The sequence below is a fragment of the Crassostrea angulata genome, chromosome 2, assembly GCF_025612915.1.
Source record: "Crassostrea angulata isolate pt1a10 chromosome 2, ASM2561291v2, whole genome shotgun sequence".
Taxonomy (NCBI): Eukaryota; Metazoa; Mollusca; class Bivalvia; order Ostreida; family Ostreidae; genus Magallana; species Magallana angulata.
The window spans coordinates 74686024-74787214 of record NC_069112.1 but is presented as its reverse complement, the minus strand read 5'-3'; the positions used below and the strand labels follow the sequence as shown (position 1 = coordinate 74787214).

General features: G+C 32.4%; 4 protein-coding genes and 1 long non-coding RNA gene across 5 annotated transcripts; 1 reads left to right on the top strand and 4 right to left on the bottom strand.

Annotated features, from left to right (window-relative positions):
- Positions 1 to 1934: 1934 nt before the first annotated feature.
- LOC128171236 (kielin/chordin-like protein) lies at positions 1935 to 9843 on the bottom strand. The gene is made up of 5 exons (XM_052836977.1): positions 9673 to 9843; positions 8705 to 8836; positions 3921 to 4043; positions 3036 to 3164; positions 1935 to 2624 (listed from the first exon to the last, which is right to left on the bottom strand). Exons 1-5 carry the CDS (start codon positions 9734 to 9736, stop codon positions 2479 to 2481), a joined length of 594 nt encoding a protein of 197 aa, XP_052692937.1. The 5' UTR covers positions 9737 to 9843; the 3' UTR covers positions 1935 to 2478.
- A 1470-nt stretch (positions 9844 to 11313) lies between these two features.
- Positions 11314 to 12847, bottom strand: LOC128171235 (transmembrane protein 267-like). Its single transcript, XM_052836976.1, has 2 exons — positions 12499 to 12847; positions 11314 to 12131 (listed from the first exon to the last, which is right to left on the bottom strand). Exons 1-2 carry the CDS (start codon positions 12766 to 12768, stop codon positions 11772 to 11774), a joined length of 630 nt encoding a protein of 209 aa, XP_052692936.1. The 5' UTR covers positions 12769 to 12847; the 3' UTR covers positions 11314 to 11771.
- Positions 12848 to 14596: 1749 nt separating this feature from the next.
- On the top strand, positions 14597 to 25563 carry LOC128171237 (uncharacterized). The gene is made up of 11 exons (XM_052836978.1): positions 14597 to 14717; positions 15750 to 15908; positions 16649 to 16793; positions 17709 to 17825; positions 18683 to 18817; positions 19407 to 21390; positions 22118 to 22248; positions 22447 to 22714; positions 23321 to 23434; positions 23752 to 23858; positions 24251 to 25563. Exons 1-11 carry the CDS (start codon positions 14605 to 14607, stop codon positions 24494 to 24496), a joined length of 3519 nt encoding a protein of 1172 aa, XP_052692938.1. The 5' UTR covers positions 14597 to 14604; the 3' UTR covers positions 24497 to 25563.
- A 1567-nt stretch (positions 25564 to 27130) lies between these two features.
- On the bottom strand, positions 27131 to 61109 carry LOC128171234 (deoxynucleoside triphosphate triphosphohydrolase SAMHD1-like). Its single transcript, XM_052836975.1, has 15 exons — positions 60043 to 61109; positions 53727 to 53764; positions 49259 to 49419; positions 48049 to 48164; positions 47393 to 47457; positions 47050 to 47205; positions 46402 to 46449; positions 36678 to 36842; positions 36497 to 36588; positions 35114 to 35170; positions 29758 to 29944; positions 28473 to 28556; positions 27880 to 27984; positions 27629 to 27783; positions 27131 to 27494 (listed from the first exon to the last, which is right to left on the bottom strand). Exons 1-14 carry the CDS (start codon positions 60236 to 60238, stop codon positions 27655 to 27657), a joined length of 1599 nt encoding a protein of 532 aa, XP_052692935.1. The 5' UTR covers positions 60239 to 61109; the 3' UTR covers positions 27131 to 27494; positions 27629 to 27654.
- Positions 40938 to 43218, bottom strand: LOC128171238 (uncharacterized). The gene is made up of 3 exons (XR_008242045.1): positions 43157 to 43218; positions 42707 to 42803; positions 40938 to 41948 (listed from the first exon to the last, which is right to left on the bottom strand). It is a non-coding gene; the product is annotated as an uncharacterized LOC128171238 (long non-coding RNA).
- Positions 61110 to 101191: the final 40082 nt, after the last annotated feature.

The window sequence follows — 101191 nt, the reverse complement described above, 5'->3', positions numbered from 1 at the left end:
AATAGAGCATCATGAACAATTTTTTGTTGGGGACTAATTTATGATCAAGTATATAAGGAAGCCAAAAATCAAGATATGACGTCACTAGCGTGTTGCGATTATTTTTCATTCTACTACAGTTATTGCCGAGATCAAAGAGATGCCGCGGACATTATTCTCCAATATACCACGAACGTCATCAGTAAATTATCAGATCAGAAATACCTATTTGTCTCGCACTAATCATGGAGGTACCACTTCAAACCGTAAAAAGTTTTAAAACCATGTCAATTTCACGTGTTAGTTCCAGTCAAAACAATGTGTATTGCCTCAAATCTTTATTCTTAAGAGATCAATGCGGCTGTTCCTAGGACCTCCCTAGCACATTTTCACGGCGTGTTTTTACATAAAGTATATAACGTGTTGTAGTAATAGTCGTATTAAATTGTCTTTAAAATATTAGGAATGTGATTCAAAGATATTCTATAAATAAGTGAAGAGTATTAAAATCCTAAGAAAAAAGTATGTCGTCTGCATGTGATGCCTTTGATCGATACACATGTAAACATTACTAACAAAACCGTTGGGGTTACACGGAACAGCCGTCAAAATGACCTAGATCGTCTCTCTATAGGAGAAACGATCTGTAGAAATACTGGGCTGTTAGTAGAATAGAAATAAAGTTCTTGTTTTCATGAATGTTGCAGGATAACCTCCTCGGTCTCGAAATGTTGTTTGAAATATAAAAGCCTCGGCTAACGCCTCGGCTTTTATATTTCAAAACAACATATCTCGACCTCGGAGGTTATTCTGCAACATTCACGAAAACTCGTACTTTATTTCTTAATTAAACGCTCAATAAAATATGGTATCTCCAAAAATATTTATCTTTATGCATTTTCTGATCTAAACTGAATTATGTAGATACATGTATTTCAAAACGCAAACTTTGTCACTTTACGCAATTCTCTAACATTTTTACATATAACGTTACTTTTGGATTAAACCTCGCATTTAATTTGTATTCATTATATTTTGAGCAAACGCATGTTCAAGGATAACAATTTTGAACTCTGAATTTTTTCAAAAATATGATAGATTATCAATCAAAATGGTTTAAATGTTTAAGAACGTTCTTAGAGGAGCGGAGACAACAGAAAAGGAAGTTTGTGGTAGGGTTTTCACGCATACGTTCTTGTTTTGGTAAAATTTCTTAGTCATCCAAATATCTTTCTCTTATTTTTAGTTTCTTATTATCGGAAAAATAGGGGAATTTATGATGTTGTAAACCTGATTTGTGGTGGAATAAATAATTCAAAAAGAAGTCTATTAATGATATTTTTAGACAACATTCTAAATTAAAAATAATATTAATACTGCTTTCTTTTCTTTGTTGTTATATAAAGATTTTTAATTAAGCCGCTAATAATCATGACCAACTTTCAGATGTTTTTCTATACTTTTTATGGTTTTTCATACTTGACAATTCTCATTCATATTCCCTAAACGAAATCAGAACATGAATTTATAGCATGAAAGACACTCCAATTCATTCAATGATTATGTCTAATAAATAAGTGTTAATTGGGTACTTTTAATTGTGTTAAACGAACCAGCAATTAAATATTTATAAATGTGTCCAATTTTGGTTTGTAATTATATTACCAATCGTTTATTGAACATACCCAAAGGAAACAAAACATATTTTCATTTTGACGATGAGTATACATCATAGCTTATAAAGAGCTAGAGTTCACCATCTACATTTTGAAGCATACTAATGTTGTAAAGTCTATTTTACCAAAAAAAACTGTGAATATTGATGTTTCTGGGAATTTCCACTCTTACTCATAGCATTAACGTGGTTTAAATCGATTCCGTATTTGCATACTGAAAAGATCAATAATAAAAAAGAAAGTGATAGTTTAATATTAAACAGAATTTATTTCCTTTAAAAAAAGGCAGACCATGATTTTTTGTTATATTATCACAAATAAAAGGTAAAACCTTCCACATATTGCTGGTTGTATAAAATCTTATTCATTTGATTTCCGGCTACATCCACCCAATGAATAATTGTTTTTTACAACACGTCTACACAAATGTCGCATACATGTGTAAAATAACCCACGACTGATCTGATATACGTACAGGTGAATAACAAGAAGCCATTGCATTATAATTCCTTGTTTGATAAGGTAAATAGTTATAACAGACAGGTAATAACAGTTGTTTCATCTTATTGTTGTCGTAGGAAGTTCGTTTTACAAAGGCTTCGGGATAAAAAGGTTGTATGATATAACACATGCTATAAACAGACGATAACGCAGTTTTTGCTTAATCTTTATTTAACTAGACTGTTGGAATCTCTGAGACAGTAGTTTCATCTTATTGTTGTCGTAGGAAGTTCGTTTTACAAAGGCTTCGGGATAAAAAGGTTGTACGCTATATCACACGTTATAAACAAAAGATAACGTTTAGGACAATTTTGTTTAATCTTTATTTGACCAGGTTGTTGGAATCTCTGAGACAGTAGTTCTCTGAGCACGTGTAGGATCCGTCGGCGGTACACTGACAGAGTCGGCAGCCATCAGACGACTGGAACTCCTGCCCCGTACTGTATGTCTGTCCATTGTACACACAATCTACAAACAATCGATAAATCAATTTACTAGTTTTACGTATTACATTTGGCTGTGTATTCTATTTAGCGTTTTTGGCGGAAAACGTCGTCTGCTAAATCAAGTACACCGCCAAATGTAAAATATATAAGTAGATAAATAGGTACAATCAGAAATGCGCTGAATCAAATCCACGCTAACTTGTTGAAAAATCATATTCTGCTAAATATCGTACACGCTAAATATAATACGTTTAAAGTAGACAGTTAGCCATCAATCAATTAATGAATTAATCAATCAATTAATTGTATATGAAATTTGGTAGCGTTTAAACTTGAATTGAAATCTTTGACGAAAATTCAAGTTAAAGAGAATAAAACGTACAATAGGCATATAGAGAATGAATCCGAGAGTGACACAAATGATTCTACAAACCTGAGGAACAATACGTATTTTGGGTACATTCCACTTTACCGGTCACTGTGCACGTGCAATAATTGTTGCAGTTATCTCCCTTTGGAAACGTTTGTCCCTTTTTATACTTTAATCCGTTATATGTACAGTCTGATAATATAAAAAAAAAATCTATACATATCTAATAGACGATTTAAGGAGAGAGAGAGAGAGAGAGAGAGAGAGAGAGAGAGAGAGAGAGAGAGAGAGAGAGAGAGAGAGAGGATAAAGTATAAAACGTTAACAGTTAAAAGTCACATAGAGACAAAATCTAACGTAATCGCCATTATAAACATCAGCAATCTAGGAACAAATGTCAACGAAGAAACAAACATTCTCTATATACTTGTCAAATTAAGCATTATGGTTTTTTTATTGTTTTAAATGCACTGTAAGCAAATTCTATTTAAGATTATATTTACATTTGCTTGCACTTTAAGCGTTCCGTATCTAGCGCTGCAAACAATGTATAAGCTCAGGTTGGTGTAATATAATAAATCTTTCATAAACATGAATTGTTTGCAGACTTATAAAATGTATCGAAACAAACTGAGAACCATAAGATTACATGCGCCAATATATTCACTAATGTGGCATATGTACTTTTGTTTACATTTATGTATACATGAATCAATATTCGCCAACAAGAGAACAAAATGGCAGAAACGAAACCATACCCTGATAAAAGTTGAACTATTTGCGGTGGCGACATTGCCAAAAAAGTACATAACCCGCGTTAGCGCTAAAAATTTACATAAATGTACATAACCCGCTAACGGAGGGTGATGCATTTTTCTGCAATGTCGCCACCTTCATATTCCGCATGAATTGCCTAAGAAAGAATGATATTGTTAAAATATAACATACCGGGGTAACATTTATACTTGGTACATTGGGGGACACCCAGAGTGGTACAGATACACTCGTTACACCCGTCACCGGAAGGGAACCGACTTCCGGCCTCGTGAACCAAACCCTTGTAACGGCATTCTAAAACAAAAACAAAATCGTGATAAATTTTTTATTGCAACATACATCAAACAATACGGGTTTTTTTTTTAAATGACCATCTTCTTTTAATTTAGCACAATACGTACTGAGTACGTGAGAGGGAAACAGAGATAACTGAGAAATAATTGAGATAATTGCTTAGGCCTCCTATCAATTTTGTCACCCTTATATAGAATTTGTCTGGTTCCTGTAAAATATGTCTGCATTTTTGTCCGAATATATTGATTTTAAAGATGGTAGATATATAATTTTCAAATCTATGACAGCCCTTAGAAGTGGACACGCCGTGATGCTTTGCAGTACATATTCCAAGTTTTATTTTAAAGATCATTGATCAAGTTACCGTACGCGTAATCTTGACACAAAGAAATAGTTGTGTTAAAATGGTACTTTACAAAGTTGTTTATCCTGATTCAACTACAGACAATACTACTATCTAATGGAAACTCAAAAATCCCGTTCAAGGCAATCAATAATGAGAACTCCTGTCACGCGATTTTTGCAAAATATTGCGTGTATATTTTTCCAAAGTAAAGCTATGCAAATTCTGCAAAAGCCAAAGGCAATAGAAAAACAGGAAGACGACTACATTATCAATCATTAAACATAAAAATGTAATGTGACCTCAATAGCTTGCATTCGATACTGCGAATCAACAGGTTCATGTATTTGCCCGCTATCTGGAACAGTTCGTGTGAATTGTTCATCACTTTCATGATGAAAATGATGATGATAATTATGATTTCAATTAACATACACTAAACTTCTTTCTGCAAAAAAATATTATGATATTACTATACTAACTGCCTGCACTTGGAAGCAAAACATTTTACTAGAGCAGAGTCTACATGTGAATCATCAGAGTTAACCATTTGTTTGTCGAAATTATTACTGCATAAAACGATAAAATACATGTTATATGCATTGCAAAGAAACCCACTTATTTGAAACTATTTCCATCGCATGATGCATAATTTAAGTCGTGAATAAATTGAAAAAATGATTACCTATTTCAAATTGTTGAGTTCATTACATTAGATACCCCCCCCCCCCCCCCCCCCCCACACACACACACACACACAACACCCAAACATAATATTTTTTTTTACGTCCAGACACGTTATTTGTTTACCAACATACTACACAGTATAACAAAACTGATCAACTTATTAAATTCAAAAATGTTCACAAAGAAAAATTAAATCGGAGACAAATAGAACACATTTCGGTTGACATACATCTAAGCTATGTGGGTCCACACTTATCGCACAGTGTGTTGTTAAAATTAATAGCTTTCAGCGCAGTGAGCTGGATGCGCATTACCTAGCAGTTAGTGAACAAAACTAGGGCTTCCCATTGTACCGTAAAATTTCCTCATTTCGCTGTTTTTTTTAAATATTTTCTTATTCAATTATCCAAGCAGGAAATATTTCATACGGCGGTAGATCAGTAAACAATTGTAACATGTCATGTCACATTCAGATGTAGGTGTTTTAAAATTATGAACGTCAGTCACTCGTTGTTTTAGGGGGGGGGGGGGGGGGGTATCACGATATTGTGACGTGTGTCCTAGCCTGTGGGCCGACTCGGCTGTATATACAGACGGCCATGTGAGGTGAAGGTCAACTATCTCTTCAGCCGATAGACACCTGATCGCCGGGGACAAGGTCCTTATCTACCTACAGCTGAGTAAGCAGTGACACGGGACGGGGGATGTCGGAGAAGTATGGGTGGACAGAGGGGTCATAAGATGATATGAGAGAGAGAGAGAGAGAGATTTACATGTAGATAGATAGATAGATAGATAGATAGATAGATAGATAGATAGATAGATAGATAGATAGATAGATAGATAGATAGATAGATAGATAGATAGATAGATAGATAGATATTTGTTAGTAAATGCGTGTGATTAATTGTAGAGACCAGTCTACATGTAAATCCTAAAATCCACCTTTCTCTGTTTTTGTTTGTTTTTGTAATAAAAGATTTTGACCCATGAAAAATAAACTTGAATGTACGAATAATTCTTGAACTCCCCCACTCTCCTTAGGACAATGTTTTAGCTTTTAGTTTTCATACATACATACATACGGATACATATGTATACTTACTATTGATTTGATATCGATATCTTAGTTTATGTAAACTTGTGAACAGAATGTGCAAATCTTTAAATATGGTTGTGGCCTTTTCAAGTGATCCTATACATCCTTAGGTCCTTGTTAGCTGAAGGTATTTAAAAAAAACTTTCTCCTATCCCAAAGATAATCAATAAAACTAACTGCAGCAACATAAATACGTATCCCTAATCAGAAAAGTGAGAAGATTATGTCCGTAACATTGTTCCATATCAAGTATTACTGCATAGATGTTTGACATTCACTAACAACCACATTTGATGTAAAATCACGTTTCTTTTTTTTCAGCCAGTGTTCCTTAATTTTTGTCTTGTGTGCTTCATAATGAACAGATATATTTCAAAGACCAGGGATATGGTGCATCTAAACTCCCTGTGGGAGAGGCACAAGTTACCGGTGTTCCAGAAGGACCGGGTTATAGACGGATGGCGGCTGTGTTTAAGGCCGTCCACAGACCTGACAAGGGCGACAACTTTTGAAAAGAAAGAGGCTTTGGATATTGCCAACAACGAGGATATTCTTCCGACATTTCTGGAGCACAAGTCAAAACCGCGGGGCCTGTTTACCGGGACTTATGTGAATCTCAAACTCCACGGGTCTTTTAATAAAGATCTGAATCCGGAAAATCCTTATGCGCATGTGCTTCTGCAAGTTCACGAGACGCATCGGACCGGAATGGACACGCTGTTGGCGATCGTGTTCATGCCACGTGGTCGCTTACTTCCGGTATCGGTGGTTCGAGAGGCTTTTCTCGGAAGTTTACAACACGAGGCAGAGGCCTGGATTGTGAGTTGATAGAGCAGAACAGAGCCGGACAAAATCAAACTTTTGTGATATGAATTTATTCTACTTTAATGTGTATTCTGGTTTAGAGCGCATATATACGTGTAAAACCGAGGAACTTAGATATAAGACCTCGACTATGTGCAGAATATGCACAAAGTATTTATTTACTAAACGTCTGCTTTTTGGGTGCCACCGCACACACAAAAAAGAGATGAAACTATTTATGTGGCTGTACATTTTTTTCTTAAAAATATAAATGAATTCAATAATACATGTAGTATATATGTTTATCATATGAACGTGTTTTGATAATGTATTACACGTCCACTGTACACTCTTGACCAAACTAATACTGGTTGTGTACCAAAGGTCTCTGTCTGTAAACCATTGAATGATGTCGCTTATGCAATTTTATCCATTCAATGACTTGACGAACTAATCTAATAAAAGTATTAGAATCTCTGTTTACAAGGTCACGTTATATAAACAGATAGAACCCCGCGATGATAGCTTATCGTGCATTCACTGACAGATATATGGAATAGGGTCAGTGTCACCGACATAAGCAGGCAAAATAAGGGGCCGTTATTGGTACATGTATATATTGGCAATCAAGGGTGTAAAATCGTGTCGACAAAATGTAACGTTAAAAATCAGATTAGTCGTTATAAGAAATTATTGAAAGAACATGATATGAGCGATGAACAAATTATGGGTTATCTGTCACTATCTAGGGCGATGTTTTTCGGGAAGAGAGGGTGGGGTATGTTTCATGATGTTTGCCTAATTTTGAATTGCAACACTTTGTCACAATGAATGAATAGAACTTGAATAACAAGCTAAACATATATATCTAGCTTTCTCCTGCAAGAAGCAAGGGAGAGAGAGAGTGAAAGAGAGAGAGAGAGAGAGAGGGGGGGTTCTTCATTAACATATCAGCATCAAAAGTAAAAACAGTATTCGGGCTAAATTCTACAGTTTAACAATACATGTAAAAAAAAAATTGGCAAAGTTAGTATTTGCATCTAACTCCCTTTCCTTATCCCCCCCCCCCCCCCACTTCGAAAATATTTTGCATTTCTATATCCCCGGACTACGATTCAGAGACGGCCGGGTGCTTGTGTTGCATTGCGTCCTGTTTATGTGAAATTATTTAAAAACAAGTTTTAGAGAAAATTAAGCAAATATACTCTCTACCAAAGAGTTAATAAAGGGAAGTTATACAATGACTTGTGGTTTTAGACGCTGACTCAAAGGCAAAGTAGTGTTAACTACGCTAAATCATTAATTGATATCTTAAAAACTAAATTCAGGGAAGGAATATATAGTCCCAGCCCACGACCACATTACATTCATGGTCCTCTCCGGGTCGTCATGGCGTGGTAAAGCACGATGAGGGGGTGGAAGGTGGGGGTGGATGTCATCTCCGACATACACTGAAAGTTATGATATTCAACATTTAGCTTGAGGGTTCTAAAGCAGCTGTGCATGTCGTAAATTTTGAATCAAAATTTATCGTGTGACAGTATACAAAATTTACAAGTTGTCATGTTTTATTTACTGCCAACCGGTAAATTAAAAAAAAATTACAACATGACACGGCTAATACCAACTTTTCATTGGTTGGGTGGTTTTTTTTTTGGGCCGGGGGGGGGGGGGGTAACCCGGTTAACCGGAAATTCCTGGTCAGCGGAGATTGGGTTTAAGTCTTACTGGGAAACTGGTAGCAGGTGATGGTAGTACAGTCCACTTTTCCGGACTCCCGGCACGTGCACATGTTGCAAGATTCCCCCTTGGGAAACCTGTCCGCGGTCTTGTAGGTTCGTCCGAGATAAGTACAGGTAGCTAAAGAGATAGAGAGAAAGACGTACAGCGATAGAATGATGGTAACTTACATGTTTAAAACGGGAAATTTTACCTTTTTGTTATCTCTGAAAAACAAATGCTGCATTGAAATATAGTTCAGTTTTAATTAATTTATAAACGTTGTTACTTCCGTAGAACTTATCTACTATATGAGGCATATGTGGATCTAGGAGACGAAAAATGCAAGTACATCTTTTGTGAAGATTTGTGTAAACTATTACATACCACAAAAGTACCACTGTGTTTTTCTCCAGTGAAATAGGCTTGAACTTATGTGCCAAAGAAAGGAATGCGGATAATATTAAGAGTACATGCACATAACTGAATTTCGTAGCGTTTTATGAAGACAAAAACCAAATAAAATTAAATTAAAGTTCATTTCATTGCTGAGGTTTTAGCAAGGTATTAAAAACAATTTTACGAGCTAAACTCTGTGGTCTGTTAATTAGCATACGTGGATTTTACGAATGAGAGACATTCACAAATGGCAGACATATATAATTGAACAAAATGAACGAAACTAATAAATTCTGAAATGTATGATTTATCATGCTTTTATAGAAGTTACTGTGGGGTTAGTAGAGGCTAATGGATCAAATTATGTGTAATGATTACCCCCCCCCCCCCCTTTCAAAAAAAAAATTAAAGTAGAAAATGAAATGAATAAAAGGGGTAATAGTCTAAAAGCCTTCTTCTCCAGCTATGTGTAGCAGGTCATTTATGCCCGATTACGCACATGGTGCATTTAATGGCGAGTGAACAAAAATATTAAATAGATATATGTGTAAATAAACATATTTTAAAAAGGTACTCACAATCAACCAATTTCAATGTCGAAATTAACATCAAAATGTAGCTAGTTACGTGTAGTTGGGCCATTGCAGACGATTCGTGCGCTAATGAAACTGACGTGTGAATTCGAGACTTGATTTCATTTGATAGCCACTGGGCTTAAAAAATAAAATAAAAATAAAAACGCGTGCTTGCTTATGGTCGATCAATTAAACCGTCAAAACAAACCGTTTCCACATATTTAAATTTGAAATTAGCTTTTTTTTTATCTGTATCTCATTGGTTCATCCATGTGGAGGTGATGAAAAATATGCCGTGGACGCCCATTGGTGAATTTGAGGAGGATCAAACGAACTCTCAATATCGAATGAGGCCGAATATTATTCGCCTCATAACTTTTGATTGCATTTTTTTATTTGTGGTTTTTATAATTTGTGGTTTTAAAAATCTAAATATTTTATTTTTCCTCGTAAACTTCTATCCAGGTGCTACTTTCGATTAAAATTCTATTACATATATTAGTAATACATCTTCCGTGGCTATTTTTAGATATATGAAACCTACATTTTTATTACCTGTGGTCACAGAAATTTTGACAGTATTTTGATTAATTGATTTTCATAATTTATAATTTTCACGACACACCTATATATAAAAGTCCACCAGTAGCCAATAATTCCATGGAGAGGGGGCAATTGGTCTTCAATATTTATAATCACATCCTTACTGAATGCAAAATGTACATACGCTAATACAAGAATCGTATGTTATATAATCTAAGGTTTCTTCTTTCAGCCAATGGGTAAACAACATATATATGCATGTACGTACGTAAAAATATCTTTTTTCCCGCTGAGATAATCAGAAAGAAATCGTATAAAAATATGCATTTCATTTCAAATCTATTTTTGTTTTGTTTTTAAAATGTTTATTCATAAATGTAAACATTATGTTTCATAAAATTTTATCTTGAGGCAAAATAATCGTTCATATACCAAAGGAAAGATAACTCTAGCTACGAGAGAGAGAGAGAGAGAGAGAGAGAGAGAGAGAGAGAGAGAGAGAGAGGAGAGTATTTTCTGTAGTCAAGAATATCTATTTTGCTAAATTCTATATTACATTCTAAGGTAATACTTTGCATGCAACATGAACAATTTCAACTTGTTACACCAAATTCACAGAACACATAAGGGTTAGTCTACTGAATATTTCCTTTTAATACTAATACATTGATTTAAAAATGTATTTTATTTTATCATTTTAATGTTGTTTTTTTTGAAAACTCAATTCTTATCAATTACCAGTATTCCTACTGTAGCTGTATTATAGCAATACTGTTCGCTGGGGAAGGGATTAGTTTGCTATGCTTATCTCCTGTCTACATGTTCCCAAAGTTAAGAGCTGATAGAAACAATCCCAAAAGTTTTTTTTTTTCATAAAATCTTTCACTTATATAGTTTTTATCTAAACACTGCCATTCTTCTCTGTATTTTGTAAAAAGAGAATAGGGTCATTTTTTACAGTTAACAATTTTATGAGAAAAAAAAATCCCAACAGGAAAGATAACTCTTTCAAGCTTATCAACTTAACAAGTACCTGGTCCTTTTAAATTAGAATTAGAAATATTTATAACAGAATGCATCCAATCACAATGTGACTTACATTGTTACGTAAAGAGGGGAGAGGGTACACCCTAATTCCTAATGTGAGGAAACCACAATTTTTTTTCATAGCCAGCAAGCCAGCACTCTATTTGTATATTTTATATATATACATGGGCACTTTAGCAAATGTAACATAATATTTATGCATAAATGTGCAAAAAAATGTATGTGTTATCTATTTCATCTGCTTATATATGTTGAAATTATAACACATGAGTTTGATGTAGGTAAAAAACCATTTTTCCTTTCAAATACATGTGAGGAGAATTTTGTCAAAGTACTTAGCAAAAAATCTGAATAATAATGTTTGCCACAAAAAGGGGATTATTAATCAAGAATGATAACTCCACTAGCGTAGATCATCTTTTAAAAATAAACCAAAAAAAATATCATTAAAAAAGAATATATAATATAAGGATAAATTAGTATTCACTCATACATAATCACAATGTCTGGCATCATACAGGTAGTATATTATTAAGTCTTGCTTCTTTTACCAGCTGTCTGTGACCAGTCAAGCTTATGAAATCCACATGGCATGTCTGTAACAGAAACATCATAACCAGTGGCATTAAACAGGTCACTGTGACATAGATACTGTACGGAATAGCGGGGGTGGAGCCAAGGGGAGGGAACCAGAGGCCCCGCCTTGATCCGTCCCTGACATGGTGTGACGTCCAGGCCAGAAAACACATGACGGACAGAAGCTTGATCCACCCCTTGTTGAGGGCGTGGCCTGTCAGGAAGAGGAGGACACAGAGGGCCAGGGTCAAGGTCGATGAGTGGAGGAAAGGTCGCGATCTCAGAGACAATGCAGCCTGAAGTAAAAAGATTCAGTTTTAATGTTGAAAATATATCTGAGATTTAATTGGAATACTATTTGGTGGTTTATCAGGCAAGAATTTTTTTTTATAAAATCAGATATTGATCTCCTCCAACAGTTTTACTGGTATGTTGCTCCATATGTTGGAGTTAATCAACGATTTGATTTTATTCAGATTGGACTAAACAGTATATTAATTTCAATGGAGCAGATGTTACTGTATATGTCTGCAAAATTAAGATCTAGGTGCAATGAAATGATAACAATTATTTGTAATAGAAATAGAATTCTACATATTAAAGATTGTGACACAGAAAGTCAGAAAGAATTGTATACGACAATTAGACAGGGGTTATACTTGCCTGTAATGACAAAGATCTGGCAGCAATAAAATGGTCACTGTCTATCGCCATGCCCAGAAGTCCACAGATCAAACTCTCCCAGAATCCCCTAATATTCCTTGCCTGTACCAGGACCGCCCAGGAGAAGAAAGCCACGCCCCCATGAGTGAGGCTGTCAATCAAAGCTCTCCACAGGTTGCCATGGTTACCACTCACTGTGGATGGCAGGAAGTCCCCAAGTAGGCATGTCAGGAGGAGTGCAGCTTCATAAAGAATCACATGACAAACCATGTGATCAATTAAAGCTGAAAGTATATAGGTAAAAATTGATACTGTAACAAATTATAGAGGTTTTAATCAGCATATGCAATTAAAGTAATACAGTACATGCTATCTATAACTAACAGGAGCTGTTGAAAGACCCCTGTTGAAATTTCATTCCAAGATTTATTGGGGCAAAATTTTGAAAATTGTTCTTTCTTAACAGGTTAACAGGGGTTAATTTCTTGGATAGCCTGCTACTGCTGCAGTCAACTGTTGATCTGTCTCCCAAGGAAAGTGTCAAGGAAAGTGTTAACTGTTGACAGAAGATTTTGTAATAGAAAGGTCAATTATCAAACTGTTTCTGGTCGACAGTGATATTGTCCATCAAGAATATTTATCAAGTTGATATGCAATTTATTATGATTTATGTAATATAAATACTTGAAAAAGAAAAAAAAAAAAGATTATGCTATGGAAAGTATCAACCATCGACTTATCCCCATGTTGATAGTAGAAAATTGTCAAAGAAAGTGTCAACTGTCAGCATTGTCCTGTCCTGTGGTTTATAGTGAATAATGTTTTCAAAATTGTCCCCCAGTGGGTAAAGTCAAATAACTATCTGCGTCGTCCTGTCCCCCAGTTGACAGTAAATTAACAATTAATGGAAAGTGTCAACTCTCAACCTGTTCCCTAGCTGGTTGACAGTAGACTGATCATGTTATCGAAAGTCAATCGTGGACCTGTCCAAGGTCAACATTATATCCCAAATGTGAAAAGTTAAAAACATAATTTTAGATTATCAACTATAATTCTGTACGTGATGTAGGAATATTTCTATTCAATATTCATAAAAGTTCTTATTTTGTCCTAATAAATATTGGAGTGGAGCCTTACAAAGTTTGACATATTTTTGTAAGGAAGATAGATAAAGAACTAAATCAAACAACCCCCATAGGGGCTCGGTTGGAAGGTAATGAAGTTAGCTATTTAACAGCTGATAATTTGTTCGAAATCAGACACCGAACTATTGGGAATTATCCGAACCCCCCCCCCCCCCCCCAAAAAAAAAAAACAAACAAAAAAAACCCAACCCAAATATACCAACCTGTAAATGACGATCTGTAATTTGAATTTTTTTTAAATTTTTGATTGAATTTTTTTACATATCTGATTACATAGTGCCTTATGCAATCTCATTAAATTATGAGTAGGCCTACATATGTACACAGGATACTCACCGAAAAAATCAATCACGTTTTGTTTACATAAAAATATATTCTCAAAACTTCGATCTCGATGACAATAATTTGGAAAATCATTGGCAGCCTAAGGATTCATACAGAGTCAAACAAATGTGCATGCTATAAAACATTATCCACTTATACCAATCAAATATCAAATACACACCATAGTTTATCGGTCAGGATGAATAATTGTATTTTTTAACTAAATCATCGGGCACGGAAACCAGAAAATACAATCGTTGTGAATATCAACAATCATGATTAATCGGAGATAGGCCTTATTCAAGGAATTATGTTTTGCTGAAAGCAAGTTGGTTACTCTCTCTCTCTCTCTCTCTCTCTCTCTCTCTCTCTCTCTCTCTCTCTCTTTCTCTCTTTCTCTGTGCAAAAAATGAATTTGATTTCAAAATCATTAGATCTAGATTGCAAGACTGTGATTTAACAGTAGATTTTTTGGTTTATCGAGTCATAACTATCATGTCAGCATGTATTTTGTCGTTGAAAATCATAGTCATCTAATGTTCCGGTGATATATCTAACGTTCTCTATAACATATTAATATCTCTTTCAGGAAAAACTTGTCATTTTCCTTTAATTCAGATTCCAAAAAAACCCAGACATGGCCGAACCCCTATTCCTCCAACACATTGCTAGACTGATTTGTGTTCAGAATCTGCTAGATCTTACAAATGGGAAGGATGTCACTGAGTACCTTAAACTGGCTTACCACAGGTATACAAAAACTCTTGTAGTGTGATGGCCAACGTACATTGTTGTTACTAGGTTTTACTGTGTGGCTATCAGACCGGTTTGAAAACCAACTCCAGAAAGCTCAGTTGATGGAGCACTGACTAGTGATTCAGTGGGCCTTGGTTCAAATCTGAGTCTGGTCTGTCATTATTTTTCCCATCCCGTTGCTTTTAGTGCTGTGTCAACCCAAGGAACTGACAGGTTAACTCCTGCCAGGGTAAGAGCCTTTGGGACGATCATTTCGGGGGAGGGGGGGGATGGGACAGTCAGACAGGTTTGAGTACTGTTGTCAGATAGCTCAGTTGGTAGAGTACCTGACCAGTGATTCAGGGGGCCCGGGTTTGAATCCAGGTTTGGTCTATCATTATTTCTCCCATCCAGTTGCAGTTACAACTGTACAGAATTAATATGTAAGGTAGCAGACTAATAATGATTAATTCATATTGCTTGTGCAAGACAGCTTAGATATTTTGATAGAGCCCTGACTATTGAGATTCAGGGTTAGCTATAGGTTGACAGCACATTTTAATTCATGAGGCCTTCGATCAGTCTCTCACTACATTACTCAGCAGCCTGCAGTTTTGTAATTGGTATTCTACCTTTTAACATTAATCTGTGAGGATCAAACCTGTTCAAACACAAGATGGATTAGTGGTTAGAGCACCTGACTAGAGAATTAGGGTTCAGGGTTTGATCCCACCCTTGATCTGTAGAAATTTAATGTTACATCAACATGTCTGAACTCCACGCCATGTACATATATATATTGCAAGTGTCTATTGTGAATATTTAGTACATTGTACATGTTTATAAGATCTTGGTACAATACAGTAATTATTTAAGTACATTACTTACATGTATGTACATATAAATGATCTTTCTTAATTCTCCCGTATTTAGACTTTTTTCCAATTTATGTTAACAAAGCAATAAACAGTCTCATTTTAGTTTGCCTTAATTTAAAAATATTTAAATTGAAATTCTACATAATAACATGGTATTTGTAATTCTCAGTGCTGTAACAGAGGACCTTCTGAATCACATGGTACAGTTTTATCCCAAGAAGCTGACCGATGAAATCCTAGCAGGTCTGGCCTCCCCACACATCCAGAATCTCCGACTGGTCAACTGTACTCGGATCAAGCCATCCAAGTTCATCAAAATTGTGCCTTAGTAAGAATTCTTTTTTATTTGCAATTTATAATTTTTCACATAGACATTCATTCACACACTCATACAATCTCAATATGAATATACAATAAATACCTTGAGGAATATATACATGTACTTGATACAACCAGCGTACATAAAAGAAAGTATACAAGTAAAGTATTTCTCAAAAAGTCCATTTTTTGTCAAAAATTTTCATTTCAGAATTTTTATAATCCTTAGTAAGAATAGACTATTAAGACCGCTGAAGAAAAATAGGCATGGACCTTGGTCCAAACCCCCTTCCCATCCCCAGTAAAGTTACTAAATATATTGTCTTGGATCACCCTCCCCTTTTAACAAATGTTATCCTTTGTTTGATTAGAATTATCTCATAGAATTATTTGAATTCATGAACAAAAAGTTGTCTAACTTTGAAGTTTACAGCATTTTCATGTGTTTACCGAAGAAGTACTCTGTGTGCATGGTATATTTTCAAATAGTTTCTTTGTTGATAATACAATTAATATATAGATATTGACATGTTTAAACAAGATTACTTTTTTTAATATTAAGGATCAGTCTGTAGAGGCCAATCAGTTCTACCAGTAATATATCTAATATCCATTTTGATTATAACAGAAAAAAAGGTACCGAGTACATTTTTTAAATGGAAAGGTCAACATCCCTCCAGTATACACAATACAAACATGACAAAATCTTTAATTGGAGCCTATGAATACTTTCATTACTTTGATTTTCAGCTGTAAGAAACTTCATGGCCTTGACCTCAAGAAGTGCAGCCAGATGATGTTGCCTGATTTCTTTGTGCTAATCAAGATGGCCGGCTTTCACCTGACTTCGCTGAGTGTGGAAGACTGTACAACTGTAGATGATTCCGTCGTTCATGTAAATCTCTAGATCTTTTTTATCAGACATCAGGACCATTAAGGTGGCTCATTATACTCCGTGAAATATTTTCTCAAACCAGCAGAAAATTACTTGATTATGATAGATATAATAGTGGATAAGAAGTATTTAAGTGTAATAAGCAAAAAATATGCAATTTTGGATAAAAAATTACATTTTCAAAAACTTAATTCAGTTACCATGAAAAAAACTCCAGGCGGATTTGAACTCATGATCTGCGGTTCAGAAGCCCGATACCTAAACCAATGAGCTATGACAATATACAACCCATTGGCAATCAGACGATATAAACATTTAAACAAAACATTTAAATCGCCATCTTCTGACGTAGTGTCTTAAAAAGTATAAGTGTAAGTGTAGTGAGGTACCTTAACTGGGAAGGAGCTTAAGTCTCAATATCCAATTTGAGATAAGTTTTGAAAACAAAAGTACCCTTGTCAATGAAAGTATGGCACTAGTTATGTATATCAAAATACAAATCAAAGGAATAATTGTTCGAAATTCATCAGCTGCAGGTCTGTTTCTCCCGGTCTGAAAAATTTCGGATGGTCGTCCATCCTTTTGTTAGAAATGCTCCTGAACACTTATTGCTAATAAGTTACACAGTAGACTTTCACTTTCAATTCTTTCTATTTCATTTTTCATTAACTTTATTATCTAAATTACTGCCAAGGTAATTAATTTTAATCAAATGTTATTTTTGAGTACTTACTTTTCATAATGCTTTTGATATAACAGGGAAAGGAGGTTACTTGTGAACAGGCATTTTTATATCATGATGAAATAATGCAGTATTTAGATAAGTGTATAGTAATTTTTTGTATGGTACCATGTCTAGTGCCTTGATTCAAGTATCAACCATATTTGTACTGTGTTATTATTTTTTTCTCTCAGAGCATTTTGAAAAATCTTCCCGAGCTGAGACACCTCAATGTCTCCTCCTGCAATAACATCACAGACGGAGCGTTCCTACTGGACAAAGACCAGCACAGCAGGAGGACGTACACAGTGGTAGATATTACGTTATAATGTTTTTACTATGAAGCTTTTAGCTAAGATACTGAAATTGGCAATAAATCATTGGGGCTGAAATGAAGTAGCCTAAGAAAAAAGTAACTCTACAATGATGAAAGACAAGGCATTAGCTAGGCCATCCTTAAAAACATGTTTGTTTGGAATTGCCACCTGGGGGTTTCAAGATCCAAGACATAGGGATGAATTTTATTTTATTTTTCAAACGGGAAGTTCAGTTAATTAAAAATTGGATGAGAATAGAAATTTGAATGAACTTGTAAATTGTACGAAAAAAAAACAGCAGAAAAAAAAATCTTGATTTTTTGCTAATAACAGCAGCGGTTATTTCAATGAGGTAGGAGGCAATTCCAAACAATCAATAATTTTATTTTGGCCCCATCATGTAGCATAAGGAAATGCTCACTCACATTTTGTAGAAAAATTATTTGTTAAGTTATAATGTTAATGCAAATGTGTTATCCATAAGGTACGTTTGAAGCCCACTTCATACATGACAATTGAAATAACAGAGTATATTTTTTATTCGTTTATCTATAACTAAAAGAAAAAATGATGATTATATGTTTTAATCCTGTTTGTTTTACTTAGTTGTATGTAGATGCAATGAAGTAAATTTTGACATACAGTAGAACTTGGTTACAGGGAACAAATTCTGTTAAACATGGAAGTCAGTTTTTCCCCTTAAAAGTGTATTGTAGTAAAACAATGTATATTAATTATTGTATAAGGACATAGCAAATCAAAATAGCTTGTCCCTGGCGCTTCCCCATAACCATGTTTAACTGTATAGTGTTATCATCTGTTCTATTTTTTTTTCGCATTGTCATATGAAGGAGACTGAGGTTTACCCCTGCTCACTGACCAGTATAGACGTCTCTGGGTGCCGCTGTCTTACCAATCTAGCCATACATAACCTAGCATCTCTGACAGGGCCTACACTACAGCATGTCTGTCTGTCTTGGACAAAGGTACCCTTTAAAACTGTGATATTCTGATTATTTTCATAGCAACAGAAAGAAATACCACAGGATGAATCAATTCAATTTAGCTGTAATTTAACTGTAAGACCACTTTTCAAACCTTTAAGTTAACATTCAATTGATTGAATGCCAGAGATTTATATTGTGTACATACTGTAGATTCTTAATTAAACACCAAGAATTAATATCCGCGTATCTGAGAGTTCAGAACTATAAGAAATAAGGAGAAAAGTTCAACGTTCACGATTTTATATTCTCACGATTTGATACAAACTACCGGGATTGTGGAATTTAAAGTACTCGCGTAATATAAGGAATTTCCAGTATACATGTTTTCTTTACTGAAATTTTGGATACCAATAATAAATTGCACTTTAAAAGCACATCAAAAGTTCTATGGGGGGGGGGGGATACATGGCAAAACATATTCTCTTGGTACTGGTAGTCATTTCAGAATCTTCTATATATGACGTGATTTGTTTTAACTTTTATGTCTTATACAATGTCATATGTTAACTTTCTATTTTAGTTTTTTGGGTTAATTGGAATAATAAAACTATTTTTCCTCAATTTGTAGTTAACACTAGAGTGTCTGCTATGTCTCGCTGGATTAGAAGTTCCAAGAAGTTTTCTGGGAGGTGATGATGAAATCAGTGACACAGTAGAAACTGCAAGGATCAATTCTGAAAACAGTGAAAACATAACAGAGAATCATAATAATGAGAACGTCACTTCACAGGCTAAAGATGGCCCTCATTTACAGGCTGAAGCAACAGTTTTGTTGTCAAATGGTAGTGAAAGAACTTCTCCAGCTTCAGAATTGACTGATTTGTGTACAGAGCAAACTGAGTCAAGAGAGGCCATATGTGATATCCCAACCCAGGATGGAAGTGTCATTCAAAATAGTTGTTATTACGATGTTGGTCAAAGTATACTCGCTGCAGAGACAGATAGTGATAGTGTGCACAATACATCAGAGCACCAAGCTGTGCTAACTGCATTGAATGATAGTGATAACATGCCAAATACATCAGAGAAACAAGCTGTGCTAACTGCCATGAGTGATAGTGATAACGTGCCAAATACATCAGAGCACCAAGCTATGCTAACTGCCATGAGTGATAGGGATAATGTGCTCAATACATTAGAGCACCAATCTGCAACGAAAGACAGTAAAAATGTGCACAGTGCATCAGAGGAATATTCTGAGGAAAACACATCTGAAACTTTAGATGATCTGAGCGGTTCTAGAAACAGCAACTCTATGTTACAGTCTTCTGAAGATGTTCAACAAGTACATGAAGATGGAAATTCCTTTCTCTCAGGATGTTTTGAAAATTCTGAATCTCAGACTTCTCCTGCCCCAGAGTCTGTGGGTAACAAACATTCTTATGGTATGGTTCAAATTGATGGACCAAATAATTGTAGTAGTGAGATGCATCTTTCTGCTGCCAACTGTGAATCCAATGACTTACCCTTAACATTGTCAGAAACAACATCATTAAATATGTTTGAAAGCTTCAGTACTTGTAGCTTCTTGAAATCTGACTCTTCCAATGCATGTTCTGTGGACCATATTGATATTGTTTTGAATGAAAGACTACAATCCTTAGATTTATGTAATATCAATGAAACTCTAAACGACAATGATAAAGTTATAGTTTCCAAAATACCACGAACACTAGATGAACAACAGTTACCAGAGTTAATAACAAAGCACCATTCAGTTTGTGCTGGATATGCAAGAGAATCAAATAATGTTCAAAACTCTGAAAACAAAGTAAACCATGCAAGTGCAGCTATTGAAGCAGAGAGTTTGGATGAAGGAAGTTTAAACCTTAATCAAAAAACAATTCTTAACTTGGTACAGTCTTCTTTGGACCATGCCACTACCTCTCAATCCATATTGTCAAAAGGAAATGTCAAAACAGATATTGATAGTGTTGAAAACCACACAATACGTCCTATCATTGAAGAAAATCTGCTTTTGCAATCTCCACAACTAGATCATTTTGTTGACTCTCAGCCTCCTCCAAAATGTGAAGAAGAACTTTTGTTACCGTCAAAAGATGCTGTTTGCGTTGGACACCTTGAAGAAAGTGTAGATCTTTCACAACCTCTCGAAAACGCTGTTGATGCATCCAACCAATTAGAAGAGTTTAGTGTACATACTGATGTGGTGCTAAATGAACTTTCGAGAAATTTGATAAAAGACTTGAAATCAAAACAAAGACAGTTAAAGAGTGAGGAAGAATGTTTACCACATATGAAAAGTGTCTATAAACCAATCATCAGATCTATAGACCTTGAAGAGATAGTCCACCCCAATAACAAACAGGAAGTTTTAGAGAGCGCACTTGACACATTCTTAACTGAAAACCCTTGCCTGCAGACCTTTAAGTTATCCTGGCCAAAGCTTCCAAACTACCTTCTGAAACGTCTTGTTGATACCTGTGTAGATCTCAGGGAACTGACTCTGGTTGGCTGCCATGTTATCGACGCTGAACACATACGTTCCGTTGGATCACAGTGCAGGAAGCTCACAAAACTGGAACTTGATGGTGAGTTATATGATAAGGGTTTTCCACACCTGTCAAAATGTTTAGCTCAAGCGATGCAATTGATACTTAAAAAAAAAATGATATTTTAGAATCTGAAGAGTTCTATGTAAGAATGACGAAAAACATTGAACTTTCAGATGAAATTAGCGTTCAATTGTTATGAACTAATACAAGTTAAAAAAAAGTCCCAGCAGTGTGGACAAGGTTTCTGCGATAATGTTATAAGTAGTTGTGATAAGGAATTTTAAACTATCATCATGATAATGTTTACGATTAGGAAACGACTAACAATAAAGTAATTTCGAAAAAAAATATGTGTGGTGTACTTTAACAAAATCTCATGCTGTAATCGAACTAGGGACCTGACAGTCAGTAGCCTGGTGCATTGGCTAGGCGAATTGACATACTGTGGAATCATTAGATTTCGTGGTGGCTCAATTTTCGTGGAATTCGTGGGTAACTCTCATCAACGAATTAACATCCTCCACGAATTAATAAATTAGGATAATAAAGTCATATTTCCTTTGTATGTTTGAGAGAATACACGAAATTACGTCCCCACGAAGCTGTAAAATTTCAGCAATCCACGAATATCGGCCCCCACGAAAATTAATGATTCCACAGTAATCAATAAAAGCAATAAGATATTGTGATCCACTGCAATAAAGAAGTTTGAAACGGTCATATGGTTTATTTAACGTTCCACTTGTTTACAATGTAACTTCAGATGTCCGCAGACTGACGGATTGGAGCGTGGTCCCAGCAGTATCCAACACGGACATAGAAACACTCTCTCTAAAGGAAACGGACATCCATGACGTCACAGTCATTCGAATGGCGGCAAAACTTACAGAAAATGTATGTTCACGAATGCCTTCTCCTGAACAAAAATCATTCTTAAAACTAGAAATATAGGGATATATATTCAATTTTTATATATTTGAAAAACAAGTCTTTGTAGAAGTTTTCTTTTATATGTGAACAATGTTTTCAGTTTATTGTTTAATTGTAACTATAAGCTAGACATAATGATGCATGGTGTTTGTTTCATTAAAGTTGAAATCTCTGGACATTTCCTATTGCCAAGAACTAACAGAAAGAGGAATAAATTCCTTACTCCGGAAGAAAAGTTGTGTGACGTCATTTAGTGTCCGACAGGGGGCGCTTTCTGATCTGTCTTTGGGACTGCTCTGTGAGAACTTCCGGCAGTTACGTAATGTAAACCTAGCCAGCGTAAAGTCTATTACAGGGAATGGACTTATTAGTCTAGCCAAAAGTCTCCGCCATCTTGACTTCATTGATCTAAGCTGGGCGAGTGGATCAAGTAAGAACATTTATCAACAAAGTGTAATGCATATAACATTATTTTGGAATACTGCTTGTATACCATTGTGGTAAACGATCATCTGATATAAACTCATTTATTCATACAATGTTATGTAGAATAATATACTAGAAAAAAGAAAATGATGCTGCTTGTCTTAGCTTTGTTTGATCAAGCGTGTTCTGGTAATCAACTTCCTGATTACTCTACTTACGAAATATCATTATTTAAAACCTGACATGAAATCTTTAACAGTTAAGTTTAAGATAGGTGAAGTGACAAAAATAAAAGGCAAATTTCCATAAAACATATCAAGAGTTGTGTTACCTGTTATAATCAGATGCTGTATATCCGTTTGAAGAATGAATTGCACAAATAGTGCACAATTGATATCCTTTAAACGACAACACTTTATGTCTTCTGTATTTTATTCATTGCCATTCTGACTTTTGAAACATCTCTAATTTTATATCCTTTGTAAACTCAATAACCATATTACTCATAATTATTTTGTCATCTCTTCACATGAATTGGCGCTAAAGAACTTTGTAGGGAAATTACGTTATGCCCTGAAACAATAAAAAACGTTAATACATTTCATTTTAGGTTTGCAAGATGACGTCATAGAGGCCTTTCTGACGCACTGTCCATGGCTGAATCGTATGGAGTTGAGTGGACAGTCCCTTCTGACGTCAGGTCCTTTTCTTCCAATTATATCCGGTAAATTATTTAACTGCTTATCACCACGTGACTGGTTGAATGCAATAGTTCACCAAATTAAAAATTGTACATGATTTTGAAAAGAGACTTGGTTCATACTATATCTTACAACTATAATTTTTTTGTTGAGACAATTTCATCCTGTGTGAGATATATGTCAGTTCATATGCTAATAAACATAATTGTGAAAAGTCTAATTTGCAATCAAATTCCTTAAATGCATTTAAATTTCTTTTATTGGTATTTAACTGCTCTAATTGTCAAACTTTTTTTTCCGTTTTCACAATGTTAATAAGGTTTTAAACCTTTATTTTCAGATTACCAGAAATGGAGTAAATGCAAAGCATTGTTCTTCTTGAAAACAAAAGAAAGGGAACTGGAATCGAAGATAAGTGCTGAGGAAGAAACCGACTCTAGTGATGATGTCAGTTAATTTTTAAAATGTTGTCCAAAGATTACATGCCTTTAATCACTTCGATTGAAACTTGTTTAATATTTAAGCTGAAATGTCAAGCCTCACGGGTGTGTACATGTAAAGAGGCTTGAAGCTATTCTCATAAACGACATACACAATTTTTTGCACAGACAGGGGATAATTTTTTTTTGAAAGTCGAACTGATTCATACAAAACTAATTTAATTTTTAGTTTTTCTCTTGGGACATGCAGTTAGTGTTTCAACGTCACCTAATATCAAACTGGTTATCAAAATAATTATTTACAAATTATTTTGGCCAAATTTCGATTCTGTTCATATACATTTCAAGCTTATTGAATATTATGTTTATTGTAAATATCATTTTCCAATAACATTTCAGGAATATGAGGCGGTCTGTTTCCCGCACCGCTCCACCACGTTTGCCACAAACCTCCAACACCTGAGCCTGGAGTACTGTGACAGTATTACAGACTCTGACATGGAGGACGTAGTGACCGTCTGTAGGGGCTCCCTCACCGTCATAGATTACTACAGCTGGGCGGTCAAACCAAGGCTACTCAGACTCAACAAGTTTAAGATAAAGGGAAATACAAACTTAGAGTCCGATGTTGATCCAGTCCAGTAGTGTGTGGTCCCGATTATAGACCAATAGAGCGGCGTTGACTCTTTATAACTGTTCATTTCGAGAAGTGTTTGACTGTGATACATGATGATACTATTCAGGATGTCCAACCAAGGTTACCTTTTATCAACAGGTTTAAAATAAAAAGAAAAAGAAACATAAATTCAAGGTTGTCCTTCTTGAGCTGTTTATTTCGAGAAGAGGTTTACTGTGATACTAGTACACTTAAATATAATTACTGTTGCAGGTGGGATGGCAGAGCAAGAGTTATTATGCTATAAATGATTTAATATCAAGTCGGCAAGTAAATAAAGTGTTAAATGTTAAAATTCTTTAGATATTGGGTAGAGATCTTTTACAGTAGTCAACTACTACACTATAAATTTTGACACAAGGACAAGAGAAGATAAAGCCAGACGTTGACTCAGTTTAGTTGTTAATTTTGAGTGTTTTCCCCATGATAGACTCATAAAGCTAAAAGTCAAACCTAGGCTCATTAGACTTAACAATTTCAAGAAAATAAGAACTGTAATCGACGATCCATTACTGTAGATCTTGAGGGGATATATACGATATATTTTGACAAAGTAGAAGACTACATCAAAATTTCTTCCAGATATTCTTGTGTCAAACATCGAGCCGCTTTTTTTAACTGAGCTATTTCAAAATCATATTACAATTAAGGCATTGTAGTTCTTAAGAAGATGTCGCCTCTCTGCTCATAGTTTAGTACAAACAAACTGTGAGGGAGTTTGCACAGTGTTCTCAATCAATATCTATAGTACTATATTAAAATATTAGACTCGAATGTTTTGTCTTTAATACCGAGAAATCGGAAGAATACTGTCTTTTGTTTTATATATTTTAAACATCATTGGGACTTGAAGATTACCAATTTGTTTTTATTTTTTCTCAGTTACGCCTCGCTAATTAATTATCAACAAAAATTGCTCAAAAAATCCCGGAAATCACCTGGATTATTTGGATTTTACAATCTTGCGCTTGCGCAATACATTCACGTTAACGGGGTCTTTAGTTTATGTTTCCACTATATCACATCTACATGAATAAACTCAGAAATGATAACGCAAATTATACGCTAAATTTTCATTGGACTTTTGCTATTTATTCTGTTCATAATTATTAATCATTTCTTATGAAAGAAAGTATAAAATCACAAATATACATTTCATTTAAGTACTTACTTTTGTCTTCGTGATGACGAAAAATATTTGATTTCATGCAAAAAAGTTACATTATATTTGTTAGGAGAGTGAAGATGGAATATGTTTTATCGTAAAAATAAATAATATCATACGGACACAGTTTTACAAAGAAACTACGTGTACTTTGGTGAAAAGGCGTTGAATTCTTCCATTCTATGGATTAAAATTTTTAGCTGAAAGGTATTTGAAGTCTCAAAAAGGTTCTTTGTGATGAATTTGACTGTTATTTTCAAGGCAACTTCATTAACTTTCTGCAAAATCGTTCCGGAGCGATTCTGCAATTTTCTGCTACATTACGGGTACATAAGGGAGGCATTCTAACTGTGGTGAGGCCCTTTCCCGAGACACAGTTAGATTACAAACTAAGGAAAGTGTAGTGAAATTAATAGCATTATTGTAGGCTTATAGCTTTGTTATGTAAATGTCAATACTAAGATGTGTCGATGTACCTATTTCGTAAATGTCTGATATGCAATGTCAATCCGTGCACGCACGGGTCAAAGTCTAGTAGTTTTCTATGGAAATTGATATTTTGTGAATTTTTTTTTTTTGGTATTGATTAGCTATTGTTGGGTTTGCAAAATGACATCAGAAAGGCTTATTAATAAAGTTTGTTATCTGGACCATTGAAAGACACACAATGATCGTTAAAAATTAAGCATTGTTTACTATTTCATTTAACAAGAGTTAACACAACACAAACAGCGCTACAAAGTTTAACTTTGGTTTATGTGGAAAACACTATGTTCGAAAATTCTACCGATTCAATTCCACTTAATACAATACATAATTATTTTGTTTCTCCAGTTTTTCCCTCTAGATATGTAATCGTAGTCTTGAAGAGCCAAATTAAATACATTAGTCTGCAAATAATATATTTACACAACTATCATGCCCTATTTCCTGTTCGAATTCCTTTTAAAAATTATTAGACACTATTCAAACTTTAAGATAAAAGACTTACTGTTTATCATTTTATTAACTACAACCGTAATGTATAACGTAGTTCAATTTCATAGAATTTCCAAAAAGTAAGAAAATAAATAAAATAGAGTACAAACGGAGCCATGGATTAAATCCCGACTAATTTTATTCGAAAATACATGTCCTTTAAACATCTCAAAGTCTACAATAAAATTCCAAAAATTCCAAAAGGAACATCTACATAGATGCTAGGGTCTCTAAAGTATAAAATGTAATATAAGTATTGAGTTTAAATGTACTCATTTAGTTAAAAAAAAATAATCCATCCCACAGGATTGTTAATCTTATTCTATAGTTAGTATTTAATCATTATTTACAATTTTACATGTACATCAAATGTATATATATATATATATATATATATATATATATATATATATATATATATATATATATATATATATATATATATAAGATTGATGCTGTTATTCATTGACAGTATTATATAGATTTAAGATCTATGTTAAAAAAAAGAAACAAGAATGCTACCGACTAATATAAAAATATAAAATGATAATAACAGAAAATAAAATAATAATATTTAAAGTGCAATACCAAAAGCATTGGTTTGTAACTTACAAAGCTCATTACTCTTGACATACATGTAGTATCCAGTGATTGAATATGTTTTTAGTGTGTGTTTAACACTAAATTCATTTCAGAGTCTTTTCTAACAAGATATGAATCATATTAGGTTGATCTTCAAATGGTGCGTATAGATCAGTAGATTTACCGTCGTCAGCTTGTTCTTACTCAGTAGATTTGACAGGGGTCATTCAAATACCCTTGATCTGGAATATATTCAACCTCATATGACAAAGTCTTCATTTGAAACTTTAAACAGAAAGTAAGACTTCATAGACGAACTAATTAGATATGATTATAATAATTTTCCTTTTGGATTCATAAATAAAGAGACACATACCACAGAACAATTATTTTCCTTGCACTTTAAGGGCAATAGAGATCCTTGAAGTCTTGAAAGACAATAGAGGCCTCCTTTAGACTTGTGTCGTCATCTTTCTTGCAATAGAATCGGATTTCTTGTTCTTCAAACTTTTTTGGCAGCAGACCAGACACCTTAATAATGAATCATTGTTGTAATAAATACAGTAAAAATAGAGAGTCAATGCTTGTAAGTATTGTTGACCTCTGTAGGAGATATCTTACTCCTACCTCACTCATTTTTCTTTTGTCTGCTTTATTGGGGTCCTTCTTTGTGTAAAAGCAGACATGGTCGATAGGGTTTTTGTCTTTCTTGCCGTAGTTAAAATTTACAACCTGCAATTAGTACAGAGTATGAAAATTGTGCAACCACGCACTCTATTGAGTCCACAATAATTCGTTTCTCGGATAGATTTTTGTTACAGTTTTTATTTTTTAAATTTAAATCTTTTGCTTATTAGAAGATGAATAACATTCACGAACATTATTTCCATTTACCAATTCATTTCAGCCCCCCTCAATATATGGCGTATTTGAGAAGAAGTACCATAGCCAGCTATTGCTTGTTGAACATATATATGCGGATTTTCCAGTAAAATGCCAGATTTTGAATTATATTTCAATTTTAGACGATTTAACATTTTATGGTTCAATTGGTTTAAATGTCATCATTTAATGTGATAATACAGTATAGCTCAAGTCTTTAAGGCTTAAATACTTCCAAAAAAAAAAATCAAATATTAAATTGAACTAAAAAACACTATACCTAAAACAAAAACATTGGTTCTTTAGAACCTGATTAGTAAGATATAAACTATATTTACATCAATGATTACATCATTTTCGCTTAACCCACTGCTTTTTTCCTTCAGTATGTCAAGATATTTTTGCCGTACGTCTTTTTCATCCTATAAAAAAAAATAAACAACGTACTTCCGTGCATAAATGCACATTATGAAATGCCAACAAAAACTGTCCTGCTCATCTGAGTAGAAATAAAAATCATATTCATTATCTAATCGATCCAGAAAAAAATATGAGGTACGGCGTATATTGATTAATTCGAAACATACATTTGAATGGTATTCATATAACCTTTATACCTTTGCTCTGTTGATTGTAGCTTTAGAAGAAAAGCAGGGTGGTTAATGGTATACATAGAATGTGCCCGTCACAAAGAAACAGTTCTTCGTTAATTTGTCCTTATATCATTTAAAAAAAAAGAATATCTTCGAGTCAAATAACCACTATTTAAACATTTGTTTATACTGGGGTCATGACAATTATAGTGAAATTGAATTACATAATTTATAAATAGAGACCTTTAATTGCTGCAAATACATGTATTTGTCTAATAAGATCTCGAGTTATTCATACATAATAGCTATTGCATTGGAATTTACTTAAAACTTCCACTGGGAGTCATACTAGTATCTTCATTTCATTGATTTTAAGCAGCAAAAAGTCCACCAATATATAAATAGCAGCAAAACATTAGTTATAACTTTAAAAAAATTCATTGGCATATCTAATTCCAACAATGATGTTTTGATTTCGCACGAAAGAGGAGATTAAATGGTTGGTTTAAAGCTCTGCGTAAAAACATGCAATGATATTTGTTTGAAATCTAAATATTGAAAGGTTTCATTCCAAAAAGCAAATTATTGAATCAAAAAAATAAATAAACGAAATATAGAAAAAAAAATCTTAACTTGCCGCTATTGTATTTTTTACGAAGAGTCTGTTTTTTCCATCATTTTTCCCACAACATTTAACATTTAAACGTTCATGTTAAATTGATACGGGAATCTGATTTGTTTAGACGCAATTTATAGTTCGCTATATTATCCTTAGCGTTTGCAACACACATGTCAACGGATATAGCAACGAATTGTTACACCTGCTTAAATTATACACGTACGGTTTGCTGTAAAATTCACGTCAGCAGTAATGTAAGACATTTAGAATAGTGAATAAATAGTGCCTGTTTGGAAGGGCAACAGATCGCATTGGTTAACAATGGTTTTCAAGGAACTAAAATTCAACTGTTACTCTCCCAAGCAGGCATTATCTACGTAATGCTTTATAATTTTTCCTATACATTCTAACCATTTTGTTAGGAGGAATAGTGTGCCCCACACATTTGTACAGATTCCTGCTCCTAATGTTTTCCAAAATTCTCTTTGCCCTGTCCAAATTTGCATCTTCTGACCATAAAATTCGATCAACAATGGAATCTGTTAGTGTTTCATATGCCGACATGTCTGTGCAAGTTTCCGATATCCGAAGTTTCGTTCTATTAAATAATAGTGTATTAAATGGTTATTACATCAGGAGCATGATAATAACGATAATAACAAGAGGTCAATGGGTCACATATCGCTCACCTGAACAATTGGTTTTGTGTCATTTTATTTCGAAAAGGTTTGTTTAAGGAATAAGGAACCATTCTTTTAGTACTATGAGCTGATATTTTGGTCGATGCGAGATCATTATCAATAAAGCTCAAATGACTTAAGGACGTTGAATCCTGGATTTTTTAGAAATCTACACACATAGCTTAACCAAAATTCAAAACAAAATTGTGGGGTCTATATGCTTCATTTGGCGCTACGGTGTATCTTTTATGACCTTTCTGCACTACAAGTGCAGATTGCACATAAATAATTTTTCCCTCTATAATTTATTATCGGAATAAACCATGGCACCAAATACAAATTCATGCTATTTAAAATAAATAAAATTAAAATTATCATAAAGAAAAATGTTACAATGTCTACCCCTAATTGATATTTTGACCTTTTTGCACTGATAAAACGCTATTTTTATCAATTACAAATTCAACATGTAATGAAATTATTCAACAGTCTCAAACCTTTTGTCAAACTATGATAAACTTGTCAGAAAAAACTTAAAATTTCAGAAAAAAAAAGTATGGGTCTATTATGTAAAATTTGAGATATGGCATGAAATAAGCTGATTTTAGGCACAAATTGGGATTCATTTTTCCTTGACTTTTATGAAATATAAGTTAAATTTAACAATATGTGTCGATAGAAATATTGAAATGTTTTTCGTAACAAAATGAAGATTTCCTAATGCACAAACTATCTGGAATTTTTGTTTGATCTGAAAATAAGGAAGCTAAAGTGACGGTACTCTAAAACAACTGAGTTATTACAAATGTTCATTTTCTTCTTAAAAACCTTCCGCCTCAAAATATAGTCCCATACTAAACTCTGTAAATATGTAAATTTTCCATTACTATTTTATTTAAAATAGTTTAATTGGCATTATAAAATTTGAATTTATGGGTAGAATCAATATATGATGCATCTAGAACAGAGGTGACCCAAAATGGCTACCCCAAAACAGAGGAACGAACATCTTAAACGATAGAATTGAAAACACCCCGACCGAACTTATCACCTCATTATATTCAAAGAATGATCCCTTATTACTTATACTTATGTAGTTTTCAGCAATTGTATAATAAAATACTTGAATATGAATAAGCAAACCCCGCTTGCTCCCAAATTATACGTTATTTCAATTAATTGGACGACTGTAAAGTAAATAGTTGATACATTTTGTTATGACAGGCAAAGACACTGAAATGTAGATACATGTTTAACGAATTTAAATATATTATAAAACGCTCATAGATTTCAAAAATTGCAATACATTAAACAATACATAGAAAGGAAATCTTCTTTTCGGAACATCGTAAGATCTTTAAAGATTCTTAAGCTGGTCAATCTTAAAATATCTAGGCATCAACGCATTATAAAAGTAATTCATTCTAAAATGAAAAATAATAAAGTGAAAAAGGGTCACGGTGACCCTCAAACGGAGATATGAAGATGTGAGGATGCTTATAAAGCAAAATAACTAGGGGTATAATTCTACATAACTTAAAAACAATAGTTTAAAACATTTTCCCTATAACTTTCTATGACCGTTTATAGTATTTTTGTAAAATTTGAATAAAAAAGGTTCTGATCGGGATCAGTTATATTTTAATCATGATCGGTTCAAATTTTATAAACTGCTATTTTCTAAAATTTTGCATTTTAATTTAAATTATTTTAATTAATAAACTATTTTAGTTTTAATAGCATTGTTGATTCGTGCTTGATGTGACTATTTGCTATTCTTTGAATTTTATCCATATTTATAAGAATTGAAAATAATAATAATATAAATCTTCAGAAACATTTTTTAACATAACAATAAAGATCCGTGTCATGTTTGTATTCATTATCATATAACAAATCAAATGAGACCGATCTTTAGGCTCTAAAGTACTCTATTTGCAGTCAAAGCAATTTTGGTGTGTTGAGGACATTAAATGTTGCATCCGCATTTGCTTTAAAAACTGAACTGAACATGGAAAGTCTAAATATAGTTGATACATAATCTATCAATGATTTCTACTCTTTTCTCCAAAACCTTTACTATTTTTTGTTCCTTTCTCCTTCGTTATTGTGTGTTTGTAGATCAAAACTTCGTACGCACTAAAATCCACACCATTGAAGTTGTTTGAATTTAGTGATCTTTAATCCCGATCACTTTGAGCCCAGTAAGTGTTACTTATTGACGTCGGGATCGAAATAAAAAAAAAATAAACTTATTTTCAGATCATTTAACTACGATAAACTTATCACCGAATTTTTTTTTTTGAAGACTTCATTGAATAAAAATGTATTTTATCAATTTATCAAAGTACTGAGAGTACTGAAAGACGGGGTCTTGAATGTTTGAATTTGTAATTGTCCTGGATTTCCTCGAATATGTTTCCAAAAAATATGAGTTTGAATCCTTTGTTACAATCTATGTTAATTCGGCTTTTTTGCAATTGTCTGATACTTTGTCTAAATTTTACATAAATCCCGGCCTTCATAATTGTAGAAATTTGACACAACGGTATATTATGTAAAATAAGACCCAAAGGAACAATTTTAAAAATTACTATTAACCGGGAAAATCAAACAACTATGTCAAAGTAGATAATTTTAATCATCAGATTTATTCAATTTTGTGATCCAAGAGAAAATCCACAAGTCTGACGGTATCCGTAATAAAATTTTTATGAAAACCCCAATAACTCTAAAACTGCTGAATCAACAAACAAAGTGAACATTTGTATACCGATAACAAACACAGGCACCTGACGTTAGAAATATATTTTTTTCAATAAGATTCCAAGAACTTTGACAATAAAAAGATTTGTCACGGTCGCCATTTTGATTTTTAAGACCGACTTATCTGACACGATTTTCTTAATTTGCGATTCATGCAAAATTAATAGGTAAAAATAAATCTGTTCGCCACTTACTACTTTTTTGTGTAAACTCCTGCATCACCTACACGAATTACAGTACAACCGTTCCTTTCATTAAAAATCATACTCCGAAAATCAGAGACATAATTAACAGAGATTGTCAACTCCGCCATTAGCGTGTAAATGTTACGGGACCAACCTTACTTTGAGAACTATAAGTGCAACAGCAATCTTGTATAAGTCATTTAATTTGAACCTGATAGTAAACATGAACCTGTAAATATATTTAAAGTATGTTTTATTTATGATATATTTACAGAAACTCTTTATTTAATTTTTAAATTACTCTTTTAAAACTTATTGACTTTTCACAAAGTAATGGTAATGCATTACTTTACTCATGTAATGGTAATGTAATGCATTACTTCAAGAAAATTAAGTAATGGTAATGGTAATTTAATGCCCTACTTCATGAAGTAATTATGGCAATGTAATGCATTATTTTACAATGTAATTTACCCCAAGCCTGATTCCAACTAAGCCGGAAAACATGAACATTATCATTTAACTTGGTTCTTCAATCGATAAGATTGTATTTATTATATGATGTATAAGTCTTCCAAAATGTATAATCTATTATAGATTTTGCTTACAATCCATTGTTTAAAATTTAAATTCAGTTTAATCAACAAAAGAGCCAACGAACGAGAAGGCAAATTCAGACTTCTTTTTATTTTGTTTTGTACAAAATTCCTTTAGAGACGAACAGCAGTCATACCGCAAGTATACTGGAAACCAATGAAACACCTGTTTAATTTGTAAAACATCTGTGTATAACCCGTCCCGATTTCATCTTCGGCTTGCGCATGAAGTTTGGTAGTATTAAGGTGAAAGATTGTCAAAATAAAATTCACAACTTTTCAAAAATGGCACATTGCGTTTGGGAACTTTAATTTCGATTCCAACATCAACCTCTTCTATTGATTAATGAGCTCGTACACCAATTGAATTGTCAACGGCGCTGTGTATTCAGTTACGTAACAAATTCCACATTTAAACCCGAGCAAGATTATTTTGATCAATAAAATTATTTGTTTATTTTCTAAATAGAATTTGTTTTATACACAGAGGACTGAAAAAGATTTAATGCGTGTTTTTATAATACATATTTACTGAAATGCATGAAAACTTTCTGCACTATTTTCTTACGCGTAAACTTAATCCCTGTGTTCTACGCGTGCCTTCCGGTTTGAGTCTTCGGCTGACAGTAAACCAATAGACGGGGTCACGTTACCCCGTCTGAAAATCTACACTATCTCAGATTGATTGCATAGTTATCTCACAAATGTAACATTGTAGTTTTTAGAATGAAGATTTTTGTCCGTATATATTTCTATGTAATAAACTTTGAACATCTTTTGGGACCCGAATATTATATTTTGGGGTCACAGGTTTCACAATCAAGGATTTATTTCAAGGTTCTTGCATTGATAACTCACTAATTGTAACACTGTACATTTAGTCTTAGAGAAAAAAATATCTGTAAACATTTTCCTAATATATTTTTATGTTCAACTTTGAACCCCTCTTGCGGCTCCAGTTTTGGTCTGGAGATAAAGATTTTAACAATTTAGAATCTTCATAATACATACAAGATGTGTTGTAAATATTGGTATTTCACGTGCTGTGGGTCTTGAGAAGAAGATTTTTTTTTACGACACCGAGCCAATTTTCAGCAATTATATCTCTTTTACAGAGGGTCGTGTCCTTTAGATTAACAATTTAGAATCCCCTTCCCATCAGAATGCTTTGTGCAAGCTAGGTTTGGTTAAATTTGGCCCAGCGGTTTGAGAGAAGGCGTCAAAAATATGCAAAGTTTACAGACGGACGGAGGGACGGACGGACAGCGGATAACGGGTGATCAGAAAAGCCCACATGAACGTGGTTCAGGTGTTCTTACAATAAAAGACAAACAAGTACGTTAAAGATAGAATTTCCAATTACAGCTGACTGCAGCTGATTGAAAATTTGAAAAATACAAAATTATTGCAATTGCAATATACAAATTTTATAAGATGCCTCAATTTATAATTACGCCTGTAGTTTGCAATTTTTAGTCGTAACAAAGCAAAAAATTGATGTGTCGTTATTTATAAATGATTGGTACATGTTTGATTATACCCTTTCTTCCGTGGTGTCAAAATGTGTTCATCAGCCTCTTTCATTGCTTCAGATATCCTGAAAGTAAAAGGAAAAATGCATAAAGTACAAAATTATGACCAGACCTATAAGAGGTATGGCCTTCAGCATGCAGTGTTAAAAACGGTTTGATTTGCTACTTTGCAATACTTTTTAACTAACATATTTTTGTATAAACAAAGTATTAATGCAGTATAAAAATGATGTTGATTCAGTTCATCTCTGTGGCATATGACAAACAGATCTTTTGTTGTTGTTTTTTTTTGTATATGAAAATTCGTCTTTCCATCTATTGAAATATAGCTTACAGCTTTTTAATCCTAACATGTTAAATTATGCAGTCTTTTAAAAGTACTGTTGTTTAAAAAAACAAACAAACAAAAAACAAGTCGGGTATTATTACTATTTAGTCCGTAAAATAAATGTAAAATGCTTATTTTTACATTTTCTGTAACTGAAATGCCAATCCAAAATCCTTATTTTTACTTTTAGAGTTAGTTAAAAACAACGCTGATCATGACGAATGAACCATATTCCAACAGTCTCTTTTTTCTATATCTTATAACCAAACCACAGGAATCAATTGAGTCAAAACCTATTACACATCATTTTCTTGCTCCTGCGTTAGAAATGTTCGTATCATATCTGTATTTTTTTGTATGCATATATATTGGAATTGGTGCGTAAAAATAAAAATAAAAATCAACAAGACCGAAAAAGTTTGGCGGTTAGTCAACCAATGTAAGGCCAATGGGGCAAATACGTTAACTGTTAAGAAATCAGCGACTTTCGCTAGCTAAGTTCCTATTCAATGGAAGAGCCACTGCAGAAGCCACGATTGTGATTTAATAAAACATGTTATAAATTATTAAATAGAATATAATTGCAACGAGTTTTGTTTGCTCGAATCATGGCAGTAATGATTAATACATCTTTAATTCGAAAATAAGTAAACATTTCTATTTACTGCAACTGTGGTTGAAAGGAGAACAATCCGGTATAATGCACAGAGCAAGTTAAAAAAAGCTGCATAAGTAGTCATGGGCCATTCATGAGTTCCTATGTCCGATAGCATCACATAAGTATGTAAACTATTTGATCTACTTAATTGAACTAATTAAACCATGGTCATCGATCAGTTTTCTGTGTTTTATTTTCAATGTTAAATTATCATTTCTGTTTGTTTGTAATAGGTACAATGTATGCTTGAATGTTAGATGGTGTGTTTTATTATGCGTGGAAAAGGAGCTTAAATCTATTGTTATTTCAATAGACAATTCTGATAAACTAACATAATTTACAGTATAAAAGGACATGAAAGATCATTTGTTGATCATTTATGGAGAAGTGAATGGTCTACCCTACATTATTTCTATGATGTTCCCCACTTTGTGTTGATATGCTCTTCTGTGCAATATGTACCGAGTATGAAACATTTCATACAGATTTGCTGCTTCCTAAAATGAACAAAAACATAAGCAAGGTTGTATGACTTTATATATTTTTAAAACAAATTCTCTCCACAAGAAATGTGCACAAAACTAACCTTATCTCTAAAGCATATTTGCTTTTCACCTTTAACCTCCACCACTCTAGCAAATTTCATGCATCGAGTATGATCAAAGCTATTCTTGATCCCAAGCATATGGCAATCCCGAGCAAAGTAGTCCCACTTATCCACATCAATCCCATTTCTCTTGTTAGCAACAATCTGTTTACCGTGGTAAATTAAATGATTTAAGTACGCTTATCCAAGCCATGCGATAAATACGCTTATAAAACAATATCAAATTCTAAAAAAAAATATAAAAATGAGCCTAATAACTTTAAAGTTTCAATTATTTCTACTTAATATTTATATTTATTTAATGAACAAGGTCAGTAGATATATTTGCTGCTTTTTTTTTACTTTGCGCTACATTTTGTTTTCTTGTGACACATGGCTTTCAGTTCATTAAATGTGGCAATAACGGACGGTGTTCTAAATCAAAATTCCAAAGGAAAAATACAGGAATCAGGAGCATTACATTATAATATATCTATTATTACATAATATAACGTAAAACAGATTGTCGAAAAACAGTCCAAAGTCCATTATATTATTTTGTCTTTGGCATTTGAATACGGTAAAATATATAATTTTCCTATTTGATTGAGTTGCTTAGAAAAAGGATATAAATGCATAATTAGAAAAAGGTGACAAGTGTAAGCTATAAATCCTTAAAAATAATCTTGAGAGTTATAACACTAACATCCGCTTAATGCCCGCCGAAGCGCAGCCTTCGAGCAAAACGAAACATAATTCAAAGAAATATGCTTAAAAAGAGAAAAGATTTAAACATAATTATATTTTGCTCGTGGGTTACGCTGATAGTCAAATTTTCCGGGTTTTGATGAGATTTAGCGGCGGTTTCAATCGGGGTGTAACTGATGATGCAGGTATTATCGCCATATAAACATTCATTTATGACGATAATCTTTTTAAGCCCAAAGGGCTTTATGGAAGATTTGATCACCTACCAACCCGTATTTATATCCTGATATACATCCAAAAATTATACCTTATTTCTTATATTTACATTTGATGCAAATTATGACAATAACAATGCTCCCTACTTTCTCTTTTGTGATGACCTAGAAAACCGCTTCGATAACGATGACGTAACAAAAAATAGTGCAACAATGTTGCAAGCATTTGATTATCATGATAAATAAATATGACACTACTTGTGACAAGACAACACTTTTTATCATTGAAAATGGAATCAGGGAAGAAAATGAACTTGTACAATTGGAAAAAAAACGATTGAAGCTTGGCGGAATAGTACCACCTTTTTTGAAGTTGCAGAGCGGTTAGAAATTTGAAAACGCGATTGAAAGTTGAGTTAGAGTCTATATAGGCATTTTCGGGGGAAACTCTATCGCATAATAGAATAAGGTATAGCATATTGATTTTCTCCCACATTATAGAGGAAAGGAATTTTAACTTCGAAATTTTTTTACAAAACAAAACGGACAGAAAAGCTCAAGCAGTTAAATTCGACCGTGATCCGTGAATAGACCAAACACAAATGGTCTGTGATATTGCGTTAGCAATTTTGACCGAGGCTTGTAATAAAGTCAGAAATGAATTTTAACTGAATTAACTCCTTTGCGATTGTAATTTTCAAAAACGCCTCGTTACGATGTCGATCCATTAACATTATGTTTACAGGCCTGACGTGATAAAATGTACCTATATCATTTATCCCTGCAATTAATGTTATATTGTTTAGCTCACCTGATCTAAAAGCTCAAGTGAGCTATTCTGATCACATTTTGTCCGTCGTCCGTCTGTCCGTCCGTCCGTCTGTCTGTCCGTCTGTATGTCTGTCCGTCTGTAAACTTTTTACATTTTGAACTTCTTCTCTAAAACCACTTAACCAAATTCAACCAAAGGATAAGATAGGATAAGGGCCATTTCTGGCCCCCTCAGCAAATATTTTCATTTTACTACCATGCATAGTATTGACCTTAGTAATCAACATGGTAGGATTTTTTTCTTAGTAACCCTTCAGTATAGTTGCCTAGCAACGAAACAAACGTGACCATGGTTTCGGTCTAAATTAAGGAAAAAACCTCTTCATTCAATTGGGAAATTTTAAGTTACTGTTATTTGATTAGCATAAGTTTGTTTAATTGAAGTACCAACATGAATTCATGCATTAAATGCATAAAATTATTTACTCAACGTTTCCATGACAACCATGGATTTCCATAGTAACCAACTAAATAGCTTCTATTTCAAGCCCGATTGCATTCTGAGAAGTATACAACTTAATAAAAAAAAACTTTTAAAAGCTTTTAAATAAATAATGTAACATTTTTTTTTTACATTAATGTTCATGACATTGTGTTTCCTGTTACCAAAAAAAAACATTCCATAGCAACCATATGAATATAGATAGATCTGCAAATGTGTAAGGTTGTTTGTGCTTAACATAGCATTGACCTTAGTTCTCGACATCTTAGAGGATTTTCTTGGTAACCATTTGATTTACATATACACGTAGAATCATGCAATTCAAAAGATATGAGTGAGGGTTCTGTTATTAAATAGATAAAGGAAACACCTTGTCCTTTTACTTATATGGTAGTTACAATAAATTACGTATTTATCATCCTTCTTTTTAAACTTTTAAAACTAACAATAACATTAACACATCAAAAGAAAAACGTAATTTAAATTCAGAAATGCATTTATTCAATGATTTTTTTCGGTAACCAATTAAATAATATCTCAAGCCCAAATACAAACAGCATGCACAAGTATAAAAGGTTCATAGTATTTAACATTGCAGTTATTTTTTCCCTTATTTTTTCTACAAATTGAAATGTGAATTTTTCCTAGCTACACATTCCAGAATATATGTGTTCACAGTAAGCTTGGGGCGAATTACATTGTAAAGTAATGCATTACATTACTATAACTTCATGAATTTGGGCATTAAATTGCCATTACCATTACTTGATTTTCTTGAAGTAATGCATTACATTACCATTACATAAGTAAAGTAATGCATTACCAATACCATTACTTTGTTTTAGAAAAGCAAAGCTAATAAAGAGTTTTTGCAAATGTTTTAAATATGAAACACTCTTTAACATATCTACAGGTTCATGCTCAATATCAGGTTCAAATTCAATGACTATACAAGAGTCATTCTTTATTTGCTCAATATATAATCATCTTGTGGCATTATGAACAACATACGTATTACATAAGTAAAATGATATTTATTGACATTTGGCATGATGCAATGTAGGATACGAAATAATGTTGCGGTTATTAAAAGCTAAATAGATATACATGTATTTACATATAAATAGAGATTACACAAATCTATATAATTTTGGACACTTAATTGTATTAATTCATATACAGATGGTTTTTCCCAGTTATATTTCTTAAGATACGGTGTTTTAATCGTATTTCTTTCTACTGAGGACACTTTAAGACAAAAGATTGCTTTTGCACTTTATGATCGAAGTTTCAAAGGGTTCATCTTTTAACTGCATCCTGTTAGTTTGAAAATCTTCCCAGCTATTATAATACTAAATAAATCTTTTACAGGAGCAGTCGAAGCTTGAACTGAAAAGTGCTGTTTGACGATCTTTATCTTAGGGTATATTAAGTGCAATAATAGAAAAAATACATTAATCCTGTATTTTCTATAAGTCCAAACTTAAGTACAGTGTACTTAATATACGAACGAGAGAGAGAGAGAGAGAGAGAGAGAGAGAGAGAGACAGAGAGACAGAGAGAGAGAGAGACAGAGACAGAGAGAGACAGAGACAGAGAGAGAGACAATAAGTAATTATAATTATTTTCAAATGGGTTATGATATTGGAAGTGATAATTAATTTCATCATGGATGGACAGTACATTCATTTTGCTTTTAAAGGTGCATGTCTGTCTCCTATTCTATGGGACATAGCAAAGGGAAGGGGATTGGGGTGTTTAGCACTTCTTATAACAATAGATTTTTTTGATACTTAGATTATCCTGGGGGCACAGTGTGTTGTTGACACATTTCTTATTGAAGTACAAACTAATTGGATCAGTAAATTGTTTAAATGATTAAAAACTCTTAATAACAACACTTAAAAATGTTATGAAATTGTGCTGTTATATTTAGTAATATTAACAATTCAAAAATGAATTTTAAAAAATCTTTTCTTAATAGTACAATTAAAACATTTTTATCTCAATGATTTCTTTCTTCTTTAAAAATAAATTTAATCAAATTCAGTTTCAACTATTCGTTTATTCATAACATTTTTAAAAGTGAACATGCATAAATAGGCATAGTAATGCAAAGTAATGCCATGTAATGCCAGCATTACACTAGATTTTGGAAAGTAATTAATTACATTACCATTACTTGTAATGCTAATTTTGTGGCATTACACATTACTAGCATTACATGAAAACATGTAATGCATTGCAATGCATTACCATTACATTTAGCATTACCCCAAGCCTGGTTCACACAGAGAGAGAAGATAATGTACAAAATAGTATCATCTACTATATTTCAAATCCAATGATTGGTACCTGTACATGTAACAAAGAATGATACATATCTCCCTAAAGTATTAACAAACATGAATGAAACACATGTACAAATTAGTATCGTCCATTATACTTCACATATAATGACTGAAGCAAGCACACATAACATATATAGTATTCATATTAAAGTAATGGTTTCAAGAAATCATATTATAGTCAACAACATTGTGATTGTACATGTATACATGTTGTATACACATCAAAGAATTCTTCACAACAGGCTACATGTAAATTAAATAATTAACAGAATTTATCGTACTATCAACAGAATGTATGGTACATTCATGTACATTAGCAAATACATATAACAATAACATGTACATATGTGCACTGTAATTATTTATCTGAAAGAAAAAAATCAATTTTTAACAACACACTTTTAAAAATATATGCTATATACATACTGTAAACTAACATTTATTCGCGACGACTTTATTTCGCAAGCCTAATCCACGTACGTTTTGTTATTACAATTATACGCCAAAGACTGGTTCATGGTGAGATATATTCGAGATGACAAAGCCCTTGCAAAAATTTCTCGCATACAAATAAAAGTTAGTTTACTGTATATGCCTGGTCACAAAAATTCTGTTATATGTAATATTCCTTCATGGCCATTTACTTTGCATTTTCATCTGAATTGAGTCCAATTTTCATGAAGCAGATCTTCACAAGCTGGCACATACAATGAAGATTCATGATCTGAAAAAAAAAATCAACAATACAAAACACATTTCTTAAACATATGCCATGAAATGCATTCATAAGCAATATTTCTAAGGTTTCACTATTTTGATTCAATTTAATTGATTAAATTGTCTTATATTTCTTCTTATATATTTTAATTACGACACTATTCTTCTCAAGGTCACTGACTCAATCACTACATCTGTTTACATGCTCAATACCTTACCCTTGTGCTATGATGATGTTCAATCATAATGATTGATACAATTTAATAAAGCATTTTTTAAAAATCCAAATGAGGTACCTTGCAATTTTTTATTCATATAGGTTTGAAAAATATGAATGTTTTAATTTATTTTCATAAATAATTTTTAATAAAGAATAAAATGTATAATTAATTTATTTGATATTAATATTATGCATTTATTGAAACAAACATATTTCCACTTTTTCAGAAATACAAAAACAATATTGTATAAAATAATTTTAAAGCATATTCTTCTTTGAACAACGAAATCTTGTTTTATATTTGATACTTAAACGATCCATATGGTAATGTTTCAGTGTAATATTCCACCTTAATGCTAATACAATCACTATCTGCTTTTCAGTACTTTCAGTACTTTGATTATGTACTGTCAACAAAGTTGGGGGCTTTCCACATTCTAAAAATAGATTTCGGGGTTTGAAGATGAATTTGCTTTTCAGCAATACATTCGTGATTTAGCATTGTAAAATGTTAAAAGGATTAACAAAAACCAATCAGTACTTACATTACTTCGAGCTACTAAGTACTACATGGCTTCTGTGCACAATTTCACTGTAGAGGCTACTATAGTTTCTATAGTGACATCAGGCGACAATCGTCGTCTGTAAAAACGAATGCGTTTGTTTACACCACTTTTTCCATAAATATAAAATAATAAAACACATTCTATTTTAATACATATGAACATTTTTAATAATATTTGTTCTAAATTAGTACATTTTAACTTTTTATAAGGATATGGTATGTAGTCATTTCAAGCAGTCGGCAGCTGTGCTGCAGGAACGCTACACGTGTAACTTGTTATGCCGCGTCAATCTTGATACTTGTTGTGTTGTTCACATTAAAATTCATACTTTAAAGGATTAAAACTAAATTAAATCATAATGAAAAGTAACATTGCTGATAATTTTGTGAAAATACACATATGTAACTACATAAAATAACGTGCACTTACCAAACTTCTGCAAGTTCAGCTTCTCCGTCACAATGTTTGTTTCCGGAAAAAATTACGCCGATCGATTCAGACTGATGTTTACAATTTTTCACACGATTTTTTCTCCGAATTTTCCATATTTGAACATGAGCAACTAAGAATACCACGAAAAAAATTTAAACAAAGAAAGTACATATCTATTGCTTACTACAGACGAAATTTTGTTGTGGTATTCTTAGTCGCTCATATTTTTTAGAACGCAAGAAAGTTGAAAATAGTGGTTTTCTTGGTGTTTTTCAGAAATAGGCATGTATTCCATCCATTTAATTTTATTTCACCAACACTTGTGAAGAAATGAAACAGTTTCTATAGTTAGTGCTTGTTATCAACTTTATAAAAAATATGATATTTGTTAATGTACGTGCAGTTTATTTTATAGAAAAATTGGGGGCATTTCTACTATATATATCCTATCTAGTTCTTTGGCTCAAAGTATTCTTATGGAAAGATGAATATAAATTGCAGATATGAAAGAAAAAGTTTCATTGAAAGCGGAGAAAACCTCAAAACTGTAAAAAAAAAAAAAAAAAAAGGGGGGTGCATTTTAAAAAATCTTCTTCTCAGAATCTACTGAGGCAAATTCAACGTAATTTAGCATGAATAATCCTTATGGGAAGGAAAATATAAATTGCAAAAATTAAGTGCTAATTTTGTTTCAAATCTGAGTTATTACGAAAATAATAATAAAGGAAAGGTGTGTTTCAATCAGTTTAATAGCTTCGGGTTCGGCATCCCGTAAAATGGGTAGGCAGGACTTGGCCTGGGCAAAACAAAAGATTGGCAGTTATTAATTTGCCAATCTCATTAAAATTTCAGGACATTTGATGGACCAGTATATTTGTATTAGCTTTAAATATTGCTGCAAAATAATGAGTATTTGAAATTGACGATTGTCGATCTGCTCCGGTTTTATTTTGCCACGGCCCGGGTTTGCATACCCATTTTACCAAGACTCGTATTCCATAATTCTAAAACGAGGTTCTTTGTTTAAAGCAGCCATGACACTATATGATAAACGGGTCGATCTGACAATGATGAATTTGTTTGTTGTGCAACTGTTCGTGTACGAAGGGAATCTTTGAAACATGCAAAATACATTGGTGCCGATTTTGTGAAGTAAATTAAGGCTAAATATTTCAATGCGTTGACAGTTTTCACATATGACGGTGGTGTTAGCTTGTGATTTTCGTTTCGTTTTCATTTATGCTTTGCGTTAACCTGGGAACTGTCGCTTGTATTTCTTGATTTTTACGTATCAAATCAAACAGAGACTTTGGTTAATCAAACAGTTTACTGTTTATCTGCGCAAATTAAGCAACATCTGAAGTATTAAGAAAGAACTAAAATGCAATCCATTCAGGCTATCGGTAATTCGGTATAATCCTTTGCGTAATGGTAGAATAATGCAATATGTTTTGTTGAGATGCTCGGCATTTTCTCGAGTTTATTCAGTTTAAATAGAGTTTTATATCGCTGACGGAAATATATAGGTATATACATGTATATGATTCATTTTGAATAATAAATTGTGTTCTTTATTTGTTATAGTGCATGTTTCTTGTGTTTAATTTTGTTACAATTTCTATTTACTTGCCATATTTGAGTGTTAAGGTTCGAATTATAAGCAAGATACAGAGATTTGCTCACAATTGTATGTTTGTACACAGATCTGAGGCCATTCATTTTTTTCCATTTTAAATGCCGAATAGGAAATACCAAGTTAAAAATCTTAAGCTGCATGAATGTAATTAACTCATGTGAACAAAATATGACTCAAACCTAGCAAAATTTTGAGCTCATCTTGCTCAAATTCTACGATTGACGCTGAAATTTTGGTTGATCATTAGAAATTCTATATGAATTAGAGTATGTTAAATACTTGTACACAAAAATTAAAGGATGATTTTCTGTATATAACTACACTCTGGGGCCCCCTCTTTATACAATGAATAATGTGAAATGTGAATAAATAAAAACGACATCGTTAAAAAAGTTTTCATAATTCTGACACATTTCTGTTGCGGGGATAAAAGAATTATCGCTATTCCAAAGAAAATATTACAGCGGAAAATTATCCTGATTTGTAGCCATTTGTTATTTTTGAATAAAAATGAAAATAATGGGTGGGCCATAGTAAATTAGATTGATGTGCCTGTCAGTACGGTAACATTGATTTTTAGAGCTCTTTAGCATGTCACGTGATAACATTTTTCATTCCAGTGTATTCATCAATCAAGTGTGAGTAAAGTTATAAATTCACGAGTTTACGCAAGGTAAACAACAGTCATTTAATTATAATGGAGAAGACAAATTAAATTAATGAATATATTTAATTTGAGAAATTGAGCGCATTGAGGTGCAATTTTCTTCTTCACATATATACATGTAGGATTTTTTTGATAAAATACAATAACTATTATATTTTTAAAAAAAAATACAATAACTAGTAAGTAGTTGAGGAAGAAAATGTACCTATATGCTCTCATATATTTTGATCGCTTTATTAAGTGGGGTGGGGGATGGGGGGGGGGCAGAACGAAAATACAGGGAATTAGAAGTTATATAACAGTGTATCCCTACCAAATATTTAGTTCTATATCTTGCGTAGGATTTTCTTATTCTGTGTAAAAACAGTATTTCATGAAGGTACAATGTCAAAGATTACGTGTATGCAAAAATAAGTGTAAAATTCGAATACTTTACAATATTTATTTTTTTGTTATTCTACCGAGGGCCATATGGCACACTATCTTTTGAACGCCCATTGTTGCTCCTGTGAGCGATGTGGCCCCATGGGCCTCTTGTTAAAGAAAATGAATTAATAAAACAAGTTTATTTTTTATGTTTAAGTTATGTTTTCATTGCGATATCTAAATAGGTGTGTTTCAGCACAAGTCGGTTAGTTTTTGCACATAAAAAAGTAGTGACCTAGATTATTCATGCATACGTTGAACTCTTGACCCATAATAATGGTATGTAGGAATAACAGCGGATTGAGCAAACAGTGTTAAATAAGGGAAGACATTTCTAATGTAAATATATGTTCATGACTACTTTTTTAGTAAAATATCGTACAATTTGAAGAGAGAGCATTTTTGATATCTACCGTACCTACTTCTTTAAAGAAAAACGCGTGTATTCAAAGACTATTCGTAACAACATAGAACAGAAATTCATTTAAAGTGATAAAACCTACTGAAAGGTACCTCATAAAGAAAGCTCTTTTCTTTGTTCCGCCCTTTATATTGCCAGCCCTGAAATATGCATATAAAAGCGGATTAAAAATAATATATATGTATTATATTAAAAATCTTTATAAAAGAAAATTCAGGCATTCAAGTAACATGATGATAGTTTGTTGATATGTTAAAAGGTTTGAATTGAAAGTAATGAATTAAAAACAAACGGGGAGTTATGCAACTCCTAATCATTTTAAAAATGAAATTGATATTTTTTTTATAAACAAGCAGCATGCTTCTTTGTTCAATTGTTAAGAATTCATCAAATCAACTAAGAAACAACTGTTTTAGTTAAAGTAATTAATTTATATATAATAAAATCATAAATTTTTCACAGTATTTTACATTTTCATATAGTTTTCACTCGGTTAAAACATTTATATTTCAAATCATGAACGACAAATAAGAAATAACACTACAAAATACATGAAACACAATTAAACTAAAATCATTATTGTTCTCTAGAATTTGAGACAGTATGATATAAAAATTTGAAATCATTTCGTACCAACGTCATTTTTTCATAATTAGATTAAATGAGATTATTATTAGCATAGGTTTCATGTTGACGTATTTTTAAAGTTAAAACTAGAGTCAAAGATCAAATTCCTGTACCTTAGATTTTGTTTTCGGTGGCCCTTCAATCATTTCAGTTATGAACGTTTTGTGCTTGTCCTTGGCCAGGTTTTTACCAAAGTAACGCTTAAATTCTTTGTCCAAATTGTTTTTTGTTACTAAGTAGTTAAACATTTTAACTGACAAGGATTCATGCTGAAAAAAAAAAAACCCGAAATACTAATGAGACCCTTAACAGAATGGTTCATATTCATTACAAAGCAAAAGGGTATTTAGAGTTAAAACGGTGATATCACATAATATTTATTTTTTCTCATAAAATTGATTAGTTTAAAAAAGGGTGCCAATACATTCGATGTAAACTCATTGATAACAACATTACCTTGATTTTGCTCCCGGTACTTGGTAAGAACTTGTTATCAAACATGTGAGAAAATGGTCCATGTCCTAAAAATTAAAATCAATCATTCAAAATCAGGTTCAATGAAGTATTCAAAAAAATTATCTCAATTTTATCTAAAAGTTGTTAACATGGTTATGATAAATTTACTCTCAGTAGGAAAAAGTTCCTGTTTAACACACGAAGTAAAAAAAAAAGGGGGAGATCATGTTTAATTTATGAACTATGCATTGCTTGTTTCTATACATGGATATGTCTTAATTCATTAAGCTGTAATTTTTTGAAACACGTTTGGAAACTATTTATAACGAATACATCATTTAATCGATGGTATTACACTGTATATTCAGTGATGTCGTTATAAGTCTATGATAAAGAAAAAAGCATATCAACTTTTGGAAAAATCGTGGAAAAAAATGCCAAAAAAATCAAAAATCAGGCGTATTTAGGCCATGTTCAGTAGCTAGCAGCCAGTTAGATAAAAATCTGAGGAAATCATAGGCGGTTATTTCATAACACTAGATTGTGATTAATGGTAGACATGAGGGATAAACAATTACGTCGTTGAAGTTTATGTCTAAAAATTCCGAACGAATATAGTATGTTTAATCAACAATGAAACTATAATGCTGAAATACCCAAGTCGTGACAAAGTCCAGCAATCTGTACACACAAAACGTCTTCGTTAGTGATTCCCAAATCTGGTTGTCGTGTTTGTAAGGCGGATGCAAGTTGTCCAGCCAAATGACAAACACTGAAAATGAACAAACAGTATAGATACGTATCATAAATATTAACGAAATTACCTGTCGGGCATTTTTTCTTTGAGGTTGTTAAAAACACAATGAAATATATCCACATTTTTGTAAATGTAGGCAGGTTTGAATCCCATCAGAGCCGCGCAGCAATGTTTAGGATTTTCGGAGCCAAAATACGGCTGGAAAACGACATTGTTTGAAAAAGAATAAAATACTTTGACCAGGAGTATTTTTTAAAAACACTATTATATAATTGACAACAATGTTTAACATAATATTTGATGTAACGTCATACATGTATGTACCTCATTGTCACGTAATGTGCGTATCCTACCATTAAAATTTATCTTAATGAATTGCATCAAGATATGTGTTAATGGCATTATATATATATATATCCTCTTGTCAAATTTTAATGCTCGGTAATTCTGCATTGCAAAAAACATAAAAGTACCTCGGATAATAATGTAGAAAACTGTGCGTGGCATTTAAAGTGACTTCAAACAGAAGAATGATGTTAACAATTCCAATTAAAAATAAGTGAAATATGAAAATGTGTCAAGAAAGATGTTTTGTATTCGCTTTTTATCGCTTTTAATTGTATTTTATATGCTGGTGTGCGTATTAATTTTTAAAAGCTTGAATGTACTGCATACCTAAATTTTATTGGGACATTACATAATAACTCGCAGGTCAGTCGTAAAAATCCTACACAAAAAGGCCAGTTTCGCTGAACAGCTAAGTATGGCGGTATCTATTTCATAATAACCCAATAAGTGAACATAGTAGTTTATCATGATCAGTAAATCGAGATTATAGGTTGACAGAATTTGATTGAAAAATAGTTTGTCGGTATTGGAAAAGAATGAATGTAACGTGATGTATTTTCAGCAATTAAAATGACTGAAATTATTCTCCAGTACAGTATTTTGCTAAAACATAATTAATGACAATGTAATGATACAGATTTTGAGATAGATACGGAATATGCTTAAAATAAGTATAAATCTTCAATGTACATTACATTAACTTTAAAAAAAATTAGGCAGATCTACCCAACATTTTTATATAAAAAAGTTAAGATACAAACCCTATAGAATGTTCAAATCGATTGTGACTTGCACCAGGATAAACGAAATACGTTCCTCCAAGTTGTTTAATGGACCTAAGTCTTTGGAATTGAGGAGTGTCGATAATTTTCACACACAGAGGGGGAATTTCAATGTGGCCGTGAATAGGGTCATTGAATATCTGTAATGTAGATAGTAATTCGTTGGTTAGCTTTTACTTAAACAACAAGAGGTCAAAAGGCCATATTGCTCACCCAGCTATCATTGTTCATGGATCTTTTAAGCAGCTGAATCAGCTTTATATACTGAAATGCATTTATCTAAGCCAGTGTTGTGTCAACTGCTGTTAAGCCAATAGTTTAGAGTCCAGATGCTTTATTTTAAAATAATATTTCAAACTTAAGCATTGCAGTTTATTAAATACAAATATTTTGAAAGGGTTTTACCAACACATTCAATTTCTGAGTTTCACATTTCACTTTCTTAAACCTTTCCTAAGACCAATTACAGGTACGGAAGGGATAATAGTTTAACAATTAAAATTCTAAATTTGTTTCTATGTATAAATTTGAATATTTCCTTATCAAGTTGGGGTTAAACAATAGGTTCAAAGATAACACTTTGAACAATTTAGAATCTACTCTATATTCGGATGCTTGCATAATTAATTAGAACACACTGAAGCATGAAAGTTCTCCAAAAAAAATTCAATTTTCAATTATAAGATAGTGGCTACTACTGATGAATCTTAATTGCGTTACAGGTGCATCATCAAAAAACATTTAATTTTCACTTTGTTTATATCCAGTCTTCTTCAACGTCAAACTAAACGAGCAAATCAGTAGGTAAAAAATGACCTACTGTTATTAAAAATTGATCTATGTGCACAACAAAAAATCTGATATACAATGACGAATTTTACCTCCTTTGTACCTTTTTACATGTATTACATATATAAGGAAATACACAATGCAATCACTTGGACCAATGTACGAATCAGTATGTTCAACCTCACAACACTAAAGAGTTCCATAAAGAAAAATACCCAAAGTTGTACTTCGATTACATTGCTCGCTTTAAATGAAGGAATCGATTTTTACAGTACAAAGAATTTTTTTTTATAATATGACTAAAATCGCATCAAAAGACTCGATTGCCATGGTAAATTAAAACAAATATTGATTATTACTTTAAATCTCAAATCAATCAATGGGCCCCCTTTTGGGACTTTCTTGGTGTCCTTCAGCGGTACGATATTTTGGACTGGGCTCTTCAGTATCGATAAGTCTCCGTCTTTTTTGCCCTGAATGTCTGTCTGAGATTTGAGATCCAATGACGACATTGGCATTCCTGCAAGTCCATCCTTACCTGCTGACGTTATACGATCACACCAAAACGCATTATTATACTTTCATGTTAAATACTGAAATCTGATTGGTTTAGAAGCAGTTCATAATCCGTTCTATTACCCTCAACGTAAGCAACATACTTAGCAACGGGTAACACAATTAATTGTTACATGCGCCAATATTAGGCGCGTACGGTTCGCCGTAAACTTCGCGTTACTTCTGTATAAAAGCAGGAAATAATTCTCTAAAGCTTCGCGTCGGTTGACAATGGTTTCCTCGGGATGTCAATTTCAACTGTTATTCTCCCAAACAGGCATTATTTATATATTATGTTTCTACGTAGGTTATCGCATTTGACACAAATGCAGAGGCGTGCCAAAAGTAAAGATAATTTAGATTTTTTTTCCCTTATTTTCGTCAATAACGTAAAGTGAATATCTCAGGTAACAATTTATAAAAAGTGCCTGTTTGGGAGGGTACCAGTTAAAATGGACACCCCGAAAAAACCATTGTCAATTGACGCAAAGCGGAGGTTGACAATGATTATCGAGGGGTGTCCATTTCAACTGTTATCCTCCCAAACAGGCATTATTTATTTTATTGTACTGAATGTCTTAGTTTTAGAGATTTTTTTACTGCTTTTATAAAGAAATGACGTGAATTTTACAGCGAACCGTACGCACATGATTTACGCGCATGTAACAATTCGTTGTCTTACCCGTTGCTACGTGTGTTGCTAACGCTGAGGGTAATAGAACGGATGTCAACTGCGTCTAAACCAATCAGATTTCAGTATTTAGCATGAAAGTATAATAATCCAAAATTATCCCTCTTGTTTTGCAAACAGAAAGTTATGACGTAGAGGACTGACTTTAGGGGTTACCGGAAGTGGGACATTGTCTGCTGTCTATAACTCTATATACCGCCCGTATATTCAAAAATGGTAACAAAACAAAAGGAGAGCTGTCATTGATAGAAAGAAATGCATTGTTGAGTTAAAAGAGTGGGTAGGTATCAATGGGTCACAGATTGCTAACCAAACAAGGCATCTACTTTCAACTTTGTATGAAGTTTTGACATGTTTGAAAGACCGAGGAGGTGTAGAAAGTAGGAGGCCATTTTTGATATTTGGAAGCTTAATTCTGTCAAAAACAAACATAAGACACTCCTTATATTATATATATGCAATTTTTAATCAGTTAAGACATCAAACTGTGTTAAAACGAACGATCCAGAGAAAAATATACAAGGAACAGTTTCACAAGTGTTTTGTCTGAAAAAAGAAACCCATCCGAAATCTTGCGGAAAACCTGAAGAAATTACTTGCATTGTGTACACTGAACAGACAGAGAACTATAAATGAACACTGAAGTAGAGATATATATTTAATGGCGAGTTTAAGATGGAAGTGGGTTTAGACAAACGTGTTTAGTTTGAAGACGACCAGGAGAAAAATGTCATTTTATCCTAAATATCCATTTTTATTTTTCTAACTTGTCTCGTGGTTATATGTGTAAATGCTATAATTTTTCTTATCCCAACAATTAATTTTAAAATATGTTTGTGGTTTTACTTTTCTGACATAGTTGACAATAAAATTAAACAATTTAACAAGTTTCTGCCTACAAATATTTTACTTTTCACAATAAAAGTACGGTTTTCTGATGCTAAATTATGCTTTAGTTCATGTTTATCTGACATCTCAAAAAGTGTGATGACATGTATATTTTTTTCTTATAATCAATGAAATATAAGACTATTAAATTGAAAAACAATTCTGTTTTTCAACTTTTATCAAAGAGTTTAACGAGTATGGAATTACCTAAATTCTTTTGGATTTGGTTTTCATTTCTAATGGAAATTGCCACTTGTTTTGTGGTATAGCCAGTCATTTCAGGTTTGGTATGTATATGTTCATCTCGCAAAACAATACAGTGGTTTGTCCCAATGGGATGACATCTCTTCGTACGTAAGCCTTTGAAGGGTTGTATCAAACAATTATAAAGGTTGGTCGACAAATAAATTGTAACCATTTTCTCGTAATTTATGAACTTCATTTGCAGGCCTGATGTTTCTCGTGTAAGTTTCAGGTAAAATAACTACTTTTTTTAGAGTTGAAACCTCCTACTTCAGGTCCTTGCAGCTGTCATTAAGCATACATGGCCAAAACATAGGCTCGAAATAGATAATATGTATCGCCTGCAGGGGTTCTCAAGCAGAATTGTTTTGCCAGATTGTGTATCTAACAGTGGATACACAAGTCTCTCATTATCTGGGTTAGTCACATGGAATGAGTAAACTGGAAGTATCTTTGAACTTTTCTTTGTTGCTCAAAAGATACTCATTGAGGTTAAGCTTCATGACTTACTGGGATCGTCTGATGCGGCTTAATGTATGCTTTGTATGTCAGTCTGTGGTTTGTTGTTGTCCTTGTAGTTTTGTCCTTGAAAATTAGGTCAATGAATCATCAGTGGCGTGAAGAAGTTCTATATTTCTCAATATTACCTTTAACATCTTGTTTACTTTCCTTGTTTTATGGAACACCTTTTTTTTTTATTGACCTTTGGAATATCCTATAAGTTGTTATAAAATGATAAGTTCTCTGTGCCTATTTTTCATATTTCGAGAGCAGCAATCTTAGACTGTATCATATCGAGTTCTTTTAAGGTTTGCCTCTATTGGCCTTCTATCTCAATGTACTTCAATTTGGCTTTGAGAGTTGCTGTTTCTATTATGGTGTAGCCTGATTTCCTAGAACCTCTTGGACTCCGGTTTCCTTAATATGCATTCCAACACACAGGCTGTATGGTTCTTGATCCGACGATTTTTTTTAAACACCAAAACCTATTTTTATCAATTCCTAATTTACTACTACCTTCATGTGGATTTGACCTTTTATTTGAACAAATTTCGTTGACATCGGCCAAGTGAGTCTGGAGAAGACGATAAACATGTAAACAGTTTACGACTACGTTCAAGACTGACAAACGACGATGACAAAAATGACAGAATACGGACAAATGTTGATCAAAAAGCCCAGTTGTTGTATTATCAAAACACTTTCTACACTACTAAAAAGAATACAATTTCAATAATTTACATAATTCACCAATTCATAAAAAAATTGCTGATAAATTACCTTTCCTGTCTCAGAATCAGCTTGTTGTTCAGTGCTTGCTGTAAAATTGAATGTCGTCACAGTTAAAATTTAAAAAATAAGTTTATCAAATAATTATAATATATATCGGTCCGATTAAGTCGAAACAATTTAAGGGCAAAAAATTGTCATTTGTTTCAGCATAATAGTTTTATCATAAACTAAAGTGTTTTGAATACGAAAAAAAAAGTATGCTGGTCTTCATGGATTGTGTTTAGTAGGGCACTGTTGCAACCACTATTGAAATAAAACCACTATTGAAATACATTATTTCAGTAGTGGTTGGGAATGTATTTCACTAGAAAAATCACCTTGCAACCACTATTGAAATAAAACCACTATTAAAATAAATTATTTTAATAGTGGTTTGGACGTATTTAATCAGGAGAATCGCCTTGCAACCACTATTGAAATACAGCTACTATTGAATTAATGATTTTAATAGAAGTTGGGGATGTATTTCAAGAACTACCTTACATACACCATTAAAGTTCAACTACTATTAAATCTATTTTTTTCAATCGTGGAAATGTATTACTATATAAATATAACTATGTAATCACTATCGTAACACAATTGGAAACAAATAAGCTGGATATCATATTTGCTAACTATTTTGAAAAGCCAGAAATCTAAGAAATAATTTCAAATACACAATTTTGTTACAATTTTCACTGCTGTGTAGAAATAAATAACCAATTCTCGCAAAAAAAACATACAAATACATTTGTTTTTATCTGACAATCAATTTCAAATACACAATTAAGGTATCTATACTTGCATATTTTACGGTACCTATAATCAAGACTATGAAATAAATTAACTTATTTTAGGATATTCACTGTTGTGCAGAAATAACAAATCCTTGCAAATTAACATATAAAATTGTTTTCATATTGTTTTTACCGTTCTCTTTCTATCGATATATCATGTTTTATGAAAATTGTAAATCATTTGTTTTAGAAGACAACGTTGTAAATTGCCAGAACTTCTATTCAATACCCCTGCATATAAAAAAAATAATTTATAGCTTATATATCATAATAAATATATGTTGTAATAAATATCACTATTAAGATAAATCGTGGTTGGGGATGTACTTCATCATGACCAATATTGAATGTAACAAATTATTTCAATAGTGGTTGGTATGCGTTTCATTATAACAACTATTAAAATAAATTAGTTCAATAGTGGTTAGGTATGCATTTCATTACAACCACTATTGAAATAATTCATTTTAAATGTAGTTAAACATACGGTTCATTAAAGAGTGCTATTGGAAACATGACCATGTAAAGGTAAATCAAAAACATCATAATCAAAAAGGAATTCATCATCTCATAAGACATACTTCTTATCTTAAGAATCTCCCCTAGCAGAAAGGAAACTGTTACAAACAGACATAATAATAAACAAACAACTGAAATGCATCATCAACCACGGTTGAAATACTTTATTTCAACAGTGGTTGAAATGAAACGCATCCTTAACCACTATTGGAATACTATATTTCAATAGTGGTTGAAATGATTCGCATCCTTAACCACTATTGAAATAATATATTTCAATAGTGGTTGAAATGAAGTACACCCCCAACAACTATTAAAATAATTTATCTCAGTAGTGATATTTATAATAACATTTATCAATAATTAAATAATCATTATACAGGGAGTTTGAATAGAAGTTCTGGCAGTTTACAAGATGTTCACTTTTGTGCAAATAATATACAATATTCACAGGACATGATACATGTTTGTCTGTAGAAAGAGAAATGTAAAGAAAAAAATATAAATTGTATACATTTTTAAAGTAATATTTATAAAGAAATTCATTCTAAGCTACGATTGAAAAAAATAATTTTGATAGTAGCTGTGTTTCAACGGTGTATGTAAATTGATTTTCAAAACGGAATACATCCCGGAACACTATTTAGATAATTTATTTCAATAGTGTTTGTAATTCAATAGTGATTGCAAAACGATTCTTCAAATGAAATACATTTCCAACCACTATTGAAAAATTGTAATTTTAATACTGGTTGTATTTCAATAGTGGTTGCAAAGTGATATTTTTTAATTAAATGCATTCCCAACCATTATTGAAATAATTTATTTCAATAGTGGTTTTATTCCAATAGTGGTTGCAACAGAGCACATCTTATTTATGATTAGTGAATTAGCTTCATAAAAGACAGCATCTTTTTTAGACTCAATATACTTTGGTTCTGAGAAAAAAAAAAACCCATGCTAGACAAAAAAAAATATTTGCCATTAGAACGTAAAACAGAAATTCTGATGAAAGACATTATTGGAAGAGGACTTTTCAGTATCAAAATCAAATACATGTTGATCTTCATACAATCCTTAGAGACGTTCTTAACAACATGAAAACTAAGAGGCTCTCTTCCTAATAAAGTCAAAGAAGCGATATTAAGTGGATGTGGAAAGAACATGTTACGCAGGGCATTCAAGCTCTGTCTTATCAAATTTAGAAAAAATAAGCATAGAGTTTTATTAAATACTAGAGCTTAAGTACATGTATCAGTAATTGGTAGAAAAATGTACAACATTTTAAGTTTCAAACCTTATTTAAACAACAAAAAAATAAGATAAACCTAATTGAGAAGCCATGCATATTTGTTGCCATTATAATGTATGGACTGTATGAAAGGGTTTAATAAATAAGTCAATTTAGACAGGAATTAACTACAAAAAAAATCGATTGAGTAACAAATGTGTCACATTTGACAGGAATTGGGTACAAATAAATAGATTGAGTATTTACCTTAATTTAAAATTTTTAAGAATGGGAAATTATGTGTGAAATTACAAGAAGATATCCAAATTTAATTTTTGGTAAGGATAAATCAAAAGACCGTAATAAGGCCACCAACAGCAGGGGTTTGTTATGCAAATATAAGCTCAGACTTTCCAGAAACATAAACAAATGTATACATCAATAACTAGATTCATTTATATAGGATATCGTTAATAGAGTAAAAAAAGTAAACGTCCAATTTTGGTTTTCGACAGCTCAAAAAAGTATGCTCGTTTCATAGAAAAGGAAGATCTTCAGACAAACGCAAGATAAACAATACCAAATCATCAAAATATCCCCGTGTAAAAAGATTATTAGGAAAAAGACTCGACGGAGAAATGTAAAATCGTTCAAAACAGTAAAGATTTATCTGTAAAACGTAATACTGAGCTTGGATATGCTGGAATTATAAAAAAACTAAAATTGAAACGGGGAACCATCCTCTCCTATAAAAGATTAAGTGGATCGCACTCCGTTGAACAAAAGAAAAACAATACTGACAAAGCTGACAATGGAATGTCAGACACAAAGAAAATTAAGGATCAAAGTCACATTGGTCATTTTCGTAAGTAGTCGTGTAACACCCGCACAGTGTCTAAGTTTATCAGATTGGTCTAAACAATATACTAATTTTGTTTTAAAAAGCTAGGATGAACAAACCGTTGATCAAACTGTATTTTAAAAATTGCATAATATTTATTTATTTATTTTTTTTGGGGGGGGGGGATACCGGTTAGTGCTATAAATAGATATAGGTATTTGAAATTGCAGTCGCATACACGGAAAGCATTTGTTTGCTTTCAAAACAAAACCTCTATTTCATATTTTACTTGTTTTGAAAACTGGTTAAAAAAACATGAAGAAAAAAACCTTTTCCTCAACGTTTAATTTTAACTCTTAAAAGAATTATGGGAAACAGCATATTTATTGTTGTTACTAAGCGTATATAATAAAAATGATATAGTTTTATAATGTAGGTCAAATTATTCCCCTTACTGCAATGTTGTTTCAACCTCTGTCAGGATTTCATACTGGATGTTTATGGACGCTCAGGGATTAATGTTAGATACTTTGATAAAATTCAATCATACGACTAAATGATTTTTGAACAGGCAAAAAGTAAGCGGTCTATATTTTTAAAAAGAGTACGCAATCGGCACAACTCAGTCATGTTTCCATGTTGCTGATAAATAATTGATTGCAGTTGTCGTGATTTTAACTCACTTGTTAGTTCAGCTTTCTTTTCTCTGTTTAATACATCTACTAGGCCTCAGTTACATCGGGCACGGCCAAGGCCTAATAACGTTTGAACTACGTCGGAATTTGTTTTGTGACGTATAGTTAACTACCTTAAGGAGTTCGTGAACATTGTATTGCAAGGATGGGGCAATTTTGCGACCGCTTCGCCTGAAAATGTTCTCATACCTTCGAAAACAAGCTGAAGAACATGAAACGCCTGCTTAAGAAATATTTTGAAAAATTCACCAAAATTTTTAAGTTTAAGCTAAAAAAAACCAAAAGTTTTCAACAGGAAATCGAGATTGTGTGCCGTTTTCTAGCTAGGAATTTTTGTATTCAGTGTCGTATAGCAGTTGTCCCCCAAAGTGGCTTTTCCCTCTGGAAAATTTGATATAACATTTTCCCCGGGGGAGGAAGCTACTATATAATAGTTTTTCCCATAGTAAAATTTCTTCCTCACGTATTTGTTTCAGATTTTAGAAAAATCATTAATGGAAGTACATTAGGAATTAAAAAAAAATGTTTGTATATCCATTGGTTGTATTCCTCTATACAGGTTTGAGTTTCGTTGTGTCGATTTTTTTAGTCAATGAATACATAGAACTTAATTCAGTTAAATATTTAATAAATTACCAGATTTAACATATACACTCATGTGACTAAATGATTCTTCTGAATTTGTTAATGAAACACTTTAAAGATTTTTTTTTGAAATATAAAACAGTCCGTCTTTCTGGTGCAGTTTTTTGTTTTATTCTTTTTTATTTATTTTGGTTGTTGTTGTTGTTGTTGTTTTTGTTGTTACTGTTGTTGTTTTTTGTCCACGATAATGCGCTGTTTAAGAGAATCTTTGGGAGAACTGAAAGATCACTATTGCCGTAATAGTGTGTGTTCATATATTCATGAAAACGGTAAGGTTCCATAATGCTAATGCTAAAAAATATAGAAACTGAAATACAAATTGGGGATCTTTAAGCTATGCAACGTTTATCTTCAATCATATTTCATGTTACAGAGGCAACTAAATGATATCAATTCTTGTTTTTGTATAAAAGAGATGCATTTCTACCTTAAAATATTATGCTTAAACCACGAATGAGTTAAATGTAGGAAGAAAAGCAATTTATTAAGTCATTTTATGCAGAAAACTTGACGCAAAGAAAAGAAGTCTTGTTGGTTCATTTTTCCTTTTTCAACAATGTTTCTGTGAGCTTAAGAACTTGCAACAAGGCAATTTGAATTTAAGCTTAAATAATATCAATTCTTCTTTTTGTATAAAAGAGATGCATTATAGCATAATTTTGTTTGAATATTCATTAGGATTTCAAAAAGGAGTTTTGGATAATTATCTTTTCTATTTTGCTTCCAGTTTTTTATCTATTTATTCGCCACATTTTTCACGAAAGACTTTTTTAAAAATAGTTTATTGGTTGAGACAGTTAAAGGGAATTTTAAAAGTGAATCAAAGAACTCATTATGTGTTCTTCCTAGGGCTCATATCTCTTTGGGATATTTGCTGAAATGATGTAAAGACGGAGAGGAGGGACTGAAGGCGGATTGGCCCTGCCTAGAAGGTCTACACCAAGGTGATTATAATGACCCCCTCCACATCTGAAACATGTATATGTATGCCTGTTTTGACATCATATCCTGTCACTGCTACCTTTTGAATTAACATTGTACCTTTTGCTGTAGGATGCATTTGAAAAAAAAAATAGTGATTGTGCGAGCAGGTGATTGTGGTGGACATCAACCATAACTAGTAACCTTTCTTTGACCATGGGGTTGATTTATCAATACTTCACCTAAACTTAAACTGTTCATTATACTTTTTTTCCATTCCCGTTACATCGTGAGCCCCCCCCCCCCCCCTCCCCTCCATCAGATTTCTTAAATATATTTTAGTAGTCCTTGTAATGAATTTTGGGTGGCCAGTAGCATATATACAGCTGTATACTAAAACTTCATTTGGCAACTTGCTAATATAATTGAATTGATTTTTGCATTAGCCATATACTACCCTCCATTTCCCCTTTTCGTTGAAACATGTTTGTTTTTCTGCCTTTACATGAAGAAATGCATTGTTTAGAAGCAAGGCCAAGTCTCTAAATGCTGAACGAATTATCTTAGCTTCAAGACTTTAAGATTAGTTGCTTGATAGAATACAGTGGAATGTACTATTGGCATGGGGTAACTTTGTGGAGAAACATTTGAAGTACATTCATGCACACATTACCATCTTCACTCCTTGGCTGTCCGGCGGGACTTTGGGATGGTCCCGGGTCTCTGGGAACCTGAGAGGAAGGACTAGGCTGATCCCCACTGCTCTCAACAGCCCTGGATGGTTTATGCTTCTGCTCAGGCTTTCGCCTCTTGGGTTTCGTGGTTTCTGTCGGATCCGCAGTCTTTCTCTTATTGTCTTTACGTTTCATATCTCGCTTAAAAAATTAAATAAATAATAATACTTTTCCAAAGTTTATTTTTTTAAAGTGTATATTTTACAAATGCCGCCATGGAATTTTTATGAATGGTCCAAAGAAATAGATATTTATAATTGTATCACAGAACAAAAACCGATTTGAATAGACAACCAAGCGGATCCTACCATGTGCGTTTCAAATAATTTTTCTTCTTCAAAAATCAAACTGCATTGTGTTAAATCTGCGCTCGGTCCAACGGTCACACGTTTTACATATTATTTGATAACTACAGTTTTAGTCTATTAAAGTGATAAAAAATGCAACATTCTTAAGCATTAAAACGAGTTGTTATTACTACTTAAAGTTACTGTAAACTACTGTTAAATGTGTCCAAATTAATGTGGTAGTATGGTAGTATAGTATGGTACATAATGCTTGCATACATTAAGTGAAAGAAAAGGGTTATACATTATGTTATCAATGTTTACTTATATTTAATTCTTGTTTAATACGAATATATTTTAACTTATAGTATAAAACTTACCTAATTTAACGTGCATATGTATGAAATGTTATATAATGAAGTGTATACTTGCAAATAAGTAATATTTATTTTATCATAGATTTTTAGAAATGACACAGGTATATTTGATTGGAATAAATTTTCGGAATCTCGAAAGTCTGGTTGATTGCAATAAAGAAAAGAAAGAAAAAGCTATTGTTATGTTTCTGTTATTCATATCCCAATATCGTTTCATAGTTAAGCACGCAATTCATTATTGTTATTATTTGGTTGAAGTAGTTGACGTAAAATGTTAACATTGAATCAGCTGAGTGAGGTATCATGCCTTTTGTTTATGATGATATGTATGAAATTTGTCCAGAAAGACAATTATTGAATCTACATGGAATGCACTAACCCCCCCCCCCCCCCCCCCCAAAAAAAAAGAGACTAAAAAACGACACATCGACAGCTATTTGATCAAATACTACAATATAAAAAAAAGATTTTTGAAAGAAGCCAACGATAAATTTCTCACTTTCCTTAAATTCATTAAATGCGTTAACAAGTGACTCAGAAAGACAACGATTAGGAAATTTGACCACAAACAACCAGTTGAACTTATTTCAGGACTTAGGTATGTTTATTTTTTATTTTTACAATATATTGAGGGCTTTGCCCCGCAGTCCCGCTTACAATACAAAATGGCGGCGCCCTTTACTGTTGCTTAGTTATTTCGACGCTCTAGGGCAGGCGCGAATCAAGATTCAAAATAGTGGACTTACCGTTAAAGTGCAGTCTATCCTTTATGCAGGTAATCTTTTATACAAGATTAAAGACGTTAAACATTAAATAATATGACTTTTAATTATTTTTTGTCAAATTGTAGAACACAAATAAGGAATTCTATTTTGAACATATAAATTGTTAATGTTGTAGAGTTAAGGTAATAATTTGAAATGAAAACAACTTTAATCAACATCGCCAAAGAAAAAATCAACAATCAACTTATAATACTTTGAATTAGTATTTATCAGTATTTACAGAATCCTGTCATTAAATGTTAGTTTTTAGCATGTGTATTTTTGTAAGTGTTATTGATAAGACTAATTTCTTACCTTGAAAGAATACTTTGTAGATGATTAATTAAAAGAAATAGAACATTTTTTTCCTTCACCTTTTACCAAATTGTGTGTCCTTGTTTACTTATCGAACATAATGTTTAGGTCTATTTCATGCAACAATATATTTTTACAGAGTGTGCACATTGTCTTGGGTCGTTTATTTAAAGTCCCAATTCAGTGTTTGTGACGGTGGAATTTAAAATTTTGTTTAGAGTGACCGATCTTTTACGCTTCAAATTATTTTAAAAAAAAACCTGAACAATGATATTGAATCGAATTCTATCTTTGAAACACATGAGCAATCGCGATTAAAAGATGATTTTTTTTTAATTTGAAATAAAGGCTGCGTTTTTAAAAAATAATACATCTAACGATAAAATTAACAAATGCTTTTTGATCAAACAATAATCAATATTCTTTTGGTTTTTTTCTATTGGCTACTAAACAGTGATTTTGTAAATCAAAACAGCTGTAAATAAATAGATCAAAGTAAATATTAAAATTAGGTTCATAAAACATAATTCCCTTAGTCTGACTGTCGTAAGTTCTTTTGAAAAATGCAGACAGTGGCTGCATTTATAAAAAGTACGTACGCACTGTCCGTGTCTTTTAAAGAACTTTAAGGTTAAGTTTAGTTTTTAAAAGAAATAACACGGAAATGATTTTTGATTTCGCAAATAGTAAATTTTAAATATAAAACAGAGAAATAACAGTGAATTAGTAAAGATGCAGTTTTATGGCTTGCGTCATCCCCCCCCCCTCCACACTTCCTCCGTTCGGCTTTTTAAAATGTGTTGAGCACTATATATTCGTTGATAAGCAGTTGAACCAATCTAAAATAACATCGAAATAAAGATAACGTAAAAGAGCAAATTAAGTCCACTGTTTGAAGATAGTTTTAAAACAGCATTGGGTTTAATCATTATAAACTATGGTTACTGTTTTGAAAAATGCCGAACATGGAGTCTTGTTATCATGTATTAACAGATTAACAGAACAACAAAACCATCATGTTACTTAAACATTGACAAACAAAATGCAAGAATGTAAAGATAATGTTTAAATAATGGAACATATAAACAATACATGTATTAGAATATCTATAAAGATTGACTCAATTGACTAACACTGTCATATAAACATGAATGACCATATGTATCTGAAAGTAGACAATCGTGCAAGCCTACGAGGTAGATTATGTGTTGTTCTAGAAGGGGATCGAAGGAGGATGTTCGGACCATCATAAATACAAACTCATTGTATTCACTCGCTTGGTAAAGTCAGTAAAATAGCTGTTGCCCCCCCCCCCCCCTCCAGATACAAACGTTATTCTTATTGTAAGAATGCTTAAAAAGTGCACTTCTTACAATCAATCAAAATTTTAACGTCATTTGTAGAGCTTCTGGTAAATACAGAGCTGACAAGTCTTTCTCGTGTAAACAAGGCTCGTGTCCTGTGTTCTTTTACACTGGTTAAATGTACGTGTAAAAACATTAAACAGATAATCTGTCTATCTTCTAATTTGTTTTAATCATACAGAAACAGTTCCTAAAGTTCATCATATTCATTTTAGGTCTAACAGGGAATTGGTATTTACACTGAAGTATTCAAAACGCAAACAAAAACATGTCATTGAGGTAAGCTTTGTTTACATAACAAAGAACTGTAAGCCCTGTATCTCGCTTTTAACTCAATGACCGACACTCACACTTTGGTTGACTATTAGAAATGACTCACTCAGGCATTGTAAACATTTATCCGCAATAAAAAATCACCAAAACGTGATAATGCCCTTTAAACTTCACGGGTACGTGAAATTTTACGAATCTGCAACAACTTGTCTGGACACCGACATTTAAATGTATTTGACAATGTTAAGATAATATTGCAAATTGTATAGCATTTTAAGTTCATTTAAACAAGCACATGCGTGTACATATTTTTTAACTATCTAGCTTCTTTGTTTCTACATAGGAATATAAAGAGACGTCTTCAAAAATCGTCTAAATAGCCAACAGGCAAACTAATCTGTTACATGTGGGTGCACATACCTAGGTAGCGTCAATTCAAGATTTAAAAAAAAAATATTGTCTTATTATTATTATTATTATAGTTAATCGCCACGCTTGCTAAAAAGTAATTTTATCCCCAGTTTAGTAGATTGTAAGACCTGGTTTATAAGGGTTTAAAGCACAGCTATGTAAGCATCCAATATTTTATTTTTGAGAAATACCGTATAGCGGGTACTTTTTACTGCTGTGATTGTTTACAAATTTGTCTTAAAAAAGTGCGATTTGAATTTTTACGCGTAATTTTCTTACAGATTGGACATGTCCGTAAAAATTAAAATCAGCTGTTGTAAAAGGGGGGGGGGGGGGGGGTCACCGTGACTTTGTTACCGTTAACACACATACAAATAAGAAAATCGTTTTTCTGTTAACGAGTCCTTATATTTATGATTGTGTTTATTTATTTACCTTTATTTCATATGTGATGTACACTTTACTTATTCCTATTATTATGGGTATCATAACTGATGTACACCAAGTGCTCGTCTGAGTTCGATTTACCGGGAAAAAAATAGACAACTCCATTTCAAAAATATTGTCTCTCTCTCTTTTTCTTTCTCTCCCAACCAAACGAGACATTTAGTTACTAACGTTGCATTATACGTAGTTTAAAAAATATTCAAGTCTGAATAGAAAGATCTGAACTGTTATTACCACGTGATCAAAAAACGCTCAAATATACCTACATGTACAGCCGTCAGGGACTGAGCTGAAGGTCATGAACATTACTCTCATACGTACGATGTAGAAAATTTTCGTGCTGTGTTTTTCGTTACTTCTGTGAAAATTTACGCGTTTAATTTTTTCGGATTTATAAAACTCGTAAAAATTAGCAAAAATAGCAGCACGAACACAATACCCGTTATACTGTATTTAAAGGTATTTCACACAAAAACTGCTTTAGACTTAAGGGTGTTTCATGTCATTTGGGCAAGTTCGATCTATATATTTTTGATAGAAAGACATTTGGAGTTCCTACTTAATTCATAGATTGCTTATAACCTAGGAATGTGTCACGTTTTTCATTCAAGGTCATTTGAGCAGATTCAAGGTTGCCGGAAGAGAATAATCAATGTATGTATCTGTCCAAAATTTCTTCTCTACATAAAGGCCTCTTAAGATCCGATGGTGTTACTAAATTTGGTTTAAGGTCAATTGTGCATTTTAAAGATTATTTTCCGAAAATGCATGAATCGTGTCTATACCATATCGTGCAATGAAGATTATTAGAAACTAATATGTTTTACGGTGCGACCGTTGGGGCGAGCGCAGCAGGTGATCAAAAATGAATTATGACAAATTAATAAAAATAAAAGAAGCGACGTAAAGTAAATGAATTTAAATGCAAAATAAAATAAATATACCTATTTATAGAATTTATAGAATTTATCTCAGATAAAATGCTGTTGAATAATAATATTTTTAACATAATGTACATTGCAGTTTATTTACTCTTTTCTTGCAGCAGACATTTTTCTTAAACTTACAAATAAAAATTGACTTATCACAGACCCCCCCCACCCCCCGTTTAAAAAAAATCAAATTTACGTATAACAAAATTGGTTAATCATATAAGGAAAATGGATCCCCCGGGAGCATGTAATACCGTAAATTGTAGTGAAAATAAAGACACCCTTGAGCAGCTAAAGAGCTAAAGGCATACCACGCACTCCCCGTTCCTCACTCCCATTAGAATTTTCCTGATTTTGAGAATTTTATTTTTCTTTTTGCTTGTGAAGATTTTTTGAATGATGTTGTCATTTAAAAAACGTTCTTGGAAATTACCGTAAATATAGTGAATAAAATAAATGTGAGCATTCATCCAAATGAGAGCTGTCTCTGAAGAAATGTCCCGATTCGTTAGCTCTGCAAGATTTTGAGAAGATTTTGGTATTTTCATTTCAGAGGATTTACAATAACTACTTAGAGTAGTTTCCCCTTATTGTGACGTCAAAGTTCACGTCGGTCAAATGTAGTCTGTCTCTTTGAAAACACACAAGAAAAAACTACCCGAAAAATACTGTTTTGTTTACTTAAAAAGCATGATGTTCTGGAAATTACACAATTTATCTGTTTCTCAAAAGTTTTACTTTGATTCTTGCGAGATTGTATCCAGTCTAGTGAGATCCGCCGACATTGAGGAATTGCATTGTGGGTCGAAATTTACTGACGCCGAAAAATTTTGTCGGATCAATGTGTAAGAAATCCATTGTGACGTCACTCGAAAGGACGATAACTCCGTTAGTCTTAAAAGTAATGGAAATTGGCGTTGTGTTATTTACAATGCATACATGTACATAGTCTTTTATCTTGTTCTCGTGAGAGGGAACTACTGGGACGATTAAAACAAGGCATTACTGGTCCGATTTACTGACGCCAAAAACATCCGTTGAATAAATGTGCAAATAGTCCGAATTTTCTATTCACACACGCTTTGCCAGTAGAGCTCGCTTCGAGCCGGCGCTGCGCTGCGGCGAGCTGCGCTCGCTATAATTTGACATAGTAGGTTGCTTGTTGCCTGAAAATACGTTCTGATCTTAAGGATGACGTACAACGTTAACTCAGAATGGAAAAAAAATTCCACTGATGAAAATGAAAAGCAATCTATTGTTCGTTAGAGAACTTTGATTTTAGTGTTCTTATTCTCTTTCATAAAAGTAGGTCAACGACCTACTTTTTGAGTTAATGGCAATTAAATATAATTTGATAAATCAAGAAAAAATTCATAAAATTTTACACTAAGATCGAGATTTTCTTAATTGTTATAGATTACAAATATTTAAACACTGTAAAAAAGTGAAATACTGTTTATGAATGGTAGTGGCACTAAGTAGATACAAAGCATTAAAATTTCAGCAGTAATTTGTAAAAAAAAAACTCCAGTCCGAATTTCCTCTATCAGTTTTCAAATCGTTACTCGTGTGAACGCAACATCAGGTAGAGAAGATTCACATTTGTTCATATCATGATCCCCATGTCATACGTTTACATAGAACTATATCAAGAACACTCTTAAATAATCTTGAAAAGAAACGACACACTAGAATCAAGAAACTCGTGTTGAAGCATCTTCAAATAGTGGAGACCCAAGATTTTTCAATCATGATTTCTAGAGAATACCATTGGGGTCATAAAGTTACATAACTTTAAGAATCATTAAAAAAATAATTGTAAAATTCTTCTAAAAAAACATGCCCCTTTAATACAAGTACAAGAAACATAAATCATTGATTGTTTTATAGTATCCTCGGGATGTGACATAGCGCCTTTTTAAGGAACTTAAATGAGTCAGTTGACACTGCTTACAGAAAAATAACACAAAGGTTACAAAATGGCAATTGGCAATGCTTTGCAATTTTGTGATTTAATTATCTTTATAGACTGTTCAAGTTAAAATTCAGTTGACTAAATGGCTGTGTTTTTTTATTTACATGGAATTCATGGTTTAGAAGCTACTACAGAAGAATTGGCTCTTGAGAAAAAAAACTAGTGTGACGGTCAGACCGGTTCGAATACCGGAGCCAGATAGCTCAGTTGGTAGAGCACCTGACTAGAGACTCAGGGGACAACTGACAGGTGAGCTCCTGCCAGGGGATGAACCTGGGGTGATCTTCGGGGACGAAGATCATTTAACGGGGGAGGAATGTGACCGTCCGACCGGTTCGAATACCGGCACCATACAGCTCAGTTGGTAGAGCACCTGACTAGAGAATCAGGTGGGGGGGGGGGGGGAGTTTGCGACCCGGTCTGGTCCGTCATTATTTCTCCCATCCCATTACTCTAGATTGAACCTGATGAAAGATATCTAATTATGAACAAGTTTTTGTAGCTCAGTATCTTAAAGTGAGTGAAATAATTTAGACAAAAATAGACACACAATTAAAGACAACAGTATTTATAGTAACATAATTATTTTCAATGGCCTATGAGAACGTTGTCGAGCGGATAATGACAATGTCCATCCACATAGTGCTGATTCCCGAACAGGGCACAGTGTTTGGTACAATCAGGAAAGGTTATATAGGCTGAAACATGTAATGTTAAGACGTGTTTAGGACTAAACAATAGGGGTTAAATTTTGAACAGTAAAATGGCCCAAGCTGTTTTAAATCGGTGATTTAATTATAATTGTTGTCAATTTCAATTCTTAGCGTTACAAATAACAAAGTACAGTTGAATTTTAGGTATATATATATTCATTATAGCTAAGACAAGAGGTATATTGGATTCATTCAGTGGAATTATAAATACATGTATTTAAGCCGTCGCATTTTTCATTGACTGTTTTGTTTGAAGCAAATACATGAACCTTTGTTCATAAAATTTTAAATGTTCAATATTTCATGAAGATTGATACTTGGCCTTATAAGATCAGATATGCATGTACTTTTTAAAATAGTATGGCATTTGTAAGGTTTATTACTTATATTCTGAAAAGGTTATGTTACTGGTTCATTACCAATGTTTTGGATATGATACTTGCATTAAATCGTTCTAAGTGAAATATACTGGTTTGAGATAAAAAAAAAAAAAAGAAAGATCTAAAATAGATCTAGCGATTTTGTTACATCGTAGTAATGCCTTTCCCGGTGGGTGTTCATTGTGCAAGTACGTGTACAAGTACCGCGCACGGTGTTAGGAACTATTTACTTCAGGTCATTCACAGTTTTTATCTCGTTCCTCGCATCAATTTAATAGAGTTATAGCTTTGTTGGAACTAGGGAATTGTTTTTATATTATTGTGTTTTATTTATACTATCTGACATGCAGTCCTATGGTACTAGATATAATTGTCATTTGAAAAACAATCGGCTATTTTGGAGATGCAAAACGCCGACTGAAAACACACGTCCGTTTAAAAACTCTATCGCTGTTCATATTTCAAAGCTCAAATTCCATGGAATATAATGCACCCCCAAAACATAGCAGAGGTACGGCATGTTATATGTTTGTCTCTGCAGACACCAAGGTATTTGAGCTTTATCTTTTGACAGCTTTTCTAAATTTTTTTGATTTTTCGTGTTTCATGTTTTTTTTTTATATCAACACTAGATAAAAAAGAAAACCAAAATGTAAGTATGGAACGCTTCAGCTACCTAGTATAATAACATAAATGCTATGATGGTACTTCTTCATTTTAAACTGATACTATTACTAATAATGTTTGACACTGACTGACTACGGAAACACAATTGGTTGATCAATCTTAAAGATTGCGAGGCAATGATATATACAATTCCATCTGTTTTCCCCAATTTTACACAGTCTACCTGTTTAATCTTCCCATTTTTTCCTTTCAAAGTTTCTTTGAAAACATTCGTTGATCACCCTGTTAACTTTTAATATTTTGTTGATTAATTTTAAACCTTGTCTCTCTTTCCTGTCTTTTTATTATGCTTCAGACACGATACAATTAAGTCACTTCAAAGAGCATATCCATACTCCAGGGGACATGGAATTAAAAATTTTAGCAAAGGACTTCTTGGTAAGCATAATTATAAAGTCAGCTTTTATTAAAGATGTGTGGGAATAGAGAAGAATATTTTTAATTTAATATTCATTAACACCATATAGTCATATGCCATATTGACCCTTAATCCCTCACCCATGGGCCATGAATTTCACAATTAAAGTAGAATAGGTTGTGTACACCATAACCATGCATTCTTTTACCCACATGTGTGAGAGTAAAGCAGATGTTTTTCTAAGATTTAACACATTTTTACTACATGCCTTTATATTTGACTGCTGTATTGTAACCATTCTTCCAACCCCACCCCCAAATAGAACAAGTTTTTCATATCTTTTACTACTTTATTAGAACATGTATATGTCCGACCTGATGTAATTCATACGAGCCATGGTAACATGTCTACATGTGTATCGAATTTGTTTTACTGAATGTATTTGTTTGTCAACTACTGAGACATTTTTGAATTGTTTGATCGACAAGTAACCAATAAAAAGAAAGAAAGATAATGTATTGCTTCTTTTCGTGTTTAGTAAACTTCATCTTGATTTAAGGCATAAATCAAAATTCCCTTTGTGGAGGGAAATAAATGCTTTTATTTCGAAGTCATCTTTATGCAAAAATATATACTTTTTTTAAATGTTACAATAATAACCAATGCTTTTAATTGTTATAAACACAACCTGAATGGGAAGAAGAATTCAGCATACTATTTTCTTCAAAGCAGTAATAACTGCAAGTTCAAAATCAAAATCAAACTCAACCCGTGACCTTCTTGGATCATCGTAAATTTATGTCAAATTATTGGCGTTAAAGTCTCGTATTTCTTTTTTTGTTAGACGGAAAGGTCGTACAATTTATATGTTCATGTGATGTGTCCTTTATACCAAAACTATGTCATTGGTTTGATATACAGTGACACATCATAGTACAAATACCTGAGCAAAATGATTGAGCTAAATCAATTATTTGTAATCGATTCATTTGACAAAGTTCCAGCAGAATAAAAGTGTCTTTCGAAAATACATAAAGCGTAAATTACTATGACACTTGAAATATATTGATTTTAGTCGCATTATATAGTGTAAACCTAATATCTTTAATATGCTGTGTTGTTGTGAATGCTTTAAGAACTAAATGCGTTACTAATTATTTGTTTAAATTCAGTTTCTATTTTTTTAATAAATAATGTCGAAATTAAGCTTGCCTTACCTTTATTGAAAAAACGTGACTTGTCGCCCACAAAGATTTTTTTTATATGTTGAAATGATATTCGATTTTCCTGTTTAGATTATTCTGGAATATCTTGGCAATATTCCATTAAGATATCTGTTGGTTTATTTATGGAAACCAGACTTGAATTGAAAATAAACAAATCTTGTGCGTTCTTCGTATCCAAGTACTTTTCTGAATACGCTTTCAATATTTCAAAAAAATCGGTACAAGGTCCTTTGGCTTTTAAATAAACAAAAAACACTTATTTATGACACCATTTATTCTTGTTCGGTTAAATTTTAAATAAATCTTTCATCATGTGAGAACACAAATAGGTGACTTTAATATTACCGCTTAGAATCGGCATTGTGCTGAAAAATATTAGTTGGAAAAAATAAAAGTTGTCTTTATTTACAGATTATTATGTTTCCTGTTAGTTTGTAACTTCATATTCGATACTCGTTTATTTTCGCACAGGACATCACTGGGTTAGAAGTGATAGTAAACTATGCCGAGGGGGGTTGGGGGGGGGTGGTGGGTGGGGGTGGGTTGGGCATGGCAAGTAATTGGTCAGGGAACAAACAATGCAAAAAGTTCAACTTTAAGTAAATTGTCTAAACATTTTAAAGTGATGGATTGTTTTCAAGGGTACCAAAAACCCCGTTTTTTATTGTATGTGTCCATTCAAAAAACTTTTTTGCATAAAATTCTGAAAATGTGAATGAGGGTTAAATGCTTTATCTCTAATGAATTACAGAGATAAAGCAAATACAACTTTTTTCTTTCTTGAAAAACAAAGATAGGGAATTGATGCAACGATACGTACTGAGGAAGAAACAGGCCTTTTTGGTCAAATGCACTTTACCGGTACGTTGAAAATACATGGAAGTAGAAGATGTTCCTCCTATATATTACAACACGCACGCTTTAGCGTAACGATTTCGCAAGAACGGCGATACAAGGAGAAAAATTAGCCCTTTTTTATTTTGTCGTCGTATTTTAATGTCATTGTAACTTAAATGTAACATGCGTTTTGAAATATTTTTGCATTAATTGTCAATGTAAAAAACATATTAAGATATTTATATTAACAAGTCACTGCCGTGAAGAGGTGTCCAACCTTGGACTTATCCGGTGTGAATCGGGTGATATACCAACTAGTCTATGTGTCGCTCTGTTTATAATAGATCTTAAAGATAGTCCATTATTCAATTGATGTTTTCAAAAATATTTTATTATAATATTTTATATATGATATATTAGTGTATACACGTGGATATTGCATTTTTTGTTAATTAAGACATTCATTGTGATAGTACAATATAATTTAGTCACACGTCTATCTATAGCTTCCTATAAGGAGTTTTTGTTCTCACTTTTCCACCCTTATTTAGACTATGTATATACATGTATTATGAATTTATTGTATGATAGTGAGGACTCCATTAGCGTTTTTGTTTTTGTCCTGACATGTTAACACAGGAAGTCCTTATATGCACTATAATTTGAGAACCGGTATGAACGGAAAAAAAGACGGAATATTGAAACGATGTTTTATTTATAGACATTTATAGACATTGCACATATACACTTAAATAAGAATTTATATGAAACGTTACAATTATTTTATATAACAGACTTTAATCAAACATACAAGCATAATGTACATGTATACAACTTTTCAGAATATTCTGTACCATCTTTTATAGCCAAAGACAAATGTGTTAATTGTTTGATTTTTGTTCACATTAGAAATAAAATTTGTTATATTTAAATCAGCGCGTTGGTAATTTATCATGATTTAGTGTATGTTATTAAATATATTTTTGGTATATTATTCATTAAGTAGAAGTTCACTTTGATCATGCATCGATATCGATTATACGATAATTTACGCTATTTGGTAATTGAGTGACCGTGAACTTGTTTGCTTTATAAGTAGCGTGCATCATTAAGGTCTTCCGTTTCCAACGGAAGACCTTATTGTTATTGCTTTGTTTCTTTTTCCCTATTCTTCTTCTTATTATTATTATTTTTTTTCTTCCTATTTTTGTGCACGCGATTTCTCAAAAACGGCTCGGCCGATCTCAATGAAAGTTTCAGATATGATAGATATTGGTCTGAACCTGATTAAATTTTTTTTGCATTGATGACGTCACATCCGTTTTTGAGATTTTGAGATTTTTCTAATTTTTATATGGGTATTTTGTCTTCTGTCGTTCTCCTAAACTATAAGAGATATTAAGCTCAAATTTCTACGGTTGGTAAAGGAAAGATTGAAGTTTTGCATGATTGTTGTTTTGTATGTTTAGCACTACTGGCGCCAAAGCTCGCTATGGCTCGAAAATTGACATTTAAAAAGCGTCGTGAATTTTTGTGCTTTTCTCTCTTTATCTCTTTTCTGGAAAATATTTTGTTTAAACATGTAATGTAAAAAAAGTTTATTTTTACAAGAACTTTCTGCTGATATCAAGAAAAAGGGGCTGGCCCCTCAAATTAGGGACCTAGATGGCTCTAAAGTCTTTTACCCATAACTCTTTACCGAGAGATATTTTGTAATAAATTATAGAAGCAAATATGTTTATCTTATAATTATGAAGCCAAGCAGTATAACGATTTTCTCATATGTTACGTAATTAGGGGTTTTTAGGGGTCAAAAGTCCAAAACTTTGATCACCTATATCTCAAAACGGAAAAATATTTTGAAATGCAGTATAAAAGAAAAGATGCTCAAAATGATGTACTTAACAACATGCAACCTAAAAAATTTGGTTCAGCGGCCCCCAAAAGGAGATAAGGGACCGGCCCCTAAAACATTCTGTCTCAGATATCTCAAGAATGGTAACGAATTTCTGAACACTTGTTGAACAAAATGTCTTTATAATCAAATGACCTTTCATTTGATACCAAGAAAAAGGGGCTGGCCCCTAATATAAGGGACCTAAAGGGCTCTAAAGTCTTTTACCCATAACTCTTTACCGAGGGATATTTTGTTATAGATTATAGAAGCAAATATGTTAATCTCACAGTTATGTATTCAAGCAATATAATGAATTTATGATGTGTTACGTAATTAAGGGTTTTTAGGGGCCAAAAGTCCAAAATTTCGATCACCCAAATCTCAGAAAGGAAAAATATTTTGTAATGCAGTACAGAAGAAAAGTTGTTCAAAATGATGTTCTTAACAAAATGCAACCGTCAAAATTTCGTTAAACGCCCCCTAAAAGGAGATAAGGGACCGGCCCCTAAAACCTTCTTTCTCATATATCTCTAGAACGGTGACGAATTTCTAAGCACTTGTTGAACAAAATTTGTGTAGAATTAAATGACCTTTTATTTGATATCAGGAAAAAGGGGCTGGCCCCTTAAATTAGGGGACCAAAGGGCTCTAAAGTCTTTAATCTGTAGCTCTTTACTGAGAGATATTTTGTGAAATGTTATAGAAGCAAATGTGTTTATATTATAGTTATGTATTCAAGCAATATAATGATTTTATCATGTGTTACGTAATTAAGGGTTTTTAGGGGCCAAAACCCCAAAATTTTGATCACCCATATCTCAGAAAGGAAATATATTTTGTAATGCAATACAGAAGAAAAGTTGTTCAAAATGATGTTCTCAACAAAATGCAACCTTCAAAATTTCGTTAAACGGCCCCTATAGGGAGATAGGGGATCGGCCCCTAAAACCTAAAAACGAATTTCTAAACACTTGTTGAAAAAAATGTGTTCAGAATTAAATGTCCTTCATTTGAATCCAAGAAAAAGGGACCTGCCCCTTAAATTAGTGGATCAAAGAGTTCTAAAATCTTTTATCTATAGCCGTTTAATGAGAGCCATTTTGTGAAAGGTTATTAAAGTTAGATTAGGTATAATACGTTTATATATCCTAACAATATAATGATTTCCTCTTGCGTTACCCAATCAGGGTTTTTAGGGACCAGAGGTAAACAAGTTTGGTCTTTGCTATCTTAATTGAAAGAAACGCAAGTATTTAAAAAAGCAAGAGAACTTATAAAAAGCAATACAATAAAGCATAAGTTCTCCACTCCTTTTTCCAAAACATGTTTTGTTGTCGAAAATCAAAGTCGATGATGTCATATTTCATTCTAAAAATCGCACGGAAGACCTCCTCGTTGCTCGCAACGAGATCGTGTCTAGTTATTCATATTATCGGTAATGTTAGGGGTGCTTACTTTTGGGAGCTGTGAACTTGTTTGTTTAATCAATCACCGGAGTATATACCCAAGCTGTTATAACAATTACCGTGTCATCGATAGCTGCACTGGCTAAGCGTGGAGTTAATAGACTATCAGTCTTGAGAAAAGGTGTGAATTGCCGCAGGCGAGAATAACGAGGACACGACATGCGGGGTGCGATTAGCAGACCGGAAAATTGACTTCACTTCGAGATAACCCAGGTAAAATTTGTTATTGGGACCGTAAAAATACTTCGACATAAGCGGGGTATTTGAGATAACCGTATTCGAGATATCAGTAGTTTTTTTAAATCATATATATAGGGAAAACGGCCGGGACCGGCGACCGACTTCGACATAACCGGGGTATTCGAGATATCCCATGTTCGATATACCGATATTTACCTGTATTATAAATTTATTGCATGATAGTGAGGAAGATAAGATCTATTCCCCCAGGCAAAATGATATTTTCCGAGGGCAACACCCTAAGGAAATTTGATTTTTCTTGGGGAATAAATCTGCATATTTCCCGAATCTTCATGCAATGAATTGTTTATTATACTGACCAACGGCTGCTTATATACATGTAGAATACACCGAGTTTCAATTGTTTTTCAACTCTTGTGAAGCAAAAACGTATTAAATGTTTATCGGTTTCTTTCTATGTTAGTTTCCCGATACAAAACGGATTTGAAATGCTGATAGAATCCGATACTTTTTTTTTGATGACATCTTATGCTCATGATCGGAAATTTTATACGCATGGGATGACATTTCACGTGGTTTTAGAAGGGGTGGAATATGACAGAAATTTAAAAAAAAAAGTGTTATTGCCCTGCCACGTGATTTTTTTAAGAACCAGTCAGATAACGCGTTATATAGACTAATCATATTGTAATCATAATGAAGTATAATAATATCATTTGTACTACGGTATAATATTTGATAACTACTGTAAAGTGTGTCCTTATTAATTATGCAACTTCAATAGTATGGTACATAATACTTGCACGAATTAAGTGGAAATAAAGAGTAAAATATTATGTTATTAATGTTTACATCTATTCAATTCTTGTTTAATACGAATATTTACTCATAATTTTATATTTACCTAAATTTACGCGCAAGAATGAAATGTTATATAACGAGATGTAAAAGTGCAGTTGAGTCATACTTTATATCATATATTTTAGGAACGACAAATATATATTATATTGAAAATTATTTAGGGAGTCTCAAAATGCTGGTGATTTACATAAATTAATTAAAATCAATAGCATTTATTTAAAACAAAAGGCAAAAGAAAGTTCCACTGTGGTAGGAGAGAAGACGGGAGTATGGGTATTCGGGGGAGGGGGGGGGGTGGATAGAAAAATAATCAAAGAAGTGTGGTTTTTTTTAATTGTAGAAGACAGAAATGCAAATACATTGATCACGATCATCAAGAAATTTGTTTAACCTGGGAGAATCATTTTATCAGATTGTTGGAAGGCATACTCTTCACTGAAATCCTATGACTATCAACACTTACGTCAATTATTCCAAAGAATTTTAAAAACAAAGAAACGGGAGCTGCAGATATTTATTGAATCCACCTGGGTGCATTAAAAAAGATCTCCCAAAAACCGTGACTCCAACAACCACACTACGACAGATATGTGATAAAATGCTGCATTAGGAAATATAAAGAAGCAAACGATAAATTTCTCACTTACCTTGAACTCATTTAAGGCGTTAACAAGTGCCAAAATGAAAAAAAAAGAAGGAAAAAAAAAACAAAACTTTAGAAAATTTGACTCCTTAAGATCAGTTGAATGACATCACAGAATTATTTTAAAACTAACTATGCTTAGTTATTTATATTTTACAATATATTGGGGGCTGTCGCCTTCAAAACCTGCTTGCAATACAAAATGGCGGCAACCTTTAATGCGTTTTACGTTGCTAAGTTATTTTGCCGCTCCAAGTCTAGCGCGGATCCAGATTCAAAATGGCGGCCTTATCGGAAAGGAGAAAGTCTTTTACACAAAACATTAGACGTTATATATTAAATGATATGACTTTTATTCATTTTATTTGAAATTGAAGAACACACATAAGTTATTCTCTTTTGAATATAGTATTTGTGTAAATTTTATTGATATGACTAATTTCTTACCTTAAAAGAATACTTTGTAGATGATTTAACTTAAAAGTCTAGGATCCTATTTTTCCTTCACCTTTAACTGAGTTGTATGTCCTTAATTACTAATCGAACATAATGCTTACGTTCTTTTCATTTCAAAATATATTTTCACAGAGTGTGCATATTGTATTTGGTCGTTTATTTAAAGGTCGGAATTCAATAATTGTGATTATGGATTTGAATTTTCTTTAAGGGTGGGGGGGGGACCCATCTTTTTTACTTTAATTTTTTTTTTCAAAGTTACGAACATTGATATTCGATTGAATACTATAAATATCTTTTAGACAAAGAAATAATTGCGATTAAAAGATAATCTATTGTTATTGGAAATATAAAAGAAAATTAATATTAACATAATGCTACAAGAACATTGGCAAACAAAATGCAAATAAACGTAAAGATTATGTTTCAAAAAGGGAACATATAAACAACAAACGTATTAGAATATTTATATAATCCGGGTTCAATTGACTTACACAGCCATAAATACATGGATGACCATACGTATTTGAAATTAGACAATAGAGCAAATTTACGAGGTAGATCATGTACTGTTCTAGATGGGGATCGGGAGAGGGTGCTCAGACATTCATACGTACAAACTCATTGTATTCAGTAACATCGCAAAATCAGTGCAAAAGTTGTTGCCTCCCCCATCCCTTCTCAACATAAGCAAAAAATATGAATCGAAACACTTCATCCCCAGGACTTTATAGTTAGATCCATGCATTCGGTTTTGCGACTGATGTTAATGTACGCCTTAGGTTTGATTGAGGATATAATGTTGCATCTTATCAATGAAAGGGACATGGTCACGGTTTTATTCAAATTTTATTCTTCTGTTCTTATTGTTAGCATTGCTTTAAAAATGCATTTCTAATGATCAACCAAAATTTATTTGAAAGTCATTTGTAGAGTTAAAGGCAAGTACAGAGATGAAAATTAGTTCTCATGTAAGCGGAATTAAAATGTTTACTTAAGTATTCAAAGTGTTAACAAGAACATGTCGTAAGCTTCATTTACATAGCTCTGTATCTCGCTTTCAACTGAATGACTGACACCCAACCTTTGTTGACCATTAAAAATGCCCCACAAAAGCATTGTAAACATGAAACCAAAAACAAATACCGACATCGTGACAATGTCCCTTTAAACTTCATAGGTAATTGAAATTTGACGAATCTGCAGCAACTTGTCTGAATACCAGCATTTTAATGTATTTGATAATTTAAAGACATTACTACAAATTGTGTAGCATTATAAGCCCATGTAGACAAGTAAATGCATGTACATGGTTTTAAATATCTAGCTTCTTTCTTTCTACATAGGAATATAAAAAGACATCTTCAAAAATCGTCTAAATAGCCAATATGCAAAATATTCTGTTACGTGTGGGTTAACATTCTTAGGTAGTGTCAATTCAAGATTTTTTTTTAAATTATTGTCTTCGGGGATAGGGCAGGGTCACACTGGTGGGGAGGGTATAAACACAGTAAGGACGTTTTTTACTCGGGGTTTGAGTTCAAATTCGGATTGTTATCAAGTTCAATGTCATATCGAAATGTCACATAATCTTGTAAAAAACCACGGACCAGAAACGACGAAACTTGTGTTGTAGCATTTTCAAAAAGTGGAGATTCAAGACTTTTTAATTCGTGATCTTTAGAGAATTGCGTGGGGGTCATATAGTGACTTGAATTTAAGAATTATTAAAATACACGAGAAAACATTTTTCTTAAAAACCTTGCCCCTTTAATAAAATTGGCAATGGCCATGCTTCGTAATTTTTGTGATTTTATTATCTTTATAGACCGTTCGAGTTAAAATTCAGTTGACTAAATGGATAAGCTTTATCTTGTAGACTCTGTATAAAAAGAAAATTGAAGGGCGATGCAAAAACAAATTCCTAATGCGTTTTTGGTTTACATAGAATTCATGGTTTAGAAGATACTATAGAAGAGTTAGCTCTTAAGACAAAAACAATTTGAACCTTATAAAAGATATCTAACTATGAACTAATTCTTGTCGCTCTGTATCTTAAAATGAGTGAAATAATTCAGACAAAAAATAGACACACAATTAAAGACAACAATTTTTATAGTAACATAAATATTTTTCATGGCCTATGAGAACATTGTCGAGCGGATAATGACAATGTCCATCCACATAGTGCTGGTTCCCGAACAGGGCACAGTTTTCGGTACAGTTATAAATACATGTTAAAAAAACCTTCTTTTTTACGCTTCATTGACTTATTTTGTTTGCAGCAAATGCATGTTATTTGAATGTTTAATATTTCAAATAAGGCGAAGTATGAACCTTCATACTATTTATAAGCTTTAAGTGCATGTACCTTTAAAATAGTATGGCATTTGTAAGGTTTATTACTAATCTCCTAGAAAGGTTATGCAACTTTACCAGTGTTTTTGATATAATACTTGATTTAAATCTTGGTGTAATATATTAGCTTGTGATTAAAAATTTCAACAATTTCACAAACATTAAATTAATTAGCAATTGTGCTTGTCACATCGTAGTTATGGCTTTCCCGGTAGGTGTTCATTGTGCAAGCACATGATTGTACATATACCACTCACGCAGCTAGGAACTACTTGTTTCAGGTCATCCACAGTTTTGATCTCGTTTACTTGGCTTTGCAGCCAAGTTTTCAGTACTTTTTTTTGTATACATTATCCATTTCATGAAGTTATAGCTTTGTTGGAACCAGGGAACCGTTTTTATATTATTGTGTTTTGCTTATACAATCTGACAAGGAGTTTTATGGTAGTGGACATAATCGTCCTTGACAAACAATCAGCTATTTTTGAAACAAAAACGACTACTGAAAGCACACGATCGTTTAAAACTCGATCACTGTTCATATTTCAAAGCTCAAATTCCATCAAATGGAATGCACCTCCAAAATATAGGAGAGGTACGGCATGATATCTCTTTGTCACTGGACACCAAGGTATTTGATCCTTATCTCTGTTTAGATTATATAAATGCTATGATGGTACTTATTCATTTTAAACTGATACTATTACTAATACTGTTTGACACTGACTGACTACAGAAACAAAATTGGTTGATCCATCTCAAAGACGGCGAAGCAATGATCTATACAAGCCCATCTTTTTTTCCAATTGTACACAGTCTACGTCTTTAAACTTCTCATTCTCTCCTTTCAAATACTTTTTGACACTTTCGTTGTCACCCTGTTTACTTTTGATATCTTATTGATATTAAATTTAAAGCATTTATTTAAGATATTCCCATATTACACATGATCCATTATCAATTCCATAGCATTAAATTTATCTAATTACAGTACCACAATAAAATAAAAGAGGAGCATGTATGCTAATATCTTAAAAGTAAATTTCTACTGGTTTAAAACTGTAAGTTGAGTTAACTGTACGATAAATAGAGTAAATGCATTATAAAGATAAATTATATTGATTGTTGCATTGTTAACACCCCTACCCCAACCCCATATAAACAGTTTATTTTATCTTTTACTACTTTGTTACAAAATGTATATGTCCAGCCTGTCATGATTCACATGATACCTGGTTTTATGTGTATCCATATTTTTTTACTGTATGTGTTAGTTTGTCAAATAATGTGAAGTTTGTGAATTGTTTAATCAAAAAGCAATGAAAGAAAAATAGAAAGATAATGAAGCACTTCTCTTCGTGTTCAGTAAATCTTATTTCGAGATAGGGCATAAATCAACATTTAAAAAAAAAGTCTTAACATAGTAAAGTCGGATCCATTTCAATAGATTACTTATACAAATTGTTATTGCTATTTAGCAAGGTCTTGAAAAATACAACACGCATATTTTTGTCAGTTTTTTTTTGTTAAATATGAAACTTTCAAAATAGTTCTAAAATGCGATATCGCACCCAAAATTGTATTTACAAGATTCAGTCAACCGTTGAGATAAAAAGAAATATAAAAAGAATTTTTAAAAAAAGCATTGTGTGTTTAAAGAAATCCGACCATTGTCAATAGGTTAGGGAAATTGTCGTGTTTTCTGTTTCAACAGTTTTAGGTGGTTTTTTTTTTAAATCTGATGGATAGAAATAAAGTAAAGAGGAGGAAGGTTTAAATTTGTCGAACATGAGAAAGTTTGAATTGTAATAAAATTATGAGTTATCTTTAAAAAGAAAAGAAAATAGTAACAAACATGAGACGATATGCAGATACTTTAATAAGTTAAATAAATGGCATATGTACATGTGAAAAGGATAGTAAAAAAGTGAACATAAAAGACTTTTGCTGGTATAAGAAAAAGAATTTAATTGTCCTCACTTTCTCAGATTTCTCAGATTATCACATACTCTTTATTCATATTTTAAGAAATGTATAAGCATATGAGGTTGTATTTACTGCAATTGAAATAGCGTGTAAACCCACCCTTCAACAGATCCGGTTATCGTCTTCACTTATCGTGTTTTGTTATATTAAGGCCTAGCTTCCTTGCATATCAATAGAAGAACGTTATACATGTAGGTGTTGGCAAATACAGAAATGATGTTTACAGTGTATATGATGACTTGTTTGTGTGTGTGTTTAATCATATATATAACGTTTCGTGTTAATTAGATAAAAAGTGGTAATATTGATTGTTTAATTGCATTTATACATGCATGGTTATTCTTATGATTTATAACTTTGACTTTACGTGGTAATCGTATGGTTTGCACAATAAAGAATCATCGTAATGGTAAGACATTTTTAAGGACATTAGAGATTTACCTTTTTAATGAACTGGAAACATCGTAACGTTTTCTAACAATGACATTGATTCGTAAACAGTAACAAAATTACGCAGCTCTTTCAAAGTGAGCTCTTACGATATTGACGGATTCATACGTTTATACACATATTTTGTGCCAATTGAATTAGAGTTAGTTACTATACTATGTTATTAGTTTGATTTTTATGGTAAAAGCATGCTATATGTACCTGTGCAAACACTTAATATTACCCCGAAATTTAGACATATAAAAACAAAAACAAATAATTATACAAGCATAAAAAAGTTAAGTTCAATTGATGGTATTTTTTTTTTATTACAAATTAATTTCACCAAAACGATAGGATAAAAATGATTGAGTTAAATTTATATTTAGAGTATATCAATGTTTAATTTGATCAAGTGACCAGCAAGTTCATTTCCAATTATTTTATCCTGCTGGTAGTTTCATAAATAAAAACAAAACAGTGTGTTTATAACATGAAATACGTACGAATCACAAGCCGAATGTGAGTAATATATTTTGCTCAGTTAGAAACTTACGTTTGTTGCAGGTTGGTCAAAATGACTGATGCAACTTCTAGAAAACTCAAAAACAGTATTCCTCCTGATTATGTTCCTAAGAACATTTGGTGTATCGTTTTCAATTGCGTTTCAGCTTCGTAAGATTAAACAGAAATGACGTTCACACTGGGTATCTGTTACATCAAGACCTGCTTACACACAATAAAAAACATATAACATACATATAGAAACATTCCCGTCATACACGGAAGTTAATAAATTTGATACACGAAGAGGAAACTCTATTGCATTTACTTCCGTCTATTATAGATAAAATTATACAGAGGAAGAAGAAAAAGGAACGACCAAATTAAACAAAATACGGAATAAAGCATTGAGTGATTATGTCAATGATATTGTTTTGTAATCTTGATGTTTGAGTTAATAGGATATGAAGTTACTAAAGCTATGGTTTGAAAACATTTTAAAAGAGACATACTTATATCATTAGTCGTTTTCTTAGAATTATATTTTAATCATGCTGTGTTCGTGTAATATTAACAATTTTCACCACAAACAGAAGTCAATATTGTGATTATATTATAGTTAAACCGTATATGTTTGATGTGAGCTGATAACTAAAAGTCATTAATTTTTATTCTGTTGACGGTGTGAATATTATTCTTATTTATTTTATTGTAAAACCAAATTGTCTAAATTATCAGATTTAAACTAATATGTTTGTTATCAAAGCCTTTAAAAGTTTCACAATGATCGTCCAAGAAAGAAGTTTTGTTTACTTTTTTTGTTAAGAAGAGAACTGTGACACACACACAAAGCTTCCTTTAAATTGTTATTTTCACGGGCCATTCCCCATTGCCATTTTAATGGGTTTTTTTTTAAATAAACGCGATAGCAGAGAGTGTGCTTCATAACAATAACTAGAACGTTATACCACATAAGTAGTAATGAACCTTAAGATATAGGTTGGTTTGCAACTTATATTTATATTATTACTTATTAGGTTAGTTACTGACTCACTACGGAAATATATTAGGTTGATCAATCTCCTAGATGGCGAGGCGAAGCAAGGTCTATGAGATTCATCAACCCAATATATTTCCGTAGTGAGTCAGTAACTAACTTATAGGTGTTTTGAGGACTATCAAGCAACATGTTTATTCACAAATAGCGATGATCTTCTCAAAGCCATGTACAAGATGCCTAACATCTCGTCCAATTTAACTAATTTAAACTCTTCAAAATTTTCAATCTCACCTTTCAATTACTCTTTAAAAATCTTTGCTCCAAACATGTTTACTTACAATATTTTGTTGCTATTCAATTTTAAATGTTTTCTTTTTTCTCTGCAGAGATTTGAGCAAATTTCAACGCTGCCATTTTGTTCTGCTCCAGACAAAACAATGTGACGTAAATATTCTAAGGGCAACTACTCTAATTTTAAAGAATTACAAAGGGCAACTACTCCAAATACTTTAAGAATTTACGGCATGCGGTTTATGTATTAAATACTATGAAATGTCCAAATCAGTAAGCGAAGCGTCGACCAATGACGGCCATATTGCCTAATATTATTGTTCATATTATATAGAGACATATGAAGCAATCACGTGCTATGCTTAAACCAATGAAAATGTGACATTTTAGTCCGAGGGAAAACACACACACACACACACACACACACACACACACACACACACACACACACACACACACACACACACACACACACACACACACACACACACACACACACACACACACACACACACACACACACACACACACACACACATATATATATATATATATATATATATATATATATATATATATATATATATATATATATATATTTGTTTTCCCTCGGACTGAAATGTCACACTTTCATTGGATTAAACATGGCACGTGATTGCCTCATATATCTCTATGTAGGTTCTTTGAGGATTTATATTAGGCAATATGGCCGTCATTGGCATCCGCCTCACCTACTCATCTCGATATATCATATTATTTAACACAGAAATCGTGTTCAGTAAGTCCTTAAAATATTTAGAGTAGTTGCCCTTTTGGAATTATTTTTAAATTAGAGTAGTTGCCCTTTGAATATTGACGTCACATTGTTATGTCTGGAGCAGAGCAAAATGGCAGCGTCGAAATTGGCTCAAATCTCTGCAGAGGTTTAAAATTGAATAGCAACAAAACATTGTAAGTACTATGGGTGAAGCGAAGATTTTTTAAGTGTATTTGAAAGGTGGTATTGATCATTTTTAAGAGTTTAAATGACTTTAACTTGACGAGATGTAAGGCATCTTGTACACTGCTTTGCGTAGATCACCGCTATTTGTGAATGAATATGTCGCTTGATAGTCCTTGGGAAAACAAAACACTTATTAGGTTAGTTACTGACTCACTACGAAAATATATTGGGTTGATCAATCTCATAGACGGCTCGGCTTCGCCTCGCCATGTATGAGATTGATCAACCCAATATATTTCCGTAGTGAGTCAGTAACTAACCTAATAAGTAATAATATATATATATATATATATATATATATATATATATATATATATATATATATATATATATATATATATATATATATATATATATATATATATATATATATATATATATATATATATATATGCGGTTTTTTTTGTATTCCTTTAATGCATAAAACAAACACATATTAGGTTGAAATGAAATATCAATAGAGTGTTACCGACTCTGACATAGAGGACATAGTGACGGTGTGCAAGGGGTCCCTGACCGTCATAGACTAAACAAGTTTAAGATGAAATGAACGACTATATGAGCTACTGCTGACAGATTAAACAAAACAATGGCCATACAGGCTAAACAATTTCAGGGTACAGAGTCGGACAGATCCAGAATAGGATGTTGACTCTCGGGTGCTTTTGATTTAAAGGGTACGTTCCTTTACAGTGGTAACACACTACAGCTGGGAAACTAAACCGATCGCAGATTTAGGGTCTAAAAAAGGCCACTTCGATCTCAATGGAAATTATAACACTCTATAGCTGTTGATTTGAAGAAGCTTTTTACTGCTACTCTTATGTATACTGTTACAGCAAAAACGGGAAAAATAAATATAGGTTGTGGTTGATTTTTCGGAGATGAGTGCCTGTCGTTTGGCAATTGCATTATTGTTAATATAAAGCACAGTATGTCAATAATTCTAACGATTCTCAAAAAGTAAATACCGATAATAAACTCCAATGTTTAAAAGTTCATTGAGTAATGAATTTGGTTAGTACATGATGATATATATGAGAAGCCATTCGAGGTTTTTGAAGAGTTGATCAAGTGACCAACCAAGTTAATTTCCATTTTTGTTCCATGCTGATAGTTTCTTTTTCACGTAAAAGTGTGTCGATTACATGAAATCCCTAAGATTGACACATAAAACCAAATGTTTAATAATATTTTATGCATAGTTTAAAACTGACGTTTGTTGCAGGTTTGTGAAAATGACTGATGCAAACTTTAGGAAATTACAACTCAAAAAAATTCCCTCTTTATGTTCTTAGGTACATACAGTGTAGAGTTTTCAATTGCGTTTCACCCCGTCAGATTAACAAGAAATGATATATTTAAACTGGGTATCTATTACTGAAAGACTTGCGTATATACAATAGGTAAATATTATACATACACATCAGGAAATTCTTCCCAAACATGGAAGTTTGTAAGTTTGATACTCCTAAAGGAAATTCTTACAGTTACTTCCGTGTAATAAAGATATCATTATTCGAAAGAATAAAAGGACGACAAAATTAGAAAATAGGGGAAATATCATGAGTACTGATATCACAAACTGAAATCACCAGTTATATAAAACAAGAATTCTTAAACATTTTTTAGGTGTCCTAGAGTGTTTTCAATTGTAATTTAAGGTTAGAATTTAAAGTGGTGTATCCTTTGATTTTCTAATAAGTGAGAACTTAATTAAGTTTACTAAATTCTGGACATTTTTACACTGAAGAGTCTTTTTAGATTCTACCGCAAAAATATGTGTGTTACGTGCAGGTCAAAAGATGTATACGTGGTATCCAAACAAACAGGCATTACGTATTTTGGAGTAAAAGTGATTTCAGATAATCTGTCCACATCAGAGATGGAAAATACGTAATATGTTTCAGAAAGGTGTCGTGGTTTCCTCATGTTCCTGACCAGCCTCGGGTGCGTTTCACGAAGGTGCCGTTAAGAGAACCATATTGCCGAATTCTGCCTTAACAAAAATCCTAGAAGCTAATACCCTTAGAAAACTCACTAGTTAACATTAAATCATTTTTGTGTTGATTTAATCGTTACGGTTCTGCAGCGACAAAAATGATTACTCAATAAAACAATCAAAGATGTACATTTCATCTCGGCAAAATTGGTGTCTATAACAACTCGCAGCTATTAAGATTGTAGAGGAAACTGATTTCTTTGTTGGAAACTGTTCCATATTACTTTGGTTTCATTTTCCAAGCAACGAGTCACATTATCTGTATAGTAGGTGGTTATCAAAACCTTGAAACCTGAACTTATTCAAAGCTGAACAACAATACTCTCAATAGTACTCCAAGTACTTTGTTGAATTTGGATATAGTTAAACTACATGATCCGATTTGTTAGCTATTTCAGTAACGAATAATGATTCATTCAAAACAACAATCTCAGAAACTTTTCGACTTTTGCCTATTTACACCAGCAGAATCAGTCTCTTTATAAAGTTAGAAATTTTCAAAGTAAATTATATAATTTCAAAATGGGCAAAGAAAAAGAAAGGAAAAAACAAACCAAACTGCATCAATGGAATGTTCAGAAAAGGAAACCATAAAAAGCAACGCTAAGGCTGCACGTATATTGAAAGCTTATCTTAAGAAAGAAACATAATGAATATTTTGAATTCTTTGAAATTTTGACAGATTTTCATATCAGTGCTCGCAAGCAAGATGAAGAACATTATAAGGCGACGTCGTTCAAAAACATGAGACATGCTTCAAATATATATTTACAGAGTGGCATATTTTAAGAAAAATCGATGTAATAAATGACGTGGTGTTAACGTCTCTTTTAAGGCCGCACTCGGTGAACTGAAAAGGATTGTTAAAGATTAGGTGGAACACAATTCCGTTATAAAAGAGAGCGATATATAGAAGCTTTACAATTCTAAGCATATGAGTCCTGATACACCTTGTGAATTACAGCACATAGTGCAGTTTGACATTAGATTATATTTTTGTTGGCGTTCAGTGGAAACACTCAATCAATGTCAAGGTCAACATTCCAGGTCAAGAAAGATCCGAAGTGAGGTTTGAAATAAGTAATTAAATGTAGTGATGAATTGACGGAACACCTTAGAGCTAACGACAAAGAGTCAACATCTGGTGTGGTGCCCGAATTTCCTGGATCGCAATTTTGTCCTATGAAATCTTTTAAAAATACTGGAACTAACTAAGTCAATAATGTAAAAGTTTATGGCAAAGACCCAAGGAGTCATTAAAGAATAAGGACATCTTTTGGTACTATAATTTATAAATCGGGAAAAACATTAATAAGCTTTATGTCGAAATTGACTGATAATGTTGGCCTGACACAGACCTACACTAACCATTCGATAAGTGCGAAAGGAGCCACAATTCTTACCAAATACATGTTTAGCTCAGCCAAGATCATGGTAGTAACAGGGCAAAAGTAAATACTGTCACTCACAGTGTATCAAAGGACAGACATGAATGAAAAGATTGAAATGGGACAATGTCCGAAACCTTTACAACTGATTTCATATGTAATGATATATGAAATTTGGGTTTTAAAATGAATAAATTTCCAACCAACTGTTATCGACGTGTTATTTTTACTGTTTATCATTAAATTGTTTTTTATCATATTATTAAATATGGACAGCTGTAGTTTTGTACATTTGCAATTATGTTCTATAAAATTGAATAAGTAAATCGATAGCGATACAATATCGTCAATATAATCGATATCGATACTTCATCGTGTCTTGGGATAAGTAGAAAGGATATTTTTACCAATATAGTGAGATACATGTATCTTTGTCCGATAGTAAACAGTTTGGCAATTTGCAAACTATTTGGTGGCACCCGACTGTTTATCAGCTGTGAGTCGGTTCTCTAAAAAAACGATGCATAAGTAACTACATCGTATAAACTATTTTTATTGCCTCGGTGATAATCACTTATCGACAAACTTTGAGTTTTAAAACTTCGTTAGTTTGAGTCATCATTTTTAGAACTGAGATTATTTGAAATAAATACAATGTTTCGAACAAACCAATCAAAATACCAGGACGACGAATTTGACAAATTAATTTTGAGTATATTAAACAAAACGTAGGCATGTACTGCATCTTCTCACAAAATGTTATTTTTACTATCAAAAGCATTTGTATTTTTGTAAATACATTTGTACCATAACAATGAATAATATCTTACCTTAAATGATATGTTGTAGATGTTTCACGTTCAACTGTTTTTCCTACAAACAATTTTGAATTGTTTTTCATCTAAATCTTAAACACGTGCATCAATAAGACTTATAACTTTTGATATTTTGCTTGTAAACCTCATGGAGTTTTATACTCAATGCTGACAATCTAAAATGCACCGTGCCTTTGTCTCTTTTTGTTGAGCAAATGTATTGATTAGGTGTATTAAATTCCACACATTGTATTTGTTTGATGCTGTGCACCTGGTGTACCTCATTTGATACATATTGATTCTTTAATAAACGGAGACTGTGCTAAGAAACGTTGTGTCAGTGAGCACGCAAGTTAAAGGCTATGAGCCAATGGTCAATGTATCATAAATAGAAAGGAACTTTGATCTTTAGGTTTACATGACACAAAACACCTTAAAATGTAAATATAAATCGACAAAGAGTCGCTTACTTGAAACAATCTAATGGCGCCATCTAGCGACGAAGTGAATCAACTAAGAAATACAACCAAAATTTACTCGAATTTGCTAATTTTAACGACAATTTAATCTCGAAACTCGAACTTTTCAACTCTTTTTAAATAATCTATTTATTAAAAAGAGTAAGTAAAAGTAACTAAATTAAAGTTAATACACATCATTTTTATAGATAATATAAATGGACAAATCGTCTCCTTTGAAAAGTTGAGTCTTACATTCTTGATTTAACAAAGCAAAAAAGCTGTTTGGTTTCGACTTATTTACAACGTTGTTTTTAAATCGTTTTAGTGACATCACTGTCCAATTACATATGATATATTATCAATTTCATTATTACATTACCATATTACCAAAAAGAGGAACATGTATGATGATATCTTTAATGTAAAATTCTTGTTTAAAACTGTAAACTGAGTACATTTTATGATGAATAGAGCAATTGCATGATAAAAATAATTTTTTATTGACTTTTGTATTGTAACCCCCCTCCCCCAAAGTTCATTTTATCCCTTACTACTTTATTAGAACATGTATATGCCCGGCCTGTCATAATTCACATGACACCTAATTTAATTTGTATCCATATTTCTATTTAACGTGTCAGTTTGTAAAATACTCTAAAATTTGTAAATTGTTTAATCGATAAGCAATGAAAGAAAAACAGAAAGATAATGAAGTTCTTTATCTCGTTTTCAGTAAATTGAATTTTGAATCAACATTAACAATGGAAACTCTTAACATAGTATAGACGGGTCCATTTAAATGGATTGCCTTTACAAATTGAAATTGTTTTTAACAAGGTCCTGAAAAATACAATACAGAGAGTGTGTTAAGCTCTTTGTTAAATATGACACTCAATGCTGACATGGCATTCATGTAACAATACTTTATTCATAGATTCAATCTTAAATGCACCTTCTGTCTCTTGTTATCGAACAAATGTATTGATTAGGTGTATTCAATTCCAAAACATTTTTTTTCATGGAGTTTTATACTCAATGCTGACATATTTTTCAAGTTACAATACATTTTTCATAGATCCAATCTAAAATGCACCGTGCTTCTGTCTCTTTTTGTCGAGCAAATGTATTGATTAGGTGTATTAAATTCCACACATTGTATTTGTTTGATGCTGTGCACCTGGTGTACGTCATTTGATACATATTGATTCTTTAATAAACGGAGACTGTGCTAAGAAACGTTGTGTTGGTGAGCACGCAAGTTAAAGGATATGAGCCAATGGTCAATGTATCATAAATAGAAAGGAGCTTTGATCTTTAGGTTTACATGACACAAAACACCTTAAAATGTAAATATAAATCGACAAAGAGTCGCTTAATTGAAACAAACCATCTAATGGCGCCATCTAGCGACGATATTGTGAATCAACTAAGAAATACAACCAAAATTTACTCGAATTTGCTAATCTTAACGGCAATTTAATCTCGAAACTCGAACTTTTCAATTCTTTTTAAATAATCTATTTATTTTAAAAAGAGTAAGAAAAAGTAACTAAATTAATGTTAATAAACATCATTTTAATAGATGATATAAATATAGACAAATCGTCTCCTTTGAAAAGTTGAGTCTTACATTCTTGATTTAACAAAGCAAAAAAAGCTGTTTGGTTTCGATTTATTTACAACGTTGTATTTAAACCGTTTTAATGACATCACTGTCCAATTACACATGATATATTATCAATTTCATTATTACATTACCATATTACCAAAAAGAGGAACATGTATGATGATATCTTTAATGTAAAACTCTTGTTTAAAACTGTAAACTGAGTAAATTTTATGATGAATAGAGCAAATGCATGATAAAAATAATTTTTTTATTGACGTTTGTATTGTAACCCTCCTCCCCCAAAGTTCATTTTATCCCTTACTACTTTATTAGAACATGTATATGCCCGGCCTGTCGTAATTCACATGACACCTGATTTAATTTGTATCCATATTTCTATTTAACGTGTCAGTTTGTAAAATACTCTAAAATTTGTAAATTATTTGATCGAAAAGCAATGAAGGAAAAACAGAAAGATAATGAAGTTCTTCATATTGTTTTCAGTAAATGGAATTTTGAATCAACAATAACAACGGAAACTCTTAACATAGTATAGACGGGTCCATTTAAATGGATTACCTCTACAAATTGAAATTGTTTTTAACAAGGTCCTGAAAAATACAATACATAGAGTGTGTTAAGCTCTTTGTTAAATATGACACTCAATGCTGACATGGCATTCATGTAACAATACTTTGTGCATAGATTCAATCTTAAATGCACCTTCTGTCTCTTTTTATCGAACAAATGTATTGATTAGGTGTATTCAATTCCAAAACATTTTTTTTCATGGAGTTTTATACTCAATGCTGACATATTATTCAAGTTACAATACATTTTTCATAGATCCAATCTTAAATGCACCGTGCTTCTGTCTCTTTTTGTCGAGCAAATGTATCGATTAGGTGTATTAAATTCCACACATTGTATTTGTTTGATGCTGTGCACCTGGTGTACGTCATTTGATACATATTGATTCTTTAATAAACATAGACTGTGCTAAGAAACGTTGTGTTGGTGAGCACGCAAGTTAAAGGCTATGAGCCAATGGTCAATGTATTATTAATAGAAAGGAACTTTGATCTTTAGGTTTACATGACACAAAACACCTTAAAATGTAAATATAAATCGACAAAGAGTCGCTTAATTGAAACAAACCATCTAATGGCGCCATCTAGCGACGGTATTGTGAATCAACTTAGAAATACAACCAAAATTTACTCGAATTTGCTAATTTTAACGGCAATTTAATCTCGAAACTCGAACTTTTCAACTCTTTTTAAATAATCTATTTATTTTAAAAGAGTAAGTAACAGTAACTAAATTGATGTTAATAAACATCATTTTAATAGATAATATAAATAGACAAATCGTCTCCTTTGAAAAGTTGAGTCTTACATTCTTGATTTAACAAAGCAAAAAAGCTGTTTGGTTTCGACTTATTTACAACGTTGTTCTTAAATCGTTTTAGTGACAACACTGTCCAATTACATATGATATATTATCAATTTCATTATTACATTACCATATTACCAAAAAGAGGAACATGTATGATGAGATCTTTAATGTAAAATTCTTGTTTAAAACTGTAAACTGAGTAAATTTTATGATGAATAGAGCAAATGCATGATAAAAATAATTTTTTATTGACTTTTGTATTGTAACCCCCCCCCCCCCAAAAAAAGAGTTTATTTTATCCTTTACTACTTTATGAGAACATGTATATGCCTGGCCTGTCGTAATTCACATGACACCTGATTAAATTTGTATCCATATTTCTATTTAACGTGTTAGTTTGTAAAATACTGTAAAATTTGTAAATTGTTTAATCGAAAAGCACTGAAAGAAAAACAGAAAGATAATTTAAATCTTCTTCTTGTTTTCAGTAAATTGAATTTTGAATCAACATTAACAATGGAAACTCTTAACACAGTATAGACGGATCCATTTTAATGGATTACCTTTAGACATTGAAATTGTTTTTAACAAGGTCCTGAAAATACAATACAGAGAGTGTGTTAAGCTCTTTGTTAAATATGAAACCTTCAAAATTGTTCTTACATGCAATGTCGCACCTAAAACCGCACTTACACGATTGAGCCAACCGTTGAGTTAAAGAGAAATATGAAACCATTACGACCTAAAAAGCATTGCATGTTTAAAGAAATCCGACCATTAAGATTGTCAATAGGTAAAAGAAATTGTCGTGTCTTCTGCTGAAACAATTTTAGGTGTTTTTTATGAAAACCGATGGATGATATAAAGTAAAGAGAAGGAAGGTTTAAATTGTCAGATGGAGGGGGGGGGGGGGCGTTTAAATTGTTAAGAAATTATAAATTTAAGTTTAAGAAAAAAGAATAGCAACGAAGAGAAGAAGATATGCAGATACTTTAATTAGTTAAATAAGTTGTATATATACGTGTTTAAAAATAAGAAAGAAAGTAAAAATGAAAGACTGGAATTGTCTTCACTTCCTCAGATTTCTCAGATTAGCAGAAACTCTTTATACACATTTTACTTTTTTGTAAATTAAATCTCAGCTAAAATTTCTTGCACATCGATATAAGGACTTTTTACGTGGCAAAAACAGTCATGAAGTGAACGGTGTATATGAGGACTCTTTTGTGTGTATTTAATCATATCTATGTTTCGTATTGATAAGATAAACAGTGGTAATATTGATTATATTTTTTGTCGAAACGGGAATATCGTAAGTTTCTCTAACAATGACAATGATTTGTAAAGTTTATGTTAAAGATAAAAACAAAATAACGCAGCTCTTTAAGGTGAACTAAGACGATATTGGCGGACTCATACGTCTATATTGACATACACCGAGTATGTTTTCTTGTATTTCTTAGGGAAACTTTCGTTATTTCATACCTTTTTAAAACGAACAGGACCGAAGTCTACAGGCCATGTTTACCAATTGGTCGAAACCTACAGCGACCTTCGAAGAATCACAGACACCAGAAATGGTTTGGATGTTGTCAGATTCATATGAGATGATTGGGCGGTTTGATGTACATTAACAGTAATTTTCTTAGATTAATTTACTTTTTATAATCAATACGAATTTATGTAAAGAAAAAAAGTAGATGTAAACAATAAAACTGAATGGAATATGTACCTTTCTACCACGTCGCCAACTTCATATTCAGTATGATTCACCAAAAAAATCATTTTATGTTTTAAATAGACATATGTGTTTTATTCCAATTTAAATTAGAGTTAGTTACTATACAATGTTATGAGTTTGATATTCAGGGAAACAGGTACGTACAAGTACCTGTACAAACACTTTATGTAGGTTTTGTTTTCACAGTCATGATCGCAAAATATATCATATTCCTAATAACAAAAAATTCAGTCCTGCATTCCGCCATACTACAATATAAAGTAAACCCCTTGTAATTCCTACAATTGTAGTAAGTCTGTTCAACAATTGCTTTTCATGTTCGTCTTCACCCTACAACTATAGTCCTGCCGGACACGTCATTACTGGTTATTTTATTTTACTTACCAACGAAGACCTACAATCACTTTCAATAAACGGACCATAATTAAAGGGAGCCTAGATCCTTCACAGGGCGTCGTTATTTTATACATAGGGCAAAATCTGAAAAAAAATACCTTGATATCTTGTTAGAGTGGATTAAAAGCATCATATGTTTATTAAAATCTCGTATTAAACGACAGAGAGGTCAAATGAAAACCATCTATCCTTTTGTTTTCAATAAATCAGAAGTGTAAAAAAAGAACAAGATAGCTTGCACCATCAGAATGTACTGGCCCCCGCTGATTAGGCATGTATCAACACTGTCTTTGTTTGTAGGGCATATTTTATCATTGGATTTTCAAAGAACGAGGTGTTAATCATATACATGGTTATCCTACTTACTCCCATAGCAGGCTGTCCAAGCAGGAAATGCTTCAAAATCATAAATTGGTTTTAAATATCTTAAATATCGCCAATAAACAAATATATATATATATATATATATATATATATATATATATATATATATATATATATATATATATATATATATATATATATATATTCGTTCTTCCCATAAACTAGAGTTATCGTTACTGAAAGAGTTATCGTCCCCTCATAGCAGGTATAGAGTACTTCTGCTTAGTCGAAGATGACAGTGCGGGAGTTCACATATACGACGTTAGTTGAAAACGACTTTTCATACAGCAAAAAAAAATTGATAATATTTAAATTACCAAACAGAAAACATCAAAAGTTATCTAAAAAAATTAAAATGAATGCAAAGAATGCGTTTGATTACAATGTATAATGTGATGTACATAATTTTAACACTGCGAATGAAAGACATTTGGATTCTTATTTTTTGGGACAATTATTCCTTTTGTGAGCTAACAAATGGATGGTGGTATAGTGGTTTCTCTGATGAAATGAAGCCATCTGTTACGCAGGAATGAAAGATGTTATAAATATTAGAGAGGGCTGGAGTTAAAAATAGATCTTCTTCTATAGAAATCAAATATAGAAATATAAATACTTAACGAACTGTCCATATTTTTTTCTTCTGAGCACAACGCAAAAACAATATGGGCCCAAGGGAAAGTATGCATATATATTTATATAATTTATTCTGATTAAATTCAAAAATACATATATACAAGACCCCCCTCCCCCCTCCAACTTCACAGACCGCGATTTTGGTAATTTGTGAAGTGATTTATTGAATTTATTTATTGTTTTTCGCCTTGATTTTTTGTCGGTCTGCTCTTTCAACCCCCCCCCCCCCCGCACAGTCTTTCAAATATTGTTGTTTGCGCTAGCCTGTTGAGATGCATTCGTTCGAAATGCCATGCTTTCATGAAAAAAACATGCATACAAGCAGTGGGTATTGGTATCGGCCATCAATTCAGGCAGCTGTACCTGTAATGCAGGATGTTTCATCAATGACTATCATTTTTTCTCAACAAAACAGATTCGTTGTATAACATAGATACCGGTATTATAGGGTTTTAAGAGGAATAACAGCGTTGAAAATAGAGCTCAGTGCTTTAAAATGTAGATTTCATCGAAATTAGAATTTGTCTTTGGTTTAAAATAAGAGATCCTTTTCTATAAAGTTTTTGAGGAGACATCTTAAACACATTTTTTGTAGTTTGTTTGTTTTACCTTAGTACTTTTACTACTTTTATCGTTTATCTCAGTGCCCTTTATATAATTGATTTGTACTTTATCAACGTACCATCTATAGCAAACACCATTTTAGGAAATAAACTTGTCATGAAAAATTAAGAATGGAATGAACTACATATATAAATATAAACGTAAATGTTATCGATCAAAATCGGAACGTAACTTTAAATGGAAACATGATTGCAAGCGGTGTTTGCGAAAAATTGCGCAAAAGCAAGGTTGCAGGGCTACATTTTACAAAAGAACTTACAACAAAGTCGTAAATATTTACAGTCTCGTAAAATGGTTTTAGAGAACAAAAATAACATAAAGCCTTTTGTTTACATATATTTCAATTCCCATAATTATATTTTCAAACCATAAGAATAAATCATAGATTAGTTGGTGATTAATTAGCATTCATTAATTTGATCGTAAGTCGTAAGTTCTTTTGTAAAACACAGCCCAGGTGTTTTTATATATTATCTCTTAAATTCCCATGATGATGATATTGAAATTAGTAATTCATTAATCTAAATAAAATCCATCAAGAGGAGGTATAGTAAGGTCCACTGATGATCAGTGCAGATACATACTTACGTAGGTATAATGCCTATCTTTGTACATCGACCCACTGATAAATTGAAATATTCTCTTTTGATAGGCGGACAGACAAAAGCATTCATGTCTTTAGGATTGATTTGCATATTTACTTCTCTGTATAATACAATGTACATGTATCAGTAGCACTCTCCTGAAACCACGCACCTCATCGCCAGCAACTGCATTATTTATTGGTAGATGGAAGGCGCGTGGCATCATGGGGGTGGCTACCCTCTCAACTTATTTCTCAGCTCAACGATATTTGGCATAAATTTACATATATATAAAAGAAAATAAACATGAAGTCCCCCCCCCAAACCTTTTTCGGAGCAAGTAAAAAAAATATGAATCTGTGAAAAGAAGGAAATGATGTTATGATTTGATAGTATTTAAATTACCAAACAGAAAACATCAAAAGTTATCTAAAAAAATTAAAATGAATGCAAAGAATGCGTTTGATTACAATGTATAATGTGATGTACATAATTTTAACACTGCGAATGAAAGACATTTGGATTCTTATTTTTTGGGACAATTATTCCTTTTGTGAGCTAACAAATGGATGGTGGTATAGTGGTTTCTCTGATGAAATGAAGCCATCTGTTACGCAGGAATGAAAGATGTTATAAATATTAGAGAGGGCTGGAGTTAAAAATAGATCTTCTTCTATAGAAATCAAATATAGAAATATAAATACTTAACGAACTGTCCATATTTTTTTCTTCTGAGCACAACGCAAAAACAATATGGGCCCAAGGGAAAGTATGCATATATATTTAGTATCAGTAGCACTCTCCTGAAACCACGCACCTCATCGCCAGCAACTGCATTATTTATTGGTAGATGGAAGGCGCGTGGCATCATGGGGGGTGGCTACCCTCTCAACTTATTTCTCAGCTCAACGATATTTTGCATAAATTTACATATATATAAAAGAGATTAAACATGAAGTCCCCCCCCCAACCTTTTTCGGAGCAAGTAAAAAAATTATGAATCTGTGAAAAGAAGGAAATGATGTTATGATTTAAGGTATGCAGTACAGTAAATTACACTACATCCGCACACCCCATGCATCCCACCCACCCAACAACCCACACACACGGATTAGAGTTTTCACGATTTGAGAAGTTTTAATTTTTTTTTTTTAATTTTTGGTTTGTCAAGTTTTTTATGAGTCCCCCCCTTCCAATCCACATTCAAAAACCATGGTATGTGCCTGGATATGGTACAATTAAGCGCGCTCGTCAAATCTCTCTACTGTTTTTTTTTTTTTTAGTATTTTAGAATAACAGCATCCTTTAATTGCACATTCGCCTTTCTACATTGACAATTTACATCAATAACCGATTAAACAAAACAAAAAATGTTTATTTGAACCATTTGTTTATACTGGTTACATAGCATAATACCTGCTCTAATGCAGAGATAACTTATGTTACGAACGATAACTCCAGGTTATGAATATCCCGAATAGCAGGTTCCAGTAAATGTTCTACCAAACCTCGCCCTTTAATCCTTACAAAAATTCTAACAGTAGAGAAACTTTAAGAGTACTGAAGAACCCCATACTGTAGAAGCGGTATGAAACAAATGTGGATACTAAAAAACTTTAAAGAATTAATAGAAACTTTGAGGTCACAAAATCTTACCAAAATCAATAACATCAAAACGTACGATTTTTCAACGCTTTATACAACCTTTCCTCATGACAAATTAAAATCTAGGCTTTCTGATATCATCCACAGTTGTTTCATCAATGAAAATGGAAGTCGTAAAAAATACTTACCAGTCAGTTGAATCCTAAAAAATTATGTTGCTATAAAAGACCATTCTGATTGCACACACACGTACTCTGAAGTTCACATTAAAAAGATGCTTGAGTTTCTAATAGACAACATCTATGGAGTTTTTGGAAATCAAGTCTTCCGACAGTCTGTTGGATTTTTCTTTGGCGCCGATTGTGCCCCATTGTAAGCAGACCTATTTTTGTGTTTTTGTGAAGCAGTATTTATTCAAAATCTTGTACGTCAAAAAAATTCACTCGCTGTGGCTTTCAACTCAACATTCAGGTATATCGACGACGTATTATCAATTAACACTTGTTATTTACATACGTACGTCGACTCTATAGCCTATATCCCAGTGAAATTGAAATACAATTTTGCGTCATATGTTTCATATTTAGATATTTTATTGGAAATATACATTGATGGTAACCTAACAACAAAACTTTATGATAAATGCGATGACTTTAATTTTTCTATAGTCAACTTTCCTTACTTATTTATAAATATAGCTTAATCACCTGCATACGGTGTTTATGACTCTCAGTTAATTCGATACACAAGGGCATGCTTTCTGTATGAACAGTTTTTAAATCGAGGCAAACTACTGACAAACAAGTTGGTAAAACAGGACTAACAACAGTCTCGTTTGAAGTCATAGAATATCACGAATGTTCTATGGTCGATACAACGATCTTATCAGCAAATACAATCTTCCACCTGGTCGCATTTTGACTGACGTTTTCCATACTACATGGTAATTGTTAAACCATAAATAATTGCCTATTTGTGTACGGACTTCCGTTTTTTTTCGCGATTACAACAAAGAGCATACGGCGGGTGTGTCCGGTCAGCAGGGGATGCTTATTCCTCCTAGGCACATGACCCAACCTCTATCGTTTTAGAGGTCTGTGTATACGTTTGAACGTGTATTACGTTTTTTGGATTTTTGAGATGGTTGACAGTTTGTTACTGTCATTTTTCATGTTTACTTCGATTGCATATTAAGTTCACCAAATTATTGTAATAAACACGACTGAGCTAAATAATTTTTGAGTATATCTATTTTACAAAACTCTGGCTTTTTAAAAGTTCCTTTCTGATATGCATAGCGCGTAAATTACTTTGACACTTTATGTCTATTAGTAAAAAGAAGTACTGTGACAGTATAGTGTCAAGGACTCGGACATGGAGGACATAGTGACGGTCTGTAGGGGCTCTCTCACCGTCATAGACTACTACAGCTGGGCGGTCAAACCCAGTCTATTAAAGATTAATAAGTTTCTTAGACGAGGCAATCTACTTAAAAAGGAAAGAAAAGTTAAAATATGACTTTTAACCCGTAAGTAATTGATTTTGAGACGGCCGAAAAGTCAATCAAAACAAAGATCACAGGCTAAACAATTTCAGGGTACAGAGACAGGCAGACCGAGAATCGGATGTTGACTCTCTTCAGATATTGATTTTAAAGATAAGAGTCGCTACGGTGGCAAAATACTACAGGTAGGAAGTTAAACCGACCGCAAATTTAATGTTTAAAAAATGCCATTTCAATATAAATGATGTAGATATACTTCATAGCTGTTGATTTTAAGAAGCTGTTTTCTGTAATTCATTTGTATACACTACAGCAAAAACGGGAAAAACAAATGTAAGCTGAGGTTGGTTTTGAAAAAATAGGTGCCTGTCGTTTGACGGTTGCATTATTATAAATATAAAAACACTTTTATGTTAATAAATCTAACGGTTGTCCTTTTCTCAAACATAAAAACAAGTAATAAACAATGTTTAACAGTTGAATGGAAAATAAATTTGGTTAGTACGGGATGAACAGTTTAGAGAAGACCATCAAAGTTTGATTTGATTAAGTGACTATTGTGCTGATCGTTTCTTAAATAAAAACAAAGCAGGGTGTCTTTAACATCAAAATACCTACAAATCACAAAGATCGCAAAACCAAATATGAATGATATTTTTTGCTACGTCAAAAACTTACTTGTGCTTCAGGTTGTCAAAATGACTGACACAACTTCTAGGAAATGTCAACTCAAAAAAAACCCCTCCTGTTTATGTCTCCTAGTACATTTGATGTATAGTTTTGAAGTGTGTATCAAGGCCGTCATTTAAACGATGATTTGACATTCACACTGGGTAACTGTTGTTTCATGACTTGCTTACACACAGAAAGAGAACTTAACATATACATATCAAGAATATCCCGTCATACATTGAAATTAATTTTGATACACGTTAAGGAAATTATATTGCCGTTACTTCCTTCTATTAAAGATAACATTATACGGAACAAATTGAGAAAGGGGTGACCAACCTAAAACATGAGTGATTGTTTCAATACTATTTTTTTTTGTTATCTTGATGTTTATGATATGAAAAAAACTACAGATGTGGTTTAACGTGATTTTTAAAAGAGAAATAATTATATTATTAGTCATATTATTAGAATTAGATTTTTATCAAGACTGTTTTTGTGCAATCTTTAAAAACGTATCTTCAAAAATGGACATCAATATTGTGATTTTATAATAGTCTTACCGTAAATAATTGAATTTCACAATCTGTTTTCTTATATTTATGTCCATACATATCTTAGATAATCGTGTTACATGAGTTTTTCACAATTATCTTTTTGTTCCCGACAGTTTGTAAATAATAAGAATAAAGAATAAGAATAGGAATCAACGATTGGTGATGAAGAAGAAACATATTTCTGTGACGGTGTCAGTATTATCCTTATTTATTGCATTTTAAAACATTTAATAGTAATTGGCCCGATGGTGCATATTATCAGATTAAAATC

Coding starts and splice junctions, on each gene's coding strand:
- LOC128171236 (XM_052836977.1), bottom strand. CDS start 9,736: ATGGCCCAACTACACGTAACTAGCTACATTTTGATGTTAATTTCGACA. Junction 4,044..8,704: donor CACCTGCTACCAGTTTCCCA/GTAAGACTTAAA, acceptor TTTTTGTTTTAG/AATGCCGTTACAAGGGTTTG. Junction 2,625..3,035: donor AAATACGTATTGTTCCTCAG/GTTTGTAGAATC, acceptor GATTGTTTGTAG/ATTGTGTGTACAATGGACAG.
- LOC128171235 (XM_052836976.1), bottom strand. CDS start 12,768: ATGGTTTGTCATGTGATTCTTTATGAAGCTGCACTCCTCCTGACATGC. Junction 12,132..12,498: donor CCAGATCTTTGTCATTACAG/GCAAGTATAACC, acceptor TTTTTACTTCAG/GCTGCATTGTCTCTGAGATC.
- LOC128171237 (XM_052836978.1), top strand. CDS start 14,605: ATGGCCGAACCCCTATTCCTCCAACACATTGCTAGACTGATTTGTGTT. Junction 14,718..15,749: donor CTTAAACTGGCTTACCACAG/GTATACAAAAAC, acceptor TGTAATTCTCAG/TGCTGTAACAGAGGACCTTC. Junction 17,826..18,682: donor GCAGGAGGACGTACACAGTG/GTAGATATTACG, acceptor TGTCATATGAAG/GAGACTGAGGTTTACCCCTG.
- LOC128171234 (XM_052836975.1), bottom strand. CDS start 60,238: ATGAAACGTAAAGACAATAAGAGAAAGACTGCGGATCCGACAGAAACC. Junction 48,165..49,258: donor CGATTTGAACATTCTATAGG/GTTTGTATCTTA, acceptor GTTCATTTTCAG/TGTTTGTCATTTGGCTGGAC. Junction 46,450..47,049: donor CACCGAAAACAAAATCTAAG/GTACAGGAATTT, acceptor TGCATATTTCAG/GGCTGGCAATATAAAGGGCG.